This window comes from Sturnira hondurensis, unplaced genomic scaffold (assembly GCF_014824575.4).
Source record: "Sturnira hondurensis isolate 20B ecotype Veracruz unplaced genomic scaffold, ASM1482457v3 Scaffold0006496, whole genome shotgun sequence".
Taxonomy (NCBI): Eukaryota; Metazoa; Chordata; class Mammalia; order Chiroptera; family Phyllostomidae; genus Sturnira; species Sturnira hondurensis.
In genome coordinates, this window is record NW_028079127.1 from 15,805,226 (window position 1) to 15,944,864 (window position 139,639).

General features: G+C 58.6%; 1 protein-coding gene across 3 annotated transcripts; it reads left to right on the forward strand.

Annotated features, from left to right (window-relative positions):
- Nucleotides 1–12,111: 12,111 nt before the first annotated feature.
- On the forward strand, nucleotides 12,112–119,049 carry CHL1 (cell adhesion molecule L1 like). 3 transcript variants are annotated; one of them, XM_037049529.1, is made up of 27 exons: nucleotides 12,112–12,491; nucleotides 67,885–68,040; nucleotides 72,392–72,497; nucleotides 73,821–74,008; nucleotides 80,067–80,189; nucleotides 81,277–81,447; nucleotides 82,282–82,326; nucleotides 83,930–84,050; nucleotides 87,481–87,665; nucleotides 93,223–93,354; nucleotides 94,874–95,014; nucleotides 95,323–95,434; nucleotides 97,013–97,179; nucleotides 99,665–99,830; nucleotides 101,498–101,622; nucleotides 102,217–102,318; nucleotides 102,455–102,652; nucleotides 103,933–104,003; nucleotides 106,004–106,226; nucleotides 107,059–107,174; nucleotides 107,513–107,717; nucleotides 107,889–108,011; nucleotides 108,621–108,800; nucleotides 111,347–111,511; nucleotides 112,084–112,215; nucleotides 114,491–114,563; nucleotides 115,740–119,049. In XM_037049529.1, exons 2-27 carry the CDS (start codon nucleotides 67,950–67,952, stop codon nucleotides 115,954–115,956), a joined length of 3,678 nt encoding a protein of 1,225 aa, XP_036905424.1. In that variant the 5' UTR covers nucleotides 12,112–12,491; nucleotides 67,885–67,949; the 3' UTR covers nucleotides 115,957–119,049. The 3 variants fall into 3 exon arrangements, with proteins under 3 accessions (XP_036905424.1, XP_036905426.1, XP_036905425.1); XM_037049531.1 differs by lacking the exon at nucleotides 111,347–111,511; XM_037049530.1 differs by lacking the exon at nucleotides 82,282–82,326.
- The last annotated feature ends 20,590 nt before the right edge of the window (nucleotides 119,050–139,639 follow it).

Here is a 139,639-nt window from a genome sequence, read left to right on the forward strand (position 1 = left end):
GGGGTTCCAACTGTGCCTCCGTGCAGAGAGGGTTTTGTTGTTCTGACTAAATCAATTTAGAAAACCGTTTTGAATTTTTATTGTTACGGTATCGATCGCGGAATTAGTCCGAGCCAGCCCCCTCGGCCGCAGCCTCCCGGGTAACTCCCTGCCGCTCGCGGGAGAGGGGAGACTAATTAACGGGCCAGACTTAATGGTGCTATTGATTTGGAAGCCGTGCTGTTTCCACACGAGCGAAGTGAAGTTCAGGGTGCAGACAATTAACAGGGTGATTCGGGAGGAAACACGGCTTCCACGTTGTGTTCTCAAATCGATTTTCTCTGAATTAGTTTGACGACTGCTTCGGTTATTTGCTTCATTCGGCGTGGAGAGGGTTTAAGGCACGGCATTAAAGCGAACCATCATGATTTTTGAGTAATTAATTAATTGATTAAAATGTGTTTGGGACAGCTTAGGTCATTTTAATTTCTCATTTGTTGGTGTAATTACCCCGCAAACACGTCTGAGTAAGTGGTATCATAGGTGGCTAGGAGTCCTTTATTTAATCTGCTCGCGGTGAAAAAAGTAGAGCGCGCTTCAAAAGCTGGGGAGGCCTGACGTGAGAAATAGGAGAAGAAGGCGGAAAAGCTAAGCTGTCACGGGGCCCGGTCATGGGCCACTTCCCTCCGGCCCCTTTCCCAGTCCTCCTCCGAGTGTCCGGCCCGAGGGGGCGTGGCGGAGGAGGAGGAGGGGGAGGGGAGGAGGGGGAGGAAGGCCGCCGTGGAGACTGTCCGGGGGAAGGTGCTGCGCAGAGCTCCCTGGTGCTGCAGCCCCGCCTGCGCGGCCACCAGGCGACTGAGGACGCACCGTGCCGCTGGAAATCTGGGGACGCAGAGCGGACAGACGCCCGGGGTGTGAGCGTGGGCCCGACGCTCTTCAGCAGAGGGACTTGGAGGACGGTCTTCAGCACCCTGAGGCCCGTGTCCTCGCCTGTAAACAGGGGGAGGACTCGCAGATGGCAAGGCTGAGTGGGCAGATGACACGCGGTGACACATGTCAGGCTATCCGCGCGGTGCCTCTGGTGATGGCTGTGACAGGCACAGGGACGCAGAGCAGGGGCAACAATTAGGCCTGGAACCCAGGTTCCCGTGGAGGCGCAGGCCAGGCGCTGCGGGGCCCCTTGCGGATTAGAAGCCTCGGAGGGCAGGGTCGAGGAGATGCAGGCTCGGGGCAGTGAGACCAGCTCTCAGGGCGCAGGCGGGGTTCAGTGCCCAGCCCCAGGGGGGCAGACGTGAGCTGCAGCCTCCGTCTATGGGCTCGCACTGGGAGTGGGAACGCAGGCAGAGGAGTCCGCACGCGTCAGAGCTCAGTCTTCCCGGCTCTGGAACGGCAGGCCCCACGCTCGGCCTGTGTGTCCCAGGGCGCGGAAAACCGTCCTTGGTGTTTGTACGATCAGTAGCGTGGACAGAAAGGCAAGGAACAGCGGCAGGGGCACCACGCACTGAAGTCCAGGCCACAAGCCAGGAGGCCATCGGCCAGGGGCAGGAGAAATGGGGGTAAGGATGGACAGGAGAGGTAACTCTGGGGCCAGCTTACTCTTCCGTGGCAAAGGCAAGGTGACACAGGAGCAGGGCACTGTGAGTGGGGGACATGGCAAGAAAGCAGCCGTCTGTCACACTCTGTGAGCTTACACGCTCCCCCCGTGCGAGGCGGGCCGTCCCAGGGTGAACTGGTACCTGCTTGCTGAGTCTGGATGAGGCGGGGGCCCTGCCAGGCCTCAGCCCTGTGCCAGGCACGCGCGAAGCCCTCAGCAAGCGTGAGCCCTTTTATCCTCGTTACCATCACCAGCGGAAACCCGAAAGGAGGTTTCTAACAGGGCCCTGCATGCCCAGAGCTGAGTCATCTGGAGCTGTGGCGACGGAGGCAACGGGGCCAGCTGCGGCCCGTCAGGAGCCCGCCTGCTGCCCAGCCACGCACCCCCAAGTGCGTGGGTTCGGGTCACCCTGGCAGGACCCAGGGTGCGGGCAATGTCTCTGAGGACACGCCAACACATGGGCCCTTCACAGTGCAGGCACCCATGGGGTGGAATGAGAGACTCAGAAAAACGCCAAGTCTCAGGACCCCTGTTCCCGGGGTGCACGTCTAGCCTGATCTCTACGCAGCCCGATCATCTCTCTCATTTGCATATTGCGTTTCTCCACCCGGAATGCAGATGAAGGGCGTCGTGTGTCGGGTCTTATTTTTGGAGCACAGCCTTCCGCAAACACTGGATCATTCGTTGAAGTGAAGTGAGTGATTTAGCACTTTCTGGCTGAATTCGTCTCGTGAAGATATATTCATTTTGTCATTTATCCCATGGTTACATTCCGTGCCATCAAACCAAAGCTAATTCAGAGCTGAAAATCCACGTGGTGCTTTGTTACAAGGCAGGAAGACTGCAGATCTCAGGCAAGCCGTCCCCACTGCTGTCAAATTGAAGTGCAGAATCTGCCGGTTCCGATTCTGAGCTCCAAGCTCAGGAAGACCGAGAACTCGGTGGCTGTCCCACCAAGTCCCCTCTGGTGGCTTTGCTGGGCTGACCAAATGTTCCGGGCTGAAGGCCAATGAACTACTCACGACTGCTGGCTCTGGGGACAGCTTGCCCGGCGACAGCATAGGCCCCTGTTGGCTGCGGGCCTCAAGGGAAGGCCATTTGTGAGGATGGGCCTACAAGGGCTTTGATCTCGGGGGAGGACGAGTCAGCCGCAGCCGGCGCAGCTCACCTGGGGTGAGGTGCCCCTGTCCCAGGGAGGCCGCTTCGTCCTCAGAGCCTTGGCGCTGGCCTGCAGGGTGGCGGGCGCCCTGCCTGGGCTCCCCGCTCATAGTGGGGCGTCCCCTTCTGTCCAGCCTCCGAGGGTGCTACAGGGGGCCCTGCTACCAGGGCCACAGGGGAGGTGACAAGACCCCACCTTGGAAGTTTCCCCAGTCTCCTACACCAGGGCTGGGACTCGGGGGCCCCGGATGACTCTGCAACCAGAGGTCTGGGGCGGAGCAGCGGCGTCCTTAGGTGTCTGGGGTGGTCTGTGCTAGAATCACGAAGTTAGAAACAGGCTACAGTTCCACGTTTCCACATGCAATGACCCGGGTTATTCTGGAGCCAGGAGACACGCCCCATACACAGTGTGTGTGTGTGTGTGTGTGTCAGGCGGGTCCCTCATCCTGAGACAGACGGACAGTGGCGTCAGCCCAGTTTCCTGCGCCTTCGCTTACAGGGCCTGGGAGACCCTCCCAGAGTGTGGGCTCCACTGAGGGTGTCCACTGTCCGCCGTGCGTGTGCGTGGATGTGCTTCCCGTGGCCTTTCAAAGGCTCACGGTCTTATTTCTAGGTCCCCTTCTCTGTGCTGACGCCAGGATGCCACATATTTTCCTGACAGGGATGTTTATTGCTCAAGAAATGTGAAGGACGGGCATGAAGCTCTGTGTCCCAGGCCAAGAGTCGTCAGTGCCGTGGAATTCACATCCTGCTCTGCCCTCTCTCTCCCGTCACTGGTGCTTGCAGTTCCTCAGACATCACTGGGCATGTCCCGCCTTGAACATGCACGGTCCTCACCCCTCCATCCACAGCCCTCTCTGCATCCCTTAACTGGATGGAGTTCACTCTCCTGTCACCGCCTGCCCTGGACACCCAGAGTCACACCTGCTGCAGCAGTCAGAGCAGAGCTGAGGGGGGCTCTCCACAGCGAGGGGCCACTGGCCACAGCCCTGAGGGGCTGACTTGCTTGCTGAGGCCACAGACAGGACAGGCTCCATTCTCCTGCTTTGAGATGATCCTAACCAGTGGCTGTTTCTCCTGACGCCTGAGACCCCAGGGGTGAGAAAGCTCTGTAACTCACAGGGCCGGAGTTTATTACGGCAAAAGCATAAAATGGGACAAAACACGGGGGCACCCCCAGTTTTTTACGGGGAACCTCCTCTGCCCCTTCTGTCAACAGCCTGTCACTGGGGCCCCGTTCCCCTTGCTCTGCTCTGTCCCCGGCGTCATGCTGGGGCTGGAAGAATCCTGGGTAGCGGTGGGAGGCTGGCCTGGTGGCACCTTCCTGCCCCTGCTCTGGGAACACAGGGTTGTCGTCTGTCCAGCGTGGAGCCTACACCTGGCTGTGGTCACAGCCTGCACCTCCAAAACCCGGCACCGGGATTCGACAGTCAAATCATTTGGGGAAGAATCGGGCAGTCAGGCGTTGGGACAGATCCCCACTACGTGCACCCGCTCACTCTCAAAGCGTCCATGGCTCCGGGAGCACGTCAGGGTTTCAGCAGCAGCCTGTGGTGCTCCGTGAGACACCCTGGCCAGCGTTCGGATTGGTGCCACCTCCCACCTCCCGATGTATGTGGTGGGCGTGCCTGGTGAATTCGGAACCAGGCCTTTGGACATCCCCAGTTTACGAAAACTTACTGGGAAACTGCACGAACATTCTATTTGTGGTCTTGCTATGTGTGTTAAAAAGCACAGATCCCCCAAATAATGGCTTTATTTTTAAAAAGCTCAGGAACGTAAAAGACACGGAACGACTCTGTCTGGTCCTCCCTCTCACCGGACGGCATGGCCGGCACCTGTCCGTGTCTTGGAAACTCACAGAAATGCATCGTGCACTGGGTTTTCACAGTGTCTGCTTGGTAGGTCGCTGTGAAGCGTGAGACAGACCACCTTTGTTCTGCTCCGGGTAGCGGCTGCTGCGTGAAGACCGGGTGTGACCGGCGTCGGGGGAATCGTCACAGAGGCCTCTGTGGGTTCAGAGCCTTGTGTTTGGCCGCGGAGAGCCGCCGGTGTGGGTTTGGGAATCCAAGATGAGCCGCCCCCCCGCCCCCACCCCCCGCAAGGTATTTCCCACTGGGGTAAAGCCAAGAAAACCCGTGTGGTGTTCGAGAATGACTGCTAATTACCTGGTGTGGAAGGTGTTTATCAGCGAGTCGCCCCAGCTGCTCTCAGCGAAAACAGCTTCCTCTGCGCCAGGCACAGCCGCCAAAACGTGCGGAGGCTGAGCAGGGAGCGGGCTTCCCCTTCCTCTCCGGCAAGTCGGTCAGATCTGATCAATTTTAAGTTCTCTTTTTTCATGTGTAAGAGGACCAGCCATCTTTATTCCACTTTGTTTTCAGATGCAAATGATCCAGCGATCTGCATGGCAATCGGGCAGGAGCCCCGTGACTAAGTCATAATTTAATGATCTCCTCCTAAGATAATGATGTAAGATTTAGGTCTGCGAAGGGGATTCTCATCCTTATCTAATTGGCAGGATCTTGCCACAAAGTCCCTGTAGGCTTCTGTATTCGTGCTAATGACAAAAATACACTGGATGAAGTCCAGGTTACGAAGGATGCTGTGTTTTTTTGTTCGGGAAGTACAGCCTATCAAAACGTATCTTCCTAGGCCAAGTGGCGTTTTGTGTACGTGTGGTAACGTGCATTTTCTCCCGAGTTAGGGAATTGTCGGTTTTAATGGAAGCGAGGGCTGGGGTCTTCCATTTCAACAGTCGTTTCTGCTTGAAGTAAATCGGAAGAAAAATAGTTTCTTCTATCTGCCGTTTTAAAAATATCTTATATTGACCATTTCCAGTGCTTTCTAGCCCATTCCAAAGATCCACGTTTCACCAGGCACCCCTCTCCTTCAGGCCGAAGCACCCCTTTGGGCACACCTCATGGGGCGCGCGGAGTGGCAACTGTTCATCTTTCAGCTGGAGCTCTGCCTTCGCCTCCGGGCTTGAATACTGTCCTCGGGCCTGGAGCTCTGGGCCGATTTCTCCGTCTTGTGCCTCCCCCCCGCACTCGAAACGCACGTGGTCTGACCATCGCGGGTTGTTTTTCTCTCTTCTCGAAAGGGTCTCTTTCCCCCAGTTTTCAGCAGCCTGGTGCCTGTGTTTCCAGGTGGAGTTCCCTTTGCGTTCATTCTGCGGAGTGCGTTGAGGTCCTTGAACCTCGATGTTTCTGAATTTCACTCCATTCGGCAAACTTTCTGCGCTGATGTCTTCACCGGTGGGTTTGCCCCCCGCCTGTGTCTCTCTTCCTCTGGGCCTTGGATTACAGGCACACACCGGGCGTTTGGGGGTGGAGTATTTGGATAGTTTTCTGTCCACACTCTTTTCACTCTCTTTCGGGCGGGGGACACAGTGTTGTCACCTCCAAACTGCTGTGAAGGTAGCGGATATGTTTTATTTCAGATGCGATGTCCAACTCCATACTAACCCTTTTGGTTCTTCGGTTCCTTTTACAGAGATTCTGTTTTGCTGTTTAGGTTTCCTCATTTCACATTCCCTTTGAGAACCTCTTCTTTTATTTCCTCGTGCATAGTCCTAACTGTGCTCCCAGTTCCGCGCCCTCTGAGGCCGTGTCCCTGGCCTTCTCTCTGGGTCCTGAGCATGCTGTTCCTCGTGCTTGGAGGGGTTCAGGATCACGTGCTGGGCATCTCAGGGACCCTGGGTTCTGTTCCCTCCTCCGGGTCGAGCTGATTCGGCACTTCCTGGCAGTGACCGGACGAAGGTTCCTTCAGCCTCCACAGAGCTGCCTGGAGACGGCCCCGCTGACGCGGTTTCCCAGGACGGCCAGGGGCTGGGCAGCGCAGACGCAGGACTTGGGCCTGTCCCCTCTGTGGGTGTTCCCACATTTTCCAGCCCATCTGGCTGCAAAGACTCCGGGCTCTGTTTCTTCAAGCCGGGGAGCCTCTCCACCTCCCTTCCTGTGTTCCCCTCAGCGTGGACACCCGGGGCCCACCCCCAGGCAAGAGCTGCCGGACCGGAAGCTCACCCACTTCGAGTCTCTTCCTCCATGTGCCTGTTTTGGGTCACTTTCCAGTGCTTTTGGGTGCTCTGTCTCACAGTTTGTCTATACCTTAGAGTTTTCATCTGCAGGAAGGTTGGTCCTGAAAGAAACAATGACTAGAAATCCACAACTTGACCATAGAAATAATTTATTTCACTACATACATTTAAAAATACAACTTCAGACTTTCATCGTAAGGAAGGTTAGGAATAATTTATTAGGTTGAACAACATGAACTGCCATTTCTGCATGTTAGAAATGGCCTATAAATAGCAACAACTTCAAATAATTCAAACTAGTGATTATGTTCTTACCTGCTTATTACTAGTTTTGTCTGTGGATACTCATGTGTCTAGGGCCAGAACGGCTTGTCTGTATTCCAGGCTATTTACATCCTGCCTGAGACGTGCAATGCCTGGGTTCATACTTACGGACACCTTGAAACCTATCAAATACAATTCATCATTTTAATGTAAAATTATTATTTTCCCTAAAATGGTGACAAGAATGAATGGTATCTAAAATGGAACCCATCTTAGGGCTGGGTGATGCAATTACATTTGGGCTTTGCCTGTTTTTTTTTTAAGGCAATTTTCTTTTCTTTTTTTTTAAGATTGTATTTATTTATCTTTAGAGGGGAAGGGAAGGAGACAGGGAGAGAAATATTAATGTATGGGTGTCTCTTGCACACCCCCTGCTGGGAACTAGCCTGCAACCCAGGCATGTGCCCTGACTGGGAATCAAACCTCAATACTGTGGTTTGCAGGCCCGCACTCAATCCACTGAGCTACACCAGCCAGGGCCTGGGCTTTGCCTGTTTTTGTCTGTTTATTCTTCATTAGCAAAAATATCATCCAGTGGTTTGACTCCACTTCCGTTCTGTTCGTTTATTATCATCTGTGTTCAGATGGATCTGTGTTCAGATCCATTTTGCTTATGAACCTCTGGGTGTCTCCTTCAGGCGAGTGTCATAATGTTTTGGGACCATGACACATGGCAGACTTTTATTGTTAATGTCGAGACATTAAATGTTACAAAGCTTTCAGGACGATTTCTTTATGCAGATCAAGGCAGCTCGCACACTTGTTTCCCTCGAGGGTCAGTGTGGACGGGCCGGGCCGGAGACGCAGGGACCGAAGCCCGTTGGTGGCAGCGCCGTCCTGGGCAACACCAGTGTTTCCGGACACTCCCGTCTGTCTGCGCGCCCTCCAGGGTTCCGAGTGCGCCGTTGAAAACCCCGTGGGTGGGAGGCAGGAGAGATGAGCAGGAAAGACGGGGTCCCTGTGTGGGGGAGGCCGCAGAGCTCGCTGTTGGTGGAGCGGCAGGTCAGAGCACCGGCTGTGGGTGGGCGCTGGGCCCCGGGCTCCGGCTGCCTGGCCGGTCTGGCCGGCGACCAGGTTCTGAGAAAGGACAGGAACACACAGGTTCATCAGTCCCTCATGACTCCCAACAGAAAATGAGCACCACGCGGTGGCTCTGGGTGACACAGCCCTGGTCCGTGCTGGCACGGGCAGCTCACACTAGCAACTTGTGGTGTGAATGCGTGCCTGCTAGTTACTTGGTTTATCATCCTGAAAAAAAGTCGGTGGAAGGCGTAAATTGTGGCCCCTAATCCCTGCATGAAGAGGGTTAACTGGCCCACGGCTCTCACGAAAAATATTAAAAATATGCCCTAAATGACTTTACCATCCCACCGAATCATTAAAAAATGCGGTCCCCACGCATGCCTCTGTTGAGGCCACATGGAAGGAAGATTGTGTGACCCAGGGTGGCAACCCCCCTGCGAGGACCGTTTCTCTGCACTCTCAGTGCCAGGTGCCACTGGTGGCCCCTCACCTCCCCCACTGTGTGCCCACTGGTCACCCGTGGAAGGAGGCTCACATCGCTCTGCTCAGCCTTTCACGGAACTGATACCTGTCCCGACGGCAGAGGCTTTCTCAGGCTCCAGCCTCAGCTTTGGACGGACAGCGGGCTTCTGCGTCTGTGAAGTGAGGGGGGACGCGCCGGTGGCCTCCCCCTGCGTTCCCAGTTGGGGCCTCACTCGCGGGCCCCTCGCAGGGGTGGTGGGAGCAGAGGGGCCTCGGCCTGCATCCGCCCGCTGGGCACCCTCGGCGTTTCCTGAGTGCGTGAGCCCGCGCTGGGGCAGGACTCTCACTGGTTCCCTGCACCACAGATGGGGGACGTGCTGCTGGTCTTCTCACACACTGTCCTCAGGGGCTGACGGGGGTCCTGGACCCCCACAACAGGGCCCCCCGCAATGCAGGCTGTGTTGTCCTGGGGGGAGGGGTTGAGCTGCAGGAACGCAGGGAGATGCTGGGCCAACAAGCACCCAAGACCTGCCCACTGTGGCCTCCACTCTTGTTTCTGCTGATGCTTCCAAACTGTTCCTTCAGCTGACAGTGACGATAATTGCGTTAATTAGGGGGACGGCCAAGCAGACGTAACAAAGAGATTCCAGAGACACTGGCTGAAAGCGGGGGGAAGCTTCAGCTCCTCCTGAGAAGTGGGCCCCGGGGCAGAGCCCCCAGTCCTCAGGGGAGGGGCTTCTTCCGTCACCCTCAGCACCAGAGATGGCCAGCGGGGAACACGGGAGGGGAGCTGGGTGGCCTGGGAGTTGCCAACAGCGTGTCTCCTGCTGTCCCTTTAGCCCTGGGGCCACGCTTGGTCACCGGTGAGACGGGGAGGCGTGCCCTTCAGATGGGTGGTCGTGGGCTCAGGAAGTGACCCTCAAAAGCCTTAAAGCATCAGAGTTGAGGCACTTAGCCTCATCTTAGCTTCGTGGGTCGGACTCACGTGGACAGCGGCCCAGACGCTACCTGGCTTCTTTAAAATCCAGTGACAGGATCTGGTTGCATGGCCTCCCACACCTGCGTCTCACACAGTGCTGATCCGTGGCATAATGATCCGTGGCCTAATGCACAAGCTTCCAGCTCTTCATTTGTTCCAGAAGGGCGGCCCTTGGATGGCAACGCACGTCCTTGTGTCCCCGCATTAAAGGACTGGTCACAGGAGCACTGACCAGCAGCCCAACCCCGCAGCTGAGCGCCTCCCCCTTTGCTTTGGGAGCACCGCCCCGGCAGGTGGCTGCTTTGTGCTCCCCAGGTGGCTTCGGCAGCCCAGCCCGTCCCTCTCGGGGAAGCCGCCAGCTGGCCAGAAAACCCCTGTCGGGCTGTGCAAATCAGACCCGCTAGACGGAAATGGCATTTCCAAACTACAGCTCTTGGGCTGCACAGTTTTTCCAGGAATGATGCCACATCACCGGCGCCTGGGCTGGGCCGCAGGCAGCCCTGCCAGGGCCTCACTCTGGGAAGGACACCAGCCGCGGTCCCGGCCAGGGCGCGCCGCAAATCAGCAGGGGAAGCCGGAAATGGCCCCAGGTCTGACAACCTGCTCTGTTTTCCAGACGACTGGCCTGTCTCTCTGGGCTTCTGCTTCTGTGCTCGAAAGAGCCCCTTTCTCCCATCCCTTTGTGGTCAGATACCGTGTTTTTATTTTGCGTGGCCTTCCTCAGTTGGGAGAGATAAATCCACACTTTTCAAAGCTAAATACAACCCCATTCCCACAGGCCAGGTAGGATTGCAGACTCTGCGGCGCCCATGGCAGCACAGACGCCCCAGGGACCAGGGTCACGGTAGACAGGGGACAGCCTGACACAGGGGGGGAGGGGTTGGGGTGCAGGGGGGGCGGTTCCCAGCAGCCCCAGCCTCAGGCACTGTCAGCACATCCCCTCCAGCGGACTGCCGGTGATAATCAGCAGAATGAACCTGTCCTTGGAGGTGAGGGCTGGGAGGTGAGTTTTGGACGTGGAGATTGAAGTCGCCGCCTCCGTCCTGCATTCTTTTAAAATGACATCCTTTCCTTGGCTAAAGTACTTTCCATCTTCCTCTCACATACTGTTTTCCATTCTTGAATAAGGATTCGTCTCCCTCCCTCCTTCCTTTTTTCCTTACTCACCCTCTCCTTCTCCTTCACCCCCACCCCCATTCAAGTCTCCTGTTGGGGCTGGGTGTTTGGGATGGCCTGTGGAGACCCTGGGCAGCCACGGGCCCACTGCCTGGCTGTTTCCGCCCCCCCCACCCCCCCACACGGGGCTGGGAGGCTCCCTGCAGGAGAACCCACGATTCATCTTTGCATGGCAGGCACGGCGTTTCCCAGTCTGCAGCACGTGTTAAACCTTTGCTTTAAACAGAAGCCACTGGCCTGGTCTGCTGAGTGTTCTACTGGACCTAATATCTGGAACAGTGACTGCTACCTAGTAGGTGCTCAGTAAATGTATCTCGTTAATGAGTGAAGCAACCGAATCACAGAGGAAGGAAGAGCCACATCTGAGAGCAGCCTGTGGTGGGAAGCTGCTGGGACCCAGGGGCTCTCTGCCTCCTTGGCCTTGGAGATGTCCTCCTCTAGACACTGCTTCCCTGTTGAAGTGTCCCTCGGGATGCCACCTCTGTTCCTAGTTCAGCGGATGAGGCAGGGCGGACGGGGNGGATAGCACTGCCTCCTGGCAGTTCAGAGGCAGGGCCACGCCTGCCCTCGCTGGCATCTGCCGTCTGCAGCACAGCCGGGAGAGCTGTGCCCACACATGAACGGACAGAACCCCGGCTGCGAGGTTAGCAATTAGGAAGATTTACAAGCCTATTTATTCATTTTCAAAAAAGTTGTATTCAGCTGCTCCTGAAGCAGACTCCTGAGCCCCCACCCCCCAAGGCGCTGTGAGGGCGGCTCACAGCTCCGGACGCCGTCCCGGGGCAAGGCCAGACCACCAGGTCCTCATCCTCACTGCCCTGCCGGAGTGTGAATTCCCTCTGGGTTCTCTCACCACCAAAGGGACCTGACAGCATGTTTTCCTAAAGCAGCATTGTGTGAGAGATTTGGAAAATCCGATCACGGTGACCGAAACATGAAAGGGATGTGTAAGTCACGTACACAGCACACGATAGTCGCTTTTCCGAAACGATTTTGGAATCCTGCAATAAAATCCACATTTCTGGGCGGCCTGGAGGAGGCACAGGGCACGGCCTCTGCGTTTGGAACGGGCGCGCGTCGCCTTCTCCCGCCCCCAACAGTGATTTAACAGAAGAGGGGACGAGCGGTAGGGGACAGCATGGTGAAACACAGACCGTTAAGTATCGGACAAAAATGTTTTTAAAACGGTAACAGCGTAGGTCCCCTAATGTATGTAAGGAATAACTCGGCAGCCCGCGGAGGTAGGCAGCCTCTCGTAATTACGCGTGAGCCCCACCGCGCCTCTGCGCGAGGAGCGGAGCAAAGGAATCCGCCACGGGGCCGGCGGCACCACGCCCTCCAGCGAGCGGCGGCGCGACCGGCTGGCCCGCGCGTCCCGGATCCGCGGCGCCGAGCCGAACCGCCCGGCGGGAGGGGCTCCGCGCCGACCTGCCTCTGCGCTCCCAGAGCCCGGGAGCCCACCTCCTCCGGCCGCGGACGTGACAGGGACCGTCAAAGTTTGCTCTCCGCGACCGCCCCCGTCCCGCGGGAGGGAGCGAAGGGGGCGGCGGCGCAGACGCGGGCGCAGCGGAGGCGCGAGCAGCCGGCGCGGGAGGGCGTGGAGCCGAGCGAGCCCGAGCAGGTTCCGCGCCCGCGGCCACAACCCGCGCTGCCGGGGACTCGGGGTTCGCGCGCCGGGATCGGGACCAGCGCGTCCTCTCCCGCTCCAAGCCAGACCCCCGGAGAAGGGCCCAGCGGAGCCGGTGCCACAGGCGACGCAGGTGGGTCCGAGGTGAGGCGGTCGGCAGGTGTCTGCCTCGCCCCGGGTCGTCCAGCTCCCCACCCAACTCTGGGTGGGACGCAGGGAGGGCGGGGGGTTGGCTCCAGGGCCGGGTTGGGGGTCACCCCACTGTGGCAGCAGAGGGGGCTCATGGTAACCCTGGGACCCTCAGCCCCTCCCGGGAGGGACACCCTTTCCCAGCAGCGTCCCCGGGGGCTGAGGGTGCATCCGGACGGCTGGATTCGTTGAGGGAGGCGCTGGGTCCCCGAGTCCCTCCAGCTCCCACTTTCTCGGCTCGGCTCCGTTTCGGGTGACCCTCGGGCTAGCCGCCACCCCCCCGCCTCCCGAACCCCGCGCTTCCCCGCCCTCCCGGAGGGTCCCGGAACCCGCCTCCCGTGGAAGTCCAGCCTTATCTCCCGGGGGCCCGAGGTCCCGCTGGGTTTGCGTAGTCCGGCACTCGCCTCACCCTCCCCGCCCCGCCCGCCTCTGGGGTCTCGGGGCGCAGTCCCCCAGCCCTCGTGTTCCTCCCACTCGGGACAGGAATTCAAGTACCCCTGGGGTTCCGCACACGCTGCCGGCTTGAGGGGCAGACTCTGGATTTCCAGGTGGGGAGAAACCGGGTGTGGGGGGCAGTCGGGAGCCCCGCGGGCCGGAGCGCTGGAGACCGTGGTTGCCATGGCTCCCGGGACCGACCCGGGGAGCTGGAGATGCCGGTCACGCGCGCCCCCTCCTCTGGGTGCCCCTCCCGCGGCCCTGTCTCTCTCCTCCTCCCGCCTTTCCTTTCCCCCCTTTTCCCGAGGGCGGGGGCGGGCGCGGGCGCAGTGATTAATTCGGAGAGCAGGGATTGGAGCGGGAGGCCGCCCGCCGCGCAGCCCCGCAGCCCCGCTCGGTCCGGGGCCGAGACTCCGGGGACGCCGGGGGCAGGCGCGCCGGGGTCCAGGTAGCCGCCCGGGGCCCCGCGCGGTGGGTGGGGGCCGGGCGCGCGCTGTGGGTGGGGGCGGCGCGGGCAGGCGTGCGGGGCAGCGCAGGGCGGTGGACCGGCACCGAGCCCCGGCCGGCTCCGCGTCCAGCCCCGCCCGCCCGGGTAGCCGCGGAGGAGCAGGCAGAACCGGCGGGGACCGCGGGCACGCGCGTGCGCGGTCGCGCGCTCCGGGAGCCGGAGCGGGGTGGCCGTGCGCGTGCGCGCGGAGTGGCCAACCCGGGCGCCACCTGGGTGGGCGCCAGGCCGAGTCCCGGCGTGGGTTCCGGTTCCAGCGCCACCGCCTGCGGTGTGTGCTTTGGCAGGAGCGATCTCAGGACCCCGTGCCTCAGTTTCCCCTTTTCAGTAACAGGGGCAATGTGGGTGCCTTCCTTTGGGACTGGAATGAGGTCCTCCGAGGAGAGGGTCCAGCCTGGTAGTCTGCAGCGTGGTAAACGCTCGGGAGTCGGTTGCGGACCCCGTGACTGTCGTTATTAGTCATTCCTCAGCTCGATGAGATGCTGTGTGTTCTCCTTTCTCTGCGTGTGCAGTGAAAACCCAGCCACTCTGCTCTCTAATCCCCTTGAATACCAGTGGATGTTAGTAGTATTGCGGCGCAGGCCACCTCCTCCCCAGCCCGGGCTGCTGCAGGCACGAACAGACCCGCTGCGGGTCCCTGTGTGGACGGCGACGGAAGCTCGGAGGCCCCTCGGGCCTGGCTGGGTGCGGGGTGGGTTGCAGTGTCCTGACAGGCCAAGGTTGTGGGTTCCATCCCCGGTCGGGGCGCATACAAGAAGCAACCGATGAGTGCCCGAATCAGTGGAACAACAAGTCCACGTTTTTCTCTCTCTCTCAAAAATTTTTTTTTCTTAAAAGAAAGCTATTTGGGGAAATGTAGTGACAAAAAAAAATGTCAATGCCGGGCTTCCTGTGTTGCTTCTGAGGTTGCCACTGGGTTCGTCTTGATTCCCCTCTCTGCAGAATCACCTGTGGCCTTTGAGACCCCACGAGGTTCTGGGGCCTGGCGTGTCACCCAGCGCCCGGTGTCAGGGCCTCGAGTGCCGAGGTGGCTGTGCCTCCAGTGACAGTGGAGCACAGCTCTGAGCATCGGCTGGGGCTCTCTGGAGAGGAGCGGTTGTCCGTGGGCGGGTGTGGCAGGCAGTCCCTCAGAAGTCGCTCTCGGGCATGTTCGTGCCCACATCACAGCACAGGTGCAGGACCCCAGGGACAGACGCGTGGGTTGTTCCCTGTTCCATCTATGGCCGGGGGTGTCCTCCTTTCAGGAAAGGCTGCCCCACAGCTAGGTAGGGCTCCAGCTCACAGGGCGGTGAGTGGACCCTACCGCCATGGACAGAGCTCCGAGCACAGGACACCAGTGTCGAATGAACAGGTTAGAAAATGACTTCTTTAAAGAGAATCAGCTACTGAAATATAGGCAGGCGTCCGATCTGAGGCCAGGACAGCCAGACGGGAGTCTCTGTCATCGGCTCCCACGGCCTCACAAGCAAACCCGGCCTCAGAGAATATTTGCTGGACAGAAGCTTCACTTCCCACTTCCTTTCCCTTAGCCGGGACGGTGGGAGGTGGCCAGGCCCACAGCTGCTTGGTGGAAGTGATGAGGCCAAGCTGTCTCTAGGGAGGACTGAGTGAGAGCCAGGGCCAAGGCTCATTTCAGGGCCCAGCTAGTCTCTGTCTCGCAGCCGAGTGGCAGGAAGGGGCCCGCAGACCCTCAGGGTTGAAGGGACGGGGGTGGTGAAGCCCCATGGGCCTCAGCACACAGCCCAGAGTCTGCCTCCGAGTTTGACTTTCCGGTGACAACGCCCCCTCCTTCCCTGTGACTCTGTCCTCTGGAAGAGGGACCGAGAGGGCTGAGTGTGACAGCTTGCCTGACGCGCACGATCATTTGCATGCTGTCTGCCAGGAGCACTGGCAGCGTGTGTCACTGGCTGGGAATGATTCTGGCCTCTGATTTACGGCCACCTGCAGTGCTGTGGGGTGGAATGTATTTTAGAGACAAAAATTGAGCCTGTCTCTGTTGTGTGTTTGCCCTAAACCTCTGAGCAGCCGTGACCTGGGAAGCCGAGTGAGGCCAAGGACACAGGGGGACCGCAGAAAGCTGTGGACTCGGGGCGGGGCGGGGGGTGGGGGGGGGTGGGGGGACCACCAGCAGGCAGGGGTGAGATCCGGAGGCCCAGGCCGCCCCGTGGGAAGGCCCTTCCCACCGGTGCTCCCTGTGACCTGACCTGGTGGGCGCCCCCCAAGATCTTTTCAAATGCAGACGGGGTATACTACCTTCTCCATTGCGAGCGTTTTGATTACTGCCTCGTTGTAACTGATTCAGTCTGAGGAGAATGCAATTACTATGGTGATTTACATACAACAGGCTAAGTTAACCCAGCTAATGAGTGAGCGAAGCAGGAGATTCTTCCTCTCCTTCCTGGAAACACACGGAGCTGAGCATCCTTTCAAAGGAAAGGCCCCGTGACTCTCCAGCACCGCACGTCCCCTCCCGACAGAGAGGGTGGGCGCAGAGCCATTCTCTCAGCCATTGAAGGCGAGCCTCTGGCATTTGGGCTGTCAGGGGCCTCCCCCCATTTGGGGGCGGGGGGGGGTGGGGGAGGAAGGAGAGGCTTCTCCGTTTAACCAGGGACGCTGCCCGCTCCTCTCGCCGCCTCTTCCTTGGAGGAAAGACTGTTTTCTACTCTCGTGGGTTAACACCTTAAACATCACTGATCGCTGCGGTTGGTTGTATCTGCGTCGCGGCGGAGTAGTGAGTTAATTATAGCTTTCTCATTAGCGCCGTGTGGAGAATAATGAATTAACAGAGCCCTTGGATGAAAGGAACATCCAAGTTTATCTTCTGAGAATAAAAGTGTTATTGTGTTGCCGAAAGTCACTATAATTTTCCCAAGAAAGGAATCGGGTGGAATTCTCCGGCGCTGGGGCGGGGAGCCTGGTGAATGAGCGGATTGATCCCGGCCGGGAATAGGGCCGCGGTTGCTTGGCAACCTGACATCATCCCGCGCTTTCTTCTGGTATATTTATCCAGGAAACCAGAAAATTCTGTTTTGTGAACGAATGTTTTTAGTCAGTGCACAAATAGACCATATCTAATTGAGATTTTATGTATTGTGGGTAAAAAATGACCCCGCGCACCTTACCCCTCTGCTGAGACGGCGACAGCACAAGGAGAAACCACATTCTGCTTTCGGCTTTTATGAATTTATTTCCTGTAAAAATGTTTGCTTCCTCTTCACGTCGGTTTGGTGGTGCCCGAAGGTCACAACTTGTGTATCCGGCTGGGAGTCGAGTTGCCAGGCGTGTGTGCGAGTTGTCGGGATTCGTGCACAGTTTCTCAGTCATAGACGCAAAGGGGATTCTAAACGGGCCGAAGTCTTCCAGCCCCGGTGCGCGGGCCGAACCGGCGCAAGCTGAGACGTGCAGGGGGAGGCGGCCTGGCCGGAGGGAGCTCGGTGCCATGTGGGAGGCGGCCAGACGCTCGCTGCTCCTGGCCGGGTTCTCCTGCGCCGTGGCCCCGGGCTTCCCTGCAGGCGCTCGGCCCAGCCCCGGCCGCCTGTCTTCGGAGCCCCCTCTCCCTAGGGGACCCCGGGACCATGACGCACCCTTTTCCGACCCGGCCTGTGAATGTCAGCCTGCGTCGCACTTCCCCTCCTCAGGTGGTGACGCCCTCCAGGGCACGTTTGAAGCATCCAGAAATGCCTCCTGTTTCTAGGGAGCAGCGTCAGATGCCCTGCAGGCCCCGAGAGGGTGCCGGGTGCTGAGGCCATGTCTGCGGGCTCCCCTGAGTGTGGCCCTGGCTGGTCGCTGTCAGCCCGCTCAGCCTGCGTCCTGCGGAAATGAGGGGCCGTAGTGACACCCAGCTCGTGGGCATTATTGTGAGTGTGACGTGGGGCGGTCTGTGTAGACAGCTCGGTGGACGTGTTAAGCACTCAGTTAATTCTGTCTCTGCTTGTAATACTTATGCCCCTCCTATTCCGTGGGTGGATAGAGAGATGGGTGTGTGTGTGTATGGGTGTGGGTGTGTGATGTTGTGAATGTGAACCAGTGTGAGCCAGGACCGAGGCACAATCAGACAGAAAGGCCTGGGCACCCGCACTGGCAATGACTCTGATGTTTTACAGCTCCTCCAAGGGGTTGTTGTCAGGCTTGGCCCAGACGGGACTCCCCCCGGGAGCTTGGAGAAGGCGCCGGCCAGAACCGCTCAGTGAGAGCCCTGGGTAGGGAGCAGGCGGGTGCCCCCAGGGGGGCAACCAGAGCCGGGGACCTGGGCGGGGCCTGTAAGATGCCGTGGGCCCCAGGCCCTGACATGGTCACCTCCCCTTCATGAAATGGGCTTGGAAAAGGAGGGGCTTTGGCTAAACTCTGAGGGGCTGCTTCCTTGCCCCTTGGGTGTGACCAGCACTTGATCCTCGGAAGAGCTGGCGTGTGCTCCCCGTTCAGGGGGCACGCCTTGTCCCTCTGCCGTGTGCCGCACAGAGAGGGCAGGAAAGGAGCCGTTCTCCCGCGTGTGCAGGCCAGTGGAGGGGCCCGCACAGTGGAAAGGGTGCCGTTTGGTGGGATTTGTGTGTTAGGATGGGGGACAAGTCCAGGAAGGATTCCCGTGGCCTCCGAGTTCCGGATGTCTCTCTGTTTGGCCTCTCGGTCTCAGCCGGGCAAGGAGGGAGGGTCCTGCTGCGGGACCGGACGGCTGAGCGGCCTGGGCCTGCAGCGCTGCCTTTCTCCTGATGACCGTGCGCTGTGGTGAAAAACAGACTTGTTTTCCTGAAGAAGAGGCACCCTTAGTCTATTTAGGATCCAAGCCAGTGTCCCTTGGGCTGAACCCGACTTACATGTGTGTTTTGTTTGGCCTGAGGTGTCAGCCAATATTTAAAAACTGGTGATTTCTGACTTATCTGGAGAAACATGATGCCCTGGCAGGATCTGCCCTGAATGCGGGGGTGGCAGCGGGTGGGCGGTGTCGCAGGACCTGGGGAGCAGGTCTGCGTGGTGGTCTCGGAGGACCCAGAGTTCGGTGTCTCCTCCGGGGAAAGTCCGCCCTCTGGCAGGGGGCAGCTGGAAGGAGATCAGAGAGGGGGGGCGCATCTTTTTGAGGGGGGCCGCAGGAGTGCCTTGGAGCTGCCCCGTCCTCGGCATTGGGACAACGGGGCAGGGAGGCTGCAGGGAGGAGGGGAGAAGGACAGCTCTGGAGGGACAGCGGGGCGGGGCTGTGGCTGCTGGCCAGGTCTCCCGTTCCTGTCCCTGTCCTGCAACCTCCCCTCCGCCCTGGGGCAGTGTCCCCACACAGACCGGGGGGCGGAAGGCGGAGGACAGACCTGAGGCCACAGGCTCCTAATTCCTGAGCGAGGCCACCCAGCATCCTCTGGGCCTCCTGGTGGTGACCTGCAGGTGGTGGGAGGAATGAGCTCCCGATGCCGGAAGCAGACAGCATGGAGACCTGCGGCCCTCGCACTCCGGGCCATCGCCTCCTGTCCCTTTGTCATCCCCCTCACCCCAGGTCCCCCATCACCGAGTAGTGGACAGGCTCCTGTGCAGAGGCGGGGTCTGCGGCAGCCACCAAACTACGTAACAAACATGTCCATCCCCGTGTTTCCCCCTGTGTCCCCAGATGAGGGGGGGCTGAAGGAGAGAGGACTGTGCAGAAGGCGTGTTTCGGCTTCCATGGTGACAGGCATGTTTGTAGAGGCCCCTCCCTACAAAAGCGTGTGCCCTGATGGGGGCCCTGAGGCAGAGACCCTCCTGGAGCCATCTGGCGGCTGGAAGTCCCTGGCATCTGAGGGACCCCCTTCTCTGTACAGTGGGATCAGTAGAGGGGGGTGGGGAGCAGGCCAGAGCCTGATGATGTGGGGGGCTGTGTGTTTGGGGGGAATCCACCCCCAAGTATTAGGGACAGGCCTGTGGCGGGGTCAGAGGAACCTGGTCCTCTGAACCCCAGAGACTGTGAGAGCCCCGTGGGGGTCCAGTTTGTTGCTGCGCTGACAACCTCCAGGGCAGATGCGGAATGAGGGCTTATTATGGGATGAGTTTGGACAACCTGATGCCTCTCGTGTGCAGAGGGCTGGGGGAAGGCAACTGTGGCCTGTGCTGAAACTGGGGTGTGGGGCCTGAGTTTCCAGCCATTCTGACCACTGGCCGAGGTCTCTGTTTTTCAAGTCCTGCCCTGCATTGCCTGGGAGTGCTCTGCTCCGCGGGGAGGTCCCCGCATCCTTTCATGTGGCTTCACAAGAACGTTGTGAGCAGCACAGTGAGGAACAGAATCCAGGCCAGAGAGCAGGCGGGTCGGTGGGGAGCGACCAGAGCCAGACCCCGGCCTCCCCTCTGCTCGGGCAGGTCCTGTCCTTGTAAGACGAGTGTCCCCTCACTGGTGAGGTTTCTCTTTTTTGAGCAAATTCAGAGTTTGTGTGTAAACCAAGGGCTGTCATGGGGCCCGGGGGCTTTGCCAGGTTCATGTCCAAGGTTGAAGATGGCCCTGTCCGCAGGTAAGGGGGCTGGATTTCCCAGAACCTCCTTAACCGTGGGATAGCTGATCGATTGATCTTGGTCCCGTGAGACACTAGCAGTGACCAGCCATTGAGACGCTATCACTGAACAGTGGCCATGTGCTCGAGAGAGGCCCGGGCCTGGGCCAGACGGATGCTGGGGGGCGGGGGGTGCCACTGTGGGCCGTTTACCGTGGGCCTGGTGCTCATCGGCACCAGCGACTTAAGGGAGAGGCTCTACTCGCACACCCCTTGAAAGCTGGGGCCAGAGCCACGGGGCTCTCTGTCCAGGGGCACCCGGCGCCCAGACCAGGCCTTGGCCTCTGGAGGATGCGATGCCATCTGAGCAGCTCTGGCCCCCACGCAGTGCTGCCCTTGTCCCCCGGTTCCTGGAGCCCCTTCCCTGGCTCAGGCCACTGGAACAAAGCCCCCCGGGCCACAAGGCTTACAGATGGCTCTGGAGCCGGGTCGTCTGAGGTCAGGGGTCCCTGCTTTTGGGCAGCAGACGGCTGACTCGTGTTGCCCTGGCAGGGGGTGGGGGCAGGGGCACGCTCCCAGGCTCCCCTTCTGAGGGCGTGGACCCCATTGGCTGGCCACCCTGGTGATCCAGTCACCTCCGCGGACCCCCCCCCCCGGAATGGGGGTTCAGCACGTGGGGTTGGGGGCTGACACCAACTTTCAGTCCGCCATGGGTCGCCCTTCCTCTTCTCGGGGATGTGGTCTCCCAGGTGGGCCGTGGCCGTCCACGCCCCGTGGTCGGGGGGATCTTTGACCCGGGTCTTCACTGAGGACTGGACCTGCGGCCCGTTCCTCCTGTCTCATCACCTGGCGCGAACACGTGGCCATTACAAGGGCGTCCTCCCGAGGGAGGCGTGGCGACACGCACACAGGTTCCAGGACCCGTGGCATTTGAAAGGGCGATCGGAACCCTAACGCGGAGGGTGGATGGTGAGGGGCTTTCGTGAGGGGACTCGGGAGAGCGGAGGTCTGTGTTCCCTCCCAGATTACAGCCTGAAAGTGCGTGGGGCCTGGCCCCGGACACCCGCACGAGTGAAAACCTGCCTTCTCCCTCCCCGGCCTCGCTGGCGCTCTGCATCGTCCGCCGATGGAGGTATTTCCAATGCCCTGGGGTGTCGGTGCATGAAGGCCACCCTCGCCCTGGGGTTGGGTGCCACCCACCGCCTTCCAGGCTGGCATCTCCGCACAGGTGAGTCTCTGCCTCTCCAGAGGAGGCTGAAACAGTTGGCAGCGGCTGGTCCCCAACCACTTGCGATGGCATCTGTCATAACGAGGACACATCTTTATTATCAGCATCAGCGAAGACACGGCTTTGGAGGGAAAACAAATTCAACTGTGTTCTAGGCACAGTCAGCATATTTGGGATTTTAGGAAGGTGTTCAATGTTTTGGTTTGGGGTATTTAGAAGCAAATGCTAACTTTTTAAATGTGCAAAATGTAAATCCCGTTCTCCAGGGCCAAGAGGCGCCAGGAGACTCTGTCTGTGGTGCAGGCGGTGGTAGTGGGGGGTGGGGTGCATCGGCGCACCTGCCTCCCTCTGGCGGGGGCAGCTCCCACCTCCTCGGGCCCCCCAGGCTCGCTCTGGGCGTTTGTTCGANGGCCACTGGAACAAAGCCCCCCGGGCCACAAGGCTTACAGACGGCTCTGGAGCCGGGTCGTCTGAGGTCAGGGGTCCCTGCTTTTGGGCAGCAGACGGCTGACTCGTGTTGCCCTGGCAGGGAGGTAGGGGCAGGGGCACGCTCCCAGGCTCTCCTTCTGAGGGCGTGGGCCCCATTGGCTGGCCACCCTGGTGATCCAGTCACCTCCGCGGACCCCCGCCCCCCCCGGAATGGGGGTTCAGCACGTGGGGCTGGGGGCTGACACCAACTTTCAGTCCGCCATGGGTCGCCCTTCCTCTTCTCGGGGATGTGGTCTCCCAGGTGGGCCGTGGCCGTCCACGCCCCGTGGTCAGGGGGATCTTTGACCCGGGTCTTCACCGAGGACTGGACGTGCGGCCCGTTCCTCCTGTCTCATCACCTGGCGCGAACACGTGGCCGCTACAAGGGCGTCCTCCCGAGGGAGGCGTGGCGACACGCACACAGGTTCCAGGACCCGAGGCATTTGAAAGGGGGATCGGAACCCTAACGCGGAGGGTGGATGGTGAGGGGCTTTCGTGAGGGGACTCGGGAGAGCGGAGGTCTGTGTTCCCTCCCAGATTACAGCCTGAAAGTGCGTGGGGCCTGGCCCCGGACACCCGCTCGAGTGAAAACCTGCCTTCTCCCTCCCTGGCCTCGCTGGCGCTCTGCACCGTCCGCCAATGGAGGTATTTCCAATGCCCTGGGGTGTCGGTGCACGAAGGCCACCCTCGCCCTGGGGTTGGGTGCCACCCACCGCCTTCCAGGCTGGCATCTCCGCACAGGTGAGTCTCTGCCTCTCCAGAGGAGGCTGAAACAGTTGGCAGCGGCTGGTCCCCAACCACTTGCGATGGCATCTGTCATAACGAGGACACATCTTTATTATCAGCATCAGCGAAGACACGGTTTTGGAGGGAAAACAAATTCAGCTGTGTTCTAGGCACAGTCAGCATATTTGGGATTTTAGGAAGGTGTTCGATGTTTTGGTTTGGGGTATTTAGAAGCAAATGCTAACTTTTTAAATGTGCAAAATGTAAATCCCGTTCTCCAGGGCCAAGAGGCGCCAGGAGACTCTGTCTGTGGTGCAGGCGGTGGTAGTGGGGGGTGGGGTGCATCGGCGCACCTGCCTCCCTCTGGCGGGGGCAGCTCCCACCTCCTCGGGCCCCCCAGGCTCGCTCTGGGCGTTTGTTCGACCCCTGCTTGCTTCTCAGAGCTCGGTGCTCGGCTTCTCGATCGATACGTTTATTCTCGTGTTAACAATTCAGAGACTTTCTGGACTTCTGTGAAAGGCATCCGATGACACTGGAGAATTGGCGCCTTGCGTTAAAACATTTCAGGCGGTCACATAATGGCAAGAAATGGAAAATGTGGGCAATGGCAACAGTAACAATGTTAACTGCACGGTCGGAACAGTGAACAGAGCGCGTGGGGCTGTTTACTCTCATTGGCCCATTTGAGACAGAGTCTCCGTGACAGAGATCCCAGTGGATGGACAGAAACAAAGCCCGGAGAAAGGTGTTTACATTTGACCTGATCCTGGGTTTTGCAACCCTGGGCAGTTACTCCCCGGAGTCGGGTTTCAAGGGCATCGACAGTTTCCTGTGCACACAGGTTTCTGCATGTAATTGACTCCGCTGAATAGAGTTGAACACAATAGGTTTTCTTCAAATAAAGGACCAGCACGGAGCAATTCAGGGGCAACTCATGTGCGTCCAGTTCAAATAAACTGGGGTTGACCTTCACCACTGTCCCCTCCGAAGGGGTGGGCCGTCTCTAGAGTGCCTGCCATCCAGTCACACACCCGGCAGCTGGCCTCCTGGCCTCCCTACTCAGAACCTGCCTCTGAGCCCCAGTTCCTGCTTCTCGGCTGTAAACTGAGGACAGGATGTTTGCCGCAGCCTCCCGCCCGGGCGGGTGGAGGATGAACGAGCTAATATTTGGGAAGTGCTTTGAAGATAAAAGTGCCAGCTATTATTATTACTAATAAACCATGTTTCTCCAGTGTAATTTTGGGCAGCAGCCATTAAAAGCCCATTACTGTATTGAACAGCAAAACAACCTGGCACCGCCTGGTACTCAGGGCCTCAGCGGAGTGTGTGCGGTCCCTCCTCGGCCCCCCACCCCCGTAGAGCTGCTGAGGGGGGCTGAGGGAGCCTGCCCTCCTTCCTTCCCCAAGCTCACGGAGGACGCAGGTGACAGGCTGGATGGCATAGGGCAGTGTCCGGTGAGCTCTCCACGGAAACCAGGACAATTTCCCGGAGCCACAGGGAGTGTGGGGTACCCAGGGCTGGGCCCATTTAAAGGGAGGTGCACTGCGTTTATTGTCTTTGAAGACTGACCCCCAGTCCCCTGTTGGTCGTTTAAAACTGGTCCCATGAAGGGAGCAGGCTCATTTGGGCAGCTGGGTGTGTGTGGTTGGGGTGGGATGCACCCTGCTCACGACTCAGATCGAGCGGAAGTGGAAAACGGTCATTGTGCAGCCGATCCCGGTCCCCAAACTTCGAACAGTGAGATTGGGTGCCGTGGGTTTTACAGAGTGGTCTATCAGTCTGTGATCGCTGTGTGGTCTGAAGTCCCCGATCCCAGTTTATCTTGNCCTGGCACCGCCTGGTACTCAGGGCCTCAGCGGAGTGTGTGCGGTGCCTCCTCGGCCTCCCACCCCCGCAGAGCTGCTGAGGGGGGCTGAGGGAGCCTGCCCTCCTTCCTTCCCCAAGCTCACAGAGGACGCAGGTGACAGGCTGGATGGCATAGGGCAGTGTCCGGTGAGCTCTCCACGGAAACCAGGACAATTTCCCGGAGCCACGGGGAGTGTGGGGTACCCAGGGCTGGGCCCATTTAAAGGGAGGTGCACTGCGTTTATTGTCTTTGAAGACTGACCCCCAGTCCCCTGTTGGTCGTTTAAAACTGGTCCCATGAAGGGAGCAGGCTCATTTGGGCAGCTGGGTGTGTGTGGTTGGGGTGGGATGCACCCTGCTCACGACTCAGATCGAGCGGAAGTGGAAAACGGTCATTGTGCAGCCGATCCCGGTCCCCAAACTTCGAACAGTGAGATTGGGGGCCGTGGGTTTTACAGAGTGGTCTATCAGTCTGTGATCGCTGTGTGGTCTGAAGTCCCCGATCCCAGTTTATCTTGACGGTTGTCCTAAAATACCGAACGATGCGGGATGGTGTCCGTCTTTGTCCGCTGCTGCCAGCACCCCGCCATGCCCCCTGCGGATTTACCGCGGCAGGCCAGAGTGCGGAGAGCAAACAGTGAGGATCACAGGCGCCGGATTCACGGAGAGTCTCCCCTCTGGCAGCCGCAGTGCTCACTTCCGAGGCCAGTGTCTGCAACCTGAATGCGAAAGGCCTCGTGGCAACCTCAGTCTGGTCTCTGTCAAAAGCCACCGAAACACGAGTGTTTCCTTCTGGACAGACTGCCCGAGGTCACTGGCTGCCCAGTCTCGACCTCAAACCCATCCTGACCAGCAGGACTGTCAGTTTTAGTTGAGTGGACGGCAGTGTAAACTGAAGCTGGAACAGAGGAAGGAACGTTTCCAGATTCACTCACAGACAAAGGAGGCGCAGGCCACCGCCCCCGCGGAGGGAAAGGTGAGAAGGGGCGGGAAGAAGACCCCCAGCAGTCAGAGTGGGTGTGTGGGGGGTGACCCTGGATCTCTCAGGAGTCATGACATGGTTTGAAACTGAAAAGCAAATTTTGGTGTATTTCATTTGCCGGAAAATCCCGTGGGACCCCTTCCCTCGCAAGGGAGCGCTTTACGGCGGTAGGTCCACTCGCAGAACTGCAGCAGGAGGCGCGCCCCTGGCCGCGCTGGCCTCCTGGAGGCAGGGCCTCCGCGTGGAGGAAGATGCTGCGGCCCCCACGGGGAGCGCGCCGCGAGGTTTCCGGAAGCCGTCCAGGGGAGGCCTGCTTTGAACGCGCCGTCCCCGTCCCCGTTGCATGGGCTTCCGAAATGGGGCTCCTGCTGCTCTGTCGTGCATTTTGCTGCGTCGCCTGTGGGGAATTCGCCATATGCCTTCCGGCGTTTGCGACCCAGCAGGCCTGCGTTCCGCACCCGGGAGCCTCGAGGGAACATGTTAGCTGCTCGGCGCCGGGAGGAAAGCACCTGCCGGCTGGCTCATGTGTGGCTGAGTGGGGCATGGGAGGAAGTGGCTCCGAAGGGGGACCGGGCAGCAGGTCCAGGAGCTGTGAAGGGGCATCGCTCCGGTCCCCTCTTCTGACATGACAAGCCGTCCCCCACCTTAGACAGTAACTCAGAGCCAGGGCCGTGTTGCGCGCAAGCCCGTGGTTCTGCGGGTCAGGGATTTAGGCCACGTGGCGATATGGCCGCGGGTGGCCCTGGTGGCAGGTCTGTGCTCAGAGGGGAGGGCGGGGCTCCGTGGAGCTCCTCCTCTTTTTCCTGTGGTCTCAGGGGACTCGTCCTGTTTTCTGGGAGTTTTGCGTTTAGAGGACATGACCTGGAACTTCATACATTTCAAATTCTGCTTTCTTAGGTTTCAGAAGGCGAGGTAAGAAGTGGTGGGGGTGGTGGACTGAGATTTCTGCGTTTGCAGTGAAACCGCCACGGAGTCTGTTCGGACGGGTTCCTGCGGGTGCGCGCGGTTTCTGCGGGTCAGTGTCCTCACCGCCTCGGGGACCCGCTTTGTGCCGGGCGAGCTTCAGCGGATGACCGTTTCTGTCACCGGGCCAGCCGTCTCTGCTCTCAGATGACCACAGCCTGCTGCAGCCAGCTCCTCGCCACACTGACATTCGTTTCTCGCAAACCCTTCCGGAAAATTCCTTGCTCAGTCTTCTGATCAGGAGACCGCTGTGCCCTTTCCCTCACTGGGCTTCTGCCTCTTGTAGTCACACTACTCCACGAGGGCCTGAATGTCACGGGGGCCGCCCCCTTTCTCCCCTGTCACTGACCGTGGCGTCGCTCTCCGAAAATGTCCCCCGGCTCCCACCACTTCCCAGGCCAGTGACTGTCACCCTGGGCTCGGCCTCATGCCTCCCCTGGGAGTCTCTGTGTCCCCAGATGCCCCTCCTGTTGCTAAGCAGCTCCCCGCCCTCCTCCATCTGTCAGACATGTGTCCTGTTGTCCTTCTTCAAGCAGCCGGTCCCTCACTAGTCCCCGAAGCTCAGCACCTTTTGTCATACTTGTCATATCTCTGTGCCATCTCCCATTGTGCAGTTAAATTTTTAACTGGCTCATGGAAAAGGACGTTGACTTAAACGAAGGTTTTCGTCCGCTGCTGTGAATGAAACCCCCGTGCCCATGGGGAACAAGGACAGGGCACCACAAACGTTCAGGCAGTGGGGACACCGCGTCCTTAAATTTCAGCCCCACACTTCTGCCAGCCGGCGCGCTCTTTACGAAACAGGGAGACTGGGCAGGTCGCAGTGCTGTCGGTGACACGTTCGGATCTGCCTGAGAGTTCAGTTTTCTGCAGCCAGGAAGGTCTGTAGGGACGTCGGAGGGCTGCGCGCTCACGTCATGGCCAGAGCGAGTACCAGACGCAGAGTCATCTCTGCGCGGAAAGTCCGTCTCCAGGGCGCGAAGTCGGACCCAGGAGCGAGCGGAGACGCCCGAGCGAATGCGTGGCAGGTGCCTGGGCTCTTGGTGTCCTACTGTTAATGGTTCGGTGAAAAGTTAGGAGGTTCTTGCTTCGCGAAATCACCCTGCTGGGGGGTGAATTCCAGGGTGAATTCGACAGTTGCTTACGGTCCCCACTGAGTGCAGGCCCGTCAGGTGTTTTGATACGCACGCGCTCATCTTCCGGGTCCCTGCTCGGGACAGGTCAGGGACCTGCAGTCCTCGTAAAGCCTGGGGCGTGCACTCCAGTGAGTGCGATGTGCCCTGGGCGCTGGAGCAGCCGGGGAGGGGCGGCGGTCGGTCAGAATGGGGGAACTTGACCTCCGGCCTACGTAGGAGGAGAAGCTGCCGGGGGAAGAGGCGGGATTTGCAAAGCCAGGAGGAGGCTTCATTGTCCTTGCGGCTGCTCTGAAGCACAACGAACGTTCCCGCACATTCGATGGGCACTGAGGTTGGGGCGCCGCTTAACGCGCGTGCCTGGTGCTGTGTGTGGGGGGACCTGAGGGAAGGGGATAGTGGGGTCTGAGCGTCTCCATCGGGTTCTGAACGGCCTCCCTTGAGGCGCTGCGCCGTCCTCAGGTGACCTTCCCTGGTGCTCACAGCCCCGCCTTCTTCCTGTAGCGACCCTGTGAGCTCTGGGCCCGCTGTTCCCATAGTCCAAGGTGAGCTCCTGACTCCGGTCCTTGTCCCATCTGCCAGGTTGCATCTCCCAGGCAAGGCAACACACTCACAGGTGCCAGCACAAGATGGGGACATCTTTGGGAGTCATTATTCACCAAACCGCCCCCCCAATTCTTTTTCTGGTTGAAATGTCCATAAAATTAAGCGACCTTTTGGTAAGGGTTTTATGGTCCATCACTATCTCTGTTCGATGCGGAACTGAGGTACTTGGCAAAGTGTTATGAGAACACAAATCTTCATTATGAAGTTAATATTAGAAGGTAAATGTCCCCTAAGTATTGACCGGCAGAGTTAACTGAGCCTGACTTTTCCGCAGACGCCGTGCCATTTTTTTAAGGGGGTCATCTACTACTTGGAAGGCGGTCGAGCGCTGTGCTCTGCTGTTATTGAATCGTGGATAGGGAATAGGCTGTATCTCAGAGGACTGTGGCGGTTTCTAAGTGAATCATTGGAAACTGTCAGAACAGTGGCTGGCTTGTAGCATTGGCGAAACACGTGTTTGCTGCCATTGTCAACGTTGTTGCCTCCGCGGAAGTATCCCAATCCGTGCTGTTTGCTACGTCGGATTGCAGGGGTCAGTGGGAGAGAACAGTGCAGGGAGTGAAAGAACTGCACGGGGCTAGAGGATTAAACGCCTACGCCTTTCTTTCCTTCCATTGGTGACGTTGCGCACCCTATCTCCGTGACTTAGGAGGGCCAGTGCGCAGCTCCCCGGTGAGCAGTTGCAGGTGAGCGGGAAGCGCTGGGGCGCAGGGGGTGCATGGGTCAGATCGCCCTTCCTCCAAACCCCAGGGTTAAACCGAAGGTCACATCTTTTGAAGCCCGAACGTGAATGTAAATTGGAGAGAACGTGAATGTAAGGTGGAGCCCGGATTACCTCTCAGTGCAACTGTGTTCCTTATAAGGGCAGGTCATAAAGCAAACGTGAGAGCTGGTTTAGACACAAAGGGCTCATTTTCACAGGCACATGCATACAGGCCGTGGTCGCGCGCGCACACACACACACACACACACACAAACGCACCCCAGCACTGCGCAGGAACTAAACGACTGTGCTTTGCTGGATGAGGTACAGTTCAGGGGAGAGGAGCCACGGCCTGGCCACGCGGCGGGGGCGGGGACTGCCGCCTGCCGGCCTCCCTCTGAAGGGGAGCTCTTTCTGTGACTCCTCCGAGGGCGTTCTTCGTCCTGTGACGCTTGTGATTCGTATCTTCCCTCTCGTTTTCCGAAATGCTCCCCCCTCGCCCAGTGCCCAGCAGACAGCTGCGTGGAGAGAGCCTTTCCGAGCGGGCTCCACCAGGGAGACTCGAAAACACCATAGGAGGGGGTCTCAGACTTGTCACAATATTTCCTTGAGGAACGCGGAGAAAATTGGGGGTGAGAGCTGACATGCGTGTCAGGTTAATTCCTGCTTATTATTCCGGGTAAGTAGCTTCGCCAGGAGTCCACGTGGGTGGATGAACATGTGCGTCGCACGCAGAGGAGCAGGAGGCGCTCCTGCCCCCCCCCCCCCCGGACGGAGTGGGACGGCCTGCACCCAGGCGCACCCGACTCTCACTTTGACGGCCAGTGCCCCTGGGGCCTCTGTTACTGCTGACATGGAGCAGTTCTGTCAATCAGTTTTCGTGTTTTCCTGCCCAACGGCTTTTACAGAAAAGCCATGCGAATAAACCAGGGAGGCAGGAAATGCCGCGTCCCCTGGGGGTCAGCTGGAAGTCGGGTCCAGCCCCGCACCGGTGGTGTGTGCGGCACTCAGGGAGGGCCCTGCGGGTCCCGGACGGATGGGCAGCGCCAGGCTGCAGGGCTGGAGAAGAAAATGCAGCAAGGGCATGGGGAGCGAGGACTAGAGGGCGCAACTGCACGTTCCGAAAGACACGGGTGGCGTGGGTGGGGAGGGGCTCGAAGGCCCGGAGGAGAAACACCGGGGGTCAGGGCAGTCGCCCCGCAGTCGGGGGCCTGAGTGGGCTCTTGCAGTGTCCGTGTGGACAGTCACAGAGGTGGCCGCTGGCCCGTGGCCGAGGCCCTCCCAGCCTTCCCGGCCCGCTGCCCTTCTTTGCTCAAGGACTTACCGGCTCCGGATTTTCCTTTCTGTCTGCGCCCTGCTTTCCCCATCGCCTACCCCGGGGCGCACGCGCTTTGGCCGCAGAGGGATTCGCACTTGCTGCGGTGCGCGTCCAGGGGCGGGGCCAGAGGGCGGAGTTTGCAGGGGCTTCGGCTGCAGAAGCCGGGCGGGTTGGGGGTGGGGCCCAGTCGGCACCGGTCGTCTACCTGCGCCCCCACCGGCAGGACGAGGACGAAGCCCGCCCCTGTGCTCACAGTGGCGAACGCCCCGCTGACTCTCCGTCCCCGGAGGGGCCCATCGGCTGGTCCAGCCTCCCGGTGTTCGGCGCGCAGCCCCCTGGCGGAGGCAGACGGAGCCTGGGTGCCTCCGATCCGCAGCAGGGTTGTCCTGGGGCGGACGGGGAGGACTCAGCGGAGTCGAGACCAGGCGTCTCGAGGCCGTCGTCCGTCCTCTGTGGTTCTGCCCATACAATGTTCGCGCCTTCACGGGGACCGCAGCCCAGGCCCAGGTGGCTGGGGGGCACAGGGCAGCGCGGGGGCAGTCTGCGGCCCGGCAGCGAGCTTCGGTGAAAGGGCCTTCACTCCGGGAGCTCCCGGGGGGGCCTCGGAGGGGGCTCAAGGCCCCGGGACAGCGCTGGGCTGTTTTCTGTGTCGGCCGTGCACAGCTGCCTACTTAGCTGTTACATGTGCCGCAGGACCCCTACCCGCGGCTGCAGACGTCCTGCATGCGCTCGCCGCATAAACGTGTGACGGGCAACATCTTAGAAAGGATTACGCCTAAGTGGATGCTTTATCTCTATTGATTTTCACGGCGGAATGAGGCAGATTATGAGTTACAGGAGTTGGATCCACACGGGGTCCTTGGCTCTGCCGGGAGCGGGGGGCGGCAGTACATTTTCAGAGAAGCTCATTAGCCCCAGGAGACCCCGGTGGCCGAGGACAGAGAAGGACCGCTATCGAATTCGAGAAGATGAAGCGGCATTTTTGTCGGAGCAGATTTTTAAATCCTCTATTGCTCTGAAACCGGCTCCGGGGCGTGTCTCCGACTCCAGACAGGCTGCCTCTGGTTCCTGATGCGAGACGGAAAGCAGGTCCCACAATATGCGCATCAGAACCAGAAAGGAATGTCCAGTAAGTGGCGTGAAAATGGTCTTTTACGCAGAAAAGAAGTGATTTAAATTTTCGGTGTCTCCTGGGAGCTCGTTAAGGTGCTCTTCCCAGAGGACACCGTGCAGCCGGCGGTGAGCAGGAGTCCTGCGTCCGAGCTGCTGCCGGCTGGTTCCTTTGCCCAGGATGAGTTGTGTGATTGTGCGGCCAGCGCAGTGAACGTTGCTTTTTCGCATTAGCCCCGCGTGCGGTTTCTAAGGCGACTCCGCTTTGTGTTTTAAAGTGATGTTTGTTACATTTCACTTTTTATTAGTTACATTTCTGCCGCCATGGTTTATGCTGGATACAGTTTATTAAAACTCTCTCCTAATCCTTTTTCTCCCTAATTGTCACATCCTTCAGGAGCTTCATTAATTTTGAGCGCTGATGCGCGGCAAATGGCGGGAGAGCAGGCCATTCACAAAAACAGTCTGGCCAGCCCCCCTTCCCTGGAGCCCGCCCCATCCTCAGGTGCCCCGCCCCGTGCCCCGCAGGAGCAAGTTCAGGCGCTCGCTGCAGGTGCCTAGGTGACTGAGGGGTGCCAGCAGCAACCTGAGAGTCTGAGGCTTCTCCAACCGAGAGCGTGTGCGCAGGCAAAGGAGAGGTGGCCGCTGGGAACTGGGCGCTTCCGAACCACGCAGGCCTCCCGAGCCTGTGTTTCCTGAAAGGCGGGTGGGCACCGACAGGCGAGAGCCGAGCAGTTTCGCTTGGATTCTCAGCCACAGCTGGTCTGCTCTCTGGGGGATCATGAAAGGCCTGTTGAGAGGGAGTTCAGCCGGGTTTTCCTAGCTGGGTTCAGACTGTGCTCTGTAACCTTCCGTGGGTTTTGAGGAAACAGAAAATAATGCTGACTGCATGCGATTTAGGCCTTAATCCCTGTGCTTTTGTCCTGAACTTGCAAACTGATGGCTGCCCGTGGACGCGGCCCCCCACCCCACCCATCACAGACTTGCTCAGATAGAATTCTCCCCTCCTGGGTTCTCGGGGGAGGGGCAGGAACCCCGGGGGCTCTTGCCGCCCCCTGCTGTTCAGTTTTGCCTTGTGTGGCTCCCCTTGCCCCCAACCCTGATTCCAGCAGCGTGAGGAAACCCCAGGGAGGAGCTGCAGGGAGTCCGGAGGGAACCCCCAGTGTGAGCCCAGGGACCCCCTGGCGCCTGCTGGAGGACCCTTCTAAACAGGCTCTCCCCAGGCCTCAAAGGGGGCTGGTTTCCGGAGGGTCAGAGGAGCATTCAGTGTCCCTAAGGAAGGGATGAGGCACGGCTGTGCGCTCCTCTGGCTGTGCGCTCCTCTGCGGGAGGCCGCATTGGGGCAGAGACGGGAAGGGCTGCTTGTCTCCCGTGCTGTGTCCCTTGTGTTCAGCAGACAGGGAGGGCTGCAGAGGGTTCTCACTGACCCGTACCCAGGGGGACAGCTCTGAGCAGCCTCCCCCAGGCCCTGTCAGGCCAGCCGTGCCACCAGGAGAAAATGCTGATCTCGCCCAGGGGAGGGCGGGGTTCATTTCGAGTTGTCCGAACTGCCCACCCTCCCACAGAAACTGGGTTACAACCGTGTTGAGAAAGGCCTGGAATTGGAATCACAAGACTGGGCTCTAAGCTTGACCTTTGTCCCTTGCCAGGTGTGACACTGATAAAGTGACAGCCCCCTCTGAATGTCACGTTTCCTCCTTCATAAATGAACCTCAAAACGACACACAGCTGTTCCCAGGGCTAAACAAAAAAGTCTTTGAGTGTTGTGACGTGTCCGGCGTTTCCTTGCTGTGCCCTGAGCAGTTTGGCTAAACACTCACGGCAGACTGTAGTTCTCGGTTCCGGGGCCGAAACTCACTCTCTTCTTCCACCGGACTCTGTCGTGGGCCGTGGGAAGGCCCCCCATCAGAGGCGACTTTGAAGCCCCGGTACCGTGTTCGGTGAGTCGTGTGCAAGGCGGTGTGTTGGGTTCTGCAGAAGAAGCCCTCGCTGTCTGCAGAGTTCCAGGTGTGTCGGGACCGAAGGGGGTGCGCAGCCGCCCCCCACAACACATCGTCTTCTCCGAGTGCCTTCGGTGGCCCCACCTGCTCCCGCTCTGGGTCTCTGGAGACAGTGGAGGACGCTGTCCCTGCTTCCCAAGTGTTTCTGTCTCCCCAAATTCTTCTTCTTTTTAAAGCTTTTATTTATTTGTCTTTAGAGGGGAAGAGAAGGAGAGAGGGAGAGAAACGTCAATGTATGGTTGTCTCTCGTGTACCCCCTGCTGGGAACTGGCCTGTAACCCAGGCATGTGCCCTGACTGGGAATCGAACCGTGATCGATCATGTGGTTCACAGGCCCCCCGCTCAATCCACTGAGCTACACCAGCCAGGGGGTTCCGTCTCCCGAAATTCTGAGATGAGATTCTCTCCTTCCGATTCCCCGGATAGGGAATGCACGTGGACTTGAGAGCTGCCTTCCCCAATTGTATGTGTGTGTGTAGAGCCTTGGTGAGTCCCCCGGTTGAGACAGGCTGCTTTCCTCCTTCCCCCTTTCCTCTCCTTTCTGTGGTGACGCCACCAGCCCGTCACCGCCCTCCCCGGTCTCCTCCCCTCTTGCTGGAAACTCATCGGCAATTTTAGGTGCTCAGCATCATGGGGACCAGAAACAGGCCCAGCCCACAGGTGACAGCCCTCAGGTGAGCTCAGCTTCTAATTTTGAAAAAATAGGATTGCAATCAATATATTTTTCCTAAATGTAAATCTAATACTCCCTGAAATTTTAACTGGGAGTGCGTCGTTAGAGGTTGTTTCTTATTCTTTACTTAAATATGTGTATTGGTGCGACCGTCACCTGCATGTTCAGCTCACTTAGCCCAGCACAAATGTCATCCAAATGAATGTTTGTCAAAGCATCACTACTGACTTTTTACTCTCTTCATGTCAAGAATCTCTGAATCCCCTTATATTTCTGATTGATTCCCTGGAGTGGAAGTCACGGCACCCAGCGGCCACCACTGGGCGACCAGAAAGCTGGGCATATGGAATTCCCACCTCGGTCTCCTTCCCAGAGGGCGGCCGGGCCTCTGCCCGGGGCTGAGCTCTCAGGAGGCCCTGCTGAGTCTGAGTCATGGCGCGGTCGCCTGCCGGCAGCCTCCACAAATCCCCGGTCTGGGCCAGAACAACCCTGATTATGTCTCGTGTCTTTCTGCTCACACGCGGCTCCCAGGGCTCTTCGTACAGTGATTGGTATTTGGTCCCGAGGACAGATATTTGAGAGTTGCTGCTGAATTTGCATATTTTATTATACATTACACTTTGTAAGAGTTAGCATTTCATTACAATAAATTAGAGGTTAAGCAGTTAACATTTAGCGTGTCAAGAACCATTGCCTACCCGGGTTTTCGCACAGATTATCACATTTCCTCAGCAGTTTTAGGTCTTTTGAGTGATTAGAGGAACTTAGCCCTGCTTTTCTGACTGGCTGTTTGCTTTCGCAGTTTTACCAGTCAGGTGTTCGCACTTACATTTTTTTTTTTCACAGAACACAGTTTCCATTTGCTAGTGAGTGCCTGTAAAATACAATTATATTAGACATTATCTGTGGTTTTTAAAACCAAAACATTGTTCCCACTCTCCAGCCACATACGATTTATCCAAATTAAGTTTGCGCGCCGTGAATCGATATCAGGCACGGTGTGGAATGATGGCCACGGCCCAGCTAATTGGCACACCCAGCCCCTCATACGGTCACCAGTTTTGTGTCGGCGTGGAGAACACCAGGCTGTGCCCTCCTAGCGAATCCCAAGTGCACACAGCCCGGCACTGTTGCCTGTGCTCACCCGCCGCCCGTTCGACCCCCAGAACTTTGACCAAGCTCTGCCCGTGCCCCTGCTCTGCCCCCGGGGACCGCCTCCGCTCTCGCTGCTGCAGGTCCGAGGTTTCCAGACCCCATGTGTCAGACACACAGCTCCTTGCATCTGCTTGTCTCAGACGGCAGGTGCCCCCAGGTCTGTCCCTGTTGTTGCGAATGGCTGTACCTCCTTATTCTCTGTGGCAGAGCAAGGGGGTGGGGAGAGAGAGAGACAGAGAGACAGAGAGAGAGAGACTGTTTCTTTATCGTGTGCAGATGCTGGGGTCAGCCGATGCCGCTCTGAGATACTGATGTCCCGGGCAGCAGCTCTGCTCTGTGGGTCCTTGTGCTCCCGGGGAGGCGAGGCAGAGGTTAGGACCGTGAACACCCTGGAGGTCAGCGTGCCAGTGACAGGCTCAGGGGCGGCCCGAGAGTCCCGGAGTCGGGGTGCCTGTTTCCATTATTTGCCGTTACATCACAGTCTGGAATTTTCCCCGCTGCCTTCCTTCCTCCTCCTCTGAAAGGCCTTCCCTTGGGCGGGGACCGAGCAGCACGCACGATCCTTCCTCTCAGGTACGGCTGGAGTCGGGCATCCCAGACACAGTCAGTGCCGTCCGTTCCTCCCCCTTTCCTTCTCTCCCAGCGAGTCAAGCCTTCCATCGCTGTGGAACCTCGGGGGTGCCTGAGAGTGCAGGACTGAGACACTGAGTTACCTTCCCGACTACTCGTAAATCCGGACTCATCCTTTCCCACGAGCGCCCACAGCGGTCTGCTCTCACAAGACAGAGTTCAATCACCTCCTCGGGACCCCTGTGTTTTCCTGCTGCTGGGACAATCTGGGTCCCCTCCGCCCCGCACTGTCCCTCACTCCCTTCCTCAGGCCTCTGAGTGGCCTCCCCTGCTACCTGTCCCCTACCCCCAAACCGGATCCTAGTCTTTTTTTTTCCAGCTTAGTAAATGGGTCCATTTGCTCACCTAGCTCAAATAACTGTGCATCCTGGGGGCGGGGGGGGGGGGTTTTTATTTCTTATTTTGTTCATTTGATGCAAAAGCCCATTAGAAAATGAGTCCATTGAATTAGATGGCTTACACTCTCTCCCCACCCCGCAACAGCACTGCCAGTGGCTTGCTGATGTTCTCTCAGTGTGACCTCCATGCAGGGGGGTGGGGGTGTCTGTAGGGCCAGAGAGTTCTCTTTTGGAAAGTGGGGCTCATGCTCTAGGGGAAAATTTTGTTCATTCCCCCTAATATTAACGTAAGAAGTTTCAGGATTCCACATTCTTTGACAACGATTACTTTTAAGACTGCAGACTTTTGTCCCACATAGCTATACTCTAAGTATTCAAATATCCCTCCGTTATGGAGCACCTAGATTGTCACCATGTGCCCCGTTGTCACAAATCGCACCGAGCCAACACCATTCTCCATCACTGGTGAGGGGCCCTTCACATGTTCCCACTAAGCTCAAGCCCGATGTATAGTCACGTGATGGTTGGCTGGAGGCTGTGAGCATAAAAGGTGTGTTAGATAGTTCAGGATGGTCACACATTTACAATGTGATGGGGAGGCGAGCAGTGTGTGGGCTTTACATCCTCCTATGCGTGCACACGCATGCACGCATGTGCAGTCATGGGACCGGCTGAGAGCTGACGTGACTCCTGGAGCAGGAAGGGTGCTGATGGGCCATCATTTATCCTGGGCAGACGCCTTCGATTTCACTCTGTCTGTGTGCACACGCACACCTGTGTGCATTTCTGTTTGCACTTCACCAGATGTCTACAGAGAGTGTTTATTATTCTCACAACACAGCCAATCAACCCACACGGTTACCCACCCTAACCCGCTGTCCTCCCCTGCCCTTCTCACGGGACTTGTGGGCAAAGGTGAGTTTCTTGTGGGGGGAACACTGAAGCCACTGGACCTTGTCTTGTCTCCTGAGGGTCACTGCAGTGAGGCCTTCGGGAATGATGGAGACCAGGCTGCAGACAGCACGGGAACATCTGGGACAGGTGGACAGTGTCCTGAGACTCAGTCCTGTTTCTGGGGGAGCAGAGGGTGTGAGGCCCACAGGCCGGGCATGCAGAAGGGGAGGCCGGGCAGAGGGGGAGAGTCCTGAGCAAATACTTGGGCCCAAACACAGGCACAATGACCCAAGCAGTCACTTGGGACAGTGTCCTGGGGCCGGGTTTATTTGGACAAGGTCCTGCTTCGGGGACACAGGGCACCCCTATTGTGGATGTGCCTTGACCGCAGTGCTGGACATGGAGTAATCAAGTGATAAATCTCAAATGAATGGACAGAGCCCTCTGTGCAGTGCTTTGGGACAGAAGCTCCTCCTAGCAGCCAGGCTAATGGCTTTCCCACCTAAATGTGCTCGAAAGGCTCCCAGGCATTTCCAGGTGCCTTTCAGTGTGACTTCTAATGACTGTCAATTCCATTCTTTTGCCTTGATGGGCAATGTCCGCATCACAGAGCTTGAAGCCCTAACAATCAAGAGTCTGCTGTCAGTGTGCTCCGAATCTGGGCCCCACCTGGGCAGAAGGTAATGCAGGCAAAGCGCTTTAGCTGCCTTGCAGAGAAATAATTTCTCAGCCTTAGCAGCACATAACTTCATGGTGCCTTAGGTTTCTCATCTTTAAAATGAGGACTTTAAAACACAAAGACAGTGAAGTGGCAACAGCCAGCCACCCATCTATGTACCCGGCTGCCCTCACCAGGTGAGCCTGCCTTGCATGACCTTGCGTTAGCTGGTCCACCGTCAACCGCTGTGATCAGCCTTCAGCCGAAGCAGCCCTGCTTCTCTGGTACCTGATGAGATTGCTGTCATGTAGAACAAAACCTTGGATTGTGTACGAAGGAAGAGCACCTTTGCTGAGCATGCTCAGAACTGCAGCAGCCCACGCATGATGGGCATGTCCACAGCTCGGGGAGGTGGTCCCAGTGGCATCAGGGAGCAATGGAAGAAGTCAGGGCCAGCTCCTGTGGGGGCTTCTGTGTGATGCATGTCTCACTTAAAACACGGACATGTTTGCTTGTTGCTTTCTAAACCATTTCATGTGTGATCACACTCGATGCCGCACCTTTGATGGTACTGAGGAAGCCAGGGAGGGCCCCGCCTGTCCCACTGCAGGGTGACAAACAGGAATCGCAGGTCCAGAGGCAGCCCGAGCCTTGGCGGGTGGGGCTGCAAGTGGCCCCATTGGAAGTGTGCCAGCCCCTCCTCTGGTGCTGCAGGTCTGGGGGACCAGCTGTGGGGTTTGGCTGCGGAACAAGGCTGAACTGGGCCTCTGGGTTGTGCTGCCTGCTGAGCTTTCTCGGCGGGAAGACCATGGTGGTGGTCCGGGCCCTGTTTCCCCTGGGGTTTGGCTCAGACCAAGCGCCCTGAGCTCTTGGCTCTAGGGAGCTAGTTTCCTGGGAAACTTGCCAGGAAACTTCTGGGAACTTGCCCTGCAGGAGGTCAGTCCTGATGGTTCTTAGCCCTGGGACTATCATCGGGACCAAGCACATCCACGTTGGACGGTAGAGAAAGTGGAAACGGGGTAATTTTCCCTGGTAACACAGCCCGGGGGTGCAGGGCCCACTCGTTCAGGCACATGTATAGTGTGCTCATACTTACTCTAAGAAGGCAGAAAATAAGACAGACATGTAAAAGCATAGGGTAAAAACAACATGTTCACACACATGTGTACATGCACATGTTGACATTAATGACACACGTGCTATACTATTACATGCCATGTTCCAAGGGATTGCTTGTGTTTGGGGGCCACACATCTGCAATGTGAAGAAATGAGAGGAGACCTAGTGACACAGAGAACCCTTCACATGAACACGTACACATGTGCACACACAGGTAAGATCGGGAGTGAGGGCCTTCTCAGCCTGGTGGACGGGGCGCGGAGAGCCTGGCAGGTATGTGCTGTGCTGTGAGCACAGATGCATGTGATCCATAGCTTCGGTCCTGGTCACCAGCTCTCACAGGTGCTGGGGACAGTGGCCAAGAGGTGGGACCCCTCCCCTGTGGGGAGGAAGAGTCCCCGGAGGTGCCGTGGACTGTGGGAGGGATGGGAAGAGACGTCTCAGGAGATTCGATGTTGGAGCTGTAGAAGTGGGTGCTTGCCTGTGGAACGTGCTGGACTCACAGTGGCCGTCCTCTGTGATCTCATTTGACTTCAGCCCGGGAAGCGGGGTGCAGGGTCAGCCGGTCTCGTCTGCAGTCAGCAGGGGCACATGCCTCGCTGCTTCTGTCCCCACTGAGGGGCATGTGAAACGTTGGGAGGATGCTGGGCGCAGCAGACGGCGGCCGTCTCTGAGGTGCTCTGCTCAGGGGACCGCTCACCTCCGTCAGTCCGGGGACCTCTGCAAGGACAGCTGGACGCAGGCAGCGTTACTCAGCACCTGGTGGTCGGCAGCCGCAGAAACACCGCTGAGTGCGTTGCTGGTCATCTACGAACAATTCTGTGTGTCATAATGATGCAGACAGCGATGGCGTCAGGTAGAACCCACGGGGTGGACGTGCAGCCAGAAAGCAAGTGTGCAGGGTGCCGCCGGTGCCCCTGGCCCTCGGTCAGGTGGAAGGCAGTGGACCGTCCCTACACCCGCCGGGCAGAGTTTCTCTCCTCGGTGTGTTGGTGCAAGGCTCACAGCGATTCAGCGGTCTCTCCGTGACTCGGGTGGGAGCTTTTGAGACGAGGATGGAGAGATTGTCTAGTCATGCACAGAACGGCAGTGAGTGCTCGCTCCAGCTGTGCTTCTTCCGTGGGGCCTGAGACATCTCAACTTTCTAAGTCATTTTAATTTGCAATTTCTACCGGGACAGATCCTAATCACAGGATGGAACTCAGTTGTTTGCGTGATGCTCGCTGCGTCGGGACAACTGGTGTGCGTCCAGCCTTGGCCTTGCTTGTCCCTCCTCACGCTCAGCAGAGAAACCTCAGGTGTGCAGGGTGCACCCAGGGGCCGCCTCCAAGAACCAGTTCGGAGGGGTCGGGCCCGTCCATAGGTCCCCTGGCGAGTGGCAGGAAAAGGGTCCTGTATGTGGGTGGAAACACCTCCTCTGTTTCGAAAGTGGTGTAGGAAAGCCGGGTGGCAGCTTGACGAGGGGACACCGGCTGAGGGAGGCCACTTGGACCGCCAGCTGCAGCTCCCTAGGGTTCCCGGTCTGATCCCGGCACTGCCCCTGGGCCCCTCCGCACGCGGCCCACAGCCTGAGTCTTCGCAGACTGGCTGGCCCCTGGGTCCCGTGAGAGGGAGTGGTGTTTGTGGAAAACAGTCCCAGGAGGTCCGCCAAGTAGAGGCGCCCACACCCCCGCCTGGAGGGGGAGACGTGCTCCCGGCAGTGAGAAGTGAGGTTGCGCGGCTGGTCCGCGTGGCCGGCCTCTGCCCCCCTGTCTGTCTGCAGCCCCCAGATGCCCAGTCACAGGGTAGCTCGGCCTCTGCTCAGGTGCTGGGGAGGGCTGTGGGCAGGTGGGGAGAAGGAAAACTGAAATCAGTTCCGCGCAGCAGGAGGGGGATGGACAACAACTTAAAGGTGGCTTTTCAAACAGAAGTCACCTCTGAAATGTCAGCGTTGGCATCTACCCCTAGGTTCTGTACACTGTCTGCGATGATGACCCTCAGTTGACTGCAGATGTCCCACAGCGGGAGGTGGGGAGGCGGCTTCCGGTGAGGCTGTCCCCCAGACCCTGGGCTCTGGGGTGCGTGTCTGAACGCCTGTCCTCCTGGCGCCTGGCAGACGGGCCCAGCCCGAGGGAGTGGCCGTGTGGGGAAGACTCATGGCCCTGGGGCTGGGGTGGGGGTGGTTTATTTTCGAGAGATCAGAACACTGAGCGAAGAGCTGTTTTCTGTGTTACCTCTCCTCTCGGCCTCGTGATGGTATTTCTGGGAACGTCACTTTTGACAGAGAAGTGAATCTCACCTCTGGGATCTGAGACAGTTGGCCTCTCCGGAGACGTTTCAGTGAGAAAGCCTGGGTTTTCCTGGGGTGCACAGAGCTCTGCCCTGCAGTCTAGGGGGAGGCCCCGGAGCCGCCCTAACTGTGCCTGGGGCCTGGACCCGTGGGGAGGCTGACCTTGGAGCTCTTTCCCATTCTCTGTGAGGCACCAGGCTGAATTGGAACTGCTTTCAAAGAGTTTGGACGGGTGACAGAAAGCCCACGTTCAAAGGCCACGGCGCGGTGGCTGTGGGAAAGTGTTTGGGCCTTTTCAGCATCGATTTCCTGACTCATAAAGCTGGGAGAAAAGGGCTAATTGCCTGCAGGTGCCGGTGAAATTAGATTATTTTATATGCTTATTAGCACCCTGCTTATTCCTGGTATGGTTAAGTAAATGTCCCCAATTTCTGTCTCACTAGTTTTCAAAGACAGTGGTTTGAGGAAAAGGGGGCGTTTTTCAACCCTATGAGTGAAAATTCTGTCGGGAGCACATTTGGGGGCCAACAGCCTTGTGCTCCTGGAGGGTTACCTGGCGCAGGCAGAACCTTCGTGGGACCGGCCGTGTCAGCGACCCCAGGGCCGAGAACAGCAGAGACCCCGTGGGGAGGGATGCCACACCCGGACCGCTCCTGTCCCGGTCAGCGTGCCCCTGCCTGGGAGCTGGCAGGGGCTTTGCAGAGAATGTGCTGGGCTAAGGAGGGAACGGAGTGGGGTTTGAACAGCGCCCGCCTCTGTCCCCTGCACCGCTGTGGCTCTGCCTCCACTCTGGTTGGACCCCCCGGGAGCGCACGCCAGGGGGCCCGGCACCGGCTCGCTGCCCCGGTGAATCTGCGGGTCTGTGGGCTCCTGTGCTCAGAGAAAACACCTCCTTCACGCAGCTGATTGCTGCCTCTGATGGTGGTGATCGGTGGTGGGGGGCTCATTGCTTCCGTTAAAACACCTTTGTGATTTCATCCTAAATGAGTTCCTAGTTGATAGGGGGCCTAGGTGAGCCTCCCCCGAAATGAAGGGGTGAAATACAATGTCCAGGGCCCTAAATTAAAGAAACAAGTCGTAGCTACTGCGAGGAACCTGAATCATGACTGTATCGGGATGACGAGTCAATAATCCTGCCTTTGACATGGTGAGTGTGGACCGAACCTGCAAGGCAACCGCTCACTCACTGCGGCGCCTTCTCTCCTTGTTTCACTGGGTCGTGTTTCCTTGCTCGTGCCCCTGTGGGGGTCGATCGGCCCGTCCATCAGTTCTGCAAAGCGCGCTCGCTTGCACTCCGTTCCCACTGTGGTTCTGGAGACTTCCAGCCTCTAGAGGGTGGGCGGGGTCACAGGACGCACACCGGTGCACACGTGGATTTTCATTTGGGATCTTTCACTTGGAGTCCCCCCTAACTCCACCCCCAGCTGTGAAATGAACTCCGAGGCTGATCAGACACCAGTCCCGTGTCCCCGAGCACTGAGCTGGGCTCTGGGAAGCATGCCCTGGCCTGGGCTGCAAACCTTGGCACGTCACCGCAGGGAGTGCTGATGGCCGCAATGTGCACCTTGCCCTGACTTTATGGTGGCGGCGACGGCGGCGACGGCGTCACCAGGTGACAGGCACCTGTCAGCTGCACCGTCATCCCATCCCCCTTGCGCACATGCTCCGTTGTCCCTCGCTGTGCCTGGCTGTGTGAGACGGGAACGCTGGTCTTGCTCTTACGGTTTTGCAACGCCCACATTGACGTGACCGGGACACAGTCTGCACTAAGTGTTAGAAGTTTCACGAGCTCGAGTGAGCGTGTGGCCACTCAGTGTGGGCGCATCTGAGCGTTTCGGCTGTGGCCAGCCCCGTGTGTAATTTACCCCAAGACAACGTCATCCTTCCACCCTAACGGAAGCTTACGGGGCTGAATGACAGAGACTGTATTTCTGCAGCACAAGGTCATAAGGCAACACGCGCTCCGCAAAGCAGGGCAGGCCCTGGTTTCCTGCTGAGACTGGTGGGTGACGGCCATCTCTCCACGCGGGTCCCACTGTGGAGTCGTGGGTTCGGGGGGCTCCTTCACATCGAAGGCGAGCGAGGCTGCAAGTGCCTGGGGGAGAAGGAGGAGGGCAGGATTTTCCTGCGGGCCTCAGTCACGTGCTCTCAAGGGAGAGATGGTTGCACACCTTCCTTGCTGGTCTGGACCCTTCCTTAGAGGTGCTGATGGTTTCCCAGTGGCTCATGTCCACCGCCAGTGACCACGCACGTGCTTGGCCGGGTCTGGGCTCAGCTGCCCTTCTCTGGGAGGACAGGTGACGACGCCTGGCTTTGGAACGTTCTCAGTGCTATGTCATCCTGCACAGGATGGTTCGTTTTACATGAGTGGGCCGAGGCGTGCCCAGGTCGTCAGCACAGCTCGGTCTCTGGGTGTGTCTGTGCAGGCGTCCGGCACAGGTGAGCATTTGCACGCTGGGCGAGGAGGAAGGAAGGCTGCCGCACCGGCTTGAGCAGACATCTCCTGTCCACCACGGCCTCGTAGAGCGGAAGACGGGGGCGGGCGGACTTGTCCTCTGTTTGCCCTTGGTCATCGTGCTGGGCTGTGGGCTTCGGACTCGGACTGAGTAACTGCTACGCCAGCTTCGCTGGGTGTCCGGCTGGCAGGCAGCGCATGCGTGCCAGCTCCTGTAGTTTGTGTGTCTGTATCTGTGCGCCCGTTCATACCATCTGTCTGTCTGTCTGTCATCGACCTATCCACCTACCCAGCTGCCAACCCGCCCTTCCCGCGGGCTCTGCTGCTCTGCGGAGGCCTGGCCGTCACTCTGCACAGACACAGCTGTGTGGCCGATGCTACGTCTATGTCTTGCTCCAACTTGGTTACAGGCCTGCACACGGCTGCGATGAATTGTTGACACGTTTGTCTAAAGGATGAGTCTTTGGGGCAGAGTCCCCTTCAAATGCGTATTTGCATCAACACCACTGAGCGTGGAACGGAGCATGACATGTGCACTGATGGTGGGATGGGGGTGGGGGAGGAAGCAGGGGACGAAGGGAGGGGCGAGTCTCCTGCTGGGTTGTTCCTGGGGTTCTTTTCTTTTCTTTTCTTTTCTTTTCTTTTCTTTTCTTTTCTTTTCTTTTCTTTTCTTTTCTTTTCTTTTCCTTTCCTTTCCTTTCCTTTCCTTTCCTTTCCTTTCCTTTCCTTTCCTTCCTTCCTTCCTTCCTTCCCTCTGTTCTCTCTTTCTCTCTCTCTTTCTTTTTTATCCTCACCTGAGGGCATACTTAGAGAAGGGGAGGGAGAGAGACATTGACATGAGAGAGAAACATTGACCGGTTCCCCCACCAGAGACCAAACCCACAACTCAGGTGTGTGCCCTGACCTGGAATCGAACCCACGAACGTTTGGTCTATGAGCTGACACTCCAGCCACCTGTGCCGCACTGGCCAGGGCTCCTGGGATGGTCCCCGGGCTGCCTTCTCTGCATGGCTTTCCTAGGTCTTACACACTAGGCAGTCTCGCTAGGAATCTCTAGTCTCACTTAAATGTGGTTTCTAATGAATTTTCACATTTGCTTAACTCTGCTCTCTCTGGGTGGGTGCTGGTCTTGGCCTTGGCCTTGGCCTTGGTCTGTGGCTGACTCCCTTTGGGGCTGCGAGAAACAGAAGCAGGAGACAGCCTAGCGAGTGTTACACCAGATGGAAACCTCTCCTCCTGAGACCCTGAGTGGAAGCTATGAGGTTCCTGAGTGGAACCTCACCTCAGAAAGAAGCCCCCATCTGAGTAACTGTCACTTTGTCACCGTCTCTCAAAACGGGGCCTTCGGAGGCGATGAGATTGCGTCCCATTGGATGCTGGAGTATTTTGCGCAACCAACGACGTTTCTAATTTCAGCACCACGGTACTAAACAGCGCCCCTTTTCTTTGCCGGGACAGAAACACATCGGAGCTACCTCTGTCCCCTCGTCCCAGAATTAATCACTCCTGTCCACATTTGCTGTTTACACCTTTGAATATTCATGAGCCGCCAGGGCCTTTCCCGCTGTTGGCCAAATCTGGGGACCCACAGACGCCCTGCACTTCTTCCCAGCGCCTCCCTGCCCGTCTGTGCCAGGTCTCTGGCCCGCCTCCAGCTCCCGTCCGTAATTTCGGTGTGGAGGTGCCAGAAATGCATTTCTTTCAACTGGACTTAACTTCCACTCCAACCCCGCACACAGTAGGTGCCATTTCTGAGGCCTGGGAACTCAGAGAGCGCTCGTGGGGAAGCTGAGGCGTGCAGGTAGGGCGGCCCGATGCCGCGGGTGGGCGGGCAGTGCCCAGGGCGCTGGCCTCTTAGGTCGGGAGAGCCTGGGGTGGGCCCTGGGTGCGGGACCCTGGCTCTGTGGGACCCCGGTCGGGGGTCTTTGTGCGGGCTGCTGTGGGCCAGGGCAGCCCCTTGGCTTCTGGGATTTTGATGGGATTGGGTTCGGGCCGCAGAGCCCGAATTCTCTAACTTTTCACCTAGTTTTTCTTTGCAGCAGGTAGAGTTCTTTATCCACAGGAAAACAGCCGCCATAACACGCCGGAGAAAAGACTGACATCAAATGGCCAGTAAAATAGCACAAGGAGAAGCTGGAGGCCGAACACACCCGGCCGGTCTTTTCAGTAAATGCACACTTTGGATCTTCTTTTTAGAAGGACTTTCCCAGGAACAGCGTGACATATGGCACAAATAAAATGCCCATAAAATTACAGAGCACGGCCAAGGAAACGACTCAGAGTAAGAGCCACGAGAAGAGAAGATGGTGTTTCCCCCACAAAACGCCGTTTCTGCCCCGAGGCAGCTGTGTTGGGGGGGAAAGCGCCCCGCGTGCGGGACACGGACACAAACCAGAGGCTGCTCCCGACAGCAGACTTTATAGAACTGGACACGCGTGCAGTAACTGGGGCCTTGGAGAGGGAGCTAAACGGTGACATCTGCCACCGCCATCCCCGGCGCAGCCCGGAGGGGCCCGGCGGATGCCTCTCGGAGCCCACGATGGAAGGGAATTAAGTAAATCAGAGGCTCTGATCAAAGCTGTCTGCCCGCCGTAGACGGCCCCGCCGTGGAAGGAAGCCTCGCACACGGGGTCAGCGGTGAGGTCCTCCCACACCCCCGAGATTTCTGCATGGAGGAACCGAGGGTGGGGGAATGAGGAGGAGACTCTCCAAGCCACTCGGAACCCACGCAGGACAACCTCCCTCCTGAGACAGCGTGCGCTGGCTGGGCAAGGGGACGCGCCGTGGGGACTTCTCGATGGTGGGTGGGGGTCTGCGCAGCCAGGGCCCCCTGTCCCTGCTTCCCAGTCGAACCTGAGCTTCTCTTCACAGCTGCCAACAGCAGGAATCTGGCTTTATGGGGAGAACCTGCCGTCTGTCGGGTTTACTTTGGATCAGAGGCTTGGTCCACGTTGTGTGCCGACTGTGGGCTTCTCCTCTTCCAGTTAACCCGCCCGTGTGGGGCCCAGCGCCCGTGAGCGCGGCCGGTCCCTGCACCCCCAGTGTCCCTGTGCATGCCGCGGTCCTGCCGCTCGGGCCCTCGAACCTATGCCACGTGCCAATGGCAGCGAGAGAAAAGTGAACCTTACCAGTAACCGTGCACATGTCTGAGACGGACGCCTCGTCCCTTTGGGGGGTTTGAATGTTTCAAAGTGTTCACCCACCTGTTCAGCGGTTATTTTCCGCTGTTCCTGCCACCAGCTGTGCGCACTGGGACAGAGGCAAACAGGCATACTTTTTACCCCCCTAAGCTTACAGTCTGTTTGGATAGACACGCGTGCTCACACTACCAGGCAGGCGGGTGGACTTGCTGCTCCGTGAGTGCTGGGGTGCGGAGGCAGTGGGGACCCTCCGGAGGTCGGCAAGTGGGTCTCTGGGGCTGGGGCCGGAGCAGAGGTGGGAGGGAGCTGGGCGGCACGGAGGGGCAGGGGCCCTGTGGTTAGAGAACTTATTAACAAGGTTTCGTTTGGGGGTGTGTGTGGAAAGTCAGCGCAGCTGCAGGGCCGAGGGCGGTGCTGAGGGGTGGGCCTGTTAAAAGGATGGAGTTTGCCACCAGGAGCATCTGAGTTGCCTACTTTGTCTACTTGTCAGTGGAGAATTTCGGACAAATTAACCAATCTCTTTGAACCTCTGGCTATTGAATATAATCCTTATCTCATGGAATTGTCCTGACAAATATTAGGGATCACTACCGCAGTCACCACCGTCATCATCCTCACCGTCCTTGTCACCAACCTCATCATCCTCACCGTCACCTTGGGGACCAGCACTGATGCTGGCCACTCACTTCGTCACTTTGAGCTCCAGCTCCACACTTTCAGGAGACGGGGGTGCGAGGCGAAGGGACTTCAAGGTGCCGCTCGGCTCTCACCCTCCCCAGCCCCCGCACACTCTAACCCTGGAGGTTCCCGTCCAGCTCTGGGAACCCCAAGTGCGGGCAGGCAGGGAAGGTGCTGTCTTGGGGACGTATTCTCTGAACAGAAGCACTGTTCCACCTTTTAGGAGCTTTTCAGAGGTTCCTGTTGTCTGAGGTTAAATTTTGTAGCATGTATTTCTTCTGCTAAAAAGCCTTGAATGTGTGGCGGGGGGACATCCAGTCTCCCATGACGGTTCATCTCCTTCCCTTCATAACTGTCACATTTTTACAGTTCTGTTTAAGACGAATGTAGTTTTCTGACCAAAAACGTCCAGCGGAGTTGGGAATTAAAGTCCAAAGATGGTAAAACCCAATGAAAGAGAGTGTGGCTTCGGGCTGAGGTTTTTAACCAGCATGGAGTCTGGAGAAATCAGCCCCAAAGTGCTTCCTTTTTTTTCTTATAAAACACCGAGGAACACTTCTGGGATTTTTTTTGGTCAAAATAAAATTTTCTAACATTTCTTCATCTAGAAAAGGGAAAACGATTTCCACGTAGTTACTTGTCTAAATGCCCGTTTTGTTCGATTGGATTATCTTTACTCAGTTTATGCGTCACTGAAACGACTGTTGTCACCCTTATAAAGTCTACTTTCGACTGTGTTCTGTTAAAAATCTTCTTTTCAGTGCCAGTAATACGAGAAGGAACGCGAGTGCATTGCAGCCCACTGTCCCTGGCTGCCAGGCTCCCTCCCGGTGGAGCAACCCGCTCTCGTCACCACGGCAACCACGGCTGGGCTTGCCCAGCTCGGTGGTTCACAGCCCGCCCTCCCGTTTCGCCCGACCACTGCCCTGGGCACTTGCGCATGCACTGTTACCCTGAGAGGGTGGATACCCAACGCCATGGACAGAGGGTCCGGGCGCTGCTGCCCCCAAATTACAGGTCAGAAAATGAGGGGTTGACCCACGCAAGGTCAACTGCCTGTTGTTCAAGTGGGAATCAGACCTCCCAGCTCCTAACTTCTGGGCGTGTCCACGCGTCCCAGGGGCTCTCGGAGACGTCCCGTGCAGCAGAGGCCCTGCCCCACCAGGAGCACGCTGAGCAACGTGAGAGCTGGGTCTGGTCGAATCAGCCAGTCGCTGTCTGATGGCCTCAGTAACCACAGCTTTGAGTGGCATTTCGCGTGGATTTCCCCGACTTCTTTTTCTTATAATGCAGGGGTGTCAAACTCATTTCCACCGGGGGCCACACCGGCCTCGTGGTTGCCTTCAAAGAGCCGGCGGTAACGTTAGGACTGTGTGAATGTAACTACGCCTTAACCACCCCTACCTAGGGAGCTCGGTGCTGCCGCCGGGTAGAAACCAGGTGGAGGGCCGATTCGGCCCGTGGGCCTTGTGTTTGCCGCCTGGGATACATCATTTTGTTGTCCTCTGTCTGGATGTGTCCTTCGTTTGGGACTGTCCAGCTGTCACGCCCACGTCCTGGTGCTGGATGGAGGGCCGATCTTGTAAGCACGGACTCATTAAAGTGATGGGGTAATTGTACTTAGGGTCATGCAGCCGCATAATAGCCTCACAGCCCAGCCCGGCCATCCAGCGGTTACGAGCACGTGCGTGGAGATCTGGCTGAGCCGGTGTGAACTCGACCTTCAGGGCGCACTGATGAGCTAAGAATGTGAGCCTGTTCAAGTTACCCAGCGCTTTGGGCCTTGCTCTTCCCGTTGGCGGAAAGGGGGCGGGGCACTTGCACAGTTCGCTTTGACAGGTGACATTGTACTGCCCTGTTACACCTGGTACCCGGTGACCGCTGGACAGTCATCACCAACTTCTCTCTTAGTGCTGGGCCACAGGCCGTGCACCCATCCAGTCAGGAGCCAGTCCCCATCCGGCTCCCTGAGCTTGGCTGCCTGACCAGGGCCCGTGTGGTGGTCACCATTTAGGGCCCAGCAGCACTGGGGTCTGCTGCCCTGAGGCTGGAATGACAGAGCCGGCGGGGACCGAGGGGGGCGGGGTGGCCTTGCTGGTGGTCCAGCGCCGGTCTCGGAGACCCTGGCACTGCGTGTCCCTGGGCCTTTTCTGTGGTTGGCTGTCCATGGGCCAGTGCATCGCCCTCAGTGAGGTGGGCTGGATTCGGGTTTCTGCAACCCACTGGTGGGGTCCGGGAACGCGGCACCACCCTCAGAAGCACAGGTCCTCACCTTCCAGCCACACTGCTGCTCCCGGGCCATCACGTTACCGACTTGCGTGCAGGGCCGTGTTCTGCGTGCCGGGACTTACGTGAGCTCCATTTGGACGGGACCTGCAGGGCCCCTTCCTCAGGTGTGGAGAGCCCCCGCCTCCCAGGGAACGCAGGCGGAGTGGGGGTGGAAGGAGAAAGGGAGGGGTGCAGTGAGTAATGCTCCAGTCAGATGTGCATCCGAGCCTTGCCTGGCGGGGCAGGTAAACAGGCAGGTTTGAGGTTTCCCGAGAACGCCCAGCAAGCCAGCTGCCGCGTCACCCACCCTGCGCCTGCGGCACTCAGTGTGTTGTCCCCATTCCACACAAGAGAAGGTGGAAGGGTAGTGAGACGCCATCCGGGTAGGGGCTCTGCTGTCCCCTCAAACCGACCCTTGGCCACCGGCTGCCTGGGCTCCCCGCTCAAGGCCACGCCTCCTTTCCAGGCAGCACCCTCAGCCCAACTCAGGGCAGCTCTGGGGTCAGCCCACTGCCAAACACCCCAGGGGTGGGCCCCGGCCTCCACACTACCCCACGGCCTGGCTGCCCTCTGTCCCCCCGTGGATCACAGACCGCTCACCGCTCATCCGGACTCTGTCCACCAGGGACACCACCTGCCTGGCCCCTTCCGAGAGCCCTGCCCCAGGGCGAGCTGAGGCCTCTGTGGGGAGGACCGGTGGGCCGAGACCCACTGGAGCCATGTGGAGGCAGGACTGGGCCTTTCCTGGGCTCTTAATGGTGGGGCTGGCTGGTGGGGCCTGGGGAGCAGCCCCGGCGCGGCCTTGCACCCGGGCGAGGACGCCGGAGTCCTGCCCCTCCTGCCGCGCCCTGCTCCGGGCTCTCGCCTGCCCTGCCCCAGCTGCCTGGCTCTGGCCGTACGGGCCCGCTGTGCCCTGTGAAGTGTACTTGAACTTCATTCTCTTTCAGAATGCTATTCATAGTGGGCCCTTTCATTCTTGACCTCCCCACTGGCTTCCTACTATAATTGGAGCCTCAGAAAGCAGTTGTTTTCGGGAAGAGGGCGTTTTGAGCTGTTAGTCATGACTCAGTCGATTGTATACAGTTAGAAGTGCCCTTGTCAGAGGCGAGCGTCCGGCGGCTGTGATTCAGAGTCGGCGGGAACCGGGTCTTAGAATTTTGTGTCGTCAGGAAAACCTTCCCAGACATACAAGGGGTGATATTTTGCACCACGTGGGTTTACAAGGAGGGGCCGTGTTGTGACCCTTGGGGCTGAGTCACTTCTTGGTCACAGAGACACAGCGTGCCATCTTGTGTGTGCATGTGTACGATAACCGGGGTGTGTGTGTGCGCAGGTTGCGACCGCGTGTGCACTGTGGGGCCTTGGTCCTCCCAGCTCTCTGCCCACGGGACCCAGCAGGGGCAGGTTGGTGGCCTGAGCACCTGCCTGGGACGAGCCGACAGCAGAGGTGACAGCAGGCAGGGGCGCCCACTGCCGACATGGAGCCCGGGGCGCCGTGGGACCCGAGGGTCAGCCTGTGCGGGCCGGGCTCTGGGGCTGCATCTGTCACCCTGGGCAACTGTTCCTGCACAAGTGCCCACAGTGTGCAACACGCCCCAGACTGGTAACCACGTGTGAGCTCCTGCAATAGCGAAGGCGGCCGACCTCCTGTGCCTCCTGAGAGGGAGCCCTGAGCCCCTATGAGGACCCAGAATGCGGTCCCTTTCCTCCCCCTCCGGCGTTCTGGTGTGGGGCTCACTGCCCGCCCACGGGGTGATCTGGGCGTGCCGTGTATGTGGAGCTGGGGAGGGGGGCTGGGCTGACCAGGTGTGTCCAGAGCTCGACTCCACGTCCTGAACCTCTCCCTCAGACAGGTGAGGATGGCAGAGACCCCCGCCCCCCACTCCGTGCCTGCTACCTGCGGACGACACTCTCTCTGCCCCCGCCTTATGACAGACACCTGCATCGGTCTTGTCTTCTCCAAGTGAAAGGAAGAAATCCAAAGAGGATTTCGCTTTCACGAAAAAAGGCAAAGAAGGAATGTAGCATTCTAGAGACCCCGGTGCCCCAGCAGTTGGTGGGTGCCCTGGCGGGGCCGGGGGTGCCCCAGCAGTTAGTGGGTGCCCTGGCAGGACAGTGCGTGCCCCGGCGGGACAGGGGCCACACCAGGCTCCCCCCCCAAGAAGCCTCATGCAGTGTCACAGCCTGAGGCTGGGGCTCTGGCCAAGTCTGTGCCACTGGGCCCCACGGCCATCAGCTCTGTGCATCCTGGGTGAGCCGTGTCCTCCCGAGGGTGTGAACTTTGTGCAACTTTGGACGTCATTGTGTGTATTTGGCATCATTTGATGGGTCGTTTTGGGGTCTGAGACCACCCAAACTATTCCGTCTAAATAAATGGGAACTGCGTCTTAGGCTTCCTCCCTCTCGGGTCACGAGAGCTGCGCGGGGACCGCTGCCTGCAGACAGCAGGGCCCCGCCCGGGTCACACGGCCCAGGAGACGGGGGTGGGCGGGAGCAGAGAGAAACAAACACGATTAGGCAGCCACGTGGTTTTCAAATGGAATTATCCCTCTCAGACTTTTCCACGTGGCGCCTGCAGCCCTGGGACCAGCCTGGTTCGGGGTTGGGGAAGCGTCGCCGGCCCTCTTTCCTTGTGACCCTGTGCCCGGGACTTGATTTGTCAGAAGTAACTGGGAGTCATGTGAAGGGTGAGCCAGGTGGCTGTGGGGCCCCCATCCGAGGGCGGGCCCAGCCCTGGCCTTGCCCCGGCCATTGCACAGGGTCGCCCAGGCCGGGACTGAGGAGTTACCTGCTCGGGGAGGTGCCTGTTTTACCTGCACCTCCAGGTAAGCTACTGGCCACGAACAAGGGAAGAGAGGAGGCGAGAGAGGGAGGCTGGAGAGAAAGGAGCTTTCATGTCCACAAAATGGCACTGTTTTCCCCTGAAGCTTCGCGGGCCAGATATGGCCAGTTGCTACTGAAGGTGAGCGTTGAACTGAGGTTGTTTTCTGCCCTTGACTTTCACAGGCCCTTCCCGTGTGCCCTCACAGGCCACACACTTGTGAAGATTTCTTAGTTGCGAAAATACAGGGTTGGAGTCACGATGCTGAGGCAATAATTGTGCCGTGCAGTCACCGCGGGACTGTAATTCGGCCTTTAATATTCCGGTAAAAGACAATTGCACAACATACCGAGTCCAGCAGAAATCCCGCCTCCCTGAGTGTGGTCGGGAGGGCAATAACGCAGGGGTAGGAATTTATAGTTTTAATTTTAACACGTCACCTAAAACGTCCTGTGGTGCGCTTGACTGGGATATTATTATGTCACAGAATGCCATGCTTATGATTTGGTCATAAAAGGTTTTGTAATAAGCAGGGGCGTTATTTGTGCCAGACCCTGTGTCTCCTTAACAACGTCTTTAAGTCAGTCGTTTGGTGGAGAGTTCAAAGGGCAGAGTCTGCAGGGCCTCACGGGGGCGGACACAGCGCTGAGGGTGATCTGCAGCACGGTGGCCTGGGGGCCACGTCGTCACTGTCGTGGGGATGGGAGCAGAAAGGCCGGCGAGTGTCGTTCTGGTTTCTCTCCCTCGGTGCTCGGCTCTGGCCCCATCCCCCCCGCCGTTGGTGCAGGGATGCCCAAGGAGGTGTTAAGTGCACTGAGGTCCCTTTATGGACCATGGTCAAATGACACTCACTCTGTTCCGCGGCACAGGACAGCTGTCATTCCTTCATGCACTTTTGCAACAAGCCCCAGTGGTAAATGACACTGTTCCCACGGGCCGTCCCTGCGGTCTGCCCCTGCACCTGGGGATCATTCCAGAATGAGCCCTCGGCTCCCAGTCGCATTCCAGTGGAAACGAGTGGGGCTCTCCGAAGGCTGTGATGTTCCTCGCGCAGACGGGTCACGCAGGAACGGGGATTCGTGGTGAGAGAGCACTCCCAAGGCGTGACCGTGAGCCCGGTGGCTGGGTGTGGGCGCCTCGGATAACTCCGCAGCACCCGCCTCCCCGAAGCCTGGCCTGGGCCGCCCGCGCACGCTGTCCACGTGGACCCCCCAGGCGCCCTGCGTGACGGTGGCGGAAGTGAATCGTCACTCGCCGTCTTCGAGGTGCTCAGAACCGGTGTGCATCTGGGGGCACGAGGAAGGGGGTGCCCCCTGTCCAGGGCACAGAGTGAGCCAGCAAGGGCATCCAACGAGGAAAGCAGACCTGGGGCTGCAGGAAAACTGGATCAGTGGGAACCCAGCCCTCCGGCTCTGCCCAGTGGGCACTGCCCTCGGGGACCGAGAGCCTGTGACACAGCAGTCCCACCGCAGCACACACAGGGCCTCGTGGGGGAGCTGCTCAAATTAAAACGGCGAATCGTCACACCCATGTCACCGCCCTGCCAACCACACTCCAGCAGGCCCTGCTTCTGCCGGACCCCGTACGGTGAACACCTGCTTGGAAATCGAAGGGTGTTGTCTAGTAAGCAAGGTGCTTCCCAGTCACGGAACTGAGTGATCATGTGCGCAAGCTGGGTCGTAGAGGAACTCTGGAGAAAATTTGTATTTAAAAAAGCAAAATGAAGACCCAGGAGTTAATAGCATCCAGATAGTGGACCTGGAATTTAGTGTTCTGTGTCCATGTACACACACATATGCACACATGCCCCCCACACACATGCACACGCATACGCGCGCCGCTAATGCTCTCGCTTCGCCTGCCCGCAGCGAGAGGAAGTGTGGAACTTCATGCAGTTTCTCGCACTCCGTTCTCCGGCGCCAACCCTCCCTTGGGACACTCGCCCCTTCCAGGACCAGAAACCGCTTCCTCCCAAACCGTGGTCACCGTGTCCTTACTCTCCTCATCTCGTCGTACTCTGTGAAAACTACGGGGAAGAGTGACGTTCAGAACCTACGAGTGTTTGTATCAGGAATTCAGAGAAACAAGCACCTCGTGGGGCTTGACCTCCGACGGCTAAGCTGCCGTTTCTCCCTTTCCTGTTCGCCCACTTCCTCACGTGTCTTCCGCTGACCTTTAGACTTGACACAGGAGATAGATGGAACTCAGAAGTCCCTGAGGTTAGCTGGAGACACGTTTTTTATTCTATGATGCAAATGCTTTGCTTTTATACTTTTATTTTTTGAAGGCTGCCCAGGCAGAGAGAAGCCGTGAGAGGGGAAGGGGAGAGTGACGTTCTCCTGACGCCGGGGGGTGGCTGGCTGGCCCCTGCTCTGGGCTGCGTTAGAAGGAGAAGCACCCCGGCCAGGACCGCTGCTTCTTCGCCGGGGCCCCCCACCCAGCAGCACAGGCAGGGCAGCCTTGGCCCGTGGCTGTGTGCGTGGAGGGCGGGGAGCGCTCTAGAAACCCCAGCTCTCCACCCTGCAGGGGGCGGAGTTGGGGGCGTGGCAACTGTGTGTGTGTGCATATGGGTGTGTGTGTGCACACGGGTGTGGGTCCTGGATCTGAGGGACTGGGCAGGACCCATGGACTTGGACGTTCTGAGACACACTGCCTGGTGTTTCTGCTGCACTTGGCTGTGGGTTGTTTGCCCTCTCAGCACCTTTCTTTCCCTGAATGAGCAGTTTTCCTGGGGAGGTGACAGCTTCACACATGTGCCCATGACANCGCAGCACACACAGGGCCTCGTGGGGGAGCTGCTCAAATTAAAACGGCGAATCGTCACACCCATGTCACCGCCCTGCCAACCACACTCCAGCAGGCCCTGCTTCTGCCGGACCCCGTACGGTGAACACCTGCTTGGAAATCGAAGGGCGTTGTCTAGTAAGCAAGGTGCTTCCCAGTCACGGAACTGAGTGATCATGTGCGCAAGCTGGGTCGTAGAGGAACTCTGGAGAAAATTTGTATTTAAAAAAGCAAAATGAAGACCCAGGAGTTAATAGCATCCAGATAGTGGACTGGGAATTTAGTGTTCTGTGTCCATGTACACACACATATGCACACATGCCCTCCCCCACACATGCACACGCATACACGCGCCGCTAATGCTCTCGCTTCGCCTGCCCGCAGCGAGAGGAAGTGTGGAACTTCATGCAGTTTCTCGCACTCCGTTCTCCGGCGCCGACCCTCCCCTGGGACACTCGCCCCTTCCAGGACCGGAAACCGCTTCCTCCCAAACCGTGATCACCGTGTCCTTACTCTCCTCATCTCGTCGTACGCTGTGAAAACTACGGGGAAGAGTGACGTTCAGAACCTACGAGTGTTTGTATCAAGAATTCAGAGAAACAAGCACCTCGTGGGACTTGACCTCCGACGGCTAAGCTGCCGTTTCTCCCTTTCCTGTTCGCCCACTTCCTCACCTGTCTTCGGCTGATTTTTGGACTTGACACAGGAGATAGACGTAACTAAGAAGTCCCTGAGGTTAGCTGGAGACACGTTTTTTATTCTATGATGCAAATGCTTTGCGCTTATACTTTTATTTTTTGAAGGCTGCCCAGGCAGAGAGAAGCCATGAGAGGGGAAGGGGAGAGTGACGTTCTCCTGACGCCGGGGGGTGGCTGGCTGGCCCCTGCTCCGGGCTGCGTTAGAAGGAGAAGCACCCCGGCCAGGACCGCTGCTTCTCCGCCGGGGCCCCCCACCCGGCAGCACAGGCAGGGCAGCCTTGGCCCATGGCCGTGTGCGTGGAGGGCGGGGAGCGCTCTAGAAACCCCAGCTCTCCGCCCTGCAGGGGGCGGAGTTGGGGGCGTGGCAACTGTGTGTGTGTGCACACGGATGTGTGTGTGCATATGGGTGTGTGTGTGCACACGGGCGTGGGTCCTGGATCTCGGGGACTGGGCAGGACCCATGGGCTTGGACGTTCTGAGACACACTGCCTGGTGTTTCTGCTGCACTTGGCTGTGGGTTGTTTGCCCTCTCAGCACCTTTCTTTCCCTGAATGAGCAGTTTTCCTGGGGAGGTGACAGCTTCACACATGTGTGCCCATGACAGAATTATGATGTTGGGTGATGGCACAGGTGTGCATGTTGGTTTTTGGTGGCAGACACAGGGTCTGAGCACACGTGTGGGGAGCTGTGAGTGTTTGTACATGCATGTGCACACTACTGCCAGTGTGCATGCATGTGCTTATGCATGTGGCCCATGTGAGGGTGTGCAGTGGTGTGTACATGTGTGTGCACATGTGGCTCACACATGCACACGTGGGCACGCGTGTGGGTGTGTGTGGTGCGGAGGGGGCGTGGCAGAGCTCCCCCCTGCCCGTCACTGCCGCTGAAGTTCCAGTTCAAGACAGAGGTGGGCAGCTGTTCACACCTGCGCCGCTGGCCGCTGGACTTGTGTTCTCTGCAGACGCCCGTCCAGGAAGCAAGTTGGAATTGCGAGACCACCTGCAACGGGTTCCTTGGCATCACCCTCTGCCTCTGAGCACTGCCTCTGCTGCTTTACTTTTTCTGATCCTTCTCTCCAGGGTGGTCCTCTCTGAGGACCCCTGGGGTCAGTTACCGGGACGCTGTCCCTGCTGCGCTGAGTGGCCGCCAGTCTGGGAGCTGTCGTGTTTGGGAAATGCCGTGATGCCGTGATGTGATTTGTCCCCATCATGGGACCCTCACGAAGACCCCAGGGGCTGCACGCCCTGTGTGCCCTCCTCCCAGGGCGGTGACCCATGGCCAGGGGCCTTGTCACGGCACATGGAGACACGTGTCACTAGGTTCCGGGATGGGCACAGCATTGACCTGTCCTCCCCTTCGGCGGGCTGCTGCTCCGCACAACGCCCACGGAGGGGGAGGAGAGCGCACTCGGGGCGACCCACTGTCAGGGTCAGGCAGCCCACCGCAGGTCTGGGGGCTGGGCTGGGGGCACAGACCACGGGTCGCAGAGAGAGGCGCGTGGCCCAGCTGCACAGGTGGCACTTCGTGGAGTCCTGGGCGGCCGTCTGCGGGAGGGACGCCTTGGTGTCTGAGCCCCACGAGGAACAGAAATGAAGCTGGAAACGGTGCCATTTTGATCGTCATTGTGGAAGAAAACTCTGGAAGGTGGGCTTCCAGGTAGGAGCCTTCAGCTTTCAGACGGCTTTGGGGAAGCTCGGAGCCCTCCGGGGTCTCTTCAGGTTCCTCGGACCCCGGCCTCAGTGTCCCCGCGAGGGCACGTGGGACACGGACCTCCAGACTGGCCGCCTTCGGAGGGAAGACGGGGTCCGAGGACAGTCGGCCTTTACATCCCTGGCAGTTGCTCAGTTGTTTGTAAGGACAAGTGGGGAAGCGAACAGCCGAGCGTGAGCTCCCACTGCCGTGAGGTAGCGGGACTTTCAGCTCAATGATTCCCCGGTGACCGAGGCGTCTGGCTCCGCGCCTCCCCACGCCACGTGCGAGCTCCCTCCTGTCCCACGCCTTCGGATCCTGCAAATGTTTCGTCAGCGGGAAGCTCTTTTCTGGAGCGGGTCTCTTTCTCCAGTAATCTGTTTGGTGTTTCTTACATTCTGGGAGTTTTAATATCAAACACAGTAAGGAACAAAAATTTAGCCATCTTTCCCTTTTCTCTCTGTACCCATTCTGAGGACCAAAGCTATTGTTCTTCGGTCTGGACCGGTTGCTTTGAACACGGGAGCAATCCATTTTTCCTGGCAGTTCATAAATGGCCCTTATTATTCAGTGGATTCCCTTTGAACGTATAAACATTAGTCCTCTTGTCTCGTCCTGGAGATGGATGGCTGCTGCTCTCAGGCGACCGTGGGGTCGGGATGATTGAAGGAGGGGGCCAAAGATCTGCGTTTGAAGCAGTGGAGACACGAGGAGAAGATACGGGAGACAAAGACAGGGGCGGCGACTGTGAAATCGCCGAGCCCGGGCGGGGGGTCCTCGGGCTGCTTACGCGTGATTAATGGGCGCCGTGCAGGTGAAAGGCTGGCCGGGGAGAAGCCCGCACTTCCGTCCCTTGAAGACGTGTTGGTGCCTCTTCCTCCTCAGCCATTGTTTCTTTCTTTCCCTGCTGAGAATAAAACCTTCACACGGGATGCAGATTCAATTCTCAGGCAGCCAGGGTGTCTTCCTACCTGGGCAATGCTGGGAGAGAACCAGGTTCTGATGAGACAAAGAGAGAGGCGTCGAGATAAAATGTAAAACGCGGTGGGTTTAAACACGTTCCTGGAAGACTGATGGCATGTACTTCTCGGCCAGTGGCGGTGACGGCAATCTGGTGCCACAGGGTGGGACTTCACAGGGATTTTTCGAGAGACTGTGTTATTGCCATGGATGCTATCTAGATATTCTCTCTCGTCAAATACGTCAGGAAAATGGAAGATCGGTTTCCTGGAAAGTAAAGAAAATAACTCATGGCAAAATCACTTTATTATCAATAGCCGGTAAGGACCTGCCCCGTAACTTAGGTGAGCATGAGGACCGGGACACGTTTTTACTGCTGGAAAGGCCGCTTCGCGGCGGCTGCTGGTGTTGGCACTGCAGGTGGGTGGGGTCGCGGGCAGTCTCTGGCCTCCCGGGGCCAGCCCCTCGGGTCCTGCCTGCAGCCCCTTGGCCAGGCAGCTGTGGTTTCCCGAGAGCGCCCCTTCGCCTGGTGCCAAGTGCGCTGGGAGAAGGTCGTTCTGCCCCCGGGCACCGGGGTGTCCTCAGCCAGCTCGCCTTCGCCTGGGCTCTGGCTGAGTTGTCCAGTCCACATTCAGGACCACATGGCGCCGAGTCAGCGTGAGCCGATGCACTCAGTGCACACGGCGCGGGTTCCCCGAAGTTGGTCATTACCGTCGGACTCGCCTCCTTTTTCCATTAGCGGCTGTTAGTTACTCCTGCGTCTCCCCAATATAATTACAGAACTTGTGCTAAATTTCTGCAGGTTTGGGGTGCTCAGCATGCGTGGACGGGACATGCATACACACACCTGCAGGTGCGCGGATCGTGGTGGGGCTGGAGGGCGGTCAGCAGTGGCCGTGAGAGCTACAGAGGGCGCGGGCACAGGTCACCTTCTCTGAGTCTGTCTCCTGGCCCCGGTCCAGGCTTCGGGTCCCTCTGTCCACCACCACCGTCCCACGGGGGCTGCATGTCACGGAGGGGGCAGGCGGGGCTGCCTGGGGGGCTTCCCGCAGGCCCCCAGCTCTCCCACCAAGTGTCAGAAGTGGGTGGCGCCTCTGTGTTGTCCCTGTGTGTCAGGAGTGTGTGTGTGTGTGGGGGGGGGCGGAGGACAGTTGTAGGTCAGCGGGACCGACTTTATATGGAGACACGGAAGCTTCTGGAAAATCTCCGGACCTTACGTCTGTCTAGTCCCGTTAGATGAAGGCTTGTCTGTTTTATAACAAGGCTGGGGTCGCGTCGGCCCCTTTGCCGTTTCCTTCGCTTCGTTCTTCTCATGTCTTCGCCCAGCGCTTCTTTCTTTGGAAAACAGGCCCCGTGACCCTGTGAAGTGCAATCTGGGGGGAAATGTGTCAAGGGGAAGCCTGGAATTCAAGCCAAAAAAAAAATCTTGACATCATTTATTTTCCTTTAATTTATTGGTCGTCTTTGAAAGACACTCATTTCATTTATTGAGCTGGCCAAAAATCCTGTTTCCCATAAAATAAAAGACACCTTGGTCACGTTCACCAGTAACGTTGTTGACTTGGATGTTTTGAGTATGTCGGCCGTCTCCCACTAGTGGCTTCTAGTGGGGAGGGGCCCGGGGTGAGGTGCTGCCGAACACCTTCCAGTGCGTGAGACAGGCCCACAGCACAGGATTGAGTGGCCGAAATGCCAACAGCACTGAGAAACCCCACAAACCTCTTTGACTCATTCGAGCAGCCGCAGCATCTCCGTGCCGGGCACAAACCTTTCTTTGTGTGTTTCGGTAGTGTGTTTACCTGTCTTGAAATAATAAAGCACAACGTCCCTAAAATATTACATGTCTTCTTCCATCGTCAATATTAAAATGGGTACACAAAAACTCACTCCTTTTAATGAGTTTATTTTTTAAAACGCACGCTGATAGGACGGCTGTCCCAGGGCAATCTAGGAACGTTGTTCTGGGTGCAGTGGGAGACAGCCGAGCGCTGCTGGAGCCGTCGCGGAGGAAACCAGGCGAACCGCGGGGCCCACCCGACAGGAGGGCGTTGTGAGCTGGGTGCATATGAGACTCCGGGGTGGAAACTGCAGCTGCGGCAAAGTTGTTTCTTTGTGACTTAAAGAGGCAAGAACTTGACTTCGTGTTTACTTGTGGGTGTGCCTACGAGTACTCCATTACTTAATCCCTGAGTTTATTCGTCTAAGTTTCCCTTTCGGATTAAGGCAAGGGGTTCTGTTCTGAAACTAATTCACAAATGTGAGCGCTGTTGAAAAGAAACTAAAAGCAAGGAACTCTTAGAGTCGATCCTCATTATTGGTGGTAGCTTTGTTCTATCAAGTTGCCAAGAACCGAATCGGTGGGCTTCAGTGCACTGCCCCCCAGAAACGCAGGGCCAGCAGGCGTCTGCGACCCGGGTCACAGTGTTCCCGTCACCTGACTCTTGCACTGTGGTGTGTGCACCAGGACTCGGGTGGCAGCCGCAAAGCCTCCTCTGAGGGACGCTCACCAGAAGCCCACAGGTCCACTGCGGGGCTCGCCCCAGCGGTCTTGGGCCTGGACAGGATGGTAGACGGTGAGTCATTTTACAAGCGACGTCAACAGCAAGAAGCAGACACAAGGAAAGCTGAACAGGCCACACAAAGGACACATTTCAGTGTGAAAACTGAAAAGGGAAGAGTTGCTTTGTTCACCCTCAGCAGGGCCCTGTGCGGGCGAACACCAGGGAAGTGCCCGGTGCGGATTTGGGGTCTCCAAGCAAAGGGGAATTCACGGATGTGGCGGCTGCACCTGCATTTCGGGTCCGAGAGGAGGAGACTGGATCCTGGCAGGCCCTGAGCAAGAGGGGAGAGGCCATGGGGTCGCGTGTCCTGCCCGCCAGTGGCTGAGTCGAGGGCCAGCTCTCAGTGGTCGTGCCTGACGAACATATTCAGGACAAAGCCCCGTCTTATCGCTCCCGGCCACCTGGGCGGGCCTGCCCCCTGAGGGAGACAACCTGTGGGGCCCTCATGCCCACGCGGGTGCAGCTAGGCCACGCGCAGGAATGCCTGTTACAACGGCAGGTTTGATGACCTTTCCCAAGGGGATCGGCGGCATCATGACTAGTCTGTAAACACGTTCTGGGCTGGTACACGTCATTGCAGGCCCCTTTTGCCGTGGAGAGGGGTCACCTGTTCAGTGCCTGTGTGTGGGAATAAACTTGAGGCCCGGGGTCAGTTTTGTAGGTAACAGACGGGAAGGACTCATGTGCTGGGGTGACTGGTCCAGTCACTCCAGGACACACACTAGTCACCTGCAGGGGTCGGTGCGTGGGCCTCATTCTGCCTGCCTCATTCCATGTTCTCTTGCGCGTATTCTCGGAGTTGCCAGGTCTGTGGTCGCCACCCGTCCCCTGGATCGGTGCGCACTGTGTGGTGTCCCTCCTGCCGACAGTGGGTCTGTTCCTCACTGTCGTTCTCTCCCTGGGAAGTTGATGGCGAGAAGTCCATCCCTCTGACCACGCACGTGGCTTCCCTGTGGCCACCTGGGTGGGACCCCCGACAGTGGCTTAGAAATTGGCCATTTGGTTCACGTGAGCGGTCACGTAGGAGAATTGTCCGGGCGTTGGTGTTTTCAGTTAATAACACACCATTATTCTGCCCATAAGAGATTTTGGAGGGACACGCCTTTCTCCTTTCTGAAATGCAAAGGGGGCTCTCTCAGGAGGACGCCCGTCAGCCAGCACCACGGGCCCGGGGGGCCCTGCCCTCACTGGCTGTGTGAACGCCACCCACGCGGCTGCAGACACTTCTTCCTGGCCGGGGTCGTGCCCACCCGGGAGCCCAGCGCCGCGCTGCGTCAGCCTCCCCACGCCACAGAGCAGCCGGCAGGGGTCCGTCTTGCCCCGTTTGCCATCCGGTTTCGCTGCTGCTTTTATCTCCTTCCTTTCCACTCTCCCTGCTCCGAACCAGCCCTGGGAACGACACAGGCACTGCCCCCGGAGTCACACTCCAGGGACACCGACTCCGAGTTTCCAGTCCTGTGAACACGTCTGAGGGGCACGCGCGTCCTTTCCGCTGAAGAGGCTGAGTTGGGAGCCCGCAGGGCACGTTGCGGGTGCAGATCCCGCAGCCGCTGCAAGAACGGGGCCTAATCTTTCGGGCCTTGGGGGCCACACGGGCTTCTGGGCAGCAGCCCAGAAGGCGTCCTTATTTGTTGGCTTCCTCTCCGGCGTCCTTATTTGTCGCTGCTGTGCCCACGGGGACCAAGAGCCAGCGTCTACAGTCACTCAGTGAGTCCTCTCAACGTGGCTCTCCTCTGCGTGAATTCCCCGCAGCAGAGACGTCGCCTGTGGCCCCACAGAGGACGTTAATAACACAGCCGCCCAACGCGAGGTTTCAGTCCCTGAGTCCCAGGGGGCGACTCTCGTGGGGGAGCCGAGGTTCCTGCCTAAACGAGATGCCGCTGCCTGTTAGTGGTCTTCATCAGCCTGACCGAGGGGCTTATCACAAGACCCGATAGATGGTTATTGATGGGTGGTTGGATCTAAATGCACAGGGACAGCACAGGGCTGTGTGCTAATTTAGAAAATAAACATTGTCTCTCGTTCAGTGTTAGAGTCTCTATCCATTTGTGGAGACTTAGAGTTGCTGAGACCGAAATTATTAAAGACATCATTCTCAGCTAGAAAAGAAATCGCTTGAATTCTAAACTAGCAGGACCTTTCCCCCATTTTCCAGAAAAAAAAAGCCACAAATAAAAACGAAACAGAATGAGGCAGATGGAAGGTGTCCTCGGAAGTTCCAGGGCAGGCAGGACGCGTGCTGGTGGTGTTCGCTGCGACCCCGGCCAACCCCTGTGCTGTTGTTCCCCTTCGGGGTCCCGTCAGAGCCTCCAGGAGGGTCTGGGCCACCAGGATGCAGATGCGGCCGAACCTGTGACTCGCCTGCTGGGCGCCGGGCAAGGCGGTGGGCGACCTTAGAGGGGCAGCTCGAATGGAGGGGGCACCGCTGAGTTAACCTGACTTGACCGGGAAAGACGTAAATAACCGGAAGGCGCGTCCCCCACCCCCCTGGTGTCATTGAGCTGCAAGCGCTTACAAAGCAAACACACCATTGTTTGCAAACACACCGGGGTTACATTGTGTCTGACCCTTTGAAACGCCCACCCATCGGCTGAAGCGGAGACTCCATCACGCGCTCCACACAGAGAGCCGCCCTTTCGTGTGTTTCAGGTTTGCTATTGTTACTGGACCTGAAAAGGTCCTCCTTTTAAGATAATTGTTGCTCTTCTGAATGTTACATTGTTATCTAGAGTGTTATATCCACCGTGCACCCCGAGGGAAGCTAATACAATCAGCCCGAGTGGTGAGTGATCGCTGCGCCCAGGAGGCAGCTCCGTCAGGGGGGCCGGTTTCGGCTTCCCGACTGCTCCCCTTGGAATCCTGGGCGGTGGCCGCAGGCACAGAGGCCCTTGGCGTCAGTGCACGGTCTTTCTTCCCGAACATCCCTGGAACGGGTGCTGCTGCTCCGTTCTAGACCCTTACTGTTGCAACGGCACGCGCTAACGTGGTCGTTAACAGGCGGGACTGTGGCTTGTCTGCCCTCCCTCCCCCCCTCCCTCCCGCCGTGTGTTGGGCATTTCCATCTGTAAAGGTGCACTGGCCCTCGAAGCCCACCGCAGGTCTGGCGGTAGGAGAGCTGTGGCCCCCACGTCTGCTAAGGGTCTGAGAGAGGACGCGGGGTCCGAGGGTCCGTGTGTGCATGTGTGAGCGAGTGGTCACGATGCCGACGGGGCCGGGAGGGAGCGTACACGGCATTGGGTGGTGCGAGTTCCCGAGGCCCCAGGGCGGCGTGGGGAGCAGCTGCTTAAACAGCCTTGCCCTTTGCCTGGGCAGGAAGGACCCGTGTGCGTGCGTGAGATCAAACAGAGGCAATTCCCCACCAAAGCGTGTTGACAGTCGGGGGGAGTCACGGTGAGCAGAGGCTGCCGCACTCGGAGAATTAGCTGTGAGCGTGTGGGGGTGGGGAGGGAGCTCTGTTTTCCCCCTTTCGGGTTCTCTGCTAAGCCCTCCCCCTCAATAAAGCTAGATGAATAGGAGAAAAATGAGCAGAAGTCTAGGGACACGGAGGTGCTGGCTGGGAAGACTGAGCAGCTCTCCACCATGGCCCCAGCCTTCACCGTAAATACCTCCCTCAGCTAAGACACGGAGCAGGCACCGGGGTGGGCAGGTGGAGCCTGACACTGGGGACCGGGCCCAGCGCAGTCGGTGGAGCGAGGTCACCAGGCAGGTGCAGGCTGCGCCTCCCTTGTCAGGGAGACTGCAGGCTGTGGGCCACCTTCTCCCCCTGGTGCCGTGGGAGAGACCCCTCACCAAGGGAGATGCTGTGTCTGGGAAAGGGCCGGTCCGCTCCCTTCTCAGAGCTGCTCCTGGGCCGGCTGATTCTTAGAAACGGTCAGCCCACGGCAGTTCTGATGCCTGAGAGGCCAACTCAGGCTGGCACACGCTGAGCCCCTCCAGACGCCGGTCAGCCCTCCTCCCCGGCTCCGGCTCTGCCAGGCCCGGTGGCCAGGCACTGGCTCCTTGTCCCCTCTTGTCCCTTTGGCCGCTCTTCAGTGAAAGCAACGTAGGGCAGATTAACAGGAGGGAAGCAATTTAACTCCTCTTGTGGGGGAGCCACAAAGACATGAGACTCGAGGGCCAGAGGGGCCGTGGAGGCCGGCTCGTGGCCGGAGCCATGGGAAGGGGAGGTGGCCTCCGAGGGGAGGAGGCCGGGCCCTGGGCAGCAGAGAGCCTGGGAGGTGACGTCCGTCCTGCGTGCAGGGAGGGCTCTCAGATGAAAAGTTGTCTCTGGTGATGGTAGCTCCTTTCCTAGCACAGCCCCTACCTGAGGGAGAGGTGAGGTGTTTCCAGGGCAACCTGATGCACCTCGGTGGCCCTCAGCTCAACGCAGCCCTGATGCCGTCGTGGTCCCTCTGGGGTGGCCTCTTCGGCCCCTTCAGCCCCTGAGTAAAAACGTGAAGGACGCTGCTGGCCCCCCTAAAACAGCGAAACCCTGTACTGTCTGCCGCCCACCTGGGGACGGGGTGCTCTCCTCCTCCTCGCACAGGCCTGGGTGTGACCGGCGGTGGGGAGCAGGTGAGTGCCGTCACCGCTAGTCCGGGCCTCTGCCGCGTGGTTTGGGTTGAGGGAGTGGAGCCAGGGCCTCCTTCCTGGGGGCCGGAGCGGGGCATCGCAGCCACAGCACCCCACGCACCCTCGCTCTGTTTCCTCGTGCAGCAGGCAGTGTGGGGCCCTTCCCGGGGAATGCCCTGACGTCTCCTGCAGGGACCTGGGGACGTCAGGCGACGTGCCTGCGCCAACGCAGACCGGAGCCCTCCCTGGGACCAGTGGCTGGAAAGTACAAAAAGGAGGCAGGGGGGCAGACAGGCCAGGAACAGCTGCCCACCCTTCCAGGAGCAGCGGGGGCCTGGGGGGCGGGGACACGCAGACTTGGGTCAGTGCGGGGCGTGTGGGTGGGTTGGATATGTGTGCACAGTGTGTCATTGCCACAGTCCCTGTGAAGTCAGAGACGGGGCGTGATGGGACTCAAGGGAAGGACCGAGGTCTCTGGGGGAACAGGGGGGAGAGCGGGGGCCCGCGTGCTGGTGCCTGAGGACAGGGCAGTGGGGCAGGCGCCAGGCGGGGGGACCAGAACAGAGACCTGTTGAGGGGACAGGGAGGGAGGTGGGGGCGAGACAGCGGCCAGGGGGGATGGGCAGGGTGTGGCGCGGGTGCCAGAGCAGGGGGCAGGAGCGGATCGGGAAGTGAGAAAGATTCAAGGGACGTCACAGTCATGGTCATCCTCGCCCCATTGTCCTTTCTTGCCGAGTTGCCGTTGGGTGCCATCAGGAAGCTGCTGTGGTCTGAGAACTTCAGGCAGAACTGATTTTAGACTCATCGGTACATTGTGCTCACGGAAAACACGGTTACTGCAGAACAGTGGAAAACAGTTGAAAACTGTCCAAAACTTAGTGCATTTTAAAATCCCTTCTTTATCTTTTTCAAAAACTATAATTGTTATAATAAAATACTCTCTGTGTGATTTATTATTATTTTTTAAAGATTTTATTTATTTATCTTTAGAGAGGAAGGGAAGGAGAGAAGGAGAGAAATATCCATGTATGGTTGCCTCTTGTGGGTCCCCTGCTGGGAAGCGGCCTGCAACCCAGGCATGTGCCCTGACCGGGAATCGAACTGCGATCGTGTGGTTCGCAGGCCCTCGCTCAATCCCCTGAGCTACACCAGCCAGGGCAATTTATTATTATTTTTAAATTCCAGGTTTCTTGCCTGTGGTTGGTCTTTGTCCCAGACTCCCAGACCTGGTGGGTGCTGTTCCCACAGGTCCTGTGTGGCGTGGGCCCGTCCACGGGAAGCTCGGAGAAGGACCCCGCACTGGCCGAGCAGCACCTGGGTTCTTGTGCGGAAATGTCTTTCTCGGGAGGGAACAGAGTTGCACTGGGTCAGGGTGAACGAAGTGTGAACACAGAGAGGGGTGTCGGATGTGGGAGGGGGTCATGCAGGGGAGGTCAGTTCTGAGAGGCGGGCTGTGATCCGGCCGACCGCCGGGAGGGCCTCGCTGGCTCCCATGGCTTCTGCTGGGGTCTCGTGCAGGGGGCCGGGCCAGGTGAGTGAGGAGAGCAGCCTCGTGCATTCGTTCCTCCCCAAGGGCCCCGGGGACAGAGTGCCCAGAACTCTCCTGGTTCCTTTCTTCCACGCTTTGCAGTTCCCAGGTTTTAGAAGGTGCGTTGTTTGATTGTTTCGGACGAGACTATAAAAGTTGTGTCTCAAGTTAGAAGAGAGGGCAACTTCTTGTTCAAGATTTTGAAAGAGAGGATGCAAAGGTTTGGACTCCGTACTTGCAGATAATTTTTCCCCCTTTGAAGAAAATATCCTCACTGTATTTTAGCCAGTTTTTCTCGGAGAAATAGTCAGGAACTGATGGAACTAGAAGGAAACTTTCTACAACTGTTCCATTCATTTCTCACCTGATTTGATCTGCTCTGTCCTGGTTTTCTAATAACAAAGAGTAAGTAAGTGCCCTTCAGTCTCGGAGGCAGGTCTATCCCAGTGGTTGTGTCTGACTGTGAAACCGGCTGTTCTGGACGGAGGGCGCCTGTTGGATTGGACGTGCAGCCGGCGTTCGGGTGGTGGGACCGCGGGCGCTCGGAGCTCGGATTCGTTCCGTACAAAGTCTCGTTGGTGTGGTTACACTGCCGTGTCTGCACCGTGGAGCGAGGAGGCTGAGAGGGGCTGCTGGAGATCAGTGGGGGCGCAGGGCCTGCGGAGCAAGGGTGCACGTGGGTTTCGATAAAAATCACACACACACACACACACACACATTTCCTTAGCCAAATAAGTGTGTGGAAAGATGAATAAAGCCAAATAAAGTGGGGACGGGAGTGTAGGGACGGTTCTGGTTTCCGGGGGGCGCTACCCAGCTCCCTCCCTCAAAGTGCAGATGAGAGTAAGTGCATCTCGGTGGGGTCCTCGGAGCACAGCCTCTCACGGGAGGAAGATCACCACCCACGGGAGAGCACAGGGGATGCCGTGGCGATGGCCTGGTGGGGCGGTGGGTGAGCTGCCTGTGCGTCTCTGTCTTACTCTCTGTGTGTTTCTCCCCGAATCTGCAGGCCACGCCGCGGTCAGAAGGGACGGTGAGACTGGTTCTTCTGGGTGTCGCCGTTCTGCCGGAGCGATGGAGACGCCGTGGGGTGCCAGAGGCTCGGTCCTGTCTCTGATTTGGTTCCTGCTGGCGTTCGCCGCCCCCACAGAGATCCCCCTCTCAGGTAAAGGGACGGCCCTCGGTGCCGGCTCTCTGGGACTCCGCACGTGCGTTCTGATTTTGCAGTAGGGCGGTGCTTCTCTGCATTCCCAGCACGCCGCCACCAGAGTTCGTCTCTGCCTTTTAGGTCCTGGGCGGCTCGGACGGGCTCGGCTGCCCGTGCTGGTTCTTCCAGCCCCGGCTGCTGCCTCCCGTGCAGACATGGCCCATGCGAACTGGGCTGTGGATGGGGGGCTTCATGCCACACAGGATTCTCTGAAATGTGACCCACAGCGATCCTACTATGTAGTCTGGTTTATTTTAGGGACGTTATGATTTAGAAATTACTGGCACCCAACCAACCATGACAGAAAAGAAGCCGAGTGAACTGTGTATTCTTCCCCCAAACAGCTGTGTAGTTAGGACCGGAAGGTGAATTGCGAGAGCGGCGAGTGGCCGTGCTGCTGGGCACAGATGACCCAGCAGCGGTGTCGCCTCCCTGGGTCTGCGCCTGCAGCGCGAGTCCGTGTCGAGAGGCTGGTCCGTGGTCTCATGGAAGTGCACGTCTTACATGTGCTGGTAAAGGGAACCCAGACTTTCGAAAGTCGCTCGTCAGTTTAAATAAGTTAGTCTGAAAGTTCAACCAATAGCGAGTCTACAGACATGGAGCGTGTGCCAGTGCGTGAACCACATCGTGTAGGAGTCCGGGAAGCCTCCCGTGTTATCCGCACGTGGGATGTGAAAGGTCCCGGAGAGGCCATTAGGTGTCTCATCCTGAGGTTCATGCGTGATCGTGTCGTGATTCCTGTGTGTGGTTTTGAGAGTCATGGCGCTGCCTGAGTGTGAGCATCTCAGCACTGGGAACAGCCCGCCGGGCCGCGGGTTCCGGAGGGCCAGTCTGGGCCTCAGAAGGTCGGACACGCGTGGCAGGCTGAGGCTGCCCTGGACGTGTTCCGAAAGCCCGGTCAGAACCGGAACAGAGGGGGCCATCGCTCTGTGTGGTGTGAGGCGTGTACAGCCACTTTGGGGGGCCTGCTGAGTTGTGAGGAGTGCACTGTCCCCGCACTGCGGGCAGCCCCACGCCTGCGCCCACCCCCAGGTAAGAGTCCTTCTCCACTCTCCGTTTCCACGTTCTCTCTTCTTAAGGAACCCCACTGAGGGACACGGGCGAGGTTCCCTGTGAGCAAGGCAGACTGAACTCCGCTGGCTCACAGACAGGCAGAGTCCCAGAAATTCTGGGAGGAGCTGGAGGTCATTCACCCTTAGCAGGTAGGGCCTTTCGGTTTGAGTGGGCAACGCCCAGTGCAAAAGAGTCAGGTTCCTGGGGGGCCCCGTGGGAAAGGGCCAACCGCTTCCCTTCCTCCCCACGGCAGGTCCTGGGCTCTGCCCCTCAGGGTCTTCCATGGTGCGGGGTGTGAGGTTTTCCCGTAATCCACACACTCATTCTGACCTGGTTGTCTGAGCCCCTCACACGTTTTCATGCCGCGCTGTCCTCAGACAACAATTGTTATAAAATATTAATGACATGTTTTCAGAATAAGCGAGTATTACCCATTTATTTCAGCCCCCCAGAGCACTCACGGGCGGATGAAACCCAGGCAGGCATTCAATTTGAATGTCAGCGCGTCGGGTGTCTCTGTAATTGGCCTAATTGTGGAGAAAGGATTTATAATGTAGAATGTATATTCTTATGACACCCACAGGTGACGAACGCCAGTCCCTGAATAATTAGCTGTTGCCGAGACTTTACAACCTTAGCAGATTTAGGAGAGAATAATGCCCCGATAAACAGGTTGTTCCCAGTCATTAGGTGATGCTTGGGGACTCCCGGCTGCGATGCCTGCCCCCCCGCCCCTGGCCATCCACACCTGCAGCAGCATCGAAACACACGAATTCACAAGGAAGTCAGGGCCCGGGCCACTCAGACTGGGGAGGGAGCAGAACCGAGGCAGGTGTCGGTGAGGACACGGGTGGACTCTGTTGTTACTAAACTGTTTGCTGATGCCCCGTGGGTGCAGCTGGGACCAGGGCTAGTGTCCCCGAGGCAGCGAGACTCAGGCACCAGGCGCATCAGGAGGAAATGAGGGAAGGTGCATTTCGGAGTCGGGAACAGCAAGAGCCAGCGTCCTGGGCCGAGCAGCAGTCGCACTGGTCCAGCCGTGAAACGCTGGCTTTCATCGAGGGTCCGTCCGTGAGAGCCTTCCTGTCAGCGTGCCGTGGGCTGGACCAGGAGGTGTCACAGAACAGCTGTTTGGTGTGACAGATGCCACCATTGCCTCTGTCCCCATGCCAGGCCCTTGGAGCACTGCTGGGACCCCCCAGGACAGCGGGCAGGCTGGGGTCATGCTGATGGGGCCCTGGTGGGTGTCACTCAGCGTGAATCTCATGAGCCCGGCACGTCCAGGGGACAGACAGCTGACCATACATGTCGTCACTGATAACATTTGAACATCTGAGCAAAACTTGGGATCACGGCAAATTCGTGTCCCCACCCTGAGCTCAGTGGCTTCCCGGCAGTTAAGGCTCCTGGGGTCCAACCAGCAAGGGCGGCAGCCGGTGCGTTTGGGGTGCTCTCTGTGCCGTGAAACCGGTCAGAACCGGGCTCTCCGTGTAACGCAGCCAACCGGTGCTCTTCCCAGACAACTCCTTGGGACGTCACGGTGCCAGGACCGATTGCAGAGCCCACAGGCGCGATGGGGGTTTTGCCACCGGGCCGTCGGGGTCCATGTGGCAGGAGATGTGCCGGTGACGGCCACGAGGAGAGTTTGGCGCATGCTCCCATCGCCGGGTGGGCCTGTGACTGTCCCCCTCTCCAAGTCCAGGTCCGAGTGAGCCGGCGTCTTCACGTCCTCACTCAGAAGGACCGGTGCAGGAGGCTGGAGCAGAGGCGTCAGAGGCCGCGTCTGCCCTGATGCAGAAGGGCGGGAAGTGGGGCAGGGCTGGTGCCCGACGCACTGTTTCTGAGAACCCACGTGGTTTAACGTGTGATGGGGTTCTGTTAGGCTCCGCTGTGGCAGACGCAGTTAGCTGTAACTCGTATGAACAAAGGCACTTTGGCATCTCCTAGAGTTTTGGCGAAGTTCAGGCAACCCTGAGACCAAAGGACTCAGGGCAGCTTCCCCAGCCTGAGCCCCGGATTTCACAAACGAGGAACAGGAGCGGGTGGGGGCTGGGTGTGCTGTGCAGGGCTTGGGGTCCTCCTTGTGGCCCCCCTCTGCAGGATGACTCCCCCAAATCAGTCTCCCTGACGTTCTGCACATTGCTCTTCTCAAAATGTGCTCTCTGAAGGCAGGTTCCCGCTGAACCGCCAACCCCCTCGTGGGTTCTGTCCCCTGCCCAGGTTTGAGGCAGCAGGAGCTGCGGTCAGTGGCCGGGTGTCTGTCAGCGGGGACCACGGGGAGCTTGGTGGCAGAGGTTCACATGCCATGAGCTGTGTCCCCCTCAAGTCTGAGCCCAGGCCTGCTGTCCAGCCTCAGTGCACTGAGCATGCTGGTGTGTGTTCAGTCCTACGGGGGACCCTGGGGGGGGGGCTGGAGCCCCCAGCAGCTGAGTCAGGAAGAGAAGGAAAACTGGTGAACGGGAAATGACAGCTGGTGAACACGCTCGGGGAAGACCACTTACTAACACGAGGGGTAAATGGAGCAAAAATAAAGAGAGTGGGGGGCTATGTCTCTCCTGGTAACAATCAGTTGGACGTTTTATTATTTTAGATGCTGGTGCTGGGGGCTGGGTGCCACCCAGAGTCACCTCTGTGTGTCTGTGCCTGGAGATTTCACACGAGTTGCTGACCCGACACAGGGGAATCTGTGAGGACCTTTACCGAAGTCTGTGTTATACAGGGAAGGAAAAATGAGAATAAAATCCAACGTCCGATAATAAGAGAAGCATTAGATGTTAATCACTGATCAGTGGAAAGAATCAATGTAAAAGTGGTGAATGAAATATAATGTCTGAGAAAACTATAAAGAAAAATAAAAACGGCAGACATGTCCGAATGACGGCACTAATGAGTGGTGGACAGATACAGACAGTAAATGCCAGGGATTTCAAAACAGGTCATTTAACGTTGCAATGATACGGCAGGTTTCCTTCTGCTTTAAAAACGGTCCGCTATTCTGGGTCCAAATTCCGGGTAAATGGCCACATACGGCCACACAAAGTCCCGGCACCGGACGGGGTTCCTCCGAGTTACACGCGCTGTGGAAAGAGGCAGCCGGACGCGTCCCACACCTTTCGCTGGTTCTGCACCACCGGGCGCCGGTCACTGCAGGGCGCCGGTCACTGCAGGGCGCCCATGTAAAGCGTTCTGTCGGAGCTGAATTGCCCCCGCCCCCGTGCTGGAAGAGTGTCTCTAAACACCCCCTTTCCCTATTCAGTCCAACAGGTTCCAACCATCACAAAACAGTCGAAAGTCCTGGTCGCCTTCCCCTTCGAAGAGCACTTTCAGATCGAGTGCGAAGCTAAAGGAAACCCGGAGCCACAGTGAGTGTCCCTTCCACCCGGACGGCTGTGCCACGTGTGACGATCCCCCCCTTCTCCCAACTCTGACCTCGGCGAGCTGGTCGCACCGGAAGTCCACGGGTGACATGGGAAGGGCTGCCAAAGCGTGGTGGCTGCGCCTGCGGAATGACAGTCTGGCTGATTTTCATGCAATTGTCTGCCAGCGGAAATCGTTCCTTGGTGAAACAGACGGTCTCGTGCAGGTGCTCGGCAGAGGCCGGGCTCGCTGCGCTGTGCCCGGGCCACGCCTTCCCAGCGGGCGCCCGAGATCCGGGGACAGGGGCGTGTCCTGCTCAGTGAGAGGCAGGTCGTGAAGCCAGAAGTTAGCGCGTGTGTGAGCGGGGTCCGCGCACATGGGTTACCACGTGTCTTTACCTGTGCCGCCCGCACTGTCCCGTGAGCAGGTCGCTGGTGTGCTGGCGGGGGGGGGGGGGGGCTGTGGGGAGAATTCCAGAGTAAAGTTCTAAGTGGCTCAGAATGGGCAGCTCTGTCGTTTCATCTGCGGTGGCCGCTTCATGTCCCTAATGAAGGCGTGTGCTCGGTGAGGAAGTGCCATTTGGGATGTGCCGCGACCCCGTAGGGTGCTTTGTCCCACCGCCCCTCAGAAAAGGGGAGCAGACGGGAACAGTGCGGCGACTTGAACGGTGGCCGTGTGACCGCGAGGCTGTCCTCGCCAGCACTGGGGTAACTAGGAAACCCCGTGAGCAAAATTAGGTATCAGCGTGGCCTCAGACACGTGACATTCATCGGGGTCTCCAAATGTCGGTAATTAGACAAATTTGAAAACCATCCTAACTTGAAAAGAGCAGAACAAAGCCCAGTGTGCTGCTGATTGGCTCCGTTACAACTGCTCTTACAAAAATGCTGCGCCTGGGGGGGCGTCACGGCAAAGAAGGGTCTCGGGCAGAGACCCCTTCCGCAGGGCGTGGGGTCCAAGCCCGTCTGTGGGGACCCCAGTGGCTCCCTGAGTGCCCCCTCTGTAACCTCACAGGGTCTGGGGGAGGGAGAGCAGGAATTCACTCTGGTACAGGGACCCTCATCCCCTCCATGGGGACCCCCACTCGTGACCTCATGGGCTGCCACAGGCCCCGCCTCCCAACACCATCAGGTGGAATTTGGGGGTGTAAACGTTTGGTCCGCAGCAGCCTGTAAGGTGATTTCTACTGTATCCCAGTAAGAAAGTGGTTTTTTTTTTTTTTTACCATGAATGCTTTGGTTTTGTGTAGAAACATCTGTGCACTTGTGTATGAATACCTTGGGGCATGGTATGATTTTTCCACATCATTAAGCGGAGTTTTGTTACAGATTCTCGTGGACGAAAGACGACAAGCCCTTTGACCTCTCCGACCCGCGGGTCATCGCCTCCAACAACTCGGGGACCTTCAGGATCCCAAACGAGGGGCACGTAGCGTACTTCCAGGGCAGGTACCGCTGCTTCGCCTCCAACCGCCTGGGCGCCACCATGTCGGAGGAGATGGAGTTCATTGTCCCCGGTGAGTCCCGTGGTGGGCACCGGCCCCGGGGGCGCAGGTGAGGGCCAGGGGGCCGCTGCTCCGAGCTGCGGTGAAGTGGCACGTCCAGGTTTGACCTGCCGCCCTGTGCCCCGCTGTCTGTGGACCAGTGGACGCTCTCCCAGGCCGGACACCGGAACGTGGGGAGCAAGCGGGCAGTGGAGGTGGCCGTCGTCCATTCAGTGTCCAGTTCCGCTGCCGTGCGGTGAGACACAGGCGTTGTCAGGTTTGGCTGGTTGTGCCTCGGAAACACCCCCCAGCCCCTGTTCTCCCCGGGTCGCTCCCTCGTCGGGCGGATCCCACAGGTCTGGCAGCTGTGCCAGGGCATGGTGGTCCGTCCCCACGCAGCCTCCCCGTGACCCGCCATCATCCCCTGGCTTCCGTGTGGGACCCGTGGGCCCGCAGGGGCAGAGGACACAGAGCCTCGCTTCCTATGAGACATGACACAGGCAGCTTGTCACCTGCCGGGGGCGCACAGGGGGCATCGGAAAGCCCACCCGAGGTCAACACGGGGGTCCGCCAGGAGAGGAGGGGCAGGGATCGGTGTTACCGGGAGCGTCTGCCATTCACCGTCAGCACGGGGACCAGGAGCTGCTCTCCTATCAAGGTGTCACTTATCCACGATTACCACCAAAACTAGGCCTTTGTCACCACCACCTCGGGCTCCGTGCCTGGGGCCTCTGGCAACCGCCCTTCACAGTGTGTTGCTGATCTTCCCTGACCTTTAAGGCACCAGGTGGTTCTAACCAAAGGCCCGGAGAATAAGTCCTTACGTGTCATCTGTCATCTGCGGCCAGGTGGCAGTTTCTTGCAGTTTCTTCCAGTTTCATGGACCCTGAAGTAAGGCGACTTGAAGAAAGTCCTGGCCCTTGTGGATACGGGGGAAGGACGCACATGCGCTTCCCCCAAAACGCCGTGGAAAACCAGGTGCCTTGTCCTGAAAGTGGGTGGGGACTGGGTTTAAATCACCACAGAGGAGGGAACAGGGACCGGTGAAGATGCGCGTGAGGTGTGCGTCCTGGTTATAGTAAAAGTCTAGAAAAATGGGAACGACGGTCAAGCTGGTGTGAGGAAGGGGAAGGAGAGCGAGATAAGCAGACACTTTAAAAGGTGGAAACAAATTCAAATACGTGTCCCCAACTAAAGGGACAAGCAAGTGGACTGAGTGCTCCGAATTAGAGAAGAAGCCGTAAGTGATGTACAGTGTAAGGCCCCTTGGATCGCGAGGACGCGGACCCCGTAACTGAGAGGAGGAAGTGAAGCCCCCACTGAGTGTTGCCCCCCAGCGAGCAGCGGGCTGCGTCCTGCCCGGCCCGAGGGGCCTGGGGTTCCAAGGGCTCTCTGGACATCAGCCCAGGGCGCGGACAGGACGACGACGTGTGTGCGGCAAAAATGGAGCCGCAGGAGGAGCAGACGACTCTGTCCTCGCGGCGAAATCGGTTTTACGGCACCTTCTCATTATTGGGAAGCTGGAGCCCAGAAGTTTGTCGGAGGCGCCTGGGAGATGGGAAGGCCCCGCCGACAGCCTCAGCGGGCGAGACGCGGAACCCCGCACCGGGCGTCTTCCCGATGCTTGGTGACATCTCAGGAGGAAAACAGCACCGTAGGCAGTTAAGTAGGAATGCACAATAAAGAAACACTGGAAAAGTCTAGAATGTTTGCGAATTACTGACCGTGTCCCCAAGTCACTCCTGGGCCACAGGCAAATGGTGAGGAGACGGGATACATCCAGAAGTGGTGGCGGCAGGAATTCTGCCGAGGACACCTGCTCCAGCGCTCAACTCAGAGAGTGACCCGCTGCAATCCCCACGGTGAGAGCACCTGACCCCAGGATACGGGCGACACCCCAGAGTCTGAGGGCTCGGTGGGGATGTGTGGCTCCCAGGACCCAGGCCACAGGTGCGTGCTGCGTGGTCGCCGGACACAGGCTCTCGACCTCCTTCAGGGAAGCCTCGCCACCCGCCCCAGGGACTCCATCTCCCGGCCCACGCGAGAGCGCTCTTCGCAGGGGCCTCTGTGGCAGCACAGTTGGTGTTAGAAGCGTCCAGGGGACACGGGAGTCCCGTCCCAGGGGCGCCGAGGAGAGGACCGTCGTGGGTTCAGAGAAAAAAGACGACTGGGCAGCGGACACCCATGAGCCTGGGGGACAGGTCGGACGTGTGTACACTGAGGTTCTGTCCGTGGAAGCTCGGACGTAGGTAAAAACAGATGTTGTCTAGAAGTGTGATTTCGTGTGGTGAAATTATAATGAAAAGTAAGGTCCAGGGCCGTGGCCATCTCTGATGGAACGAGGTGGGCGGAGTGCACCGGACAGGAAGCCATGGCCATAGCAGTGTTTTCTGTGTGATGGGCGGTGGGTAAGAGTGTGAGCTTTGCTTCTTTCCTTCTTTTCACCCTTTTCCTTTACTTTACAAGCGGCCTTTCTGTGCGTGTAAAATGAACAGGTGCATAGCCTGGCCATCTGTCTGTACTCGACGTACTGGACAGATAAGTGAACTTCTGCGGCACAGTGAAGGGCAGGGTAGTGACGTTGGCACTCGGAAGTGACCTCTGGGGACCGACGTTCCATAGCAAGTGGTAATGAATTCTGGATCAGAAACGACAGCTTTGGACATGGCAGTCAAGGATCGTAAAACGAGATCGATCGATCCATCATCCTTCTACCGATCTACCTATTCATGTGCGCATCTACCCGTCCCCCTGTCAGCTGTTTTCTCTGAAACCAGTTTAACTGAAGTAAGATGAGGGAGAGAGCGGGAGTTAGAAATCTGCCAAAGGAGACGCGGCGCCCGGCTGATCCCTAACCTGGATCCTGGCGGTTGCTATGGAGACAGAAAAGAGAAGGCAGCAGCCGGTCCTCTGGCAGAGATGGAAATGGCGCATTTTGGCCTACAACTCTGCCTTTCAAGGATTTTAAACAACGTGTTCTCTGGCTATCGGAGCAGACCCAGCGCAGAGCCGAACAGTGTGAGGGGCCTGGCCGGGTTCCGCTGGCCCTGGGGGTGGAGGCGTAGGGCTTGAGCTAAGGAATGGGCGATCGCTTTGTTTTTCTGTGAAAAGAGAAAAATGAATTAGTTTCTCAGGCATCGTGTTCCATCGCCCCTGAAATTGCTTCTCCACGCCACCGCTGTCTGGGGTCGTTTGGGTTCTGAATAGGACCAGAACCCCAGGCCCGAGGGGTTTGTGAATCGGGGACCAGTCGTGGCTTTCTCCAGCCTGTGTTGCTTGATCTTCTCTTTCACCGCAGAGAGTTGATGCTTCTTTATACCAAAAGAAACTTTGTGATCTGAATTTTGTAATTTCTTTCTCTTATTCTTTCAAGTTCTTGTTAGTAGCCTTGAGGGCTTCAGCCACCGGAGTGCCAAGGCGGGCAGAGCCGCCGAAAACCCCACCACTGTCCCATAGACAGGAGCCTCACGGGCACGCACAGCGCCCTGCTCGCGACCACCCTGCCCTCGGGTTGGCCAGGGGAAGGGTCAGAGGAACAGCCTCCACACTGACACTGGGCGCTGCTCCCAGTCACAGGAGGAGCCGCTTCAGTCCGTGGGTTTCCCAGAGGCAGCGCGGAGAGTTGGTCCATTATGCAGCAAGTCTATTGAGCCCTCCTCCGTGCCGGCCGCTTTCCTGGTGATTTATGGTGCCTCGGGTTGGTGGGGGGGGGGAGGGAGGGGNGGGGGGGGGGGGGGGGGGGGGGGGGGGAGTTTCCTTGAGAAACATCTGCCCCGTGGGCACAGCTGGAGGGCCTGGGGGAGGTAGGCTCTTTCCGCCCCTTCACCATCACGGCCCTCCCCGGAGTGAAAATGGTAACACGCAATTCTGCTTGGCCTGTGCGGAGTCCCCCTCCTCCAGGGCAGAGTGCCCTCGGTGACCTGGCTTCCCTGGTCCACCTGGGCTCAGGCTGAGCTTCTGCCGGTGTGACGTCACCGACAGCGTCCGAGGTATCATTTAGATGCCACACGTAGACAGCGATGAGATGTTTGATGTGAGCCCGGAGAATAGCCCCCTGTGAGCGGTGGGGGTTCTGCAGCGGGGACCGCCCGTCTGGAATGAGCCAGGAGCCCAGCGCCCGGGCAGCGTGGTCGCTTGGAACTGCTTTACACCGAGCTGCGTGTGTCTCAGCTCAGCGAAGCCCGTGGGTCTCACCGGACCAACACAATCAGCCACAGTCATTTAAAAGGGAGGTGTATCTTTAAGTTTTTGAGTTAAAGCAGCCTCCATGCCAACTGTTGACTTATGGTGATTAAATTTCGCATTTTTCTGTGGGTGTCAAAATGTTTGCTTTCTCATACAGCATTGGACTCACTAAATGGTTTCAGGGTCAAAGAGTCAGACTAAAAACCCTGACAAATTACTGCCCTTTGTAATACCAGTTCTCAGACCTTGAGTTATTGCACGTATAAATATTCTTCCCTGTTTGCAGACGCTGATTTCCCCTTTGGCTAAAGGCTGCTCCAGGGANTTAAATTTCGCATTTTTCTGTGGGTGTCAAAATGTTTGCTTTCTCACACAGCATCGGACTCACTAAATGGTTTCAGGGTCAAAGAGTCAGACTAAAAACCCTGACAAATTACTGCCCTTTGTAGTACCAGTTCTCAGACCTTGAGTTATTGCACGTATAAATATTCTTCCCTGTTTGCAGACGCTGATTTCCCCTTTGGCTAAAGGCTGCTCCAGGGATTTATAGAACGTGGCAAAGGGTCTGGTGGACTTGTAAAGTTTATTTTTCTCATTTTTTTTTCATCGGTGACGCCTCGGTGAAGCCAGGTGAACGGCATGTTCACAGGTGCAGAGTCGGGATTTTGTAACTTGGATTGAATTGTCTCGGGATGGGCGTTCCTCCCTGGCGACAGGATTCTCTGAGCACCCGGAGGGGGCAGTCCTCCTCCTGGGGCTTCGTGTGTCTGATTGATCAGCGGCTGCAGGATGGACTCAGCGGGGTTGGGTGACCGCCCCACGACCCCACCGACTTCAGGGCCAGTGAGCCCTGGGCTTCGGGTGAAGGGGTCACATGAAACGAGGGGTGAGCACCTGGGGCTTGGGGTGGGGCCGGTGTGTGAGTCACCACGCGTCACGAGCTGCGGTAGGCTGTCTGCACGGTGACTCGGAGGGTGGTGACTCTGGGTCAGAGCCGAGGTTTGGGCAGGTGGGCGGTGCAGCTGTTGACCTGGGGACCCGAGCCCAGCAGACCTGGGAAGCAGGCTTCCTGCCCCTCCGAGGGAACCACAAAGCACCCCACCCAGGCGGCTGCTGTCCCGGGTGCGTTTCCAGACCTGCCAGGGGAAATGTGCCCAAATAGGGTGACGGGAGCTGTGGGGGGACAGCAGGGACTGTCCTGTGACGGAGGCTGGCCCGCCCACGTGGGGACCACTCTGTGCCCTGTGATTCTAGGCTTTGAAGGGCCCTTGCTTTTGGACAAAAAGCCACCTGGTGCAGCCAGCGGGTGCACCCGCAGGAAGTGTCAGCAGCTTCTCAGGGAGGGGCCGGACGAGACGCGAGCACGCCTCTGGGAGCCGTGGTGGTCTTCCCCCAGCCACGGTTAAGCAGGAGCTCCAGCGATGGAAAACCCCAGTGCACTCCGCTCCGCCGGCCCTGTTAGCAAATCCCTTCCCGGGCCCTGATCTTCCGAGAGGCCGGGGTGACTCCGTGGTGCTGGCTCCTCTCACAGTGCAAAGGCCCTGACATAACGTGTAGGCAAAACGCATTTCGAATGTTCTTAAAGCTGCCGTACAAATGCTTTCATGAAAGTACCCAGGGCTGGCGTTGGGGCCCGGAGCCGACGGCCCAGTGCAGAAAGGCAGGCAGGAGCGTGGGCGGCCGCCCCGACGTCCCAGTGTCAGAGTTTGCCTACCGTTCCCAGCTGCCCGAGCCTCTTAAACCCACGGGGGTGCGCCCCCTTCTTCAGGGGAGAGATGAGAACCAGGACTGGGGGTGTCAAACTTACGAAAAAGGCTCTGAGTTTTAAAAGAAGATGCATTAAAATATCACTTGTGCCATTGAAAGTCAGTTGTAACATAGTGTCTTCTGATGGCTTTCTCACCAGATGTCCCCAAATTCCCGAAAGAGAAAATCGAGCCCCTGGAGGTGGAGGAGGGGGACCCCGTCGTGCTCCCCTGCAAGCCCCCGGCGGGCCTGCCCCCGCTGCACATTTACTGGATGAACATCGGTGAGTCGCGCCTGTCCCCGCACCGTGGTGTCACGTGAGACGCAAGGCAGCAGCGGGTCGTCCGGGTGGACTCGTCACCTTGTCGCTCTGTGTGTCTGCCGTCCGCTCCGAGTTTGAAAGGTGCCCTCAGTGTGTCTGTGGACACACGGGGAGCCCCTCCCTCTGTCCCTGCATGGGGTCACGCCTGGGAAGAGCAGAGGCTGGCGAGGCACCCGCGTCTGTGCCCAGACCACCCACCCGCCGCTGGGATGGGGCCGCTCAGCGCAGGCTCGGCCGGTCATAGGGCCGGTCGCTGGCCCTATGTCCCTGTTTCAGCAACACTTAGCCGTGTGCGGGGACCCACAGGGCAGCAGGCATTAGCCTCTGTGATTGGCTTTCCAAAGCGTTTGCTAGCTCTCGAGTTGAAGTTCCAGCTTCTGGCAAAGCCCACGTCTGGTACGTGTCTTAGCAGCGTCTCTAAATGTTCTTTCCTGTGGCCTCGGAGAAAAATGGTGACGTTCCTCCAACGCTCGGAGGAAGCTCAGGAAGCACCTCTCCGCTGTGTCCAGGAAACAGAGGTTCCTCTCTCAGAGACGGCATTGGGGAGACCTCTTTGAGAGCAGTGTCACCCTAAGAAAGGACCAGTGGTCACTAGGCCGTTATCTGAGTCGACCAGTGTTCTGACACGCCCTACGCACCCCCGAGCAGACGCGGGGGCCCGGGGGTGGGATGTGAGTACGCCTTTGGGTCCTGGGGAAGAGCGGGCTCCCGGGTGCGTGGGTTTCTTCTCTTCCTTCTTGCTCACGCACTGCGCCTGTGCTAAGACCAGGAGAGGGGAGAAGCTGTAAAAGAGAGACGAGAAACAGTGGAGCCCTGTGCCCACCCCCTCTTTTAACTTTTTAGTTACTGATTCGAGAGAGAGAGGGGAAGGAAGAGAGGCCCTGTGGTTGTAGTCCCACTTACCGATGTGTTCACTGTTGGTTCCTGTGCGTGCCCTGACCGGGGATCGGACCCAAAGCCTCGGCGTAGGGGCCCGTGCTCCGAGGCGCAGAGGGGCCCGGCCGGGCCAAGGACCGCCCCCCATGTAACGACAGATGCTTCCCCCCAGAACTGGAGCACATTGAGCAGGACGAACGAGTGTACATGAGCCGGGAGGGGGACCTGCACTTCGCCAACGTGGAGGAGAAGGACAGCCGGAACGATTACTGCTGCTTCGCCGCCTTCCCCAGACTGCGGACCATCGTGCAGAAGGTGCCCATGAAGCTGGCCGTCCTCAGCTGTGAGTGCAGACCGCTCCCTCCCCCGCGGGTGCCGCACACGCACACGCATGCACACACACACACGGGTCTGTGACTTCGTCCTGGCCGAGACCCTCGAGAGCTGGGCCATGTTTTCCGCCACCTGCAGTTCAGTTCCAGAGACGCCACCCGGTGCGAGACGCCGGCCCTTGCAGCTACGCGGGGCCTGGTCGGTCGCAGCCAGAAAACCAAACCTCCCCTCTCAGTGCAGTTAGGGCACAATTTGGTTCCTTTGGTTCCTTTGGTTGGACCCTTTGGTTCTCAGGCCCACGCTCAGTCCACTGAGCCACACCAGCCAGGGCAGAAGGAGCGCCGTTATAATTTCTATCACGCCAAGCTTTTCTGTCTTCCCCAAATTGACCAAGTTATTTGAATTGCTTCTCGTCCCTCCTCGGGCCTGGGTGCCCGTGTGGGAAAACCTCTCGGGGGGAAGGAACCGCAGACTTGAGGGGCAAGAGGGTTGGCGCGGGTAGGGCTGCAGTCGGTGTGGCCGTGCCCTTGTCTGGCTGGGTGGCGGCTGTTTCACTGTTACATGTGACTCGCCATGCCAGGGCTCCAGGCAGAGCCTGGGCTCTCTTCCCTGGAGGTGACCTTCACACCCCCGCACCTGGGTCCATCGTCTGCGGTAGTCCGAGGTTGGGCTGTGTGCAAACACTCGTTTCCGCTGCCTCCCCAACCAGCATGTTCTAGCAAATCATGGCTACACCTCGTTTTGTGATGTTCCCAAGAAAAAACTGTGCCTTTTTCATTCTCTGTCGGTATCAGCATCCACCATTATGTTTGTGAGTTTTTTTTCTTCCATTTTTTCATTTCAGTAAAGCATAACGTCTCGGGTTCATCCACAGAAACTGGTTCCAGGGGTAAGTGGACCGTGGGTAGAGAGAGTGCTGGCGTTAGTGTTCGGCCGCGGTAGCTCACGGCCATCTCGGAGTGTGAGTTTTTCCTCTGGTGCCGTTGTGAGTTAGTTACAGCACCAATGTCCGTGTTCGGGGAAATCTCTCGGCATCGAGGTGTCTGTTCCACGGCCTTCGGTGTGTACAACAGCGGTGACAGTCAGACATGCACGACCGTTAGATAAATATAACCACGTGTTTATACGTAATATAGTTCACATGCATGGACACACGCACGCCACGTGTGAAAGTGTGTAGTTTTAGCGGAGCAGTTATTTCGAGTCTCCCACCCAGAGGTCCCTCATGGTCAGGAGACATCTGGCCGGTGGCTGTCACGTGCAGAAAGGAAAACGCGTTGACAAAAGTGAAAAGGCCATTTGTCCCGCGGGAGTTCCCAAGACGCCTCACACGGGCCTGCCTGTCGTCAGCAGCCGTGAGCGTTCCCCGGCCTCGCTTGCCCGTGAAATATTATCTGTTTTTCCCTGAGCTGGGGGAAGCACTTTCTGTTTGCACCAGAGCTGGGGGTCTGCGGAAGTTGCCGGAGCGACAGGAGTCAGTGAGCTCGCTTCCGTAATGCCAGGGGCCGGCGGCCTCTGTGTCACTGGGGCCGGGTGTGGTTTCAGCGTCGCCTGCAGTATCAGCGGGGCCGGGGCGCCGCCCGGGGGCATCCGCAGTCTTTGGAGGCCACACTCAAACCCGAGTGTTACACCTTCCCAGCACACCACGGCGTAACTGTCTTAATGCGGCACTTAATGACGTGTGAACGCAGATATGATTTATATTTGCATTAGCATGAACACTCCTGTAACCACTATGTAACATTAATTCTCTGACTGCCACTTCACGACGTTGTTTGTAACGATAGTCTGAGACACACCCGAGAGGAGGCTCGGGCAGCCCGGCCGCCACGCTGCGGGCGCCGGAGCCAGCGAGGGGACGTGTGGAAACACTGCCGAAAGGAGCGTCGGGAGTGGAGGCCCCCGACTTGCCGCTGTATCGGAAGGGTTTCCTGGGGAAGTTTTCTTAAATGGCCCAAGGGACGCTTCCGTGTGCGGTCAGCGAGGCTGCCACGGGCCTGTGCGGCTTGTGTCCCGCTGACCCGGAGATGCGGGCTCCACGTGAGGAGTGTGGTGAGGTCACGGACGCCCAGTGTCCGCCACGGGTGTCCCGAGTGAGCTGCGCGACAGCAGGCCCTCGGCCGAACTCAGACCTGTTTAGTGAGAGATGGACACGCACAGCCACCAGGCGGGGCCAGTACACGGAGGGCATGGAATTACATACAGCCTTGGTTCACAGAAGGGCCTCTGACACGGGACTGGCTGTCCCGAGTGTGCCCTGAACCCGAAGGCGTGGCAGTGACATGCTTCCCGGGCCTCTCAGTGGGGCTGCCTGAGCCTCGGGGGGAGAGGGAGTCCGTTTAAGCAGCCGTGTGTTCCGATGAGGGGAGAGCCTGCATCTCCGTGGCACCAGCACACGCCTGTGTGCCGGTGCAGGGTCACGTGTGTTTTGGTGGCACGGGGGTTGGGCTCTTGGTTTGAGAAAAAAATGGAGACTTCTCTTTTCTGTTTAGCAAACTCGATCAAGCAGAGAAAGCCCAGGCTGCTGCTGCCAGCCGCCGAGAAGGGGCCCGAGCATCCCGTCACCGTCCTCCGGGGGGACACGCTGCTGTTGGAGTGCTTCGCCGAAGGCCTGTGAGTGGCCCGTCCCGGTCCCCACCGTCCCTGCCGCGGTGTAAACAGGGAGACGCCCGCTGGGGAGGCTGCAGGCTCGCCCGATCGTCTCTCCCTCTCCCCTTCAGAGTGCGCTGCCGCACCTCCGGGGGACGAGGTTTCCTCTTGCCTCCCGGGTTCAGGCCAGGGCTGGGCCCAGCTGTAATTGGAGCGCTCTGTCAGTCTGTGACAGCGTGAGCAGAGGCGGCGAGGACACCGTCCCCTGAGCTAAGTCGCTGGGTGGCCTCCTTGGAGCCCGAGGCCGCAGCCGCCTGCCCTCCAGGCCAGCCTGGGGTCCCTCTCTGGGGTGCCTGGTCTCACTCCCACCTGCGGGCCGTGCGCGCTGCCCCCTCGTCCCATTCCACCTGCTGCCCTTCGCCCCTAAGGAGGTCCCTTCGTGTGGCTTCAGGGGGGTTCGAAGAAAAACGGAATCGCCAGGACTCCCCCACCTAGGACAGAAGGGCACGTTTCCAGATCCTCCAACAAAAGCCCAAAGAGGCTTCCCTGGGTCACATGTTCTTAAAAATGAAATTGACTGGGGACAGGTCAGTTATCAGGGTCATGTGGGTTTCAAGGGTACATTCCCACGATACATGGTCTGTGTATTCCACGGTGTGTCCACCCCCCCAAAGTCAAGTGCGTTTCGTCTCGGTGTGTCTTGAACTTGTTGCCCTTATTCAGCGACCCTCGTAAGACCTTGTAAACAGGGCCACCTTCTGTGACCCCTGCTCAGGCAAGGGGGGCCCTCACCCAGCCTGCATTCGCCAGGCCGGCTGCCCTGGGCTCCAGCCTCCGCAGAGCGCCCGCGGCAGCTGAGTTCGTCCGATCTGAGCTTGGGGCTTCCGGAAGCTGGGCGTGTGGGTGGTGGACAGGTATGGGAGGTGAAAGGTCACGGCTGTGCAAACTCGGTGTGTTTTCTGGGTGGGCGGCTTCCCGTCAGACCCGAGGGGTGGATTCTGATGGATTCACAACCCCTGCATCTCTCAGGGGTCACCGCCGTCTCTGAATCTGGGGGATGCATAGTAGGTGTCCCCATGTGGTCAGTGATGTTGCGCATGCAGCACTGTCCCCGAGACAGGACATCTGCTGGCCCCTGATGTGGGACTAAGGGTCCGACAGGTCCTGTGAGTCAGGGAGGAGGGCGTGTGGCCCGCAGTGCTCACACCCACTCCCACTGCTCACACCCACTCATACTGCTCACACCCAGGCCCACTGCTCACACCCACTGCTCACACCCACTCCCGCTGCTCACACCACTCCCACTCACTCCCACTGCTCACACCAATCTCACTGCTCACACCCACTCACACTGCTCACACCACTCTCACTGCTCACACCCACTCACACTGCTCACGCCCAGGTGTCTTCGCATTCCTACTCCCACTGGGGACGCATCGGGGGAAGGGGTACTGTGGCTCCCCTCCGCTGGCTGGAGGCCTTGGGGTGCTCACCCTCCCCTCTGCTTTGTGGAGTCGTGGGCTCCCGTGGGGTCAACTCCACTGGCCGAGGCCGCCCTGCAGACAAAGGGTGAGAGTAAGTCGGGCTGCACAGCGACCCGAACGAAACCCTGAGCTTTCCACGTAGTGTGTGCTGGTGTGTTAACATGATTAGGCAATACAGTTTCCTTCTGATCGTCAGTGTTCGAATATTGTTAGTAAGTCTTCCTTAAATTAAATAGAAAAGGAAAGAGAAAAAATGTGCCAAGGGCATGGCTGAACCTGCTCGCAGCAGCAGCTATATGGCCTTGGAGAAATTACGTTTTACAATCGCTGATACTTATAACCATTTCTTCTCTTCTTCCAAGGGGTAGGTTTTAGAGGATTAGACTAATTTTTAGACTGGCAAAAAGCGAACGAACAAACACACAGAGCCTTTGCAGAGAGCGAAGGCCAGCACAGCGAAAGCCCGGTTTGGGGGGAGTGGGTCTGGAGCAGCCTGCAACCTGGCAGGGTGCCGTTTTGACAGATGGGTGACAAGCAGGCCGTCCGCAGGCTCCGGGCAAGCACCTGTTCAGTGTGAGCTTGGGAGGCCGGGCGGCGTACTCGATCGGCTCCCGCCCGCCCCCCCGCCCCCCCGCCCCCCCCCCCTGCGTGCTCTCAGCCAGTCCTGAGAGCCGGGGTTCTGCTCTGAGGGCGGGACGTGCCCCGCCCATGGGGAGGGGGAGCTCAGGTGTGTGTGGATGGAAGGTCCTCCTGGTACCTGGGGTGGCTGTGTGCATCCGAGTGACGGTCTTAGCCATGGCCTGTCAGTACCACCCTGGACGATCAGCTCGAACGATAGTGGGCAGTTCAGTGATTAACCGATAACTGATCGATTTGGCTACAGCCCAAATTCCAAGAATAGACTATTAGGGACGGAAAAGGGCCGGCAAGAGCCCAGGGAACACCAAGCACTCAGTGGCAGAGCACCCGGAGAGCCAAGGCGAGGTCCCCGTGCGCCACCTGCCTGCCTGGGACCACAAGCCCATGAGTTAACTTCTCGGAGCCTGTGGAAAAAGGGTTGTAACAGGCCCCGTCTTTAGAACCCACTCAATACCTTTTCACCTTTTTGGATATTTTTAATTGATACCAAAAAGAATGTAGGGATGGATAAAAGTGACAGGAAGGGGTTCCTTCCCCTCAATGCCATCGGCCCAGCTGGAGGGGGCGGAGGACATGCCGCCGGTTCCACTCGGCCCACGTGGCCTTCCCATGACGTCTACATCACAGGAGCCACCGGGCCCTGCTGCCTGCTCGTCTGGCTCCGTCCCCACTCCCGTCCCCGTAGGAAGGAGGAGAGAGCGACCCGGCCCTCGTGCAGAGTGACAGCTTGTCGGCTTGGCTCTTCTGTTTACTTTCTGCTTTTCTCTGCGTGTGCTTTGGTTGCGGCATCTGGGCTTCCCCCCCCCCCCCCGCCAGGGCACAGGCTCCGGCCTCTGGGCCTCTCCGCCCGGCTCCTCCGGGGCCGGCCACTCCTGGGCTCTCTGCTCTGAGCCACGTTCTGGAGAATCAGCTTCCGTGGGGGTAGAGGGGTCCCAGGGCCGCCCTCGGCTGATAGCGGGCTCTCTGCTGCCCTGTCTTCCAGCCTCACACAGGGGAGGGGGCTGTTACCTTGGGCCACTCCAGGTCACCCACAGGGAGGCTGCACACTCGAAACGAACCTCGGGGTGTTTCTGTGCCTCTGTCCTTCATCCAGCCACCCCTGCGTGTCCCACACGAAGGCCCTGCTGACAGAAGAGAGAGGGTTTGGGGGGGGGGGGATGCGGCTGAAGGAGGTCACGATGGCAGGGGCCTGAGCCGACCCACAGCCACAGTAGAGGTGGGGGCAGGGCCATGCCGGGGACGCAGAGAAGCCACAGGATATGAGGTCTGTCCCGCGGGGTTCTTCACGTTTTACTTTAAAAGATGTTTATCGCCTATTTATTGTTTTTCAGACCAACTCCACAGATTGAGTGGAAGAAAGTGGGTGGTGATTTACCAAAAGGAAGAGAAACCAAAGACAATTACGGCAAGATGTTGAAGATAGAGAAGGTCTCCGACGAGGACAGAGGACGTTACCGCTGCACGGCCACCAACTTCCTGGGGTCGGACACGCACGACTTCCACGTCACGGTCGAAGGTACGCTTGCCGCCCACGCTGACATGTGTCTCCGTGTAACAGTTGTGTGGAGTTGCACACGCAGCACACCCACACTGGTGTGAACACAGGTGAGCTCCCCCCACCTCTGGCTGTGGAGTGGGCCCCGCGCGTCCACCTCCGTCAGTCTGTGAGTCCCCTCGCAGAGCCACAGAGGGGGGGACAGGTGACCAGGGAGACCTCACAGGCGGGACCCAGTGCGGACGGCTTCCAGGGCTTGTTCAGACAGCAGCTGAACCTGGTCCCCCGCGTCAGCCCGTGGAGAGGGCCCTGGGCTGGGTCTGGTCATGAAAGATGGGAGCTTTGCCACGGAAGGAGCGTCACCGTGTGCGAGCCAAGTGCGGGCTGCCCTTGACTTGCTGCGTCCTCGACGACTTCCTGCCGCCGTCTGCGCCGCAGCTTCTTCCCCGGTGAAACGGGCAGGACAGACAAGGCGCTGTCTGGGCTTGTTCCCGGAAACCTGTCTGTCCTTTCCTGTCTGCAGCCCGGGGTGGGTGACATTTACTGGGTTGGATGTGTGCAGTGACTCCGCCTGTCTCTGGAAGGTGCAAAGAGGCGCAAAGAGGCGCAAACACACACAACAGGGAGGCCCTGCCCTCTCTCGGGAAACCCGAGCCTCGACCGCAGTGCTGTGGCCGTGCTTTGTGGCATACAGAAGGAAGCAGGCGGAGACGGGGCCAAGCCGGCTGGGTGGAGGTCAAGGTCCCTCATCGGAGAACTGGATGGACACAGCCCGTACCCCTGGGTCTGATCACCGAGGTCCCCGTACGAGGCGTGGCTGGCCGTACCTGTCTCGCTCTGTGATGATGCCTGGTTTGCGCTTCGTAGGCCGTGTGGTCTTCGTGTTGAAGGGAATCGTCCCTGTCAGGGTTTGGGGACTGGCGCTCTGGGGCTTCTGTCTGTATTCTGGTCAAGTTCACCTCTAAAGCTACAGTTTGCATGAGGAACTCCCAAGCAAATGCCCGCTGTCTCAGTCAGTGGGAGGAAATGAAGACTCAGACACATGCTCTCCCAGGTGAGAGCTGCCTGACCACCCCCACGGTGGAGCTTAGGGGGAAGGGGACCCCGGGGCGGGGGCATCACATTCCATGCCCAGAGACAGCAAAGCCAGACGGGAGGAAGCCCACTGTGTGCAGGGACGGGTTTGTTCCCTTAACGTCTGTCAGTCACAGAGGAGCTGGGAGAGGAAGGCTGGGGAGGGCACGGGGTCTGCATTTGTAGTCACCGTCGACCCGACTGTGTGGTCACGCCGGGCGCCGTTCCAGCACCAACACAGCCCGGGAGCCAGAGCCTCTGATTGCTCGCTGCTCCGGCGGCGAGTTGCTGACTCCTAGAAACCCTCCCAGATGGCTGAGCCGCGCTGCCGAGCGGAATGTTTTAACAATCTGGCCACGGCGTCTCCACTGCAAGATCAGCTTTGAAAAGAATTGCAAGGGTTGCAAAAAAAAAAAGTCAAGGATGTAAAATCGATTACTCCGTTTGAAATGTTGATGTAGGGCTCCCAAGAAATAGAGGTTTCCTGAGCAAACTGTCCCGCTATTCACAGAGCAGCTATTAGCACCATTGAGATGCAAATACTGTTTTTATTGGGAGCAGTTAATCCTTCCCCCTTAATGGGAAAGCGCGGACCGTGCCCTGGGCTGCCGGTCCCAGGAGCTGCCCCTCCCGAGGGCCCGCGAGGAGCCACTGACCCGAGGGAGGCTTGGCCTTTTTTGCGGGTGGAAACAGTGAACATACAACCCTCATCAGTCTCCTGGGCGGACCAGCACTCTCTCATTCAGTTTTCTCCTGCCTTCCTGGACCTTCCTCTTTCCCTCCTTTTGTCTCTTGCTTGGAAACTTGCACCAGGGTTAGGAGGGGGCGCTGCTGGGAGCTCGGAGCCCTTCTGAAAGCCCCATTGTGCCGCGGCCGCGCGTGCGCGGTGCGGTGCTCGGTGCGGCGCTCGGACCCTCGCGCGTTCGCCTGCGGCCCGCCCGGCGCGGCCAGGCGCTGCGCCTCCAGCCAGGACGGCCGACTCTGGGGCCTCTGCGTTCGCTGGGGCAGATCAGCGGGGGCCCCGGGGTTCGCAGCTCTGCTCTCCAGGTTTCCGTGTGCAGCTACAGAGCTCCAGTGACTGCGCTCCAGTGACTGGGCACGAATGCATGGCACACACGTGTGAATGCATGCCCTCACATGTTCATTACACATGTATCGGTCATGTCAACACAAGACCTATCCAAGTCGGTAGATGACATCTATGCGTTTATTTCAGCCAAACCGGCGACAAATGGCCAGGAAGCGAACTCTCAACAGACAGGGATGATGTCCCAGAGAAAGCAGTTTGCAGCTTATTTTACACGTCAGAATCAGAGGAGGCGGCGTGAGGGTTACGTTCACGCGTGGGGGGTGAAGGGGCCGGAGGAGGCAGAGTGGGGAACCCCAGGGCTGGACGCCGAGTGGAACGGAGAGACTCGTGCTCCCTTCTCGTGGGCTGGCACTGACTGGTCTGTTAACGGTGAACGTTTACGGCACCTGGAGATGGTGCAGGGGATGGGATGAGGACGAGGGGCTCTGGGGCCTGTGTCCTGGTGCGTGGCTGTCCCGCAGAGGCCTGGGCACGGGGTCACTCTGGCAACCCGGAGGTGTGTTATCGAAGATGCACAGAGACCGGGGACAGGCTCAGTTGGGGTGAAGGCCGACCTTGGTCAAGGGCGACGCCTGCAGGCCTAGGTCGTGACCCCGCCCCGACCCGCTCGGAGTGAGGAAGCGTTCCTTTCAGACCGTCCCGCGTGGTCACTCTGGTCTCCGAGTCCGTGAGGCCGCCGCGTAGGCCTCCCCTGAGCTTGTCGGGTTCAGTGCGTGGCCCCTTTTTGTCCATATTTATATTTGTAACATGTAATTAATATATATTAAATCTATAATTAATATCCAACAAATATAATACATTCTTATATAATTAATGTATAAGTATACTTATATATTAGTCATATCATTGTATATTACATCAATCATACATGTATTATATGTAAAGCATAAAATAGTCATAAATTAATATAACTATATTAAAATGACACCTAAAACATTATAAATGCAGTAATAAAAATATGACCACAATCCCATTTGAACGGATTATTTAAAAATACACTTCCCCCAATGATATTATAAACTTTTGAATCATTTAGGACTTTTGAAATGTTAATAATTCAAGAATCCATGGGGAAAATTTAGTAATAAGAAAGTATTTCTACCAACTTCGGTACCCATAGGTGTTTTGCCTTTGAAAAGGGGGCTCGTGACTTCAAGTGACACTCAGCCACCGATGTACTTAAAGCCTCGTGGTCAAATGACCAACCTGTTTCTAAAAATGGCAGTTGAATGCAGGTTTGGAAAGCACGTAGCCACTTTCACTTACTCAGAATACGCATGTCTCACAGGAATCTGTTCCTGAAGAGTAGCCCGTGTGCTGAGTTGTGGGTGCCAAGTCTCCTTTCGAGTGGCAACATCTCTCATTAACTCACCACATCCTGAGTGTTCAGACATTTGCCTCCAGAACTTGCTAAGTGCTCAATAGTGTGAGATGCACTTATCATCTTAGTTCTAACCTACAGTTTCGACAGCTTCCGGCATCCGCAGTTTCCTTGGTTACGACGCGCCTCTGGACAGGGGAGAAGCGAGCGAGATTCAGCGATGGTGCAGCATTTCGCTCCTCAACCGCTCGGGCCCCTCTCTCCGGCCTCCCTCCTCTTTTCTCCGGCTCTTCCCTTGTGGGAGCAGAGCCATAGGCTCTCGATCTGGGGTGCGTCCCCGCTCTCTGGCCCGTGGGACCCCAGCTGCACGGTGGCCGGGTCCGCAGCCTCCCGGGCTGTCCTCTGTGAGCCACATGGGAGGGCTGGAGGTTTCAAGTGACTGGCAGTCACAGGGCCTCCCTGATCACAGCCTCCCCTCTCCTCCCTGGGCTGTGGTCTTTGGGGACGCTCTGACCCGGGGCCTGTGAGCTGCAAGTGCACAGCCGAAGGACCGGTGGTTGCGTGCACAGGCGGTGGTTCGATTCCACGGGATCCAGCCCAGCACGCGTGTCCACCCGTCCACACAGGCTTCTCCTTGTGACGAGGACCTCCAAGGCCTTCTCTCTCCCAGCAGCTTTCAGACACGCCACACAGTCCCCACAGTCCCCACAGTGCCCGTCCCCACTGCCCGTCAGGTCCCTGACCCCCTTCACTTTTACACACTCGGAGAGCTTTCCGTTCGGAAGGTGATGATTTTCGCGTCTGCGGGACTTATACTCTCGGTCAAATATTTGATTATAATGTGGTTTATGAAAAGATAAAAAAGTAAGGATGCCATAAAGTGCACACACCCATATAAAAAACAAAACCCTTCCCCTCAGGGAGAGGTACGCCGTTTATAATTTGACTACTACGTTGTAAACTAAATGTTTACAGATTACAAATTCAGATACTTAACTTGGAGTGTAAGTGTGAAGTCCATACACTGTGGAGCAGATACCAAAGCACTTGAACTCGCCAGGATTTCTGGTTAATTTTTGGTTTTCCTGATGAATTCACAGGTTTTTTTTTCTTCATGGAACCCCTTTTCCCTCCTTTACTTTGAAACAATGCTGAAATGAAAGCTTTCGTTTTCCATGTCCATGTGGTTTAGAGACTTGCCGTTTTTTAACTAAAACGAGTATCCAAACGTCTCGGGACATAAGCCCCTGGCACTGGACGGGGATTAGTACCTGCAGGAATTGTGCGTGCGGTTCTCTGAGAGACCAGATTGTTCCAGCATCCGCGCTCTAATCTAAACCTCCGGCGTGCTGCTGGCAGCGCCCTGCAAGGCGGGTGACAGAACACGGCCGCGGTGTCGGCGCTGCAGACAGCGTCTCATTCCGCACGGGGGCGCCCTCGGAGCGGCGGCCCCACGGCACCGGGCACCGGAAGGGGCAAGCCGCGCCTTGTACCCCTCCCCTCTCCAGTGCTCGCAGGGCAGAACGGAACCCTTGGTTTAGGCCCCTGCCCCTTTTACAGAGAAGTCTCGGGGAGATGGTGTTTCTCACATCGTCTCCCAGATAAACGGATACAGAAATAAAGGAAGTGCGGAACCCTGTAATCTTATTTAAAATCGTCTTTCATAGCAGCAGCCTTAAACGCTGGCTCCCGCGTGGACGTGAGCGTGGCCAGCGCTAAACACACGGGTCCCCGCTCCCGCGTTTTCTGGTCCTGGGACGGACGGGCCCTCCTGCAGCTGAGTAGTGACCACAGACAGCCGAGTACCCTGAACTTCCCACCCCTGCTCAAGGCCCAAGCGAGGACGCGCGTGTGTGCACCTACCCCCGCACACATTCACCCATGCACTCAGGGGCACGCCCACGTGCACGCCGACACTAACACGCATGCACACTCGCACACGTGCGGGGCCTTCCAGGACATGCTCGGCACACTGCCGGGAATCCCTGCCGCGTCTGCCACCTGCTGGAGCGTCTCGGAAGCGCAGGCGGCGACGTTTGCGGGCGTCCAGCCTGGGCGACCCCCCTGACGGCCCCCTCTGCCTTTGTTCCCAGAGCCCCCGCGCTGGGTGAAGAAGCCGCAGAGCGGCGTGTACAGCACGGGGACCAGTGTCATCCTGTTGTGCGAGGCGGAAGGGGAGCCCAAGCCCACCATCCGGTGGCGAGTCAACGGCTTGCCCATCGAAGGTCAGTGCCCTTGCTGGGTGGGGGCTGCAAGGGTGGGGCTCTCCAGGAAGGGGAAGGGCGGGGCTCTCTGGGAGGGGCGGGGCTCTCTAGGGGGCGGAGCTCTGCGGGAGTGGCGGAGCTCCCAGAAAGGGCATGGGCTCTCTGGGAGGGGCGGAGCTCTCTGGAGGGGCGGGGCGCTGGGAGGGGCGTGACTCTCTAGGGAGCGGAGCTCTCTGGAGTGCAGGGCTCCCCAGAAAGGGCGTGGGCAGGCAATTGCTGTGTCTGCAGCGAGCAGGTCTGCACAGGGAGCCGAGTCCTTGCTCACCACAGATGCACGGCGGGTAGCGCACCCCGCCTTGGCCTTGGAGGGCAGGCCCTGGCCCCTGCCACCCTGTCCTGGCTATGCGTCATCCAGCCTCAGTCCTGGCGCTGAGTGAGGGTGGGCTGATGACCCGAGGACCTGAGATCTCCGAGCTCTGGAATCCCATCTCCTTTCTCCGTCCCACTCCATCACATCACAGTGGTCCCCGTGGCCTCACTTTACCGCGTGTTTTGTACCCCTTGCTCCTGACAAGCCCAGCGGGGGGTAGAGCCGGCCCCCAGGAGCCTCTGGGTCTGAGCTGACGTTTCTCCCACGATGTGGCTCACTGCCCATCGACAGGAAAGGACACACGAAGATAGGTTGATTGGTGACCTGGTAATGTCATGTAAACTAAAATCTTAGCATCTTTGCCCCTCACCCAACATCCCAGCTAAGGTGTTTTGTGCAGCGGTGTGCACCGTCACAGCGGGGGCCACCGGCGTGGTGCCGGGCACGAGGCAGGGCTGTGTCTCCTGCCCTCGCCGACACGACACCCGTCTGCTCCCCGACATGGCAGCCATGTCAGTGCAGAGCCCGAGGGTTCTGAGACATCACCTGTGTGACGTCCACAGCCGTCTTTGGTCCCTAACAAATGCACCTGAAGTGATAAATACTGCTGCTTCCAGAACATATTTCCAGAATTGTACTTGGGTCGGGAGTAAGGTAGGGTTGCTGCCACAACGTAGGAAACTGGGCCTGTTGTCTAAGCCCTGGAGGTAAATGAGAGCTGAGAGCTACGCCCCTGAAGCGGTCAGACAGCGGACAGGACTCTGAAGGAGGGGAGGACAAAGCAGGGGAAGAGAGAGACTGCAGACAGGACGCACCCACGGCCCCCGTGCTGGGCTGCCTCAGGACCTGCGCGAACCGGGGGTGGGCCTCCGGTTCAGAGTGGGGCTCCCTGGCGACCTTCCCTCTGGGCGGGGGTGTGGAGCAGCAGGGAGCTGAGGCGATGGGGGCTTGGGCAGTGAGCACCGACGTGGGGACGCTGACACTGCAGAAATAAAGTCACAGCCCATGTTAGGAAATGCTACAGAATTCGACACAGTGAACCACGAGTCACCCTGAACTGGTCTGAAAATGGAAACCCTGTGGGACACGTTTAGTCAATGGTCTTTAAATATTTCAGCCCCTTTTCAAAATGTTTTAAAAATCGAACTGACACCCTTTAACCTCCGGCAGAAAACCCATTTGCGGGCGACGTCGTCTTCCCCGGGGAGGTGAGCTTCACCAACCTGCAGCCCAACCACTCTGCCGTGTACCAGTGCGAGGCCTCCAATGCACACGGCACCATCCTGGCCACCGCCAACGTGGACGTCATCGGTGAGTGTCCCCGGGCAGGCCGTTCTCCTGCCACGGCCCGAGGGGCAGGCGGGATCAAGGCCGCACTCAGCAGCACTCTGAGTCCTGGACACACGAAACCCGGGGGCAAGCAGGGCCCCATCCACCTCACATTCAGGCCCAGACTTGGCGCCCAAACCAGGCTTTTCCAGCACGTGTTGCGTTCGGACCCGCTGGTCACTGGAGAGCAGCCGGTGGCATTCGCTCCTTCCTGTTCTCACAACACGAACGTGGATGCATGGAGAGCACGTTGGTTTGCACACGCCATTTCTCCCGTGACTTTCAAACAGATATCCCTCCGCTGATACAAACGGACGACGGAGAAGACTACGCCACCGTGGTCGGGTCCAGCGTGTCCCTGCACTGTGACTTCTTCGCTTCGCCGCAGGCGGTGGTGTCCTGGTAAGTGGGCATGACCCCCCCTCAGGGCAGTCAGTGCGGGGCTTCCCGGGTTCCTCCGTCCACCCTCCCAGGGCCGCCTGTTCCCGTCTTGCTGCCGTGCCGGGTGCCTCGGAGAAATGGGGTCGCACACGCCTCCCCGGAGGCTCGGGCCACACCTGCGGGGGTGCTCACACGGGGAAACGTGGAGAGCCGTTCCTGCCCGCACAGGGAAGCGGAGGTTGAAGAGGTTTGGAGACGGTTACTAGGTAGAGCTGCGTTTCACTGTGGGTGCGTCTGGGGTCGCGCCTTCCTTGTGGATTTGTTTAGACGACGATGAAATGATTACCTAAACCCGTATTTCATTCCAAACACACGCGTGGACCTTCTCCGGCACACCCTTTGCACTGAGTTGTGTTGTTGGTGTGACGGGCCCTGTTCGGTGGGCCTGGCGTGTTTGCGGCTTTAGGACACACGCGTGGGGGTTCACGTGCGCCTCGGTTTCCCCCCTGCTCTGAGGGGCCGTCACCCGTGTGCGGGGGCAGAGCCTGTCTTTCTGTGGCCTATGGGGATGGAAACTCCTCATGGAGTTTGACTGCATTGGTTTTGATTTTTAAACACCCTCCGGAAGTAACTGAGGGTTAAAGGTTGAGCGGTCTGCCCGAAGTGACGCAGCAGGTGTGTGGATGACCCAAGTCACCACCGACAGCCCAGCCTTAGGGGTGAGGTGGACAGACCCTCCGCCCATGCCCTCCTGGTGGGCACCCACGCTCCTCGGTCCCAGACAGGCCGAGAGCAGAGCCAAGGCAGGTGTCCCACCTTGGGGCAGACTCAGCAGCGTGTGCCGGGGGCCGACCTGCAGCGGTGAAATGCCGGGCTCACTCACTCCTTCGAGGGGGACGTGCAGGGCCGGTGGCTGCCGGTGGGCTTCCTGGGCTCCGCCGAGTCAGGCTGTGTTTTCAACTCTTTCGGTCTTTACTTCATAATAAATGAATAAATAGGGCCCCCCATTAAAATAGTGTCCATCTTGATTACTGGACTTTTTGGAGCCCTGGGAAATCCCATGGGGACAGCGGGAGTCCTGTGAGATTTGAGCTCCGAGGCCGCCCCCTGGGACTTGTCCAGGCTGTGGCTGCAAACGCCTGGAGGTGGGGGACACACAGGGGAAGTGCCCCCGGGGCTCATGGGGGCCGGCAGAATCCATGAACAGTGCAGGACGGACTCCGGGCCTGTAAGGTCTGCAGGGGCCCTGGCTCCCCCAGCACAGCAGGGGGTGCGGAGGGGTCAGGACTGAGTTCAAGGCCGCGCTTTCTGGCACAGTGCGCCGCGGCCATCCCCAGCAGAGGAGTCCCCCCCTTGTGAGCTGGGAAAGATGCTCGGTTGTGCTGGGTACCCAGATGCTGGGTCCCACTGCTGGCTCAGAGCTGAGGCCCGGGCTGCGGACCGTGGTCCTCCAGGTGCCCTCTGTCGGGCCAGAGGAGATGGTCCCCTGTGACCTGTGGGAGCATTGCAGAGGGTCAGCCAAGCCCCCGGAGAAGGGAGAGCGTATGTGACCTCGTTGGGTGTCTGCTCTCACGGCCCGTGTTGCCTCTCTGTCCGCAGGCTGAGGGTGGAGGAGCCCAGGCCCATCGAAGGCCCGCGGTACCACGTCCATGACAACGGCACCTTGCAGGTCAGCAGGGCCACCGAAGAGGACGCCGGCTCCTACACCTGCTGGGTGGAAAATGCCAAGGGCAAGACGGCGGTCACAGCCAGCCTGGACATCCGAAGTATGTTTGCGTAGCTCTCCCTGTGTGCGGATTCCCCCGCAGGTCTAGCTGGTCTTTGTTTTCGTGCCTGAAGGCGATGGGGGTGCGAGGCTCACTAACACCTGTCCGCACGTCTGCAGACCCCTGGACCGAGTTCCTTCCAGGAGGCCCCTCGAGAGCTCAGGGCCTGCCTGCAGCAGGGTGGGGGGTGGGGGGGCGGGGTGGGCAGTGAGGTGTGCTCAGGATGACTGGTGACATCTGAACCATCCTGTGTAGGTGTTTCCGTGGCTGTTTTAGGTCAGTAACCAGCTCAGCATGTACTGTCACAAGTTACCGACTCTCTGAGCTACAAACATCACAAGTAAACGTGTAGAGCACAGCTCCATAGTCAGGGCGGGCGGGCGGGGGGCTGTCCTCTGAATCGGAAGCAGCCTCCTGTTTCCTGTCTGTTCAAGTCCCGGGGCCTCAGTAACATTTTGATTTTAAAGTCGCTCAGGAAAATCTGGAGAAGAGAAGGGTGTCACCCCGCGTGAGGGGAGGATGTGCTTTGGGGTCGAGTCACAGGGCACGTGTTTGTGTGTCACCTGGGCTCCCTGACACCTCGGTGTTTCTCCCTCCCCACCCCCCACAACACACCCCTGGCTCCTCGCTCCCTCCTCCTCCCCCCACTCGTATTCTCCCCGCACCTCACCCGTGTTCCCGTGTCTGTCTCCCTCTCGCCCTTGGCTGCCCGGCCTGCACGTCCCAGGCTGCATTTTTACCTAAATATTCTCATACTCACGGGGTCCCCCTCGCTCTGCGTGTCCGTCTGCATTTTCACCGTCATGTGCGGCTTCACAAAACACCCTTTCGAGGTCACGAACACGCCTCTCTCTGTGCTTCACGAAGCCAGACTACGTGCAGGGGGCAATACTCAGCCAGGTTCAAGGTCAGTGAGGGCGAAGCCCTTCACAGGACCCTCCCAGCCCAGTGCCCCCGACCTCACACCGCAGCTCGCCGGAGAGACAGTCCAGTCCGGGAACGTCGGTCTGCGCCGATGGCCATTTTGCGTGTCAGGGCCACGCAGGGGCCATACCAGTGCCGGGTGAAGGATGCCCGCTTGCATATGAAGGAGGCGTGGGAAGGACGGGGCTGGATGGGAGGTGACGTAGCACAGTGGTCGAAGGCGTGAGCTGTGGTCTCTGACAGGCTGGGGTTCAAACCCTCGCTGGGCCTCTCGCCAGCAGGAAGCTCTGGTACCAGTTACTGTTCTAGTACGTTCTCCGCACGGCGGACACACCTGCATTCGTCAAGCCCTTAGAATTATGAGCTGTCGCAGTGTGACCACCTCCGTGGACCAGGTGCTGTTAGAGGGTGTCTGTCATTGGTACATGGGCCTCTGACTTGGAACTTCCCAGTAGGAGGAGGGTGTTCAATACCTCACTGCAAGTCAATCCAGCCTGGCAGCCGCTTCATTCTGAGGCTGGGCAACCAAATCGCCAAATGTCGGCACTTCCCTCTTAGTCAGTTCCGTGAGTGACGGTCCGGAGAGAGCTGTGGGGTGGGGGGGGGGGCGGCGCATGGGGCGGGGGCAGCTCCCGGGACTGTGTCCCGTCCCTTCCATGTGGCCTTCGAGAGAAGGGCTCTGCGCTTTGAACAGTCAGAGGGAAGAAACACTCGCCGAGAAGGCCACATGGCCTGCGTTTGAGCATCGGGTTGTGGTTTCTAGTGATTTACATTTTTAAAAGATTGTTAAAGCTGTTTACGTGACATTTTAAATTTGCTCTGAGGTATTTAGGATGTACGGTGTAACCTTGCTCACCATCACCCAGCCTCAACGATGACCCATTCACGGCCAGTGGCACTGACTGGTACCTACACGCACTTCCCTTCTCCTAGACGTTTTTTTCTTTTGTAACTAGAGTTCCCACTCGGTATTATATCAGTTCTGGTGCAGCACAGTGGCCAGACGGTTGTGCACGGTGTACATCATGTGCCCCCCGGTGTCCCCAGTCCCCACCCGGCACCGCACGTGGCCCTCACCACGCCACTTGCTGTGTTCCCGGTGTGGTCCCGTACTTTCCATGACTGTTCCCCAACTGCCGTCTGTGCTGTTTAATCCCCTCCCGCCTCCCCCACTAATCCACTGCGAAATGTTGCTCACTCGAACCCGTTCAACAAGAGAATCCACAAGCGCGCATGGAGTGCCTGCTGTGTACGTCAGTGCAGCCGCACAGGCCCCGGGGCAAGGAGAAGCGAGGCCATCTCTGTGGCCGAGAGGCCTTGGTTCTCTCGGCTCCCAGAGCCCAGGAGGCAGGGCACTGGCTAAGACCCTGACTCTGCACGGGGGCTTGTCGGCCACCCAGGCCCAGGGGGACAGAAGTGACCCATGGGGTTGGACGCCACCACGGTGGTGGTGCTGCTGAATGGAGCTGTGCTGCCCACTGACGTGGCGGCTGAACTGCAGATGCGTGGCAACAGCGTGGGCCGCGCCGTTCTGATCCGTGCGCTTGTTTGGTTAAAACAGAGGCCACAACAGTCAGGGTCTCTCCCGAGAACCCGCGCGTGCCCCGATCACACACCCTTGAGCTGCGCTGTGAGAGCCGCTGTGACCCGCACCTGGCGCCGACTCTGACGCTGGCCTGGAGCAAAGACGGGGACGCACTGCCGACCAATGGCACTGAGGACGGCAGGTGGGCAGCACTGGCGCGGGGACAGGTGGGACGGCGTGCGCAGCGGGCTCAGATGCCGAGGGGCCCGGGTCAGCCCTCGGGGGCAGACGGGCCCTGCTTCACCCTCCCGCCCCCACCGGGTTCACCCCATTTTTGTGACTGACATTCCGTGTCACCTGGGCCACCCTGTTAACCGTGAACAAAGTCGCCACAGTTGCCTGAGGCTCGTTTCCGGCCACAGGGCTCCCGGAACCGTGGAGATGAGCTGAAAGGGGCCGCCCCTGAAATTCTGGGTTCTCAGGACCCGGCCTTGGGGGTGGTGCCGGCGTGTACAAACCTGGGCCCTTCTCACAACTGCCCCAGCCTGCGGCGCTGCTCTGCGTCCAGCCCCCATCACCCTACCACCTGCTGCCCCCTCCCGAGGGGAGGGTGACCTCCCACCTTCGCCCCACCGCCCACTGAGTCCGTCTGTCTGGCGGGACCTGAGCCTGCTGGGGACCAGTCCTGCTGGCAGGCGCTGGCGCCTTCCCACCCGTGTGCACAGGTGCCACAGAAACAGAGGGGAGCATGGAGAGGAAAGCAGGGGCGGGTGGGCACAGACTAGCACCAGATGATGCGAGGGGCACTGGGGAAAGTGGGCCACGGCCTACCCCCAACCGCCTAGCTGCATTGGGAAGCTGGTGGGCAAGCGCTCCTCCCTCCTGCGAGAGTCTGAGCTGGGGTGGGAGGTGGAGTCCTGCTGGGGCAGGCGATGAGCCGTCAGTCCTTCACCCAGGAAGTGGGCCTGTTCAGAGGGGGCGGTGTGTGCCGTGCCCTGGTACGTGCCAGGTGGGCACAGGGGTAATGTGACCTGGAAGCGAATTCACATCGGAGCCTCTCCACGCTGACACGGGGGACAGAGCCCTGACTGGGAGAGCACCGGTGGCCCATCCGGTGACTGGTGTAGGGACCGGAGGCCCTGTTGTGTCTCCTCAACAGTAGGACATTGTGAGGCGGTTTCCTACATTCAGTCTTCTCAGTGGCTCGTGGGGGTCTCACAGCCAAGCCCCGCATGACTGAGGTTTTTTGGACACATGGACGGCGTCGTGTGTTTAAACTTAACTTGTGAACTAAACTGCACACTGCTGTGCGTGTATTCACATGTAAAGATACCTGAACAGTCATGCTAATGGTGCACAGCTGTGGTAGAAGTCCTAATTTATATAAAAGTTGTTCATCTAGCAAACTCAGTTGCACACTGGCCACAATTGAAGGCAGGGAGAAGGGCCCTGCAGGTGACCTGCAGAAAGCAGGGCTGGTGTGCCCCCTGGTGGACATCAGTGTGTGGTGTGCTTGGGCGTGGGGGGGGGGAAGGGGAAGCCGGTCCAAACAGGGGCTGGCCGACCTGTCTGGGATGCGTGTGGCCGGGAGCGACTGCCTGTCTCTGGGTGCTGGGTGCTGGGTGGTGGGCGTGGTCCAGGCCCGACACAGCCTTGGGAGGGTTGGGTTTAGCCGTGAGAAGCGGAACAGAACTGTCCCTTCCACGGCTGTGGGGACACGTGCCTGCTTGAGGGACACTTTCATCCCGGCGTTCGGCCTCCGCCTCCTCCAGTGACATGTGCGCGACGCAAGGCTGGTTTTCCAGGGGGAGACGCAGTTTTGAAAGGGTCGCCTCTGCTGTGGGGGCCGTTTCTTCCTCATCCCTGCAGGGTGGTCCTCGACGGGGCTCTCCTGACCCTCTCCAACGTCACGCTGGAGGACCAGGGCGTGTACTCCTGCGAAGCCCGCACCGCTCTCGACAGCGTGGCCCACAGAACTCACGTGACGGTCCTCGGTGAGCGGCCCTGCCTGTGGGGAGCCTGTCCGTCCCTCCTCCGCTGTCCGCTGGGTTCAGTCGACGGCGATTTGAGCCCCTGTGCATGTGTTACTGGTTTGAGATTTTCAGTGAAGGAGTAACCCCACGTTCTCCTCCCTCCCAAGAAGCCAATGAATGCTGATTCCCTTTCCCTCCACGGGGACCAGCGCCAGCGCACTGGGAGGCAGGAGGTGCTGGCGGCCAAGCCCACCGAGCCCTGGGGCTGTGGGCTGCCCCTCCACTCCCAGAGCACAGAGGAGACGCTAGTGTGGGGGCTGGGCACCCCGGACTCCAGAAGTGGGGGGGGGCTGCAAGTTCTCTGCAAGGTGACCCCTGTCATTTAGCTTTCCAGTGACAATACTGACTGGAATGCAGGCGCACCCTGACTATGCTGGCCGGCAGCTGCCCAAGTCCACTCCTGGGGGAAGCTCAGGGACCACCCGCAGGCCCCTGGCAGCTCATCTCCCTGAGTGGTGCGCCGTCTGTGACCCAGACCGGAGGGGACTCGGCCCAGAGAGGAGGAGGCTGGCCATGACCCTGAGCCTGCGTGTCTCACCCTTTGTCTGCCTCCAGATGTCCCAGACCCACCAGAAAACCTGCGCTTGTCGGAGCGGCAGAACCGGAGCGTGCGGCTGGGGTGGGACGCGGGGGACAACCACAACAGCAACATCACTGGTAGGGACGGCTGGCTGGACCCCTTGGGCGGAGAGCCCTTCCTCAGATGGTCCCTGAAACATTCCTGTTTCACACGTCCCCTGTGATGTGAACGCACTCCGTCTGCCCTGTTCCCCCCCCCCCCACACACACACAGAGTACATCGTGGAGTTCGAAGGAGACAAGGAGGCACCCGGCAGGTGGGCGACGCTGACCACGGTCGGCGGGGAGGGGACCTCGGTCCTGCTCCCCCTGGCTCCGTACGTGAGGTACCGATTCAGGGTCATCGCCGTGAATGAAGTGGGCAGGAGCCACCCCAGCAGGCCCTCCGACCACCATGAAACGCCGCCAGCAGGTGGGTCGCAGGCTTCGCCGCCCAGCGTCCAGCCCAGAGTGTTAGTCTTGCCCGTCTCTGACTTTGTCTTTAAAAAGAACCAGTCTAGGACCTCAGATTTCCCCAATGCAGAGCTCGAGACGTGGCGTGAGTGAACAACGCACCACATGTTCAAATCCTACCGGAGTCATTAAGAGTCACGCAGATGCCGGCACAGAGCGTGGGTCAGCAGGCAGGGGCGGAGTGACCTCTGAGTGACCTCTGGTGGCTAGAGGTCAGGTTGAAATCAGATAGAAAGGGCATTCCGAATTTCAATATAGAGAGAGTCAGGGACTCCTCAGAGGCACCTGGTAAATTTGCAGTGTATCGAGCATCACTGATGTCAAGCATCTAGCTCGTTTTTGTCTCTCAACATCTCCCTTAATTCCCAAGACACACTTCTCGTACTGAAGGATGGCAGTGCTCACATCTGTGTGTTGCTGAGTGGGCGCTGGTCCTGGGTGTGGCTGTGACGCGGGGCCATTTTCCTGCTGAAGCACATTCACTGGAGGTCGCTCCCCTTCAGCTGAGAAAAATCGAGTACAAGCCTAAACTGAGTCAGATACTCGTGTGATGCGAATCTCAGCTGAACTTGACGCTGAACTTGGCTCTGAACTTCGTGCTCAGCCCGTTCTCATAAATAGACCCGTCTCCGTGTGTCCGGGACGGGATGCCGGCCGCTCCCGGCTGTTGGCGCCTGGTGTGCGGTCTCATCGACTGAGAGGCCGATGTTCAAAGCATGAATTCCTAATGATAACTGTGATCAGAAAAGTAAAGCAGGTTCAAATGAAAACATATCTTTTTAAAAGCAGGATTATGGTTTTCAAGTTCACATTTTAAGTTAAAGAGCAGGTTTAGAATGGAGACAGATGTAAGTAAACCGTCCACTGCCCAGGAGACTTCAGGAACACTACTTCACTCCTTAACTACAAAACCTTAAAGCAACCGTGTGCGAGGGGATGGGTGTGTTGACCGACCTGGTGGTGATCATTTCGCAGCGCACACCTATCGTGGAGAACGTACGGCCACATTTGTGTACACACGTACCTCGAATCGTTGCACTGTGTACCTTAAACGTACACAATGCCCTGTGAATTCCATCTCGGCGATGCTGTCTTACATCTTTCTGGGAACCAAGCCTGATAGAAATGAATATATATGTCGAAGTTATTCAAGCATGTTTTTTGAGGCTGTGTCCCTATGACGATGTGTGTGTGGACCCCACGGTGGGAGAAACACTGCTGATGCTTCTGATTTTCCAGCTCCCGACAAGAACCCACGGAACGTAAGGGTTCAGGCCTCTCAGCCCAAGGAGATGATTATACGGTGGGAGGTGCGTATTCTTTCACGTTTTTCCGTGCTTTCCTCTTTCTTCTAGCTTGGTTTGCCGAGTACGATGGTAGAACAGTCTTGTTAAGCAAAAGCAGACGAGATCTTCCATGTGACACCATCCCACTTTATAAATACACTTCACTGGCCCGTTTTGAGGGCCCGGGGGTTTCAGAGGTGTGGGGTGAGGTTTTGCAGCGGTAACCACTGAGCGAGGATCCAGGCTGGTGCGATCCCGCTCCGTGGCCGAAGGTTCCCGATCCCTGACACGGCCGGTGCTCTGAGTTTTCTCCCACTCGAGCCGCCCTGGAAACCTTCACCTTGCACTTCAGTCAGGTGTGTGGTGCGTTAAGCATTACGGACACGCGAAGAATGATTCCCAAGTAACGGTCGGCGCCGCCAGCAACCCTGCCCTTCCGCACAGTCACGCCGAACCCCGGGGCCGGCCTGCTCAGGACAGCGCCAGCTCCGGGCTCTGCTCAGAGACGGGGCCCGGAGGGTGGCCTGTCTTCCTGGCACCACACCAGCTACACTTTGACATGGGTGTCTTTGGACACTCTCCCGTGTCCCTGTTGAAGGTTATGAAATAGGCTTTTCTCTTTAAATGAAAAAGGGGAGCCCCTGGCCCCCAACTCTGCTCGGGGCCGACTCGGGAGCTCACCGAGGCTCTGTTGGCCATCGTCTGAAACCGCATGCAGAGCGCTCCTGCCGTCCGTCTCCTCAGGTTCATGTGCCAAGGAGGCGGGCTGTGCTGGTCCGATCTCTCTTCAACATGTTCCTGACTCGGCACAGTTCCTTTTACGGTTTGCCAGCGAGCTCTGGCCAAGGCAAGCTGAAGCTCTCTGGCAAATGCGCAAGCCGAGTGGTGTTCGTGTGCCCAGGGGCTGCGCTTGGGCAGAGGACAGTGTGGCTGTGGAGTCACCGGGCCCGTGGGAATTGGCACCCCAGGGCAGTGAAACGTCCCGGTGAATGCAGGTGTGACCCAGGGCCGTGGGGCATCTCAGGGTTTTGTTTTGGTCTGCTAACTAATAGAAGCGTTCCCTTTGGAATCAATGCAGACTTGAAGTTATCTTGTTGGTGTAACACTGTGTTTTCAACTGAATTCCACGCAGTGCCTCCAGTAAGGGCTTTAGTAAATCAGACGGAGTCGAGAAATCACTAACTCCGCAGGAGCAGGGTGTGTATAACGACACTCTGGAGTCACGCACGTGGACGGACAAAGGCACCGTCCGTAGAAGCGAGCCCTGCAGCGTGGGGCTGAAGTCACGCTCAGTGTACTTCGCACAACTGATTCATTTAGACGCACATTCCCATGTTTGCGATATGAACAGGGTGGTTTACGTCATGTCGGTGTCTGGCGACTGGAAGCCTTGCTCGGCCAGAGACAAGCCCAGAAAAAAGCAATCTCTGTACCAGAAACGCCAGCACCAAATATTCCTGTGCAGCAAAAATAATGTGTGTTTTGGGGGGAGGTTCTTAAAGAAATAGTAACAAAATAGCCAGGGAGCTGGGACATTGTTCTGTTACTGATAGGAGCTACCTTTTCTGCATATTCTCTAAACATGATTAATCTCTGTTTTTCTCTTGGAAAGAAAGTCGGGGGAGGAGAGGGTTCTGGTGAAAAGCCAGGGGAAAGCCAGCTCACGGCCACGGGACCCACGTCCACAGGACCCACATCCACGGGACCCACGTCCACGGCCTCCCTGGGCCAGCGGGAGAGATGGGAAGGGGAGACGCAGGCTGAAGCCTGTGTGGGGTGTCTTAGTAGATTCTTATGAAAAGTGAGACTTGACCCCAGGAGCGGCGGCCAGGCATCAAAACGGCGGTTCCGAGGGCGAGACAGGGGGAGGGACAGACCGCCTCACTAACAGAAGGACCGAAAGGCTCAGCCTGTTCCCCAGTGAAGTGGGGCCAGCCCCCCCGCGAGGCGATCGCTCTGCTCAGCCATCACACTGCCCTGACCCGGCACGTCCCCCTCTCTGATGCCTCCCACCCCCGTTCCAGCCCCTGAAGCCCGTGGAGCAGAACGGCCCGGGCCTGGAGTACCGCGTGGCCTGGCGGCCGCAGGGCACATCCGCTGAGTGGGAGGAAGAGACGGTGCGAGAGCACAGCCTGCGGGTGATGACGCCGGCCGTGTACGCACCTTACGACGTGCGGGTGCAAGCCGTCAACCGCCTGGGCGCTGGCCCGGAGCCGCTGCCTGTGACCCTCTATTCGGGCGAGGACTGTAAGTGGCACGACAGCCCGGCGCACTTGGGACGGTGGCCCTCGTGTGGGGCGTGTCCCTGCGGTGGGTGGGGCAGCGTGATGTCTGCGGTTTCCAGCGCCTTTGCCCTCCCCTGTGGAAGTCCCCCGAACACCGGCCCCTGCCCGGGCTGCGTGGCCTGTCGGAGCAGTTCCCGAAGTGCGGGGCACAGTCCGGTGTTTGCTCAGGAGCAGAGCACACGTGTACATACACACATGCACACTCCCACATGTGCACACAGAGTTTTGAGGTGCTGGTGATGAAGTCATACCATTAACTACCCACACCGCATACGTCCTGCCAATGGCTCGTGGGAGCAGGGCCTGACCCTGCCCTCTGATGCCCTCCCAGGGCCCAGAGTGACACTTCCGTCCAAGACTAGAAGGTCGAGGGTGGGAACCCCCATCCCTTACCCACCCGCTGTCTGAACTTTCCTACCCAAACTCGACAGCGCATTCGGAGGGTCCTGTGGGCCGGTCCGGCCGGGCCCTTGGGCAGCACCTGACGTGCAGCCGGGTCAGCCAGTGTCTGCTGCTGTCCCTAACGTTAGTTTACCAACGTTCCCAATTTTGGTTACGGCACCGGTTAAGTTGACATGCTGCCAAAGGCAGCAGCCCCCGGAGAGTCGCCAGGCCTGCCTCGGAGGTTCAGTCAACCGGGCCGAGGGGCTCCCTTCTCCGAGAAACCCCCATGGGCCGGGATGCCCCTCGGGGGGACCGGCTCCAAGCAGCGCTTCCGTGTGACCACGTGACGAGTCAGCTTCCGAAGAGGGTGGGCGGCTACTGAAAGCAGCCCATCCTCTCCTGCTCCGCAGACCCCGACGCGGCCCCCGTGGTCCAGGGGGTGGACGTCGTGAACAGCACGCTCGTCAGAGTCACGTGGTCCTCCGTGCCCAAGGACAGAGTCCACGGACAGCTGAGAGGATACCAGGTCTCCGCCCCAGCTTCCCTCCTCACGTGACGGTGCCTCGTGCGCGGGAGGCCTGCCTCTGGGCCCTGGGCGGGGGCTCAGTGGGTCGGCATGTTGTTCCCTGGACTGAAAGGTTGCAGGTTCAATCCCCAGTCAGGGCACATATGGGGGTGACCAGTGAGTGTTTCTCTTTCACATCGATGTTTCTCTCTCCCCTTCTTCTTTCTCTAAAATCAATAATCTTATCTTTAAGGGAAGTTTCAAAAAACTAAACACCTGAAAAGGGACTGCTTCCAGAAGCAGCCGGAAGAGTCTCTGGCCCCGTGCCCGAGAGGTAAAGGCTCCCGTCCCCGCTGCAGGTCACCTGGTGGAAGACGAGGGGCCTGCTGGACGGCCGGCTGCTCCCCAAGGAGGCCCGCTCGCTGCGGTTCCCCGGGCCCAGGGGATCCGGCATGCTGCCCGCGCTGGAGGCCTTCAGCGAGTTCCGCCTCACCGTCCTGGCCTACAACTCCAAGGGCGCCGGCCCCGAGAGTGAGCCGTACACCTTCCAGACGCCGGAGGGAGGTGAGGGGGCTGGGAGGAGCGGGCGGGCTCGGGAGGTCCCGGTGGCCAAGGGGGCCCTGCCCGTCGGCAGCGTCTCAGCCTCCATGAGGCACTACAGCCACGGGGGCTTCGGGGGTTTGCTTTAGAAACGGCCCCAGCGGGGGCCTCTCCCCTGGGTCTTGTGTTTTCCAGTTCCCGAGCAGCCAGCCTTCCTGAAGGTCGTCAAGGTGGACAGAGACTCGGCCACAGTGGCCTGGGGGCTGCCGGAGAACACGAACGGCAACCTGGTCGGCTTCCTGCTGCAGTACCAGACCAGTGCGTGGGGGCTGGGGGCGGACCCCCGTCGGCAGGTTCCTGTTTTGTTGGGCGTGGGCTTGCTCTGCGTGAGCCTAGGGGCGCGGCTGCCGTTGGGCCCACCTCCCCGTAGCCTGGGCTCCCCACCCCAGGCCGGAGGCGGAGCGGCCCACTGCCTGTTTTATGAACAGTGTTCTGGGCACACAGCCATGCCCATGTCTGTCTGTCTGTCCATAGCTGTTGCTCACTACAGAGTCTGAGGGCAGTAGTTATGGTAGAGGCTGCGTGGCTACCAGGGCCCATAGAGTCACAGTCCGGTGCTTTCTGGAAGGTTTGCCACTCTCCAGTTTAGTGAGAGGAGCCCACCAGGGGGCGCCAGGGACCGTGGTCGCTGTTCCTTTGTGGGAGACCATGAGCCAGTGGCTGGTGCGGTCCGGGTGAGGGGTTCCTTCCTGCCAGGCTCAGTTTCCCCACGCACACCCGTGATTCGGGCCTTGTGGAGTCAGCCAGAGCCGATAGCTCCCGATGCGCTGGGGCCTGGCACACCATGGGCACCGACACGGGCGGGCAGGTGGACCGGTGGCCTGAGTGACCGGGGCTGAGCCGGGCGGCGCTGTCCTGTGTCCTCAGTAAACGACACGGAGGAGATCGGGGAGCTGCACACCGTCAACCTCTCTGCTCCGGCCACGCCCAGCTGGCGCCTGTCGGGCCTGCGCGCCAGCACCAAGTACAAGCTCTACCTGCAGGCGTGCACGGCCCGGGGCTGTGGCAAGGCCGTCACGGAGGAGACCGCCACACTGGGGGACGGCGGTGAGTCCGGGTGAGGGGCCGGGGGCCGCGGGCCGCAATAGGGGTGCACGAGCTGGTCAGTGCACGTTGGGGATGATGTGACCTGTCTGGACTCTGGACACACAGACTGCATTTACCGAGTTTGTGAAGTTGTGGGTTTGCACACAGCAGCCGTCCAGGCTGGCCTCAGCACACAGGGCCAGCAACTGCAGTGTCACTTCCCTGAAGCAGGGGACGGCAGGCCATACGGCCGTCCCTAAGGTGGGAGGGAGGATGTCTCCTTTCGGGAATGTCCCCTCACAGAAGCGCGGCCTCTGCCCGGGCAGACAGCGCTGCCCCCAGCGTGTCCGTTCCTTTTCCTGCCCAGTGATTGGTGTCGGCATCCGACCTGAAAATGGCGAACCGATCTGCTTTCATCTGCGCGGTTTTTCCAGTTCAATTGCGCCTTTTCCCCAGCTCAGAACCCCTTTCCTCCCCACGTTTTTCTCCAGCTAGCGGTGCGTTTGCTGGGCCTCCCTCAGTATCAGGAGGGAAGAGAGACGAGACAGCAGAGCAAGCGGGAAATCTCATCAGAGAGGGCCCCACGGGAGCTGATCCTGCCGGGGGGCGGGGGGTGTCTGCGGTGGGAAGCGGGAGCGGCAGAGGGGCCTTTACTGGGACCCGGGGTGTGCGGGCGTCTTCTCTGATCACCTTCCCAGTGTCTCACTCTCAGGCTTCCCGGCCTAGGAGGGAGGGGACGGCGGGAGGGAGTCCCATGCTCCTCCGTGTTGCATTTGCTGGTTTGAATGAAACGCTTGCTTCGCCCTAGTTTTCAACAGCTCGCACCCCTTAACCTCCTGTCAGTGCTTCTGTCGCCCAAGGTCAGACCCAACCACCTCCTTCACCAGCGGCCTTTGGTCTTGATGGCTCTGCCCCGCTCCTGGAACCGGCCTTGTGCTTCCCGGCAACCGGGCCCTTCCGGGATCAGAAACCCACGCTCGGCTTGTGGTCTAGGATGTAGCCCCTGGTGCTCTCCACACGGGGGGTGGATCTTATTTCCGTATACATTAACATTTCCTGGTCTTCATTTGTTCTCTCGAGTCGATTCTTAGCCATGCATCTAAGAAAGTATTTTAGGGATTCTGTGGCAAGATCACACGTTAGGTGTCTCTCTTAATTCCCCTCGACTCATATTTTTATCTACAACTGAGACTTTTTCCGTGAACACGTGGGCGTGTCCCTGTGTTTTGGGAAGTGTCGTTTCTCAGAACGCTTCCCACCCTCCCTGCCGTCCTCCCCCTGCGCCTGCAAGCCTGCGCTCGGCGCGGCTCAGGGGCCTGCGAATGTCCCACATTTGACACGTGCCCGTGCCCCGACCCACACCACCAGTGCCCACGGGGGAGAGCCGAAAGAGCGGCCCTCGGTTTGGGGGGCAGACACTGGTCCCACTCAGCCCCCACTAGGTTTGTCCAAGTCCGTGTGACACAGGATGACAGCGCCCAGCGCTCTGACGTCCGCGCTGGGCCCTGAACCCCTCACAGGGCGGGGCAGACTGCACTGCCGTTCAGCTCCTGCACGTGCCCCGCACGGGGCGTGAGTTAGGTCCGCTGCGCTTACCTCGTTTCAGAGCGTTGAGAGAGAGAGAGCCTGAAATGTTGACGCCCTTGCTCTCTGACCATTCAGGGACTGTCTGAGGACACAGTGCNGGCCTTTGGTCTCGATGGCTCTGTCCCGCTCCTGGAACCGGCCTTGTGCTTCCCGGCAACCGGGCCCTTCCGGGATCAGAAACCCGCGCTCGGCTTGTGGTCTAGGATGTAGCCCCTGGTGCTCTCCACACGGGGGGGTGGATCTTATTTCCGTATAAATTAACATTTCCTGGTCTTCATTTGTTCTCTCGAGTCGATTCTTAGCCATGCATCTAAGAAAGTATTTTAGGGATTCTGCGGCAAGATCACACGTTAGGTGTCTCTCTTAATTCCCCTCGACTCATATTTTTATCTACAACTGAGACTTTTTCCGTGAACACGTGGGCGTGTCCCTGTGTTTTGGGAAGTGTCGTTTCTCAGAACGCTTCCCACCCTCCCTGCCGTCCTCCCCCTGCGCCTGCAAGCCTGCGCTCGGCGCGGCTCAGGGGCCTGCGAATGTCCCACATTTGACACGTGCCCGTGCCCCGACCCACACCACCAGTGCCCACGGGGGAGAGCCGAAAGAGCGGCCCTCGGTTTGGGGGGCAGACAGCGGTCCCACTCAGCCCCCACTAGGTTTGTCCAAGTCCGTGTGACACAGGATGACAGCGCCCAGCGCTCTGACGTCCGCGCTGGGCCCTGAACCCCTCACAGGGCGGGGCAGACTGCACTGCCGTTCAGCTCCTGCACGTGCCCCGCACGGGGCATGAGTTAGGTCCGCTGCGCTTACCTAGTTTCAGAGCGTTGAGAGAGAGAGAGCCTGAAATGTTGACGCCCTTGCTCTCTGACCATTCAGGGACTGTCTGAGGACACAGTGCCACACGGGGCTCCGACTTCTCTTGCGCGGCTTTCCTGCTCTTCCATGATCACAACCTCTGCGCTTTCACTGTGTGCGTTTCTCAGGCAAAGGGACCGGGAAGACCTCGGAAGGAGTCAATGCCACTCAGAAGGGTCACCCGCTGGAGGCCCTCCCTGCGCCCGGAGCCGAGCCCGTGGTGCGCCTCCTGACTAAGACCTGGGTGGATAACAATAGCATTTTTGAAGATGTGGTTGAGGCGAGAGGGAGAGGTGAGGAGTGGGGTTGCGTGGGGCAGCCTCGGCCGGTCCTCCCGTGTCCGAGTGTACGGGGTGTGATTGTCCCCACTCCCTGTGTCAAAGGCAACAACACACAGTGCGTTAGCCAGAGAAGAGCAGCCTCGATTCGCTTTGGTGTAATGTCTCCAAAAATCCGAGTGAAACGCGCTCCGCCAAGGTCTCCCTTCCTTTTTTGCTTCTGTCGCGATCGCTGCCTAGAGCCGTCTCCTGCATATTAACGCCTGTCAGTACCAAGAGCTAAACAGAAAGGCCAAGCACACCAGGACGCCCGGAATGGCCACGGCCACCTCCAGTAACCCTGGCGGCTTCTGCTTGCGCTTCTGTTGTGTGTGTTGAACTTGACCCCCTGCCCTGCCCTCTCTGGTTCTCGGTCAAGAACCAGTGTTTGTCGGGGCTCCTCTCCCTGTCCTCGGGGTCCCCTTCCTCTGGGGTCACTCGAAGGAGAGCCAAAGCTGAGGCTCGTTTGTGTGGTTAGACATGACATTGAATTTTCCCCGAGGCCGGTGACTCTCGCGTGCTCAGGGTGTGGCTTCTCTGTGCGGCAGAGTATGCTGGCTCGTACGAGGACATCGCCACGCAGGGCTGGTTCATCGGGCTGCTGTGTGCCGTTGCCGCCCTCACGCTCATCCTGCTGACCGTCTGCTTCGTGAAGAGGAACCGCGGTGGGAAGTACTCAGGTAGCGTCCTTGTCCTTAGGTCTCCTGGGGCAGCCCGGGGCCTTTCACGAGTGAGTGCGTAAAACAATGTGGTGCAGATGGGGGAGCCCCCAAAACAGAATCTCTCTGTGAAAAGCTGCGTACTTATTCTTATGTGTTTAAATTTGGGTTACTTTCAAAGTCCTCTTCATTTAACACGACACACCTGCTGAGACATTTTCTGAACTTGTCGATTTGGGTGCCTTTTAATGGCTCTGCCGGTTTTTGTTTTCCCCTCTTCCGCACTGGCAAAACGTTTCCCTTTGAGGACGTTTTTCATCCAGAAAAACAAAGGAAAAAGCCACTTAGGGCAAGATTGGGGAATAGGGAGGGTGGGGCATGGGGCTAGTGGGGTTTTTGGTCAAATACTGCGGAGTTCTCCTTGAGTTGTGGGCAGGTGGGTTCGTAAATCCCCGTCACGAAACGGGCAAATGCTCTGAGAGTCTTCAAAAAAAACCCCACTGAAGCCAAACACCACTGGCTGGTGTCCTGATGCCAGTGAGTTTCGGGAACACCCACCCAGCAGGGGCAGCCTGTGCCACAAGGACCCCCCCTCCTGAAGGCCGTTCCAGTTTTCTGGGGTCCCCCCGGTATATACAGTGGAATACTACTCAGCCAACCTGGGCAAATCTGAGAGTGTCGTGACAAGTGGAACAAGTCGGATGACAAGGACAAGAACTGTGTGAGCTCACTCTTACGGGGGCGGGGGGGCGAGGATAAAACCAAAGGCAACAAGTAAACAGATGAAGGTGTTTTCCACACGGTTTTCAGTTTAATTGTCATTCTGGAGGAGGTTTTCTCCAGAGTCACTGCCTGCCCCCTCACCTCGGTCAAATTCCTGTCCGCACACTCCATGCACAGCGTCCCGGGAGGGACACCCTGTCTGGTATGGATTGAACAGGGAAGCGTGTCCCCCTGTGGTGCCTCATTCCCAGTTTTCCGCACTGACCATGGGCTTTCCTGAGACTCCACGCTTCCCAGCTTCTGCTGGGCACTGGTGGGCTCCAGAGACACCGAGCAGACTCAGTGCTCAGTCACACACATGCGTTTCAGTGTCTCACAAAGAAAGGACGCCTCTTGCCACGTTCAGGACCCAGGGACTTTTTGCACAGGTGACTGACAACAGCCCTGGAGTTCAGGGGCGCACGCGGACCCCCTCATCCGCGGGCTCAGGGTCCGGCACCCCTGGGACACGCTCCTCCGTGCTGACACATGTCGGGGCGCCGCCCCGAGCGAGCGGCGCGAGTGCACGCAGACCTGCCCGGCTCCTGTGGCAGCTGCTCGCACTTGGACTTCACTCGGTTTCCTGATGTGCTTTGTCGCCTTTGAACGTGCGTTTTGTACGTTTGTTGCTGTCCTTCCTTCTGAACACCCACGATGCTCCTGGGCAGGACAGAGGCTCTGCCCCTGCTCTACGTCTGATGGCGTTCTGCTCCGTGGGTGCCCATGGGCTAGGACCCATCCAGCGGTCATTTACTGGCAACCCATTATGTATATTGAACTAACAAGTGAGCTTAACTTCTAAATTTTGGTAAAATTACATGGAAAACATAAGCGATTGTGCATCTCGCCTTCCCCCTGCGAAGACTGAGTTGTTTTGCACAGATTTTGCAGGGACGAGTGGGAATCTCGGGGTGACTGACTGGAAGCTTCACAGAGACCCCGTGCTCCCTTTGGGGGCCTGCCCATCGCTGTCAGGCATGGCCCTCTCCCAGTTCTAAAGGAGCCACTTCCCACGATGCCCTTGAGGGGCATGGAGGTCCACACCCCACACTTTGGGGTGGCTGGGGGACCCTGGCCTCCGCCGGGCGTGAACAGGAAGGAGGCCGTGTCATTTGAGATTTCCTAGTGGGACGGGCGAGACCGTCCCCACACCCTCCTGTCCAGAAAAACCCACGGTGAAATGCCACTCTCAATGGCGGAGGGCTTCCACGCTCTTCCGTGTCATGAGACAGCTTGGATGCGAGCCCACGGCACCTCCGAAGAGGTCAGGAGAGCAGAGGGTGTGTTCGGAGGCGGCCGCTAGGCCCGACTCGGCCACGTGCTGTGCGGGCACAGGGTGCTGAGTAAACGCTCCGCACTTTCAGTGAGGGTTTGCGATGTGCGGGAGCTCGGGTCTCGAAGAGGGGGAGCCCAGGAAACCTTCTTTCCCATAAGGGGGACTGGCGGGTGGTAGACCGCCCGCAGGGCCTGCCGTCCTCAGGGGCGGCCCGGCGGCTGAGTGGCCAGCGTCCCCCCTTCTCTCTCTTCCCTTCAGTGAAAGAGAAGGAGGACCTGCACCCCGACCCAGAAGTGCAGTCAGGGAAGGACGAGACCTTCGGCGACTACAGGTAAGCACGTGGCTGCCCGCCGGACGGGGGTCACAGCCCAGGCCGGCACCGGGTGAGGTCACCGCCCTGCCCCCTCCCCACCCCACATCCTTAGCTGGGTCAGCAGCTTCCCCGTGCTCTGCCCCGACCCCGAGTGCCACCCAGGAAGTCCCCCCGAGGAGACCGTTGTCCTCTAGCGCTAGGAGTGGCTCTGGCCACCTTCGCCCAGCCCGAGCCAGAGCCACCACCTGGGGTTCTGTCACCGTGACACAGCACCCCCTTCTGGGGCCCGTGACAGTCCCTGGCAGGATGGCCTGTGCCACACTCCTGCTGGTTCTGTGTCCAGCTCACCTGGCTCTGGCGATGGTGGTCACTGCAGTGACTGCTGGGGGGTGGCCACAGGTGGCACCACAAGGAGCCGAGTCCCTGATCGGCTCCCGTGGGGCGTACGTCACTTCTGCACACACTTCCTGGCGACGGCGAGTCCTGTGTGACAGGAGGGGGCAGGGCCCTCGGCCAGGTGTCCACAATGTGGCCTGAGAGGCCACCACATGCCACGTGTCACCAAGTGCTGGTCGTGTGCTTGTTACGTTTTCCCAAATTCCCCCCTTTCCAGTTTTGTAGCAGTGTTCACTGTGGTCCGCCACTTTACAGAGTGACGAGGCCGCACCAGGTCCCGGGCGTCCCACTCACTCAGAGTGGCCTCTTCCGGGGAGCCGACCTGCCGTACATAGGGTCTGAAACGCCAGCCATTGTTTTACTCCACAAACCGGAGTTTATAGACTGTGTTATTAGAGGAACTTGTTTGGTTGAGGAACTGGAAGAGGAGAGTGGTTCGGAGAAGGGTTGGCGACCCAGGCGGAAGGGCGGAATGTCGGGATGGCCGAAGACGGGCGTCTGTCTGTCCGGCTGCCAGTGAGCCTCCGCCGGCCGGCAGGGCTGCCCGTTGTAGGGACAGCAGGGGGCGCTGTGAGCCTGGAAAACGTGTGCTCCCTCACTCAGAGGGACGCAGATTGGTCCTGACTTTGGAGGCGTGTGTGTGTGTGTGTGTGTGTGTGTGTGTGTGTGTGTGTGTGTGTGTGTAAGTGTCCCTCAGTGTCGGCCTGAGCGCCCGGAGATGCGCCAGCACCGCTGCTGGAACCTGTCGCCCTGAGCCGCTCGGAGGACGTTCTGCTGAGCCAGTCTCTTGTTTTCTAGCGACAGCGACGAGAAGCCTCTCCGGGGGAGTCCCCGGTCCCTGCACCGGGACGCGCAGGCCACAGAGAGCGCAGACAGCCTGGTGCAGTACGGGGACGGCGACCACGGCCTGTTCAGCGAGGACGGCTCCTTTATTGGCGCCTACGCGGGCTCCAAGGAGAAGGGCTCCGCGGAGAGCAACGGCAGCTCCACGGCCACCTTCCCGCTGCGGGCGTGACGCGCCCCGTGGGGGCGCCCGTCCCGCGGGCCTCTCGTGCCCACCGGCTCCAGGGCGCGGAGCGTGCGCCGGGGACCCAGACGCGCGTCCAGAGAGCCGCGGGGACTGCAGCGCCGCCACGTGGGGGAAAGCGGCGTTGCCTTGAGAAGTGGAGCACCCGGCACCCGGGCCTGGGTTTCCTTGTCTGCTCCTCCCGCAGGCGCCGAAGGCGCAGAGCACACAGACCCGAGCTCAGACCCACCGAGGCCCCTGCCTCCAGAGGTCCGCGGCGTGTTCCTGGCGTCCGCGGGGCCGGGGCCACCACACGACGGGCCTCTGCGAGCTGCCGAGTGACTTTGTTACAAGAGGGTAGATGGTGAGCTCATTTACTTGTAAAGAGGCATATGAATGTCTTCCCAGCACCCGTTGTTGGCTGTGCACACAATCTGTTATTTAAGTTTTACTAGAGATTTTAGGTGAACAGCCAGCTCCTATTTATTGAGCTCTAACCGGTTGCCCAGAGGCGGCCACATTTAAATGGACGTCTGGCTGTTTGGCTTTCATCGTGAATCGCTTTCCCCACCGGTGGTGGCGTCTGCACACATCTGGTTTGTCCTGCTCTTGGACTAAATCTGGCTGCGAAGGAGGCAGCCACCGGCCACAGCGCTGGCGGGTTCTCCCTGCCGCCCGGGGCCCTAACTGGACCCACGCGTCTCTGCGTGCACACGGACGGCCGCCTCCTTCCCCCCTTCTGTGTAAATGTCCGCGCACCTGCTTTGTGAATGCGCTGTACAGACGCCGTTACTGCCCACTTGGCCTAGGGTGGAGGTGGTTTCACACTGAAGCGAGAGGGAGAGCAAGCAGGCCCGTCTGTCCATCTGTCCATCTGTCCGGGGGCGAGGTCAACAGGAACACACCACTTGACTTCCTTCCCGAGCCACAACCAGAGACGGGAGGCCCCGGACGGAAGACTTTGTCTGAAACGCTTGCATTCTGCTCTGACATTGCTTTCCCCACCAGCCTCAAAATCGACACCCTGTAAACGTGGGGGGTGTTTCCATAGCTTTCGGAACAAGTTTTGCTGCCGAGTGTGGTCCTGCCCAGCCCCCCAAAGAACACTGTTTACAGTAGAGGTTCCTGTGCGTGTGTTCGCCGCCCTCACGTTCCAACACCCGCCCCCCCCCCAGAGCTCGTTCTCCCCCCTCTCGCACTTGTAGTGTGGGCGCACATCAGGGAACTCGGTTCCTGGCTCGTGGGCTGTCGGTCCTTCCGGAACTGTGCGTGAAAGCCGCTTGGAAACAGTGTGGGGGACCCTGCGTGCGAGTCGGTAAAATGCAGTGTCAACTTCTCAGTTTGTGGAAACCTGTTTTCAACTTGCCACGAGGCTCCGAATGTTTACGTGAAATCCATTCGCAGACTCTACTTCTGTTTTTGAACTGCAGTTGTGGGTGCGGCTCCTTAAGTCCCGGACTTTGATTTTCCACCCACTCGATTTCCTGGGGGCCAGACTGAGGGGTGTTTGTAGGGGTTATTAGCGCAGTAACCCGAGTGGGCTGTCGGTTTAGACCGTGTGTGCCCCTGAACTCTGACCCCGTCTGATTTGTGAGGAGCGGCTTCCCTGGGGGCAGCAGCTTTGCGGGTGGGCTCCCTGGGAGCGTGCGGAGGCCTCGCTGGGCCTTGGGAGGCAGCGGGCAGGGCTTTTAGCTCCTGTTCTTTGTCACCAGTCAGAAGGGGCCCGAAGGGGACTGTGCAAGTTGGAAACAGTCTTGGAAAAGGCACGGGGGCAGATTCACTACGCATGGAACACAAGTGACAACACACTCCCTTTTCTCACGGCCCAGGGCTCCTTCTGCCGTCTGGGCGGTGACGAAGCCCCGGCTCACGTATGCCGAGCACCCCAAACTCACGGACGTGGGAGGCGCCACCAGTCCCATTGTGTTTGGCTTCTCCCCGAAGCTTCGACGCTGGAGCAGGAGGGCCGGGCCCCCGGCTGACGTCCCCGGTCTGCCGTCACTGCTGCGTGGACGCGGCGGGTAGCGCGTGCTCTCTGGGGCGGCTGGCTGAGTCGCCCAGGGCCACCCTGGGGCGGGAGATCCGGGTTCTCTCCTGGTTCCAGCGCTGCCTCCGGCACCAGACCTTCGGCAAGTTGCTTGACCCCTTCGCTTTGAATGGTCTCCACTATGAGGCGCTAGCGACACTCTCAGTTACCTTCTCTTTGTCACAGGGTGTTTTTTATGGAGAAAAATTGAAAATAATAAAAACTAAGATGCCTTTTAACTTCATAAACAAGCCGGTCCCCCAACGCTGTATCAAAAAGTCACCCCCACACACCAACACGGTTTCCCCTGTGAGCACATAAATATATTTTTATAGAGAAACAGATCTACAGGAAGTCAGTCAATCTCCTGTCCAGGGAGCAGCGTGGTGGGCACTTGCCGTCAAATCTGACTGAGGAGAAGAAAACCAAGCAGGGTCTTTGCTGTACACACGTCCTCTTCTTGGACTTCGCATGAGTGTTTGTAAGACAGTGTGCGTTCCGTGGGTTTGTTCTGTTCGTGTAAAGGCACCGATATTTTAGACGTGCCCGTGCTTATAAAAAAGGTAAAGCACAAGGCAGTTGTGCTGCAAGTCCCAAATGACATTTTGTCCTATTTTATATTCATGGAAGAGATGAGCTAAAGAGAGACGGATAAGGAGAAATGTTGGTTTGTTTTTGTTTTTTTCCTAAGCACGAAACATGTAGTTGCCAATGGAAACCCTAAATATGTTTACATGACATTAAGGGGGACTGTGGACACCATTCTGTGTGGACCCCACGGGGCCCGGGTTCCTGCTGGGCTGGTGCCTCCGCCCTGCGAGCCAGGTGAGTGGCTGGAGCCGGCTGGCTCCGCTCTGTCGGTCTGGGTGGTCGATGGCGCCATCGAAGGAGATGCGGGCGTGTGAGGCTACCGTGCCCGACTGCTTTCTGTTGGCCCGGATCGATATTCCCAGTAGAACTTTGTTAAAACGTGTTTGTGTTGTAGATGGCGGTGTGTTTTGCCTATGGATATGTAAGGCCTCAGAATATTTTCATTATACGTGACATCCAACTTTCCAAATAAAAGTTTGACTTCATGGGCCCGGACAATGTTTGTGTTCTTTCCCGTCCCGATGAGAAAGATCAGAATTTTCTCACCAGCCGTGTCTTCGCTTGCCTCCGATCCTGAGGTATATAGATTAGTAAAAGATAAATGAGGTATCAATAAAGTGTTTTTATTTCAGTGGCTGTATTTCCAAGGGACAATTTAAAACCAATGTCTACAAAATGGAATATGCCAATACATTCTATACTTGAGATTAATGTAAAATGAAGGGGGATGTATACCCATCTGGTTGTTTTTAAAGCAGAGATGCCACTTTAAGAAAATGCTCAATCACTGTGCTTTCCGAAAATCTAGTGGGGGACAGACACCCGGTCTGGTGCAGCAGGCAGTCTATCGAAAATTGGGGTGTTAGGAGCGTTTCCTGTGTGCAGCCGCATTTAACACAATCTTCTGGCCGTGGACTTGAGGCCAAGGCCCAGGCGGCTGTGCACTTGGGGACAGGACTGGCAGCCGGCTGCCCGGCCCCGCACCCAGGCCTGCGGTCCCATGGGCGTCTTTGTGACCCCACGTCCACCTTCTCAGGAACGCTGAGGGAAGGCGAGTTTGAGGTTCAGGCTGGTCATGCTTACACACGTCTTGGGTTTCAGATGTGTGGTCACAGCATCAGCAGGGAACGGCCACTATGGTGCCCGTGGGCAGTGGAGTGGTGTGCCCTGAGCGAGGCAGGGGTGGGATGAACCCGTAAGCCTGGTGCATCGGAGTTCGGGCGGGGGAGGGGAACGTGGCATCTGGCCATACTGGCCCCCGGAGTGCCATGCAGACTCAGTCTGGGCCTCGTGGTAACTCCGTGGTCCCGCTCACGTGTCTGATCCATCCAAGGTGATCGTCATGTGCAGACACGTGACTCCAAGGGACTGTCAGCTCAGGGTTCTCCTTAGGTTGGGGCCTTTGGGGGTGGCTTCCCTCCCGGACGTCTGAAGGCCCCTCAAAGCTGGTGTTTCTTCCCACCCAGGGGCAGCTCCTCGCTCCAGGTGCTGGCCACCCCCCCCCCCCCCGGGTGCTGCCTGCTTCCCCCCAGACTCAGTCCGTCACCAGCTGCTGCTGTCACTGCCCAAGGGTCTCCCGGATCCTTTGCTGCTCTACCTGTGACTCTGGTTGTGTCTGCCGGCCCTTGTCCTCGGGCTGTGCCACCGATCAGCACCCCTGCACCAGGCGGGCGACAGTCGGGGTGCAGGTCTGGCCGTGCTCTCCCACTCTGACCCCCCAGCATGCCTTCCCCCCCCCTCTCCGCACGTCAGAACTCTTCCGTCAGTGTCCTGCACGGCCAGTCCCCGCCCAGCGCCCAGCGCCCAGCTCCGTCACTGGCTGCTCACTCTTCCTATCTCCCTCCTGGTCCCTTGCTGTCCCCGGTGCCTCTGGGGCCCCTCCCGATGCCCTGGGCCTCGTCTGGGCTGCACCAGCAGTGGCTTTGGTGGGCACTTCTGCTGCGGCCACAGCTACTCACGGTGGCCGTGGGCGCAGGGATCATGGGGTGCATATCCGAGAGGCAGGAGGCCCTCCCAGGGCCGTCCACACTCCCCAGGAAGCACAGGGGGAGAACACCCGACGGAGCCCACAGGCAGGCGTGGGAGGAGGGTCCTGGCGCACAGTTCCAGCCTTCTCTGTCCTCGCCTGTCCTCTCCCGCCCCTCGCACAGGGTGGTCCCTGGATCAGAGCATCATTGGCGGGTGCAGTGGCCAGGTCAGTCCAGCACTTTCTGCAGGCCCCCCTCGGTCCCCGCCTCACTGTCCCTGGGCCTCCGGCCTTGCGCACGCGTGTGTCAGGCTCGCCGCAGAACCCGCAGCCATTGTGCTGGTAGCTGTGGACTCCGCTGTGCAGGGACCCAGGCCAGGGCATCTGTCTTCCATCAGTGGCAAGTGCCGGCCAATCCCCGTCCTGCGTCGAGGCCCTTAAATCTCCTGTGGCTTCCTCACAGAGCCGCTGGTCTGCTCCCGGGTGTGCCGGCACTTCCGTGGGGAGACTTGCCCACCGGGCCCAGGCGCTGTGTCCTGGTGCATTGGGAGTCCCGCCTCTCCTGTTTGCACCCTTCCCTGCTGCGGGTCATCCTTGTTTTTAGTCCTCTCTTGAGGACATTTTCCCATGGCTTTCAGAGAGAGGGGGTGGGGAGAGGGAGGGGGAGACGGGTTATCTTCTCGTCCACGCCCCGACCTGGGACTGAACCTGCAACCTGGGAATGTGCCCTCTCTGGGAATCGCGCCCGAGGCCCTTCCAGGCCCTTGGGTCCACGGGACGGCACTCTGGCTGCCTGGGTCCCACCCTCCTGTGGCTGTGAGATCACCGTTTTCCCATCCCCAGTGAGTCCAGAAGGTCCCCAAGGGCAGGACGCCACTTCCTTTTCACCGGAAACCCCATCACCTCACATGACGCCCCCTCCGACGCCCATGCGTCCAGTGCTACAGCACAGACGGGGCGCAGGCTCCAGGCAGCTCGTGCCTGTGAGCGCAGGCTGCTCCCTGGGCACAGAGGAGCCTTCGTCTGCCCCTGAGCGCTTGTCGCCTGTGCCCTCGGTCCTCGTCAGCGGCCCTGCGTCAGGTGCGCAGCAGGGACCCGCCTCCTCACTCTGCCTCAGCGCCCGCTGGTTCCAGCTCCCACGTGGCTCTCAGATCGACTCCTGTTTCACCCGCGCGGCCGCTGCCCTACCCCCGACCCCGGGCCGAAGGCAGCTCTGGCCTCTCTCTCCCGTGGCGGGTCTTCCGGCCCCTCTCCATCCGCCACAGGCCCGGGAACTTCATAAAGTCTACGAGTAGCTGTACTCAGGTTTCCCAATACATGCAGCCACCATCCCGAATTCCCAGGCCCGGGACCAGCCGGCCCCTCCCACTTCCTGACCCCACCTCCTACGCACCCAGAAACTATGCCTTTGTCCCCGAGGCCCTGCCCCAGGACACTGGCCATTGCCCTCCTTCCCGCCCAGGCTGCCCTCCCCCCGAACCCTGTATCAACCGGGTGAGGTCGCTGCTGCAGAGAAGAGGGGCGGATCATCAGCTCGAACGTGGCGGTGATACCTTTCACTTCACCGCGGCAATCAGTGCCCTGTTAACTTAGAGTCTCACGTGGTTCTTTTTCTCGCCGAAGTTCCACGAGGACAGCGAGGCTGGCTGGCCCACAGCCGGACACCTGGCACGGCCCAGGCAGGCAGGGCGTAGATCCAAAGTGAAGGTCAGTAGTGTAGATGCGGGGGGGGGGGGAGTGCCGCGGGGGAAACAATGGAACGAGTAACAGCGAGGGGAGCACGCCACTCATCCAGAGCGCGCGCGTTTTACAAAATTCATATTTTAGGATGTGCTGCATTTAACGTGGCGCCCATTTCACAGTATAGTAACATCCAGTCATTGTTCGTACTCTGGAAACTAATATAATGTTAGGTGTTAGTTATACCTCAGTGTAGAAAAGAAAAAGGAGCCCTGGCTGGTGTGGTTCAATGGACTGAGCACCAGCCTGCGAACCAAAGAGTCACAGGTTCGATTCCCAGTCAGGGATTCCCATGCCAGAGTTGTGGGCCAGGTGCCCAAGAGGGGGCGCTCCAGAGGCAACCACAAGTTGATGCTTCTCTCCCTCTCTTCCTCCCTCCCTCACTCCCTTCTCCTTGCTCTAAAAATAAATAAATAAAATCTTAAAAAAAGAAAAAACATTCCGCCAAATGAAAAAACACAGACATCATGCTCATCCCAGAAGGAAAAAATTGTCAAGGCTGATTCCAAGCCCTCTCTTCTGCTTTTGGGGAAGGAAGTGGCTGTTCACGTTTTGTAAGACAACTGTGCCACTCAGTGGTTAACGCAGTGATTCCATTTATAAGGATCAGTGCAAATATTTGGGACAGGGTCAGCCTCAGTCAGTCGCATACAATGAAATTACCTCCAACACAATACATATTTTAAATGTAGTATACTTATATATTTTATACAACTCAGTATGAGAATGATTATGATGATTAAAAAGTGTGTAACGTATACCTGTAATTCCTTCGGAGAAATGCTTACATCATAGCACAGGCAGTCCCTATGTAGACCATCACAATGAACTGTTTTAAAATGAATTTAAAAATACCAAAATATGCCTCTCTGACGAAGTTCAACAGTGGAAGTATCTTCTGATTGTACCGGTTTCATAAAAGGTGTAATTAAAAGACTCAGCCACTAGATGGGAGTGTTTCAAAGTGTTAGCAGCTGTGGGACCCACCGCACCCTACGGCCAAGGCACCAAGTTTTAACGATTTCAGTGTGTTGGTTAATCAAACTTTTGCTTCAAACTGTGGTTTCGCTGTAATCACTACTGACGTCTATTACCTTGAGTTTTGTGAATTATACGGGGCTTTTCTAACAATGAAGGGAGAGTATTTTCCAGATCTCAACAGTGTGACAAAATTATCTGTCGTGATACTTGGGGGGGGGGGGGGTGGTGAAACTAATTAGTTTCTTAGTTTAATCATTTTTTTTTCTGGTAGAAACAGGTGAGAGTAATTTCTTTAAAAAATATATATATATTTATTTATTTTTAGGGAGAGGGGATGGGAGGGAGAAAGTGAGGGAGAGAAGCATCAATGTGTGGTTGCCTCTCATGTGTCCCCTAGTGGAGACCTGACCCACAACCCAGGCATGTGCCCTGACTGGGAATCGAACCCATGACCCTTGGGTTCACAGGCTGATGCTCCATTCACTGAGCCACACCAGCCAGGGCTGATTTCTGAATTATTTACATTATTATCTATCTCTAGACAACTGGATATTTCTTAGATCTTTCTTGAACTTGTAACCAACCCTGGGGGGTACCGGTGTCCCTAAAACCACAGAAGTACCGACACCACGGAGCTGTTGGGAGGTAGAGGAGAGTGCAGATGGGCGAGCACCTCAGCCGCAGGAGAAGGGCTGACTTCACTCCACAGCTTTAATGACACCTTTTCCTAAACCTGTGGGCCGAGAATTCCACGGTGAAGGGGAAGGTGTGACATAAACTCTGCCAAGAAAGGTCACCAGGTGAGGCCTGAGTTGACTTCCATGGTAGGTGAACAATTCATTTCAAAGTCAAGTTGAACGTTGACTTCAGCGAGTAAAAGATAAATCCCTGCACCTGGTTGGCCACGGGGCCACACAGGTGAGCAGGCAGGGCGCCCCCTGGAGGGCAGGTGGGGGCAGGCATGCTGGGCTCCCCCGAGTGTCCCGGGCTCTGCAGAGCTGGGCTCAGGCCCAAAAGGTGCACTTCTCCTGGTTCCCCCGTGTTGTCGCCTCCGACAGTCTGGGGAGGCGCCAGGAACCTCCAACCCACCACAGAGCACAGGTGTGGAATCAGTTAACGACATCCAGGGGCCTCAGAGCAAATTTCCCACGAGTTCTCCAGGTGCTCTCTCCATACCAGGAGCAGCCCGACCCTCGGAACGAAGAGCAGTGGCATCCTTCCTGATTTTTGGACAAAAACTCACGACACAGGAATATCAGTCTTTCACGGTTTTTGACATCTAACAGACCTAAGAATTTGAGTTATGGATTTTTATAAAATTGCTTAAAACGACTATCTGGACCACAACGTATAGGAAACACTGTGGTTTTGTTTGTTTGTTTTGTTTTGTTTGTTTTGCCTCACCCGAGGACATTTTTTTCATTGCTGTAAGAGAGAGCGGACAGAGGGCAGGAGGGACTCCAGCCGCCAGCTGTTGATCCTCAAATGCTGCTCCAGCCCTTGAACCTCACTGGCCAGAGCGGAAAACATTTTCGGGGAGAAGCAATTGAGCTTTGAGTCCCAGGAGCAGCCTCACACCTTCCTGCTCCAGAAGCAGAGCGTCTCCAGCAGCTGTCCCCACCCACGTTGCAGGTCCTCCCGGGACCTCAGCAGTCGGGAAATGACGACGGTTCACAGCCTTTCTCAGAACAGCGTCTGGAGTTGGCAGTTCTGTGGGCTGAGCTCTCGCTGGACCCAGGGCTTGGCTGTGGAGTTTATTACTTTCAACATTTTATTTATTTATTTTCAGAAAGAGGGTAAAGGAAGTGGAGAGGGGGAGAAACCTCCTGTGGTTGCCTCTCCAGCGCCCCCCACTGGGCGCTGGGATATTCTGCAACCCAGGCATGGGCCCCGACTGGGAATCGAACCAGCCACCCTTTGGTTGGGAGGCCAGCGCTCAGTCCACTGAGCCACACCAGCCAGGCCTCGGCCATGCAGTTTAATGAGGGCGGGCAGGATGCCACATGCCGGGACCTCAGCTCCGCGGGGTGTCTTGGCCCACCCACGCCCCAGACCTCACGCAGAGAGACGGGCGCAGCACTCATGAGCCCCCCACTCCACGACTGTCTGTCTTGTCCCCTCACGAACCTGCCCCCTCCCGCGCCGGCTCTGGGGAGTCCTAGGAAGCACGGGGAACACTGCTTGCTGGCACGGCTTCCGTTCGCCCTCAAGGCCAAGGGCGCTAGACAGGCTCTGCTTGGCCCCTGCCCACACTGGCACGCCGTGCCTGACACGCTGCTGAGACTTCGGGCCGCGCATGCTCACGGCAGCCGCCCAGGTCATTAAACATGCAGACTCCACGTCAGACGAGTTTGAGATCGTCACTCACCTGCCTAGTCACAGACCCACTGGCCACTCACTCCCTGTCCTGCTGGTCAGCCACGGGCACCCGAGGTCCGTCCAGAAGGTGTCCAGCCACAGAACATGAAAAATGGAGGCATTTACTGAAGGAGACACAGGATACAAGAAACACTGCGCACAGGACGATGATGCCTCAGTCCCTTCGAAGTGGGCACCTTGGGACCTCACACTGTTCTCCCGTCCGCTGCCATCAGCTGCCTCGTTGTACTTTTCTGAATCTCACTGATGGTCCAAAGGCGCTTCCCCCTCAAAGGCGATTTTAATTTTGGGAAAAGCCAGAAGTGCCAGGTGCCAAATCTGGGCTGTAGAGGGGCTGAGTCACCTGGGTGATCTCATGTTTCACAAAAAACTTTGCACCCGACGTGATGTGTGAGTGGGCGTGTTGTCATGATGAAGCTGCCAACCACCAGCTGCCCACAGTTGGGGCCTCTGAATCATCTAAAAAGTTTCTGTGCAGGAATGTTTAAGCTTTTTAAAAAAAGATTTTATTTAATTATCTTTAGAGGGGAAGGGAAGGAGAGAGGGAGAGAAATATCAATGTATGGTTGCCTCTCGTGAGTCCCCTGCTGGGAACTGGCCTGCAACCCAGGCATGTGCCCTGACTGGGAATCGAACTGCGATCGTGTGGTTCGCAGGCCCGCGCTCAATCCACTGAGCTACACCAGCCAGGGCTGGAATGTTTAAGCTTAATGCAAATTTTGATACAGATTCATTGCTCTACTTACTCAGTCATTTTGAATGTGACGGCCACACAGTCCACACACTCACTCAATGGTGTCTACCTCCCCCACTGACCAGTACAGTGAAGCCATCATTATTCACACCTGTGCATGCCAGTCCATCCGCCTTCACTGCCAGTTTACGTCCTTGCCACCCAACCTGTTCTGATATTCACAAAGGCTGGGCTTTTTCCGGACAGGCCTCGTGTGTGTGTGTGTGTGTGTGTGTGTGTGTGTGTGTGTGCGCGCGCGCGCGCGCGCGCGCGCGCGCACGGCTGTGTGGCAGCAGCCTGACAGGTGAGAGTGATGAGGACAAGTAAGAGCCACGGATTCCTCATAGGGGGTCTCAGGGGTTTCGAACGGCTGAAAGGAGGGAAGCCCGTTGCTCGTGGTGGCACTCATTTATTTTCTTGTGGATACAAAGTGTCTTGAAGAGGCCACGCCCCTGTTGGGACCCCTCAGCTCAGGGCTGAAGGGTTCGTGCTCCGAAGAAGCCGAGCAGCTGTTTTCATGCTGAATGAAGGGCGGGTTTGAGGGCTGGTGGCTGCAGCATTGGCTTAAATTGTGGGGTCACCCAGAAGATCGGCCACGGCCACGTGGCTTCAGGACTGACTTGTAGGGGTCACGGCACAGGTCGTTCTGCCCTGAGTCGTCATGGTGAGTCCCTGACGGGTGACGATTTTGTCGGGCTCAGCCATGGGGAAGGAGCATCGAAGAGCAGAGCGGCCTGCGCAACCCAGTAACGTCAGCTTCTGGGAAAAGGCCGTTCGTTGCGCCGTTTTGCAAGGTCACACGGGCAGCAGGTTGCTCCCTTCCACCCGCAGGGCCCTTCCCTCCCGTGCAAAGTGAGGCGGACCCCACTCCCGCGGCGCATTGGCGTGCAAGGGGATGAGTAAACGGGAAGGCGGCGCGCTGCTAACACCCGCTCCTGCCTGGAGCGCGCTGGATGCAGGCGCGCCTGCGCCGCGCGCTCTCCCTCCGGTGATGCTCCGTCTGCAGACGGCGGAGGAGGCTCGTCTGCCCCCAGCGTCTGCGCCTGGCGTCACGAAGCGCTATTTCAGCTGGAAGTCAGTCTCTAAAAAGGACTGGGACTCGGGTGTCAAAACAAGCATTTGTCACTTCAGACTTTCCGAGAGAAGCCCGAAGTTTGGCTGCCATCTGGGTGTGCGCACAACAGGGGGCGGTTGGCGGTGCAGAGTCACTGCGCCGTGTGCACACTGGGGGGCCGGGGGCTCGGACACTTCCTGGCTCACGGGGAGTGGTCCTCGGGAGGCCGTGGGGGTGAGAGCTGGCGTGGTGGGAGTCACGGTTAGGGAAAGAGAGATATACATAAATGTATGTTTTACTTTAGTTTCTAAACACTTAAACCAAGCTTAATGTTGAGGGAGAATCGATGTTTGGGGAGCAGTTGCGGCCGGAGCTCAGTGAGCGCAGGGAACCGTGCTGGCTGTACTGCGGGTGTGGGGGGGGCACCTACCTGGACCTGGGAGACAGGAGGTCCCCGTGGTCACGGCCCCCAGGGCTGCTTGTCGCTTGACCTTGCTTGGAGGTCACCTTGGTTTCTGCTGACACTGACCCACTGTTTTCGTTTTTTCCTTCGTCGTCTTCGTGTTTCCAGGACGTCACTCTGCTAAGGACTCGCACGTCCCACTGGCTTGGGGACACGGGTGCGGCTCCTTCTGGAACTGGAAACAAAACACACAACAAATTTCTTCATAAAACAGTCAACGCCCACCTAGGCGATGCGGCCTCCGGGGCTGGAGTGCTCTGGGGAGGAGTCAGATCTCCAGGGTGTGGTTTCTGTGCCTCAGGGGCGGGGCATTCTGTGGCGGCGGACACGTCCGGTGGTTTCTCTCTCCCCGATGTGTGGTCTACACGTTTCCAGGTTCCACACGCAGTCACGAGCTGCGGGTGGCTGTCGGAACGCTGAGCATGGCTAGGAGAACCGAGGAGCGGAATTTTCACTTTTTTAACTTTAATTAATTTGGATTTCAGTTTCCATAGCCAGGCCCGGCTAGTGGCCATCATGCTGGCCAGCACCAGTGTGGGCATAACTCCCCCAGCACATGGCCGACGTCCACCACTTCCTCCAACATAAATGGGGAGCCTGTGCAGGCGATGACGAGAACGCTCCGGGCTTCTCAGAGATGGCCCCTCGCTTTCACTGAAGGAGAAGGTGTGAGGCCCACGCCCACCTGCCCACGGATGCAGGCCCACAGCACAGTCAGCCAGTCTTCCCACCTCTGGGTAATTTCTCCTGGAGCTTAGTTAGTGGGAACCTCGTTCCTGAGCGAGAAGGAAGTCAGAGGACAGACGGCCTCCATCCGGATGTACACGAGCTCTCGAGTGACGTAACACACACATCTCCACAGGTGTCCACACCCGTCCCCATGTTCGCAAAATGCACTTACAATAAAGCAGAAATAGGCAAAGTAATGCAAATACAAAAACAGATCAGCCGGTGACCGCATTCGGAAGGTAGTGGTCCCTGCAGAGCTGCCTGGATTTGGGAAGCTTACTCGAGCCCTGTCTGGGGATGACGTCTGCCTCGGCGGGTCAGCCTTGGAGCATTCCGGAACAGGACCCTGGCCCGCCCTGGAGTCTCACAACCAGCCTGGAGCCCAGCGGAGGGACCCCCGGGTGTCCTGACGGGTCTCAGCGTCTTCTCCGCAGCAGGGGGCAGTGGACTGGAGGCTGGAGATGGAAACAGCCGAGGGACATTTGTCGTGGTCAGTGACGGGTGAGAGATTGCCCCGAATACAATCAAAACGTTTATGGGAGCTGTTTATGGCGGCTCTGGGGTTTTGGAGGGCATTTAAAATGTGTGCTTTTAACTAAAATATTTGGAATGCACCATAATTGTGGAATAGAATTTGCACCATGTTTCAGCTGTGTTTTCCCCTCAAATGGTCATGAATCCAGTTTTGTTACAGTCACTGGTTGGGCAGAGGCGACTCACCAGTGGCAGGAAACCCCTTCTCTGTCTAAACCTCTACCTCGTCAGCACTGGTTCTTTGCTCGGGGTTGGAGGAGCGGTTCTAATACATGCAGGGATGAATACTGGTGTTTAAAATGATCCTACTTTGGACATTTTGCAATGTTGTGCGGCCTCGTGTGCCGTGAAAATCCTTAAGGTGGGATTGCACATTGAAATTTTCTTATCTCCTCCTCCCCCTGCTTCTGGCCTCTAAGCCGGACGGAGTCGACTCAGTCGCGTCCCAGTCACCCCCACCCAAGGATGAGGGCCGCCGACGTCAGCTGCCTCCATCTCAGGGGGAATCTACGGAACAAGCATTCCTCGCAGACCAGCCAGGCCTGGTTCTTTCTGCGCTGGGCCTGGAAGGGGCCTGGAACGGTGTTTCCTGGGAACCCGAGCGCACTGGCTGGGAGCGTGCAGGCCGTGAATGAGTGGAGCTGGGACTGGGTTCGGGGTTGTGACTCCCTGTCCCCAGATGCACGAGACGCCAACTCGAGTCTGGTTCCCTGTGTCTCCACAGCCCCTTGCCACTGCGGGTCTCCCCTGTGGGGATGGCCGCCCTTTTCCAGGCAAAGGCACGTGGGCAGCTCCTCAAGCACCCTTGGGCTCCCCTCGGGTCTTATGAGCAACCCCATTCCCTCCAGCTTGGGAGGAATCCGCTGTCAGGACTTCTGGCCATTTGCAGTATCTCACCAGCAATGTCTCCCACGGTGGGCATCTCCGTGGGCAGTATTCGGTCTATGCTGCATGGGTTGTTTTGGTGACAGTGCTCACGGATCTCCTCCCACAGTGGCAGCCCCAGGAGCCACACTTTGAGGTCTGCATGGTGTCCACTGTGGGTCTGGGCTGTGGCTGAGGGTCCTGCAGCCGGCTCCCTGCCCCGTTGCTGAGTGTGAGGGGACACAGGCAGACAGGGCCCCCTGCACCCGTCTGCCACCTTGGCTCAGGGGCTTCTGTCGGCTTACAGGTCGTTCCCGGGACAGTGCAGCCCCCCACAAAGACTCGGGGTCAGACCCATGTTTCCCATGTTACCCCTAAATGTTTTCTCTTCGCCGGTGACCCCTTCCTGGAGTGCCGCCTATCAGGGGTGCATCAGCCGTGTCCCTTCTCTCGACATTCGTGAGCTACCCCTCAGGGACCGCCCAGTCCACGTGGCACTGGGCGCGGGAGCGGGAGTGACCCCAGGCATAAACTGGGTGGGAATGATATCGGATGGCGGCGCACACATCACCTATTTTCCGACGGGCAGTCTGTGTCCTCACGCAAGAACACTGACGTGAACGAATTTACACTCCACTGGTGGGTGATAAATAATCAGAGCTCCTCTTCCTCCTCCTTCTCGCCAGCACTTAACACTGTGAAACGGTCTCACACTCCGATGTTCTCACTAATGCCTTTGCAGACACGTCTCTAAGGAGGCTGCCCATCCTCTCACAGGTCTGCCGGACCGGAGTCTCCCAGCAGCTCGGGGCTCTGGGCCGGCTCTGCGGGTCTTTCGCGTCGGAACACCGATGCAGTTCGTGGTGACCGGCTTCGGCCTCCAGGGCAGAATGGAATCGTTCTAAACACCAGGGGGGACTGTCGGCCGCCCCCACTTACACACTTCCAGTTAAAGAGCTTTTACCAGCAGCCCATGCATGGATTTCAATAGCGGAGAGTTCGTAGCTGTAAGCGATCGTTTTGTGGGGGGCTTCTATTCCAAAATCCCCGCGGTTGAGGTCTCTTTTTCGTTTTCATAATCGCAGGCTGGCACACCTCCTCAGGGGCTTGTTTTCTTCTCATTCCTTAGGAATGTGCTTCCTGTTGGTGTATTTCCTGTGTCTGTTTTACACTGGACGCCACCAGGGACGTGTGCTTAAGGACTCTCCCTTTGTCCAAAGGCCTCGTTAATTTTATTATAACTTCCAAGAAAACATGCTAGAGAAATTAATTCCTGGGTGCTCAGCTACGACCCGACCCCCCTCCCCCACACACACACACGTGTGCAGCTGACGCTTCCAGTTGTGCACCCGGAAACACCACCTCGCCTGCTACGTGGCAGGCACCGTGGCAGCCCTTCCGTGTCATCTCACCTCCTCCTGTGGCCCACGAGCCTGGCACTGGCCCTTCACAGTGTGTGCCCCTCTCGGCCCTTCCTGCCTGGGAACCGGCTCCTGGCACGCGCTGACAGGCAGCTGGGAGCGAGCAGCCCCTCTGTCCCTCTGTCCTCATGTCACGCAGACTGTGCTGTCCCAGGGCCGGGGACGCGGCACAGGGGCAGCCCGGGCCTCTGCAGCCCTGCACCACGGGCTCCTGCAGGTTGAAGTTCTCCCCGGCCGTCAGATTGTTCCAGAACCTGGAGGCTCCAGTCCCCAGGGCCCTGCCTGCCCCTCCCACAGGGGTGGGGCCTCCACTGCAGCCCGAGGCTCCTGTCTACTCTGAGTCCTCACCTTCTCACACTCCCCCACCGCGTCCTGCACACTTACCCGTCTCCGTGTGCTTCTCAGAGGACCCACGGAGATGCCCCCCTGCCCTTTCCACAGGTAAGCACACCGACTCACAGAGGGCTCACGTCTTTGCCAAGGTCGAGTGTGTTTTCCAGTGAAAGGGAAGTGACCACGTCAGACGGGCATCCTGCTGATGTGAGATCCCACGCTGTCTCCTTCACGCAGTGTGCTTTGCGTGGCACATGCCGAGTTCCACCAGAGTTCAATGGAGGAGACACTTAGGAAAACACACGGTGTATAAAAAGTCTTATATGAGCCCTGGCTGGTGTGGCCCAGTGGACTGAGCACAGATTGCAAACCACAGGGTTGCCAGTTCGATTCCCAGTCAGGGCACGTGCCTGGGCTGTGGGTCAGGCCCCCAGGAGGGGGCGTGCGAGAGGCAACCACACACTAGTGTTTCTCTTCCTCTATTTCTCCCCCCCTCTAAAAATAAATAAATACATACATACATAAATTTAACAAGTGCGGTATACTATACATTATATATTGTGAGGCATTGGGAGGCAACCCAGCCCAGCCAGCTCAGCATGTCCTCCTGGTGCTCAGTGCGAGTGGCCGCCTTCCCACCCCGTCTGCCTCTGCGCCGGGGCAACGAGCCGTGTGCTTCTGCTCACGACGACGCGGAGGGTGTTTCTGATCCTGCAACGAGAACGGGCCTTGAGCCTTTCTTTGCACAAAGAGACGTTTGAAAGCACGGGGCAAACGGAGGCTTGAACCAGCACCTGCACCTGGGGGGCTACCTTTGCGGCTCCAGGAACCTCTCCACCTCCCGGAGACACGTCCAGGGGGCCTGCTGGGGGGAGAACGGTGTGTGCAGCGGAGCAAGGCTGTCAGCTCTAAGGACCTCCCCTGGACCATGATGTCCCCTGGACCACCACCTCCCGGGACCAAACTGCCCGGCTGACCTGGCCACCTACTGCACAGAAGCCTGAGACGGAATAGTCCAGACTTCGAGGAAAGTGCCCACTGAGCCCACAGAGGCCGCACTCGGACCCTTGCGAGCTCAGGAGGTGGTGGTGCTTGAAGCTGCCCAACTTCAGAGAAGTCGGTCACGTAGCAAAGTCTAACTGGCAGCCACCGCAGCTGCCAAAGAGGGACATTTGTCGTGGGTGTCGCTGACAGTAACTCAGGAGCAATTCCTTCTCTTTCTTGAGATTGTTACCCCAGTGCCCTTCTGGGTGGGGTGTGCAGAAGCCGTACCCGCCTCCCCCCATGCTGGCCCGTGAGGCCGATCCGCACAAGCCAGCCATGGAAGACGCTTTGTTGGCCAGAGACTGGGCAGCAGAGATGGCCGCATCCGGGAGTCCCACTGGGTGCTGGGCAGAAACTCGCCGCTTCCCAATTTGGACGTTGTTTGTGACGAGGAGACACTCAGAGCCCTGGGAAGGCCGGAGGGCACGTGGTGGGCGTGGGGAGGGTCTCAGAGAAGGGGCCGCGGCCGTGGAGTCCACCAGCCCTCAGACGCCCACTCGGGACGTCCCTCCCCGTGAAATGACGGACTTCCCTCTGTCTAAGATGCAGAAGTGAGAATTTCTTCTCTAAGTCGTAGCTCACAGCCTCCTGTTTGATAAAGTGCTGAAATGTGGGCTCGATAGAAATTCAGTACAAACTTTTGAAACGAACACATGAATATTCAGGGCGGGAGATGAGTGGAGCCACTAATAAGCTCCGCTTCTCAGATTTTCTGCTCCCTTCCGCCTCCTCGCCTCCAAACCTACACGGAGCTTGATAAAAACACTGAGCAAGACGAGCAGCACTGTGGTTTCACACCAAGAAAACGCTCCCGCTTCCAGCACGCCGCCGTCTCTCCGGTTCCCACATTTTCACACCTCCTGTCTTCTACAAAAGTTGCTGAGAAAAGTTGCTTTCTTTTCAACAAGCTTTGTATTAGTTGTTCCCAATTAAAATATGAACTGCTGTGGTATTTATGAGACACTCAAGTGTCCCCACCATGGCATGCACGGCGACCCCCCCCCCCCCCCCCCCCACCCCCNCCCCCCCCCCCCCCCGAGCAACCGCGGTCCCCGAGTGGCTCCTTCACGGTGCTTTTATTGAAAGGGCGGCGAGGCCAGCAGGCGCATTTAGCGGACGACGCTTGGAGGCTCCGCCTTTAAACACACGTTCCGGTCCATCAACTCCCGTGTTTCTCTGGGACTCGATCTCGTGCCCTGAAAGTGTCACTTGTTACTTACTGATGCGGTTGCTGAGCCTTCCTCCAGGTCACCATGGGGACGTGCTCCGGCTTAGGCCTCCGCCGCTTAAGTTCCATCGTGGGCGCAGACAGAGAACACTCCGGGAGGTTTGGGGGCTCTGTCGCCCCCACACGAGGATGGACGGCGCCCCCAGTGTGGGTGCTTTCGTGACCCTCCAAATGCGATGAGCCACAGATGCTCAAGGAAACGCTCTCCGTAGCGAGTCCCACCCACAGTAAGAAGGGGCTTTGTGCTTCTGCCCGGATCATAACCACTTCACTGGCTCCCGGGATCAGGACTTCAGTGAAATCCGCAACCTCAGGGGCATGGACGCTTTGAAGGTTTTCCCGGGGGGCCTGTGACCGTGGATTCGCGGGGTAAAAATGCCGATCTTCACAAACAGAATGCCCCAGCCGTGGACCAGCCCCCGCACTGCTTCTCTGGAGGAAAGTCCGCCCTGGCAGACGTCCCCAGCCCCACGCAACCGATTCTGGTTTGCTCTCCTGAAAGCAGAACTGTCACCCAGAACGGTTCCCACCCTGGGCTGTCCACCTGCACCCAGCCAGTTCCAGGGTCAGGGGGTCAGCAGGCCGGGGGCTGGGGGTCGCATCCCCGGCTGGAGCTCACTGCGCAGCGCGTGCCTGCGTCGCTCTGCGGACGAGGCGCGCAGTCAGTCCCTCAGAGCGTTTGGCACAGCCAGCGCCGCCAACGAGCATGCATTTTTCATAACTTCCCAGCTGCGGCTCCTCGGGTCGGCAGAACTGGGGCTGACGAGGTGCAGGCTGTCGCTCTGTGCCTGGCCGAGGGGAGGGCTGGGTGGCCGCAAAGCCCCCACTGGCAACGGAATTAGACTGAGGGCTTGCTAAGCTCTGCGGCCTAATTGTGACTTGTGTGCATCTGACGTTTGCCAAGAAATCGATGAAAACGAAGGGCGTTTCCGAGGCCCTGGATGGTTTTCCGTGCATCGTGGCCTCCGGGCCCCAATGTCAATGCCAGGGCTGTCCGTTCCCCGACGTTGCTGTGCAGCCCGACCAGGTAAACAGCATCTGGGCTGTGTGGACCCGACGGCCCCCGCCCAGCTCCTTTCACCGCGAGCTCACTCACACTGCTCGGCGGGAAGTGCCATGGTCACATAAGCTTTACTCACTTGCAGACGCCAAGAGGGAGCCCGGCCCGGAAGTCTGAAGCCTGCCCACGTGGGGAAGCGCCCGGGCTGCCGCCCTGGGGCCGCCACCTGCCAGAGACGGAGCTGAGTCTCCTGAGGGGAAGGGGTGGTCCATAGTGGAGGTGATGCCACCTTCAAACCCCTGCTTCTGCACAGGGTGACAGAGCCACGCAACCCAGTGCCAGGAGGGCCAGCCATCCTTCCCGCACGGAGGGCCTGCTCACGCCTCCTCCTTGGCTCCCATGCCCCTGCTCAGGGCAGGGCTGTGTTTCAGCCTCGTGGGCTTCTGAGCCACGAGGCATGCAGGCGGACTCGGAGCCTGTGGACAGAGCTCTGCGGGAGGCCCTGAAATTGGGAGGCAGGCGGTCTCTCCCCAGCCCCGAGCTCATCCTCTGCGCGGTTCCATCCACGCCCCCACACACCGGCCCGCTCCTCAGCCGCCTTCCCGAGCACTTGGCAGGAAACTCGCCCATCCTGCAGCACCCAGCATGAATCATTCATTTCACACCGTGCGGACTCCCAGAGGCCTGGATTTCTGCTCTGGAAGAAATGTTTCGGGTTCTTCCAGGTAGCCCCAAAGAGAGCTCTGGCTTCCGAGGGTCCCGGTCCTCAGCAGGGCCGAGTGCTCTGAGAATGTGGGCTGGAAGCCCCACCCTCAGAGGCACGTTGGCCTCGGTCCATCTAGGTCAACCTGGGTCCCCCTGGGCCTGGGTCCAGCCCAGGACCAGCCCCTGTTGCTCACAGCCTCTGCTCTGGACACTGTGGTCCCACTGGGGGCTACCCGGAGGATTTAAAGACCCTTAGACTCAGGGCCTTGGCTCTCAGAACCTGATTTCAGGGGCCTCTCACCCGCCTGCCCCCGCCACCCACAGGCCATTCCTGCCATGCGGGTCAGAGCTGGCCTGCGGCCCCGTCTATGCTATCTTCCTAGTTCCCTGAGGGACCGATGGCCCGGACGTTGTGGCCCGTTCATCCATAGTCACGCTCCCCCTCTATCCGTCGATCTGAGACAGACGAACCCGTGGGTCCCCGGCTGTCACTTCACAGGGATGGCATCGTCTGCCGCAGACGTCTGAAGGGCAGCTCCACACGTGCACCGTGTCCAGGCCGGGGCGTGACACGTGCCTCACCGCACCCACACGGGAACTGGGTTGGCTGTCTCGCTTTTTCTTTCCCCTTTTTCCTTCTGCCCTCCAGTTGATGCCCCTTCTTCAGTCACTCTGTGCCTCTGGAGGCCGACTGGAGAGGGTTTACTCCCTTCCGCCCACGGCCCTGGCTTCCCGTCGGGCTCAGCCATGGAGGGAGTCAGCTGCAGCTCGTGGGGAGGGAGGCAGAGCGGGCATCGACTCTCCCCGTTTCCTCTCCCGGCAGCTGTGAACTGCACGCACCTGCTCTGCTTCCGGGCTTTAGGGACCCGCTCCTGCCCTCTCTCCTTCCAGGACAGTGGTGTCCTCTGCAGCTGGTGATTCTGCCTGCAAAGCAGACCACCCCAGATATAGGGCTGACGGCTCCAATAATTCGTTCGCCATGTCATTCTGCCGGTTTTGCGGGGCTGGGTGTTTCCAGGGGACAGGCACGAGGCTGGTTCTGTGGGTGCAGAAGCATGAAGAACAGGGGACCCCGGGAGGGAGCGAGCCCCTGCCCCCTGCCGCCTCCCCCCACTCTGGGGGCCCTGCTGGGAGGGCCTATGCGAGTGCCCAGCAATCAGGGACCCGGCGGGTGGGGACCCGGCGGGTGGGCCTCGAGCTCCGGCTCTGGGCTCCCACAGCCCAGCGTGGAGGACGCTTTTGGGCAACACCGGTGCCTGCAGTGGAGTCTGTCGGTGCACGCGGCAACCCCAAGCCTAGTTCTTACCAAGTGCCCCGACACTGACACCGTCCATTCCCGAGGGGCAGAGGTCCAGGCTCACCCAGCTCCCGGGCAGTGTCTCCTGCAAGCTCCAGCTTCTGGGCGATGACGTATGTGGAGTGACCCGTCCCCTGGGAGAAGTGTCCCTGTGCTGGCCCCTCTGGATTTGCCTCAGCCTCCCCGCAGATCCAGGTAACGGCCTGACCGACGCCCGTGTTACCCACTGGGCCAGGGAGCTGACTGGAGCTCCCCTGTGACATGCTTGCTCCTGGGAAGGGACTCCTGAGTCAAGAAGAGACGAGGGGAATGGTTGGTGGGAACCTCGACAGCCAGGCCACGTCCCACTGTCCTTCCCAGCTCCCCTCGCCCCCGCCCAGTGGCCTCTGGCCTCACGCCCTCTCTCCCGAAGAACACCTGTACAGGTGCCTGGGGCTCTCCTTGACACCGCCAAGCACCGAGTGGGGGCGCGAGGCTGGCCTTCTCTGCCTGTCTCCGCAGGAGCTGAGCGGTTGACGGGGGACATAGAGCCATCATAGCCGGACTTCTCGCTTGGAGAACGCCACCCTCTCCTGTCCCCAGTCTCTCGGAGTCCATGGAACACGGAAGCAGAAACCTTCAACGAGGGCCTTTCGATTTGCAGTAAACGCCGGGAACTGTTTTCCCTGTGCATTTCCGCAGAGCGAGCCCAGTCATTAGGTATCTAGAGAGAACGCGTCTGCACTCTCACGCGGGGAAAACGATGACAATGATTATACAGCAGGAAGCCGCGATGCCGCAGCCTTTGGCCCCCCTGCTCGCGGCTCTGCGCGTCCTGTCATCCTCTGCCTCCCCGCCAGCCATTTGTCCACGCTGTCCGTTTCTGGGGTTGGGGAAGCGGCTCAGGACCTTCGGAGGAGTGTGCCCGGTCTGCTTGGGCGGAACCTCGGTCTCAGACCTCACTCACTCCGACGGCAGTGCCAACAGCCATCTGTCTGAACCCCGTGTCACGGGGTGACTGATCACACCTGTACCGGCACAAAGGGGCTGTCGGGTCCAGAACTGGGGTTTGTCCGACGCCCCAGGCATTCTTCCGTGAACAGCCCGGTGGAGGGCTGAGCTGTTCGAGATGGGAAATGGCCGAGAGCCGGGGTTTGGCTACACCATGGACTCCGCGGCTCATAAGCAACTGAAATAGCTCTCCCAGCCCTGGATACCAGGTGTCTGAGGGTCTGGGGTGAGAGTGCCAGCAGGTGGGACTCAGGTGGGACTCAGGTGGGCCTCAGTGGACCGTGGGCTCAGGGACGATCCTGGCAGGCGGTCATCCTATTGCTGTGGCCACAGGGGAGCCACCGGCGAGCCCTCTGGCTTCTTCTCTGCAGGGCTCCACCCTCGTGACCGGCTCCTTCCCATCAGACTCACCTGCAAATGCCTTGGTCTCAGGGCCAGGTGTCAGCTGGGCTTGGGGGGCCCTTAAGGGATGTCCATGCCCTGCCCCGGGTGTAGACTTCTCTGGTGGGCTTTCGCTCTCGTCCATTGTCAACCTTTTCCTTCTGCCAAATGCACACAGCTGTGGTGGAGACGGAAAGGTGAGAGTAACAGCACTGGCTATGTGCCTGCCTGTGGAGAAGGGCCCTTTTCAAACATTAGCTCCTGTGACTCCTGCCCTGGTCTAATTACACAGATGAGCTTATTCCCCTTTCGCTAACAAGAAACGGACACTTACTGGAGGACCCACCTAGAAGGACTGTGGGGGCCGCACTAGAAGCAGGCAGACCTCCTTCAGGCTGGTTCACGGCCTCGGGCCCCGACCCGGGCTGGTACCACGGTGGCCGTTTCTCGTCTCTGTGCTTCTCAGGGCGCAGGCCACTTCCCAGAGACAAAGCTCACGGCCGCAGGCCTCAGCGAAAGGGCTGAACGAGTGTGGGTTCTAGTGGGGCCACTGGGAGCCGGGTTACACGGCTTGGAGGGCGGCCTCTGACCTCGTCCTCGGTGGGGGTGGGTCCCCGTGTGTGGGCACAACCTGGGCCCTGAACTCGAGGACCTTCCTCAAGGCCACTGCACAGGGAAGTGTTTCGTCTGGGATCGTCATTCAGACTGCGGCGCTGACAAGAACTGGACGCCTTCCTGTTCTGAAATGTTTGTTTTCCCGCCCACCCCACCTTCACGGCCTGACGCCACTCGGGTGGTGAAGGAGCACTTTGCCGTTGCCCCAACCTCTGCCGAAGCGAGGTGGCCTCACACCTCAGATGCCCATTGTCCTGCACAGACGCAGGGGGTCAGCAGCAGGACAGCTCTGCCTGGTGGCCCCAGCTCTGTGTCTCTCATGAGGCAGTCACCACGTGGTCGTGGGGCAGGTCATTGCTGTTTCACCCAGGCCGGGGGTCAGCCCCTCACGGGGCTGCTGTGAGGGGTTCAGGTCCCCCCACGTGGCCTCTCCGAGGGACCGCTCATGACCCGGGTCCCGGAGCAAGTCCCTGAAGGGAAAGGGAAGACAGCAGTCACCTCGGATGCCGCTGTGACCTCTGGGACGTGACCGCAGAGATGATCCCAGGACTGTTCTTTCTGCCCTCTGCCCTCTGCCCTCTGTGGTTCACACAGAGCGACCTGGGTGCAGAGTGGGGC

Coding starts and splice junctions, on each gene's coding strand:
- CHL1 (XM_037049529.1), top strand. CDS start 67,950: ATGGAGACGCCGTGGGGTGCCAGAGGCTCGGTCCTGTCTCTGATTTGG. Junction 95,015..95,322: donor CGCCAACGTGGACGTCATCG/GTGAGTGTCCCC, acceptor ACTTTCAAACAG/ATATCCCTCCGCTGATACAA. Junction 114,564..115,739: donor GAGACCTTCGGCGACTACAG/GTAAGCACGTGG, acceptor CTTGTTTTCTAG/CGACAGCGACGAGAAGCCTC.